The sequence below is a fragment of the Anopheles merus genome, chromosome 2L (genome assembly GCF_017562075.2).
Source record: "Anopheles merus strain MAF chromosome 2L, AmerM5.1, whole genome shotgun sequence".
Taxonomy (NCBI): domain Eukaryota; kingdom Metazoa; phylum Arthropoda; class Insecta; order Diptera; family Culicidae; genus Anopheles; species Anopheles merus.
In genome coordinates, this window is record NC_054083.1 from 32,556,654 (window position 1) to 32,700,832 (window position 144,179).

Consider the following 144,179-nt stretch of genomic DNA (forward strand, 5'->3'; position numbering starts at 1 on the left):
AGCAAAAATTCGGGTTCGTATTGGCTCGGGGATCGGGGAAAGACTGGCTAAAAATCGGAAGCTTTGCCACGTTCGGGAATTTTTGGTGCTATCGGGACTAGTGTTGGGAATTTCGTTAAAAAAAAGGAACGGAACGGAACTAGTTCATTTTTCAAAAAGAACGAAACGTGAACCTGGGGTGCAAAGGAACCGACCCAAGGCTTAGAAGCAAAACTGTCATCCGGGGATGGATATGAAATGGTGAGACAGGATATGAAAAGGCGTTTCTTAAATCATCATTCTGAAATCACCAAATCCAGATGGTTTCAACCTGATGTACAGGAAGCTGTACCAGCTGTGCTAATATAAAGCATGCATTTATTATCTAGCATTTTTTGAACTTTTTAGATGCGACGACCATTTTCGGTCAAAGCCTTCCTGTACCACTAATAGGCTTGGCTATCAGTAACTTAAATGCCCATAGCAGGATAATCATCCCAGCGTCTGGGGGCACGATCCATTCGAGGCTTTTACCCATGCCGATATTATTGAGTGGTACGAGTTGACGATAGTATCACGAGATTGACTAATTATTTGAATTTCACTTACTATTTAAAACAAATAGTTTTTTTTCTTCACATAAATCGTTTACAACATCACGGCTCTCAAATGGTTGTCGAATGGAACCGAATGCTTCGAATCGAATGGCTAAATATTGGAATCATGCCGAGTGCCAAGATCAAGCGGATATCGTGGCATAAAAAATAAATACATTTTATTTTTCGTTGTTCATAATCGCATATTATAATACATCTCTTCCAACCCGTTCTGCCATATGAGTACAGATTTAAATTTTATAATAATTATTTGTGTGGTTAGGATAAGCTAAGTTATAACAAAAAGTATAATAGATGTTACAAATTGCACCATAACACCAAATAACATTTTTGGTCTCGCTTATCACGATTTTTATAAACGATACGCGACGAAGTGCGATGAATATTCCTGTGAGCATGGGAGAGTGCACAGGCAACACATACTGTGTGCGAGAAAGAGTGAACAGTTATCTTGCATGCAGCAAGCAACAGCCGGACAAAGCCGGTTTTTTTAAAGAACGGAACGCACGAACGATAGCACCTTGCTGACAATATTGAACCGGCAAAGACCGGAACGGAGTGAACGGAAAGAACGAATTGAACGGAACGGAATGAACGGAATGAACGGAAAGAACGGAATAAACGGAAAGAACGAAATGAACGGAACGGAACGGAATGAACGGAATGAACGGAACGGAACGGAATGAACGGAAAGAACGGAATGAACGGAACGGAATGAACGGAACGGAACGATTTTGTATAAAGGATCGGAACGGAACGGCCTACATAAAGAACGGAACTTTTTTACTAGGTTCGGACCGGAACGGCCAACACTAATCGGGACTGCTCGGCCCGATCGTTGTCAGCACGACTTCACTTCGATAGTGTCCTCTATCTGGATTGAAGAAAAAAAAAAGCACTGTGCCATCGAATTGACCGTTAATATTTATTTTATTATTTAACCCTACTATTTTGCATTTGGCCGTTTACACTGACTGACAAACTGAAATATTTCGTGTTTACATGTTGTTTAAGAACATATTTTTCTATTCTGAGCAATTGATTTCGCTGTCAAATATTTTGTTATGAATCGCGTGATGACAAAGTATTAAGCTTGTTAGTTTTTTTTTTGATGATGTGCTGGAAGGATATTTGTATGATTGTATTGTTGTATTGAATAGATTTGGCGCATTTGGCCTTCAATTAATGTAGCATTATTTGCGAGTGGACAATGCAATGATGGACAATGCCTGGTCACTTAGTCAACTATTAATTATTAGATAACACTACATCTATAAAGGAAACCTTCAAAGGAAAGATATCTACGACACAACTAAAAACGGTTAAGTGATTGAAATTAAAACAATCCAATCTTCGAACCATACCGCTGCTCATCATTCTGATTAATTCTCGCTTCCCGTAATGCACTTTGGCCCTCAGCCCTCCTCCCCTTCTCCTCTTCACCTTCTTCCAAGAAAAGATCGCACCTTTACACGCACGAAATCGCGCGTACGATAAGCAACGCAAACGCGACGGTCCGTGCCTAACATCGGGCAAGCAGTGGCCGCTGTCATCGTCGTCGTCACACCGACCGGCACCGGCTTAAATTGAACTTGATTGAATTAGGGTACCTTCTCCGATTCGCTCCACGGGCTTATCCCCCGAAACCGCCGTGTGGTAAGCTGATCTTTGCGATCGGCTGTGCGCTAGACGTAGATCAGTCGACGGTTTCATGCGTGACCCGATGGCTGTCCGGTGCCAAAGGTGTATGGAAAGGTGTGCGTTTCGGTTCTATTGCTAGCCCGTATCTTCCCGGTAGTGTTCGCTCAAGGTGAAGGCTAAAACACTAGAAGTTTGTAAGTGTCATCCTCCAGATTAGAAACGAAACGTTGCGAAATCTTTCCACCACAGTGAGTGTGCAAAAATTGGTGTCTCCTGCTCACTGGATGCCGCTTCCAATCGCGTGTTTGTGTATGATAAGCGGGTTTTTTGTGTTTTATCATGAAGCTTTCTGGCCCATCTCACCGCTAGAGATCATTGCTCTCCGGTGATGTTTGTGATGAGTGAAAAAGGCGCCGGAGAAAACTGCACCCTAATGCAACATCTCTACTACTGCAATGTGCCGCAATAGGAGGGGGAAGCGCAGGTTAATCCATCCAACCGGGTCGAGCCTTTCTTGTGCTGGCAGAAGCAGGAATTTGAGATCTTGATTTACAACATCAGGCCGGAACGGTCAGACACTGTGCTCCCTCAGCCACTTCAGCATCCCAGATAACGAACTCGCACTTTATCAGATCATCCTCAGCACAATACAGCACAGTCCGATAAGAGAATGGATTCACAAAGCATCGCTCGTGGCGATTGGGAACTCTCGGGTGGGATCAACTCGATCGTGGCGAGTTGGGGCCGAGTGAACAAGTTCTAGAACGACCGGCGCGCTTGTGTGCCAATTTTGGACATAGCGCCAATGTGGATATGACGTCTACGTTGAGTTTATTTAAAGGTAGTTGGCTTTTGCTTGCTTGCTTTCTCACTGGAGAAATTAAGCCAGGGGAAAGTTGACAGATTGTGGGTGAAAAACACAGTTGCCGCGTAAGTTGTAAGTACCGCCGCGATCGTCTGGCGAGTGAACGTCTGTTTGTGCCGTCACTCTTTCGGTGCTCGGTGCTTATCACCTCCCGGTAGCTCTAGTGCCAGGGCTTGTGCAGCAGCACGGTATATATCATCCTTAATCCGCGCACGGGCGGTAGGGCGTCTTGCGCGCAGCCCAGTAGGGTTTAATCGCTGTTCAAATGTTCTGGTTTGCCTCTGCCCTCCCCCCCCCCCCTGGCTTCTCTTCTTATCAGCGACGCATTGCCTTCTGGGCGGTGCATCGAAACCCTACAGCCTCTGCCACGCATCGGTACGCTTATCATCCATATATCACGCTCGCAGCTTGTTTGCTTCTTGAGATGAAGATCACCCCACCCCGAAGACACCCGCCCGCCTGCCCTAATGCCTTGAGCTCGGCGGCAAGAGCGACCCCGCGGCTACTGGCCAGCCTCGTCTGACTGTCTGACAAATGGACGGTCATCACCGTGATCATCGTTTGTCTTTTTTTGTTGTCAGTGCTGTAAGAGCTGTGGTCGTTGTTGTTGCATTGTTTCCCACCAGGAAGCTAGCGGGGCGAGCAATCCCTATCGGATTCGGACAAAACCTTTAGCCGGAGGCAACCGCACGGACAGAAGTCTGCTGGAGCCGCAGCGTTACGGAGCGTCCACGTTTAGTGCCATCGGGAGCGGTGCAAGAAGATAGAGTTGTATTAGGGCATCTAGCATTGGACAGAGGATCATTAATAGGTTTACTTTCATCTAGCAATCAGCTCATTGATCAGTCATCGTCAAATAAATAGTCGTTTGTGCATGTGTGTTTGTTTGTGTGAACAGTGATTGTGATGGTGTAAGTTGTGAGAAACCCGTTAACACAGTAGCAGAAGCACCGATAACCTGAAATCATCAAAGCGATCAATACCCAGCAAGTGTATAGTGCAGTTAAGGTGTAATGGCGCCCGAAAAGGATGTGGATGTGCTTGGTGAGCCCCGGGAGCAGATGGGCAGTGGGAATGGTGTGGTTGGTGAAGGCAGAGAAGGAACAGATCGAGCGGAGGAAGGTGATCGTACCGCTGATCAGGTGACCGAACAGGTGACGGTGGGTGAGCGTAAGGGCAGTTACGCCGTGTACAACAATGGCAAGAAGGCGGAAAAGGTAGCGGAGATGGAGAAGATGCTGCCGGAGGACGTGGAGGACATGTACCGTCACATGCCAGTGACCAAGGATACGAGCTGTGGCTTTTGGATGTTTCAGGGTCCAATGCTGCAAAGGTAATTAGAGCCTTACGAGCTGTTATCTTTTCGCGTATTAGTTCTTGGAAGTGTCTATTTGATGAAATTCAGAGGGACCTGTAGCTTAGAGAGACATTCATCTCAGGGAATCGAACTAAACTTGTTGATATTTCTCCTTAATCAAGTGCTAAGATATGGCATACTTTCAACACAAAACATTGTCATTCAATGGTTAATAATACTGAATTAAGGCACCAGTAATGGCACATACGCCTTAGAGGATTTTGTACTTTAGACAACCAAGGAATTAACTGTGTCAGGCTTTCTGGGACCCTTTTGTCGCCACAAAATCGTCAGATATAGTAGAAACAAGCTAATTACTAAACACTTTTGGGTCGTTTAGCAGAAGTCAGACTAACAATGCATTTCATCATGAAGAGACTTGCACAGCAGTTCTCAAGCCTAATAATATTCAAAGATTTAGTTATTAGGTCACGCATTCAAGCCCAATTTTTGAACAATTTCCTCGATTCTTCACACACCTTCAACACTCCTCGCCCTAACGTAGGTTCGCCAACAAGAAGGTGTACGTGTTCATGTACGGCGTGGTGGGCTGCATCTTTTCCGCTACCTATGCGTACTTCAACGGTACGATCACGACGCTCGAAAAGCGCTACAAAATTCCGAGCAAAAACACTGGCATTATCTCGGTCGGGAACGACATCAGCGCGCTGCTGCTGTCCGCCATCTTAAGCTACTACGCCGGAAAGGGCCACCGGCCGCGCTGGATCGCCTTCGGGCTGCTGATGATAACGGCGTTCTGCTGGCTGACCGCCCTGCCCCATCTGCTGTACGGGCCGGGGGAGGCCGCCCTCTCCCTGACCACCGAGTACGGTGCAACGTACGATGCGAACCAGACGGCCGAGGTGATGGAAGCCCAGAAGGCCAAAATCCTCTGCCGCACGAATGGTATGTGCTGGTGCTAGGACACTGAAAACACTATCTCGCTTAATATGATTCCTGCTCTTTCCTTTTGTCTCCCTCTGCAGCCACTCGCGGTGCGGAATGTGAACGGGAGGAGGGCACACTGGCACCACAGATCGTGCTGTTTATCGCCCAGTTTATCTCCGGCATTGGAAGCTCGCTCTACTACACGCTGGGCGTCTCGTACATGGACGATAACATCAAGAAGTCGAAAACACCGGCCCTGGTCAGTGTGTCGTACTTTCTGCGCATGCTCGGACCGGCCATCGGGTACACGCTGGCGTCCTACTTCCTGAAGCTGTACATCTCGCCCTCGATGACGCCAACGATCAGCAATACCGACCCGCGGTGGCTCGGTGCCTGGTGGATGGGATGGTTGATACTGGGTGCCGTCCTTGCCTTCTTCGCCATCTTTATGGCCATGTTCCCGAAGCAGCTGCCGCGTGCGGCCGCCCGGAAGCGTATCGCGCAGGAAAAGCGCCGCCTGGGCATGCAGCTGAGCGATGCGTCCAAGCGCGAGGATGAGCTGCCCGCTTCGTTCAAGGATATGCTGAAAACCTTCAAACGCTTGCTGCGCAACAAGATCCTGATGCTCAACAACATCGCCTCGGTGTTTTACTTCTTCGGCTACATGCCGTACTGGATCTTTACGCCCAAGTACATCGAGACGCAGTACAAACAGTCGGCCTCCACCTCGAGCTTGGTGACGGGCACGGTTGCGCTATGCTTTTCCGCGATCGGTGTGCTCCTGTCCGGACTGGTGATCTCGAAGTTTAAGCCCCGTGCACGCTACATGGCGGCGTGGAATGTGATCGTGGGTCTGCTGTCGGTGATGGGCATGATCGCTTACGCGTTTCTGGGCTGCTCGGCTAGCGAGAACTCGGTTATCGTTAACATTCCTTCGCAGTAAGTATGGGAGGGACAGTGAGATCATGTGTAAAAAGGATGTGCCTAAAGTGTGTATTTTGTTTGTAATTAATGTGCAGAACGGATCTTACGCCCACGTGCAACTCGGCCTGCCAGTGCGATTACGTCAAGTACTCGCCGATCTGTGGTGAGGACGGTAACACCTACATCTCGGCCTGTCACGCCGGCTGCAAACGTCAGAACCAGTACGGTGATCTCAAAGTACGCTGACATTGACTCACAAAGCTGACGCTCGTGATCGTCTCGGTTCGACTTGCGGCCACTATCTTATCGGTTGTTCTCCTTCCCTGTTCACAGATTTACGGCGAGTGTTCGTGCATTACGCCGGTGGTCAATTACACCAGCCCACTGTACAATCAGTTGCTGACGGGTGGCAATCACACCACCACCAGTACCGCTGCAGCCCGGGATGAGAATATGGTGAGAAGATCGCGTCTCATCTGCTCTTATTGCTTCCCTTCGTAATACACTGTGCTTCCCTTCTTCGCTACAGTTCTCACTAGGCGGATCGGCCATTGCGGGACCGTGCCCGCTGAACTGCCAGAAAGAGTTCATCACCTTCCTGGTGGTGATGTGCTTCCTAAAGTTTTCTGGCGCCACTGGCCGGGCAAGCAACTTCCTCGTGTCCGTGCGCTGCGTCGACGAGAAGGACAAGGCCGTATCGATGGGTTTTGGCATGATGGTGCTGAGTCTGATGTCGTTCATACCTAGTCCGATCTTTTTCGGGCTCGTGCTAGACAAGACCTGCCTGGTGTGGGGCAAAACGTGCACCGGCAAGGGCAACTGTTGGCTGTACGATGGGGAAACGTTGAGGTACGGTTGCACTGGAAGCCGCTTCGTTGTAGGAAACATGTATACATAAAAAATGTCTGTGATTTTTTCAGGTATTTGCTGAACTTCATTGCAGCGGCTTTCGTGCTGGTGGGCACGCTGTTCGATTGCGGTGTGTGGTATTACGTGAAGGATTTGAAAATCTTTGACGACGAGGTGCAGGATAAGGAAATTGCGCTCGCCGATAAGGAGGAGGAAGCGATCACGGATCGACCTACGTAGGCGGTGCACTTTGGGTAGTGTAAGTGTTGTTTTGTTCCTAATGTCGTTAGCGGCTGGAAAACGGGTTGCCTAGTGGACGAGGAAACGGTTATGTATAGTGAAACTATGACGATTATTTAAATAATTAGCTATCTGTTAAGAAATGAAAAGAATCAAATTTCGCGCTTGTTCTTATTTAAGCTATATGAAAGAAAACGCGTTATCCAAATGAAACTAATGAGCTAACCCATTATTTGAGCAAAGACTATCTTTGCCACTGGAACAAAAATTTAAAATACTTAAAATAATAACGATTCATCCTTTCACACGGAAATTCAACATCAAAGCTGTGTTTGTTTTACAGTATTATTATACTTCATTTCTTAGCTTTACTGTTCTTTTTTTTATTTTTTATTCTCAAAATATTTGTTTAAATTAGGCCTTTCTAACAAAGACTCCTTGGCGATTGTAGCGCCCTCTGCAAAACTTATGATAGCGAATACAACAACCACCAAAGCTGTGTCAATAGCGCTACCTGTTGATTACCTTGGAAACTACTATAAAATTATGCTTTTTTATTGCAGTTTAAAAAGCTAATCGGGTTTTCCCTTATAAAAGGAATTCATTTTTCTCTTCAGTTACATTTTATTTTTAGTCACACAGCTTAACAACAAGCTCGTCATGGGTTGATGATTCTAGTGGACTGCGCCTACGTTGAAATAAAATCCTGCTATGGGTGTTCAGTAATACACTGATAGCCAAGCCCTTTAGTGATACAGGCAGGGTTGTTCCTGCAATGTTTGATACTTCTGAGCAGAAGAAGAAAAATACGTGCTTTAGTTGATTTCCTTGAGCTATTCTTCTTCTTCTTCTTTTTTGGCTCAACAACCGATGCCGGTCAAGGCCTGCCAACCCACTTGTGGGGTTGGCTTTCAGTGACTTATTGATTTCCCCCCATAGCAGGATAGTCCTACGTATGGTCTATTTGGGGCTTGAACCCATGACGGGCATGTTGTTAAGTCGTACGAGTTAACGACTGTACCATGAGACCGGCTTGAGCTATATTTTAGTCAATAATAAAGGCTCGTAACATTCATGGAACAGCTAGGACATAAGTAAACATAAGTGAATTTTTAAACATGTCTTATTATAAATTCTCGTATTTAAATTAGTTAATAAAATGTTCAACCAGTTTGTCAATGTTTCAAATTCAGCCAATCAAACCAGGTACGATCATCTCATGAACCTACACATTATAATTGAACTATACTAAAATTACACTATCGATAGCTTCCGAATACATTTTAAATCAAATTTCTAGTCATTTGCGTGAGAGCACACATGATTAGATGCATAATTAAATATCATACACCACCATGGAATCGGCAAGCGAATGCAATGATATCACCAATTTAAAAGTCGCCTTTTAACACCGAGTCCAATTTGCAGGCAATTCATCCTGATATTTGATTGCTGCAAATCGCATCGTTGATTGTCTTTTATTGATTATTAGTGATCCGAAAGTTATAATTAAGCTGAAATGAATATCGATTGATTGATAAACAGCACATCAATAACCACAGCACAGCAATGATAATAATAATAATAATAATAATAATAATAATAATAATAATAATAACCGTACAGCAATGAATCCTAGCTCAGTGGCTAATGACTTTTGAGAGGTGAAGTAAACACATCTGCTAATTCATTCAACAACTTGTGGAATAGAGACAGCATAAGGCCGTTTGGTTTGATTGCTGTTTATTTTCCTCCTGTTGGTGGAGCATTATTTCAGGAACTATGTATTTGAGCTAGTTTTTTGTCTACAAGCGTACAGGTCAACGAATTCTACTAAAAAAAAGAGAACATTTTCGCACGAAAGTTATCATCGCTCTCCACCGGCGACAAACAAAATGTCCAAAATCATGCTCTATGATATATGATGAGGCACCGATCGTCACACCAGTATCTTTGTGTGCCCCGTGTATCTGTGGGGCAATAAACCGTGGCCTAAGGAAAGCAGATAAGCCTACCGGGTGTGTGCATCGGCTCACGCCACGATCGCCGGTAAGCCAGCCAGTTGACGGACAACCGTGAGAGCACCATGAACGGTAGTTTGGCGAACGGATTGAACGAGGGCCACCTGAACGCGCCGCCGACGAAGATCGCCTTCGATCGAAGCATTTCCGCGTACAGCGTGCGGGATGTGCAGTGCGGGTTTTGGGTGTGCCGTGGCCCTTTCTGGCAGCGGTTGGCCAGCAAGAAGCTGTACGTGCTGCTGTTCGGGCTGATGGGATGCATCCTCAACTCGACCACCTCCTACTTCTACGGCACGCTCACGACGGTGGAGAAGAGCATACAGATCTCGTCCCGCACGGTGGGTATCATTACGGCCGGATCCGACCTATCCTTCGTGCTGGCATCGCTCTTTCTATCGTACTACGCCTCGAACCGCCGCAAACCGCTATGGATAGCGATGGGGATTGTCAGCATGGCACTATCATGCTTCGTGAACGCATTGCCCCACTTCCTGTTCTCAAAGGCACAGAGCGAGCTGGAGCAGAATCTCGGCAACTTGACGAAGGGTGCGGATAACCTGTGCCGCGAGGATCGACTATCGCCAGACTGTTCGCTGGACGTCGGAGATATAAGGCCACAGATTGTGCTGTTCTTCGGCAGCTTCCTGTCCGGCATTGGGACATCACTATACTTCACCCTCGGCCTAACCTATCTGGATGATAATGTGCGCAAGGAGAAGGTACCGTTTCTATCCAGTTTGGCTGCGTTCGGGCGGCGCATGGGACCGCTGGTTGGCTTTTCGTTGGCTTCCCTGTGTTTGAAGTACTTTGTGCACGTCGGCGTCGATCCGGGCTACAACCAGAGCGATCCGCGCTGGATTGGTGCCTGGTGGATGGGTTGGCTTGCGCTCGGCTCCACGCTTATCATCATCGCACCGTTCTTTGGTAAGGAGTGCGCGAGTGCGCAAACGCAATTTCGCAACATGTTTTTGCAGGCGAGCAGGCAGGCGCCAACACGGATTTGTTTTTGCTGTTGACACTTTCAGAGTCGTAGATAGTAGTGGCAGTAAAGCCAAATCCTGCTGTCTAGCCATCTGTCTAGCCAGTGGGAAAGTGGAGTGCGTTCAGTGTTTAACGTTTGTGTTCGCTTAACGATCATGTCATTGCAGCCAGCTTCCCGAAGGTGCTGCCCAGAACGGCGGAACGCATATCGCTTTCCCGGCAGGCGAGTCGCGCTAGCGGTACCTCGACCGCTGAAGAGGATGTCGAGACGAACCGGAAGGTGTCATTCAGTGACATGCTGGTTACGGTGCGCCGGCTCGTCACCAACAAGGCGTACGTGTTTAACAATGTGGCCAGCATCTTCTATTTCTTCGGGTATATGCCGTACTTCCTGTTTCAGGCTAAGTACATCGAGATCCAGTATCGGCTGACACCGTCCCAGGCTAAGTAAGTATCGAAAACGGACGCAAGTTGTCTATTTCTTCAGTAAATCCTATGCTCTATTATTATGGCAGCATGATCACGGGATCTACTTCGCTCGTCTTTTCCGCACTGGGAATACTGATCGCCGGTATGGTGATCCAAAAGCTGCGTGTTAGTTCCAGACAGTTAGCCGGCTGGAACGTTATCACAAGCATTCTTTCGGCGGCACTCATCGTTGGATATGCGTGGTTCGGTTGCTCTGCCTTGAACAATGCAGATATCGTTGCTAAGTAAGTTTCAATCCAACTAAGTATAGAGGTATAGTAAGGAAGAATTTAACACATTTTCACCATTCTTGCAGTTCTCAAGACGCGTCCTGTAGTTTGGGATGCAATTGTGAGTTCGTGAAGTACGCCCCAATCTGTGGAAGCGATGGACAAACGTATCTTTCGCCGTGCCATGCTGGATGCCGGGACTCGCTCAAGGATCCAACTGGAACAACGGTAGGTGACACTGCGTTCGTATGAAAGCAACAACTGCTGATCGGTTTGTTAACACCTGCCAGCTCTACACAAACTGTTCCTGCATCGCGAGCCCGACAGAAGATTTGGATGCCAATTTCACTTCCTCCTACGGTTCGGCCACGCCTGGAAGTTGCCCGGTGGACTGCGGGACACCGTTCTACTTCTTCCTGATGTGCCTGTGCTTGAACAAGTTTATCGGTGGCACGGAATCGGCAGCAAATTTTCTCATCGGCTTAAGGTGATAAAAGTTTTTTGTTAGTTCTTGGGAGGCTGTATAAATCAAAAGTATACTATTTATTTGTAGATGTGTCGAGCCACGCGATAAAGCCATCTCGATGGGATTCTCGATGGCGATCAACACACTGTTCTCGTTCCTTCCCGCACCGATCGTCTTCGGTGCGATCATCGACCGGACCTGTGTGCTTTGGGGCCGTACCTGCGCTAAACAGGGCAACTGCTGGCTGTACGATGGTGAGGCACTGCGCGCATCAATGAACTACACGGCGGCTGTGTTTGTCATCATTGGAACTTGCTTCGATATGGGCACCTGGTACTACTCGAAGAACTTTAAGATATTCGACGATAAGCCCGGCGAGCAGAGTGCTAGCAAGAGCCCCACGGAACGGGAGCTAGTGTCGCTCGTTAGTAAAGCGAAGGAAGAGGAGGCACGCACTACTCGTAACAACCAGTAACCGGTTTGATCACGACGACCTTGACGACTTCTTGTGTGGAGCTACGGACAGCCCGGGTGGATTGTGTCGTGTGCCATGCCGTGCTGCAGCATCTGTGTACCTGCGCGTTATCACTCATTTGATGGAAAACACCGCTTATCGGTCTGTACTGCAAACAGACGACACCTAATGTGTGTGTGTGTGGGGGGCGTGTGTGTGTGTGTGTGTGTGTTTGTGAGTACACAATAAACTGACCCATGACTCTTGTTGTGGGTCCACACTAAGCTATCGTGTGAGTGGAGATGATTTAGAGCAGCCTAGAATACAACGGGATGCAAAGAGTAAACAGAAAAGGATCGTAAAGATGTTATCAGTGACCTTGCGATGTTACTGTCATTGTACACCGTTTTGAGTGGAAAACCCGACAAACAACAGCACACCACGGGCAATCCCATACGTCTCTACGCTTTAGTTCGATCAATCTCTATCATTTTATTCTTCGTTAGTAATTACATTAGTTACACACGTGTTGGTTTTGTTATGCTTTTTGTTGCCTTGCCTACACAACTGCTCTCCCTTCGACTGTGTCTTATCTATACCAAAACAAACAGAAAAATAACCGAATGAAACAAAACAGCACAAACTTCTGTCCAAAAAATCAAAATTTGGGACAGCCCCTAAAGATCAGATCATTCTTAGGCTGGCAGCCCTCCCTTGATCGCTCTAGCCGACACGTCTACTATGGAAATTTTCCTCCACTACCTTCCTAGGGGGCCGAAATCTATTCCATTTGAGCCACTTAAACGCTAAAGTTATCACAGATTTTGCGAAATTTTTTGTTTCGTTCGATCGTCGTACGTGTTTCGTTTCAGCTTCGTTTGTTTTTGGTTTTTCTCGTGCCTCATGTTTCCTCATCTCATTCTAGTATTATTTTGGAGGAGCTTGCAGGTATGAGCTATGAATGGATGAGAGTTACAGAGTGTGTGTTCCGCTGTGTTAAAAATATCGATTAACCGACCGAAATCAGTCTCTTAAGCTTGCTGCATTACAGCATGTGTACGTTTGAGATTTGATGATTGCTTTCCATTTGTTTCGAGTTTGTCTCAGCTCTAGCTGTAGCTGAGGTGCCCTGTAAGAACGTAGCAGCGGCTCCCGGCAAAGCATGCATATGAGCGGCTCCGGTGCCTGCGTGCTCGGCGGGGCACCGGTATCGACCCGAGTGACGTCGATGAAGCCATTGCTTGTGTTTATTTTACAAATCTGTGGAATGGAGAAACGGAAAACGGGGTTTTTAGCACAAGATGGCACTGTATGTTGAGCACGGTTATACTTACGAGTTTAAAATGAATTGTGAAGGTCCTTTACCACATGATCACTGCGCACCGACATTTTTTTCTATGCTTTGTTCCTAGAAGTTGGTTTGTTTCATCTGTAGTGGAAGAGTAAAGAGTAATTATTGAATAAAAAAAACATTTCTTAATTATTTCTAGCCTTACCAGTTTCGATTGCGTTCGCTGTTCAGTTGTGTGTGTGTCTGTTTTCCTATTTTACATCAAAACGCTACTGTTTCCCTTAATTTAGCTCCGTTTTTTTTTTTTCTCATACACCCTACACAGTGCAGGTTCGATGTACAGCTGTACAGACAAAACCCAGCAGATGTAGGAGTGGCCATTAAAACCACTGATTGAAACGAGGCTACTCGTTGCTAGTGAAGCTGCTTCATTCGTCTACTAAGTGTGATCTAGTGTCCAACACGCCATCTACAACGGGTTGAGATCACGGGCTCACACCGGGGAGTTGGGATTGTTTGCATTTTGCAATCAGTTTTACTTCACTTCTTTCTCTCTGTTTCTTTCTCCCAAACTGTCTGCTAACAAATTGTTCCTAGCTTACGACGATGAAAACGGATTCTACTCACAACTGGAATTGGGGACTGGATTTATGTTTGCTTCTTGTTTTTTCTTCTTCTTCTTCATCTTTTACTAACCTTGCTACTACATTCGATTACTATTGTGTATTTTGTTTACGTTGTTTGTTAGTGTATGGGTTTTTGTTCTGCTCTGCTCATTTCCATTTGTTAGCTTCTCTTTCAATAGGTTATTTTGTTTGTGCATTGTCATAGGATTTCCTTCGCTTATCACAGACATTGTTGTTGTTGTTGTTGTTGTTGTTGTTGTTGTTGTTTCGCTTGTTAAAATGTAACGACTCCTTTGTGTTGAGAAGGGCCTGAAAATGCAGTAGAAATGAGTTAAAGAGTTGAAGCGTTGAAACTGTGATGAAATAGCTCACCTTATCATCAGACGTTTCCATTGCCTTGGTACACGTCCAGTTCGTTGTCTTTCGGGTTAGTTGAGCATTGCTGTTAAAAAAAAGAAGAAAATAATGATAAGATTGAAAAGATCAGTAAAAAGAGCAAGCAAAGACAACAAAACATCCTACCGATTGCTTCGCTTCCCATCGCTTCAACGCGGACTTGTACCGCTCGAACTCATGGCACCAGTCGGAGTAGATTTTCTGATAATCGTTACCCTTGCTCGGTGCCGTACACCTGTAAATACATCAGCTCTTTAGCGTGCCGGGCCAGTCTCATTGGCAGCCTATTAATCACATTAATCAAATATCTTACCGATGCGCATCCACAACCAAGCTGAAGCTGCACAGCAGCGACCCACCGAGATAGCAATCGTACCGGCCGCTGTCCGCTTCGTTGATTGCAATCACCACCAGCCCGCCCTCGGACGTTTCGATGTGCTTGGTGACGCTGTACCGGACCTCGTACCGGCCGCGCTCCTTCGAATGGTGGTACCAGGTGACCGGCTGGTACTTCAGGATTTCCGGCACCCGTGCAAAGCACCCGAGATGGACGCTCTGGCCGAAGGTGACGATAATTTTCTTCCGCATCACGTTCGTGTCACAAATGTCCGACGTCCGGTTGCCAACATCCTGTTTGGAGCGCAGCCAAGGGAGGGAGATGAAAAGAGGAGAAGGAGGAGGTGTTAAAATGGAACTTTCAACCCTTACCCGAAGCACTGCGCACAGTTCGATTGCGTCAAATTTCGCCCAATAATGCGTGATTAAATTCAGTATCGCTTTTTAATGCGATTAAAGCCTGCCTAGATAATCATCAGCACTTGGCCCCTTCGCCCCGGTGCCCCGGACTAATGCTTTGCTGCGCGATGCGTTTTCGGGTTGGAAACCCTTTTAACGCCGGTTTTCAATTAACGATACATTATGGCGATGGTGCCATCGGGACGACCATCACCACCCGGCCAGGGCATATGAGTTCGGGTGCGGGTCCCTTTGTGTTTGTGAGGTTTTTTTTTCTATCTTTCAAGGCCCACACCTATCTGGCGGTCTCGTGGTGACGATCTACTGGTTATGACCCAATTCTAAAAATCAATTTCATCGTTATAGAGTGATTGCACACGTCCCTCGATTGCTCCCCACTGGATGGCAAATGGTGGAAAGGTTTGAATCCTGCTCGGGTTTGGTGGTGAGTAATTCCGAAAGGGATTTCAAATCGAGCTAATGGCATCGAGCGATAGCAGGGAGAGATGGAGAAGCAAGGCCCCTTGGGGGAGTAATTATTCTAATCATTACACCTGCACCTCGCCCAAGGACTATCGGTAGGAGCAGTGGAAAAGCACGCGCGTGTTCCCCAAGCGCGCAATAAAATTGAAATCGATACTAATAAATACGTGTGCGAGTGTCGATGAGTTTTAGGCGCCGACAGTAGGGCAATCGGGAGATTTTCCATTCCGTTTTTTTTTGTTGCCGTTAGTGCTGATAGGTTGACTAATGGAATCGAATGAAAATGGACCGGATTTTGCTGCTACCGGGGCACCGGGTGGGTATGAAGGAAACGCTTAGTTTCGATCGATTTGGGAAAGCTTGACATTATCCCGATGGTGGTTTAATCACTCTTGTGTGCGCTCTTTTTTTGTGCGATTGTTTTGTATAAACTGTTATTAATTTATGCTTTAGCACTGCGTTTTTCACTGTCCTGGGTCTTTTATTTGTGTGGAATTTTTTTGATTTATTGTCAAACCAGTTGAAATTGTCGCGTAAATTGTCTAACTTTAGGCGTTGGGTCAAATGTGAGCGAATAAATTGTAAAATAGCAACGTTTTGTTGATACTTGTTATCTCAAAAACATTCCATGCATGATTTTACGAAGCCTGAGGCATGAACATATTTTCCATGAAGTACAAACATGAGCCGAAGAAACATTTAATTTGCTAGCATTTACATGTAAAAGCCAATAATTAACCCTTGTACCAATTGAGTATTGCCACCGGGGTACATGGTCATAAAAAACACATGAAAATAAACCCGTTCTCGCAAAACGTAGTTGGCGCTAGTGCGCCACATCCATTTCTTTCACTGTAAACCGCCCAACAATATGCAATCTGCACTACAAACACCATTGAAAAACACAATCTTTACCCTAATTTCCGTACCTGTAGGAATCCCAGCTGATACGGCCGGCAGCTTCCACTGTCCCGGTCCCAGCCGCAGTACGGATCCTGCACGCACCGGTAGCAGCTGTCGTACCGCCGATTGCACATCACCAGATCGATCTGCTTGATGCGCGAATCGGTACCGATGTAGAGCGATTTGTAGCGCTGGCTAAGCCGCATCACCTGGATCGGTTCGTTCGGTGCCACATCGAAGATGTCCAACAGCTTGGCCCGTGACTGACCGTCGTGGAAGTACTGTACCACCTTGTAGATGCGTCCCTCGTTCGTGGCCAAATAGTACACCAGGTATTCCTGGTTCAGGATGTCGATAGTAATCCTAAGGGAAACGAAGCGGGAGTGTTACAATTAAGGGCAATTCTTGGAACTGTTTTGCAATGGGAACGATGCTTACTTGTCAACAACAAGCTTGGTAAGGATAAGGTCTCGCTTGTAGAACACCGGATTGCCATAATCATGGGTGACCGCCCGGTCCATCAGTGGATGGGAGCGGATAAAGTTCAGCACTGCATCGGGCAGTGTGGTCGTATCGTCCACACAGGTACCGGGCCGTGGTTCGGGAATCTTGGAGCTCATCACCGGCAACCAGGCCGAGTTGGATGTCGCTTGCTCCTTGAATTTACCTACACAATACAGAAACGATGCATCGAATTAGTTTAGTGGAATCGTCGCGGCTGCTGCTGCTGCTGCTCCACTTACCAGCGAAAGCGGAATGGATTTCGCCCAAGCTAAAGCTGCAGACCGCCGATCCGACCAACCCGTTCGTGCTGGTCGTAAAGGTCGCATAGAACTTGGTCTTGTCCGTCGGCATCTGGTACACGTCCTGGATCTCGTTGAAGTAGAACGGGAACTCGCCCGAGATGCTGCAGTTCAGCCGTGCCTTTAGGTAGGTGGCCCAGTTCTGGTTGAGGATGTTCTTGCCGCCGGTGTCCTTCTTGCAGACGCGTGCCACCCGCGAGTACACCGCCTTGCCACAGTTGATGTACTCGACCGCTATTTCGCGGAAGAAAAAGTACACGTACTCGCCGATGTCGAAAGAACCGACAAAGTTGGGCTCTGTGAAGGAAATGAGAAGGGAAGCTAGATTAACAAATCATGCACCAGAAAAGGATTTTTTTTATTTTGTTAAATGAATGGAAGGAATTGTTCCAATTAAATAAATAATGCTCAAAGAGCAGAAACATTGTATTGATGTGCAGACGCAAGCCTTTTCATGATGATTTTTTTTTCTGAGTCTTGCAGTCTCTAATCTGGTCAGAAAGCAAATAAGATTAATTTCTCTTGAGAGCAAAGTGCATCTAGATCAGTTGCTCTGGGTAGCAGTTCGTGTCTATCTGGCAGAGGCTCTCGTCTCACTTAATCTTCACTGCAAAGAAGGTGTATAATGAAGCTGTTGCCTATCGAGTGGTATCGTGTTCTTTTTTCTTGCCATTATTTTCTTTTATCAAGAAGTGAGTGGTAGTAGATTGAAACCACACTTCCTTAAGGAGCGCTGAATAGGCAAAAATAATGTAGCGAATAAAAGAAAAATGTACTTTGAAGAAATTATAATCTTTTTAAACCTACAGACTGGAAGCTTTTCCCTCATTGCAAAGGTATAATTCATCATTACTTTCTACTGCTTTTACTGCGATGAAACAGTTTTGTATATGAATTACGTAAACAAATAGGAAAAACAGAATAAATAAGTTTAACAACTTTGCGATTAAAAATGTGGTACAATACATAAATTTAACCTTCAAATCTAACTTGCTTGAAATCTAAACAACAGAACACCCAAGAAGGCGTCCATAAGCACACCATAATCGCTAATCACAAGCCTTCTCCCCCGTGACCGCCATTACGATTGGCGATGTAATTTTAGCAAAGCCCCACCACAAACCAGCAACTCCCATAAGTCATCCACTCAAGCCGCTGGTTTCCGATGCGAAATAGATTCCAAGATTGTTTCCCGGTCGAGCGGTGCATAAATCCTCGAACCAATCATCCCCGACAGAGGGAACAGGGACGGGCGGGTGGATTTGCATCGGTCGGATTAAGATCATCGTTCCGAAGCAGGCCTCGGTACCTTCCGTGAAGCGCCTATTGGTCAATTAGGGAGAGTTGTTTGCTCGCGTTATCCGCCGTGCGTGAGGCTGGCTGTTGTTTGTTGCTATGTGTCCTGCGTATCCTGTACGTATGTGCTTGCGGTTTTTTGATTGTTTCCCTCCTGCGCTCACGCACTCACTCACGTTTCACGTCGGAGCAATAGTTTATGGTCGCGTATGTAAATATCAAAATTTCGGTATTATTTCGGGCATCCATCCACATTGGGTTCGGGCTTCGCGCTTCGGTGAGCGGATCTTGAGCGAACTTACGCGAACGCGGTCCACTTCACTCATCGCAGTTAATTACCCTCAATGAGATAAACACTTGCTTCCAGCACGGAAACAACCGTACCGAACCCGGCCCCACTGCACAGGGATCCCGTTGCACGGGATTTGTGGTTGCAAGTTTAGCTGAAATGTTATGTGCTTTGCGGTTTGCTGGCTGCCGCCAACACCAAACAGCATCAGCAGCAGCAGCAGTGGCAACTGCATCTTGTTCTCGTTCTCGGAACGGCATGCATGAAAAACGGGGCTCGTTCGCAGTGATCGGCTGGGCACAAAAACCGGAGTACCGAACGGTGGTAGCGCTGGGTCATGTAATGCAAGGTGGTGGCAGCAAATAAGCAGCGCTGTCACAATCCAGTGCGCAAATTGATAAATGGCCAGTGGTGGTCAGCCGACCAAACGCAGCACAACGATGGTGTTCTGTCGGGGTGCTGGGCTGCAAAGCGGAGTATCCAGTGTACACGGAAGGGCTGCTCTAAAACATTCCATTACATTTGGAAAAGAATGATGATTGTTGTAAGGGGTAAGGATAGGGGTTGTTTGGGATAAATCGGAAAGTGGGACAGGAGAAGAAATTAAGCATAATAAATTATACTCACTATCCAACCACTTGGAGTCGTACTTGAGCGTACGCTTGAAGTTGTACATCTTCTTCCCGGAGGACATCTCGTACAGATCCGCCCGGAATATGACCGTATCCGCCTTGGTGAACTCGGCATTCGTACCGGAGTACTGGTGGTGGGTGGTGGCGCCGAGCGAAAAGGGGTAACAAACATGGAAAAATTAACAAATGAATCTACGTTGGTGCTGCAGGGTGATGGGCTTTGTGTTCCGGCTCGCTTGTTTGTTTGTCAGTGGAGCGTCGGCACTGTCGCCGCCGCTGTTGCAGGTGGAATTGAGCTGCACTTACCAGTGCCGGCAGGCCGCCGGGATTGCCCTCGTGCACGTAGATGGCGGTCGAGTTGTCGATGGGATCGTAGGGACACTTGGCGACGCCGAGCCCGACCCCGGGCACATACTCCGAACGGGGCAAGTGGGTTAAATTACGCTAAGGATGATAGATTGGGGGGTTATTTGTTAGGCGTTTATGTAGTTGTGAGCAGTTAAGCTACTATGATTATGGCTGAGGAAACAAAGATAATGAAATGCGATGTTTAAAACAATAAAAAGTAAAATCCTTTTTGAGTTTTAACAACTATGCTAGATAGGTAACATCTAGACTTTAAGTATTTTATTAAGAACATCAACATTTTTTGTACTCTCTGTATGCTTCTCTTTACAAACGGTTCAAATGTTGCCAATTGCTTTGAGAATATAATCATCAGAAATTGTTTGAAAATCGATAAAACTGAACCTCACTTAGCCATTTCCGTAGCTTTTTCTCTGACCCAGTGTCATTTGGTAAACAAACAATCATAGCACACACACACATTACTACCTTCGGAGCTGTCGAAAATGATAATGAAGCGTAGGAAAATGTCCCTCATCACATCGCTGCGTCAACTGGGGTGTCAAACCGCTGCCAGCGTAACAAACATTCCTGTACCCTCTTACAGTATCTTATCTTTCCTTTTCGGCTTGAATTATCACGTAATTGATTTTTGAGCACTCCCGGGAACGGGGAAAACTGTACGTTTACGCTGTTATGTTTTACTCCATCAAGCACAAGCGGGGCAAAAAGGAGGCAAGCATCAAGTGGTGAAATAGTTTTACGCTGCAATCGAAAAGATGCTCGAAACCCGGGAAGAGGGAAAATAAAAGGAGCCTAGTGAAAACTATACATCGTGGCCCGATCGTGGGAACCGATTGAAAAAAAAAAAAGAAAACTTCGGTACTGACACCAGCAATCATGCAATCCCGCACCGTAAGATGGGTTTTGGATGAAATCAAGTGGAAAGGTACGGGCTCCAGCAGAATTTTGGCACCCTTTGGAGGGGTTGCAGGCAGTGTGGGGTGGTTGAAAATGGAGTACAAAATTTAAATATTTATTGCCTAGTTTCAAACGATTCGATTTTTTGGCACAGTTTTGGGCTCCTTTTCACTTCATTTACTTTCCCTGCGGTGGTTCTAGCTATCTTTTGAGACAGAATAACTCGTTGAGATGGAGTTAAAGTTTGTTTTTAAAGCTGATAAAAATTAAACAAAATAGACACATACTGCAAGTAAATTGGAGAAAATAGTTTATTAAATTTTACTTACGAATATCACAACATCCTTCGGGCTGTGAGCGTTTGTGCCGCAGATGTAAAGTCGTGTTCCATTGTCCATCGGCTGAATCACTCGAATGTGATTTTTACAGTCAAACATCTGCAAAAAAAAAAAAACATACACAGAAAGACTTACTGCATGAGGAAATGGTTGGAAATGAGAAATAAATTGCACTGACCCCTATTCGCACAAACCCTTCAATTGAGTAGGGCCAATTACAGCCACCATCGATAATTATACCGAAATTTGTAGTCAAAAGTCGTCCACAAACAAAAAAAAAATCTAGCACACACGTCAATCATAATTTCCGCTTTTCCTTGGAAAGCATGGCACTATTGCGGCAGTCTTCTACCCCACTAACAGAACCATATAATTTATTAAAACCATAGTGATGGAAAATCATACCGCAATGGTTAAGAAAAAACAAGCCGCTGCCAGGCGTGTACTATTGGAAAGCGATGTTGCATCGGAAGCAACAAAAAGGGCCAACAGTGCGACAGAGTGTGCAGAGGTGCAGCAAACGGTAGTGCTGCACGAAATGTGAACCGGAAAGGTGCCGCCATTTCGTCTGAATGTCAAATCAATTATACCCGTGGCAAGTTGGGATGGGAAAGAATTGAGCCAGTCTCAAGCATGAAAAGCTTAAAAATGCTGCGAATGTGTGCTGGCCGCTGCACCGAACGCTTCGTTTGCAATTCGTACTGACTCATTAGCGGCGGACTGCTGTAATGATGAGGGTACTACTAAAGTGGTGGTTTACTCACAAATAATCATTTATTCTTCCTCTTCCTTGGCTCGGTTAGCACAGTTTTAGAAATTCTTGGGTTTTGTTTGCTGTACTTTTTGCAGCTTTAAAAGTGCAACACGCACCGTGTTTGAGATGGTTGGACGTGGTTGGATGTAAGAATTAGTTTCTGTAATACTGTAGAGGTAGTAAGTAGTAGTAACAGTATGTAGAAGTAGTTCTTATTCGTTTTTTTTATTCGTTATTTGTTTTATTTCATTTTTTTCTACCAATTCTGTGTAGTTTATGAAAAGAATCATGATTTTTTGCCATTTTTCTTGTTTATGCGTTTTGGTACTGGTTTAGATAATTCGTTAAATGCAAGAGGTTGTATGTGGTATGATTCAATAACTTCTTTTACCTTTTTTTCAGTTATCTTCAATTTCTCTGCAGTTTTTAAATTTGTGTTCTAGAGTTTCAGTAATTTCACAAAAAGAGGAATTTCTACTGATTACCGATTTGTAATTATGTTTTAAATTTTGATCCTCGGTATTAATTATTTCATTGACCAGTAAATAGTGTAAGGTTCTTTGTTTTGAGCTGAGTTCATTTGAGTGAATATTTCGCCATATTTTGTTCCATTTTCATGCTGGGTATGTATTTTGTGTAATTGAAGGAGAAGGAATAAAGTTTATCATTTTTTGATGTATTTGATTTGCTGTGGGTTTTGAATTATTGAATCTATTAAATAAGCACATTCTTTTGTTGTTACTTCCAAACATGGATAGAATTTAGGCACTGATTGAATGTTTGGAGGCATCTGATACAATCAAATATTTAGAGTGAATATTTGCAATAAATGTTGAATAGCTCGAGTAGAACAAATGAAGCATCATGAAGCTAACATAGTGATAATAGTTTAAAACCTGATTTAAAATCGACTAATCGAAGGTGTTTAAACTAACATCGAAAATGTTGCACATGAGTATGTTTGTATTCAGTCAACAACTCCTTGTTCGAATTACTTGCTTGCAAATAAGAAGTTGAAAAAACAACTAACCCCATTGTACTGTTTGCTTTAAAATATAACCTAAAAACATACTTTAAAATAACGAAACACTTACATAGTACAACAGTATTGCATGAGTTTTTTCTGTTTTACTAACAGGCACCTTTATTTTAGTCAAAATCTATGTTTTTTTTTAACCCCATTCTGCAAGCGTCTTCGTCACCCATTGAGCGATTATTTCAACCACCTTTACCACGAGTCTAGCTTACGAATTAGCACCGCAATTAAACTCTCCAGTACCATCCCGGGGGGGTTGAAAATGCAATTGCATCCACACTTTGCGCGTTGGCTGCACACTTGCCATTGGGAGGCCTCGCTTTCGGCCTGGGTAGGCTTCCATGCTCCTGTAGCGCACGGTTAATAGATGCACAGTGAAGGTGCTCTTTGTTGGTGTTGTGTAAAGCTTCTCTTGTAAAGGCACAATCTTTAAAGGACCAGCAATAGGGATACAACAAGCTTGCTTTTTTTTAACGTACATTCCACCACCCCCCAAAAAGGCTAGACCGTCTTAGCCGCGGCGAGACATAAGAAGTGTATGTAATGTAACGTCGAGCTGGGTTGCTGTTTTTCTTCTAGCTGCACCATCTTAGCCTCTTCACTGAAGTGGTAAGCCAGCACCTTAGTGTGACACGTGGCCACACCCTTCATTCGCCCTTTCGTGCTGTTCATTGCGCCTCCTGCGCTGTGCGTTTAATTTCCATGTAATTTAATTTTAATATAATTACCCTTAGCAAGCGCATCTGTGCGAGCTGGAGCTGTGTGTGTGTGTTTTTTTTTTTGCTTTCCCAGATTATGATGCTTTCGGAGGTTAAAACGGTTGGTTAAGTTTACAGAGCGGCAGCACCGTATAGAGAAATTAAAAGAACGCTTCACAATACACCATCTCAAAGATGAATCAGAACGGGACGCGCGCGCGTTTGGGGTTCAAGGGACTTCCCACCTTTGTGCAGCAGCCGTCCACAGAGAGACCACAAAACGGGACTGATGTGCACCATAATGGCGAGAATGGAACAGCACAAGAGCCGCCAAATTCAAGATGGCATGTCGGTGTAGAAAGGTAAGCTGTTTTTTTTTTTCCTCCGTGATGGGTCCGTGGTAACACCATAACGGCTCCTGAAAGCCATCATCAACAGCGTTGCAGAGGTTTGAACATGTTTTGGAAAATACTTCCCGGCGGTACAACAGTAACCGATTCTTCGTCTGCACGTGTTTAACGGTGAGCGATAATTGAAGGATTTTGGAGAAAAGATCACTGGTAAGATATGCACTGTGGGTGTGTGTACGCAACCATAACAGTAAAGATAAACGACAATGTAAAGCACCTTTACCTTAGTTGAAGTAGACAAAGCAGAGCGTTTCATCAAAAACTTGGCAAAAAAGAAGTGGAGCTAATGTTCTTTTTGATGGAGCATTCTTTGCTTTTCTTCAAGATTCGCAGATACTGGAAAAAAAGCTTGGTAAAATGTGCGGGTTGTTTTAATTAATGGTAAGCAGCGTAATCACAGTACCATCATGCTGGTTTTGGTGCGGGGTTTGAGTGGTTTAAATGATAATAAAAAGCTCATTGCATACTTTTATTTGCAGGACGGTTTTATTAACGTGCGCTTGACGTTGATCTGAAAATGTTGCTCCAACACACCACTCACCACAAACACTCTCGCTCGTTGGAGTCAAAGCGTTCGAAGTGATGGTATTGTTTCAATTATTGTTGATTTATGGTTCATCGATAGGGCGAGGGTGAGAACCATATCAAGAGCAGCAACAAAATGGTTAAAAAAAATGTAATCGAAAATGGACGGAACGATAAAACAGATTTATTACGTACCAACGTACCAGCAGTGGAAATAATAGTACGCCAGCGGTAAAAAGGGATGGAAAATAAAATTTTGATTTCATCTCTACTTTAAATTTATTCGATCGAAGGCGCTCCGAAGACGCTACCGGGGGCGTAGCCACTTTTTCGGCGCTACTGTCATCGTCTTTTGGTGCAATCGATACAGGCTCGTTCGGGGAGCTAGGGGGAGGGGGAGCGTAGAGAACGCTATATTTATCCGTTTGGATGCATTGCCTCTCTTTGTGGGTGGACATTTTTTTTGTATTGTGCCTCTGTAGAGTGATTGTTTTTTTTTTTTTATTTGACCAATCATAAATTTTTACGATCGCACACCACGGCGGTATGAATTATGGAACGGCGTTTCAAGTGCTTCGATTTTGTTTTGCCTTTGCCCAACTGGTACGAACACAAGCGCGATGCTGTACCGGAATGGATTATTGAAGCAAATGTAATAATACCGTAGAAGGTGCCACAGGTACGGTGTGCGGAGTGTTTAAGCATTTTTGGGGTGGATAAAATATGGTCTCGTATTGGGCAGATAGAGGAATTGAATTGTTTCTTGGAAGCAAAAAGGTATATCTAGCAGCACTGGGGTGTTTTAAATGTATTAAAGCTGCTGAAAATTCATCCTCAATGTATGAGCATTTTCCACATCCATGTCACCATGTAACGATTCTCTTTTTTTTTATGTCGAAATAGAATCAGAGAGTCGTTTTAATAGTCGTCGTTAAATCCATGCAAAATGAACAAAATTTCATCGAATATCTTGTATTGACAAAAATATTAACAAATCTCTTCATGCTATAATATGGTTGTATTATCCACTTTTTGCATTATTTTTGTAAACGAACAATGTTTTCCAGTGAAAACCACATGTGAAAGCTTGTCCAAAACTACTTTGATGGCTGATTTTTGTTGATCTACAATTTGCAACCTCATAAAATGGAAGTCACTGGTACATTTCAGTGTCATTCAAGTGAAATAAATGCGTACCACAATGCATCTGTCCATTGAAAGCGTAATGAACCATTGAAAGCAATATACGCATATCAATCATGCAAACGCAACAAAAACGTTACGCTGTGGAAAAGTCTCATAAAACGCTGACCATAAGCTGTCGAACACACGTCACTTAGTGATGATGCATTGTATAGCAGAGACTTGAAAGCCTCCTTCCTTCGGCCCTGCTGTTAAGCCAACGGGCACGTCTACAAAGCTCTCTCTCTCTCTCTGTATAGCTTCCTCGTAAGCTCGGCGACGTGTCCCAGTGGGAAAAAAGCAAACCAGCCGATGCCTACACCGAATCCGGACATGGATGCTCTGTTGTTAGCCGATCTGGGCTCCAGCTCTGCGTGTGCGTATGAGCAATTCGTGCAGAAACATTCCAGGCTTAATGGGTGACCCGCTACTCAAACTGCTTTCCCAAAGTTCTTACTGGCGATCCATGCCATCATCGAACGAACCTTAAGACCCACACTCTCTGGCTGGTACCGGGCAGAGAGCTATCAAGCATGAAACAGTTGCAACATTGTACGTGATGCATTTAAAATAAAACGTGAATAATTTCGAAGCTCGAATTGCTTACCGTGAGCAAATGGGGGGAGGGGATACGAAGTGGCAGTAACGCTTGGGATGCTGCTGGCCCATTGCCAAGCCCACTCGTGCTCGTGTACGTCCGAGGGCTCGCGTTGGTGGATCCGAGACCGTGCAAAGTGCTACACACTTTGCCCGAACGCAATCGCCATTGGGGCTGGGCATACTGGGCAGGAGGGAGAATTGTTTGTAGAGAAGGACGCGTTGTAACGATCTGCATACGTCATCGGGACTGTGAGCGTATTTTAGGAGCAATCGGATTTTAAGGATGTAGCCGGACATCTGCTAGGACGGTTGACGGCTGGGGTGGGATAACACGGACGCCAAAACGGACCCCCTCCGTTTGCGCACGTGTGCACACGCAGATGGTATTAACATTTTTGGCTACCTTTAATGCACACGTAAAGGTGTCCCGCCCGAGTGCCTTCGTATGAGCAGCGGTACGAGCAGCCATTTGCACCATGGACGAATGGCGCTGATGGAAGTGGTCTAAATGCTAGCAGTTTTGTTAAGATTCTATTTTTGTGTGTTTTTATTTGAAGCTATGTAATAAAAGAGCCTTCTTATTGATTGCTTTGGTTAAAGGTTAGGTTACCAAGTAGTTTTCAAATTGTTTTTTTTATCCAATTTATTCGATTATTATTCCCTTGTTTCTTAAAAATCCTCTAGAATCATAATTTCGTATAGTGGCCATTCGGCTGACTTAAAAGCACACTCCGTCACATACCATAAAACATTACGTGACAAAGAAAGTCCCATCAAAAAGGGCTTGCTGCTGCGTGCTACAATTGTTGGCTACCTCAAGCACTGTACCACACCGAATGTCATTTACAATCCAAACGCTTTCCAAACCCAACGGGCTGGGTCTTGGGGCATCGAACGAAGCACACTCGCTGCGCAAGTATCACCCACCCAAATGGTGAATCCATCGAGCCGTCGAACGTTTTACGCGATACGAAATGCAAAACGCATTAAAACCCCTTCGGTGATACACGGGCACCGGTTAGCGCCATCATCATCATCATCAATCGGTGGTGGCCGGCTGCTATTCGTCATCAGTTGCCAATACGGTGCTAGCAGTGCCCTTGCGAGGACACAAGCACCGATGCCCACGCAACTCATATTGTCATAAACAGAAACCTCAAAACCAGAGGGAATGTTTTCGAGAGGATGCATTCTTTTTTGTAGGCTCCAGTTCAATGGCATAGCTTCAATGGGAAAGTGCGACAGGGCGACCTATTGCGAAAGTGCAATGAACTATTCCGCGATGACACAGTGTGTCGTCGCTACGTTCCAGCTGCAGGTGCGATCGTAACGATGAAACGTGCTGCACTGATCGTACATTTACCAGATGTTGGAAGAGACCGTCGTGGCGGTGACCGGTTCCTAAACCTTACACACACGTGGATGGTAGGAAATTATGCAGTCCCTTTGGAACGTGATGCAATTAGTCGGTGCAGCAAAATGTTGCTTTGTCGAAACGCATGTTGTCTTTCATTGTCTGGTTTTGTTCAGACGTTGGCGTTTTTCCAGGATACACATTTCAGAAGGAAAAAAAAAACTTACCTCACTCTTGCCACGGGACACACAGTTCCGGATGTCCGCTCCAGTTGGGTCAAGCAGCATGGAATCTTTCTGTAAATGAAAAAAAAAACAATGAAATGAAATACATCTGTCGAATATGACACATAATGCCATATAGCTAGTATTATGATGCTTTGTTTTTAATTAGCAATAATGTAGTCAAGTGGTATGAAGTAACCTTTTGAGATTGAATAAATCATTTAAAAAAGTTTACTATTACATTGGCGATGGTCTTTTTCCACACAAAGGATTTTTAATTCAATTTAATAAAGAATTATCAACATTTGGTTTCGCAACCTTCTAGAAGTAAATTTGTTTGAAGCTTATATTTTATAATTTTTCCGAAGAATTATTACCTTTTGATGTCTGTTTTGCTGTATAAAACGCCTCTAGTTTTGAATCAAATTGCTGCATTTTGTTAGAGAAAGATAGCTTTTCGAATCTGCAAATTACCTAAATTGGCATTATACATGCGAATCCTATAAATAAACATTGCAAGAGCTGCTGGTAGTGCAACGCATCTAAAAGCTTTATTTGAAATGCATGAAATGGGATTTTCGATCCGACTTTCCGCATCGTGTAGGACTGTTTCAAGGTGTGGTCACTTTCAATCAATAGTGATATAGACCATCGTGATCAAAATATAGACCAGAAGCTCCAGGCTTTTTCTGTCCATAATAAAGCTCTACTGTACCAAACAAAGAGATCGCATGGAATGATTTTCTTTAAACATAATAATACAATCGATTTAGTGTACTAAAGAAGGAAAATTATAACAGTGTCCAATAATTACGTTTCTAGCAGACTAATGCTTAAGCCCCGGAAACCAAAACTGCCCCCATATACTCAGTCCAGTCCGGTCCATCGAAAACCAACGCACAGCCGATTTCAATTTGTGAACAAAGCTAATTTCATACCTCTCCTTCCCCGGCGCAACCCACAAAAGCCTTCTGCCATTGTGCCTCCCAACAATTTGGCACACAATCCGATTATGAATTCTGACACAAAAGTGCCACAGAATCTGATTTCGACCGAGAGGAAAGAATCCCAGTAACTAACTAAAATCGCATTGTGATAATGGGTTGCGTTATGGGGAGCGGGAACTAAGAGCGGGACGGAATCGGGGACAAGCACCCAATCCGAGCGACGTTTCATAAGCTTCAATTGATCCTACTCCGGGGAATAAAGGTTTTTTGGTCACTGTTACAAAAAAGAAAAACAAACCCGCCAGCAAATAAGCATCCAATGTTTAGAAGCTAATTTCATAAAATGATTAAACAAAACCCAATGAGCTTTTGGCTCTGTGTTGGAGTGTCGAAAAAAAAAACACATAGTAAAAAGGGGAGCACAAGGTACAATAATTCCAGTTTCTAATGACACAATTAGAACGCCCTGCCTTGCGTCACCTTTTGCTTGACCTTTCTCCGCCTGTCGCTAGGAATCTGTGCATCTGGGTGCAAATGGGAGGGGTGGGAGCTTTCGCGCTGCGGAAATTGTTGCTTTGATTTTTACTCTCGTTTAAAGCCGTGGCTGGCAAAGCGCCTCACCGAACGTTATGTTGCCGGAGCCGCAACCGGCTTGGAGAAGCACTGGGAACGGAGTGGGGATCATCGTAGCAAATGGAAAATTAAGTCTTTGTTTTAAGAGAGGCCAGAGCGCCGCCGGCAGGGAGCGCGGTCTGTTTGCCTAGGTGGTACAGGGTTGCAAAAGCTTGGCATTGCCAAACATCTCCCATCGTGTGCGGCTTATTGTTGGGAAATTGAAATAATTAAATTGAGATCTCTATTGCTTCATTGGGTGGCATTGGTTTCGTAGGTTTGTGTGTCCATGTCTGCTGTTGCTTCGATATGATGCGTTTCGAGGGAAAATGGAAGATTGTTTGGCACAAACATCCTTTGCGCCTTCGTGTGCCATTCTTTATTGATTTGTTCTAAACATTGCGAGCGGAGGGAAGGCGTAACAAGACGAACACATAACGCAGACGCTCACGTGTAGTTGTGCTTTGAAGTTGTTAGATTGCTTCCGGTTTTTATTTCACACTGTCATCGCGATGATACGCAGTTTGCTTCTGTGTACGTAATATAAGACGAATAAGCAACGCCTAGACAAATAGCGACAAGGAGCGTGTTTAGAAAAAATGCAGGAGTCCCATCGCATAGTCATACATTTTTGATTGGAAGAAAGTTTGAATCTGGCTCACTCGCGTTCTTTGCACCTGATGAAGAAGGTGGCTTGTGAGCTTTTTTCGTTTTGGTTTGTTTTATGACAATCAGCAGCCCGTGTGGTAAAAGCACACGTGGCAAGTTTCTTTCCTGTGGTTTGTGTGCTTTGAAGTTTAGCTCAGCAAATGAGCTGTTTGTTTCTGTTGTTCGATAGGTTCAGGCAGGAGTAGTTGGTTGCCCGGAAGGAACGTGCGTGCGACGACAAAGTAGAAACGCACACACATCTCGGGTCAGGGTCGTGGCTGTGAGTGGGTTGATTGATTTTCCATTAAAGCGAACGGAGCGGCAAGCTCCAATTTGCTATCGATCTTTGCATACCCGGGGAATGGAAACTTATGCCCCACTTTTAGGGTCGTTAAGGTAGGTGAGTTGGGTGGTTTGCTGGGCTATAGATCGATGTAAAATATGTATAAGAAAATTATTGTTTGTGTTTGTTTTGACGGCATGAGTAAAGTGATCCCGATGTATTTTGTTTACTTTACAAAAAAAGTGAGTCACGATTAAATTGTGTCATGCGACATGCCACAACAAGAAATAGAATAAAACAACTAGGTCTCTCGAACAAACTTGAGTGGCTGAGGAGTTGTGGAGCAAAATGACCCTGAATGTAAACCCCCAACAAATGTGACCGTTAGCTCACATCAGCTATTTTAAGATTGATAGATACCACCAGTGAAAACTTCGCTTTGAAACCCGTGGGAGCCGAGAATGACTCCTTCACGGTTAATCTTCACACACCTTTCCCGATTGTGGCGTCTTTGGCCTGAGTCCAAATCGGTCATTTGACACAAGCTGTTTGCAGTGGGAGGAAAGAAAAGCTCGGCCCAATATATAATCCTCACCTGACTTTTCCGTTGGCTCATCGCTCGAACTGCTGCCCTACCGCTAGACTTCCCACCGAAGCAACAAAAGGCACAAGTAAAGCAAAGAAAACACATTCATTGAACGATTTTCTCAGCACCGGTGTTCGAGCTTCGGTGGAAAAGGTTGATAAGATTTCATAACGATTTTATTGGATTATAGAGAATTATAGTTTCTCGAGCCAACGGGCCAGCATGCGAGTGGGAAAATCGTAAAGCCGAAACCATCCGTTTGCAGCCAGCCACCCGGGCTAGTCGCGCCGTTCAGGGCCCAGGTCCAAGTTGTGTGTGGCGAAGAGGAATAACCGGGCGAAAAGAATTAAAAATTGATCAGTTTTGCTGATATTTTCCGCTACAGTGATGACGAACAAAAAGCAGGAGCAAGAGAAGGAACGAGCGAAAATGTCCCATCAACATCGGCGACCGAAGGCGTAAAGCGAATCCGATGCGACAAAGCGGGTTTGTCCCAAAACATCCGGCAATGGATTATACAACTAATGAAACCCGCAGTTTTTTTGTTGCTTTGCTTCTTTTTTTGATAAACTGGAGCAAAAAAAAAATCACCCAACCATTCCAATCGATCCCGTACATCCGAAAGTGCAAAACGATGGCAAATGGATGCGATTCTTCATTCACCTCCGTTATCGGGGTGGCGGATTTTCGCTCAACGGTGCGACTCGAGCAACGCAACGGATCGTCAAAGATTAAATTACTAGAAAATGTGTGCCGTGCAACAGAAAGGAGAGAGGGTGAAGGAATCATTCAACGAGCTGAACCCCGTGAGCTGCTATTTTGTCTTTTTGTCCTGCTTGCTTCCAACATCATCGCTTCCGGTGTACAGGGTGCGCGCGCTCGGAGAGGCTTTCATATTGGAGACAATTTTTGTTCCATCCCGATGAGCATCCGCTGCCGATTGGTGGAGCATTTATTGGATAAGTGATTAATGATTTCAACTTGAAAACGACTGAAGATAGATTTAATTTCATTACACATTTTTCTACTTTCCGGCCACTGCCACCGGGGGTTCATTGGTGGCAGTTTGGGGTAGCTTTTTTGTTTCCGAGAAAAAGCATGAGCGGCGCATGAAATGAAGGTTAATAAAACAAAAAGGGAAATAATTTGCTGGTAATGAAATTGAATACTGATTGATGGAGCATTTAGCAATGGTTGGGGAGGCTTTTACGTTACGGCACAGGTCTGACAGCTGAATTGAGAGCAATATTTTATATTTAGATATGCTTCAAACGGTAATTTGTTGAAGACATTTTATACTGAGATATGTTATAGTTAATTACAATGATATTCCTTTTTCACTAATAATTTTATATTTAATCTTAAACCTTTATTAATTTAATTATATTTTTGCAAACTCATACACATTAAATTTGTTTTCCGAACAACAGCGCACCATCGTCAACAATTCGCATTCCACGTGTAAACCTACTCAAGAGTTTCCCCTTTTACTTCACCATCTCCATTGGCAACCGGCGCTCAAGATGGCTTTATTTGATTTGATTTAATTAAGCCCACACTTGAAGGGTAAGGTTTTTTCTCTCCATATCATTCAGATCAAGCGGGACGTCCACCACTTTCATATTACACTTTCCGCATTATGAAACAACAATTAGGCAAAGGCAAAAACAAAAGGGTGAACACTCTTAAGCAACCAATGCGCCCAAGAAAGGGCGTATGGAAGCGTACAGATCTAATAATCATACGCGTATTGATGTGGTTTGCATTGAAATGTGCTCGTCGAAAGGAATGTGGCTAGATTTGGTTGCTTTCTATAGTTGAGGTTCCGAGCATTTGGAGCTTCTGTCTGACAGGAATAAAAGAGAAGCTGTGTCGGTTTCGGGAAAATCCCATCCTACCGCTTAAAATTGGTTCTCCATAATGGCTCGCAAATAAGAGTCCGAAATCCGAAGACAATACAGCTTCCCAAAAACTGCAGCACAGGGAAAGCAGTGCTCTTACCCTGCGTTGGCGAAGGTAAATTGGGCTCCTTTCGTGCCGGCTTTGGCCGAAAGGAAATTAATCCAATTTGGCTTTTAATTGCATTGCACACTATTTTATCTACCTGTGCTTGAATGTCGGTGTGTATTTCTGCACACACCTTCCAGACCAGATGCGAGTATCGGTGAAAGCTATTCCAATAAGATGGTTTATTTAATTTTCCTTTTATTTTGTCCAGCAGCTTCCGTTTGGCAGAAGCACCCGAAACGTGTTGCAATCTTGCACTCCCTTCCGTTGGCGCTACCGTACTGCCAAGCGGTTGTATAGGTAGGAAGCATTCACTGATCGAAATTTAATTCCTTCCCGTTCGCCCGCTGTGCCCGCTGCATGGAAAAGTAATTTGTTTTGTTTAAAAGTGAATTTCTCGTTCACAGCGAGGAGGAAAAACAAACAATGTCTTTGCACAGGCAGGTTGTAGAAGGCACAAGGGGGAGAAGTGGGGTGGATTATTCTGGCCAAAAACCACAGCTCAACAGTGCTGGCGATGATGGCCCTGTTTGTAAAATGCCAATTTACATGCCCCAAATCCTGCCAACCCACTCTCATCGCTTTTTTGATTATTATTGCCGCATACATTACTCTCGGCGGTTTCGGAGGGATGCATTCTGCCCAGATTGAATACTTGAAAGGCCGCATCCGTCTATTTCCTTGGTAACCAATCTCCCAAGAACCTTGTGGCGATCGCTTTCTTTTGTGGTAGTGCTTAACCCATAAGTCCGCTGCACCGTGGGCGTTGGGTTTGATGGTTTGGATTCGCCCCCCGAACCTTCACCAGCAAACCAGTTTTGTGACAGACGTCGAAACACGCCTAACCGCCGATTCCTATTAGCCCGACCGTCAATCAATGATGTCCGCTCGGGTTTTCACTCAGCGATGGACCCGACCACTGTCGGGTGCTTTTCAAAACACGCAAAACCGCAAAATTTGATCATCGCGGGCGAGCAATTTCGGTCCATTATTGTGTTGAACCGGGCTGCTGGCTGGGGGCTGGCGCGGTGATTGTCCGCTTTGAGTTTGAGTTTGGATGCAGATATTTTGAGAGACGATTTTTTTTCCGTGCGTATTGTGACAAATGAAGATTGATATAAGTGATAAGTGCGTGACACTGTTCGAACAAAGCGTGTTTATCCATCAAACTTGTTGATGGATGGTTTAGATGGTTTAGATATTAGAATAAAATGAGAATAGAGTGTTTGTTTCTGGTTGGACATTGTTAGCTATAAAATTGTCGAAATAATGCTAACAATGCTGCAATGACTGAGCGAAGAAATGTAACCCCACGATAAGTCACTACATCTTTCTAGTATAAAGGGGTCTAGTATAAAGGGGAAAATCTTCAACATACTTAATTAAATGCCTCTAATGGGCTTGGTTATTTGAGACTTCAAAGTTTTACTTTTAATATTAAATATGATAGCTAGATCCTCGAATACTTATTATAAATTCGAACTCAAAGCCAAGAATAAATTGATTCAGACAGGAATGGAAAACCGTTTGAACAATATAGCCGAAAAATATAACTTTCATTTGACATTTCCATGCATTTCCACTAATATCAAACAACATTCAATGTGAAGTTTAACGGTTGGGGCTAAAATTACTCATATAAAATACCTAATTAAAAAAAAATAGTTCACACTTTTTTGTAAACTTTTCAAACAATGTCATCAGTAAGCATATTCCTGATTGTTATTCGCTCTTTCTTTCTTTCTTGCTGCATGAACCCGGTTATGACGATTGAAAACCATAAAAGCGCTCATTTCCCGAACCCGAACCCCAAGCGGGAAATGAAATATTTCTGATGCAATTGTTCTAATCGAGCGATATATTTCATTTACGAGCTGGCATTTGTGAAATAAATTTAATTTATTTCATCGACATAATGTGTCGGCGTATTTCTTTTTTTGCCTTTTTCCACACCCACCCAAAGCTCTCAGCCATCCCGCAAAGGGAGCGCACATTAACCACGGATCTACAGAGCACGGGTTAACCAGTTAGGATGTGTAAAAATGTGGCTTCGCGGAAAACCGCACATCACACGCAACGCAACCCCCGCGTGTGTCTATTGGAATTGCAACGGTGCGAAACATGCATGGAAGGCCTACGGCAGGCAGCTGCACGCATTGGTGGCTGCATGCGCCTCCAACGTTTTTTGTCGCACGGATTCCAATCGCCTGCCACCCTCACCCAGGTACGAGTGTGGGAGGAGGGGGGGGGGGTTTGTGGCGCGCGAAAATTATCACGCAAACGCGTGCAAATGTGAATCACACGGCATCGGTACAAAAGAATTACCAGCGGTAATTGTGGCACGTGGAGTGCCGGGGAACGGTGCAAATGTTTATACCGAGGGCCACCTCCGAAGTGCAAATCGGCATGCGTGCGATTGCAAAATAGCAAAACACCCCACGGTATGCCACCGGTTAGCTATTGAAATAGTTTCCACCAGCCGAGCGGAAAATGGGGAAAATATTTAATTTCTCAAAATTAAATTAAATCCCCACTCATCCCAACTTGGCCTGGGGGGGGAGGGGAGTGTGGTGGGGTAAATTTGAAGAGCCGATTGTCCGTTCTTTTTTTCTGTGCTGCCTGTGTGTGAGAGCGTTTTGTGGCTTGTCTTGTTGCACAACTCCACGGCAACCCCTCACCAAGGCTTAGTCAGCATGCTATAGGGCGAACGGATTCCCGCCAACGCAGGGCAAAGTTACGCGTGAGTGAGGCAATTTATATTTTCATAAAATTTTATTTCATTACTTGCGTTATTTATGACGTGCCGGCAAAAAGGGTGTTGGCGCCAGCCTTTCGGTAGTGACGGCGGGCGGGTGTTTCCGCTGTCGGTGGAACAGGGTGGAAGTGCATTTTGTAAATTGGTCAGTTTTTAATTGATATTGGACTGGCTAGTGTGCAGCGCATGGGTAGCGGGGAGTTTTGATTAGAATTTTCATCACTCCATCACCACCCCTTGGATGACTGGACCCGCTTGTGGACGTCAAAGTGTACCTCCAAGCAATATGGTGGATCTAGTTGGATTCTAATCAGAGCGGCCCTTTGCGGTTGGATGAATAAATGTATTAACAGCGTGCAAAACGCTGTGCATGTATGTATGTATGTGTGTGTGTGTGTGTGTGTGTGTTTGTGTGTGTGTGTGTGTGTGTGTTTTTGTGGCCATTAAAGCAGAAAATTCCAGTTCAATACAAATCGGTTTGCCACTTCGGTTGCGATGATACGCTTCGCCGGATTTGCAATAAACAAAAAAACAGAACAAAGCAAAAACTTCCCTTTTGCGCCGTATGTGCGGCTTAAACAAGCTTCCGTCCCAGGCAACTCAGGATAGAAATTAGTGTCGTAAAATATGATTTGTAAACCGGAAATCGCTTTTGTATCAGACTTTTCCGGCTGCCATCATTAGTGGCTTTTGCTATCGGCGGTGATAAACAGTGGCCAAATTTTCCACCCGAATAAGCATCCCACCGGTTGATCTCACCCGTCCGCTCGGAGCGAGAAATTCCTCAAAATTTATTTACTATTAAATGATGAAAAATGGCACACAGGGGTGCAATAAATTCGCACACTAATCACCGCGCACGAACGATTGGAACGATCGGCCCCGGATCGCCCGGGCGACAAATGCGCGCCGGGCCGGTAATCCATCATTTGCTGGTCGGGAGCACGCACAACCGGTAAGCGGTGACCATTAACCGTTTGGTCATCGGAGTGTGTGTGTGTGTTTTTTTTGTTCGGTATTAACACACACACACGCATTAAGCGGTACAAATCCGTCACGAAAAAAGCATAAAAGCACGCCACATCCCTACAGCTACGGTTGGGATATTTAAGCTCGAGCTTCCCGGTTGGTATCGTGAGGTAAATGGAAAAAAATGGAGCCATTTTGCTGGTGTGGTGCTTGCTATAGTGGCTGGGAGAAAAAATATTAAATAAAAAGGCTTGACAGTTTGTTTTTCGTCCAGCGTGTGTGCCCCACCACCTCGGCATACCCGTAATACTCACTCACTCTGCTACAAATCATTTGACCGGAAATCGAATGTCACAGTCCCCACACCGGTCCACACCGGTATCGGGTACGATCAGAAAATATGGAGGGATAGCGGGATGACAGTTTGTTTACCCCGAAGCAACACCCCCCCCCCCCCTGGACCGGGTGTCTTTCTCGGTCAATGGTGGACCGGCCACGTGCTGGACGGATTGCAAGCAGAATGGCAAAAATGGGAATAGTGTGAAAGCATCGGGCCGCGGACCTTCGGAGCTCATAAATGTTAATCGTTCACATATCATTTATGGCTTATCTGTGCTGTCGTCGTCGTCGTCGGCAATGTCCCCTCGTTTAACTAATCCAGCGTGCACGGAGCTGCAAAGGGCGGACGAGCAGCGCAAAAACGGTTATGGGATGCTGACGCCTTGGGTCGGGCTTGGGAAATTGTGGGAGTTTTTTTTTTTGGTATGTGTGCTTCCTTTCATTCCATCTTTCCTTCATCAAAATAGCTGATTTGGTTGCGTTCAGAAAAGGCTAACGAAGCTAAACGGAGACACTACCGCATGCAGAAGCATTTTGTGCCGTGTGTGTGTCGAGTCATCGTGGGGCTAGCGCTGAACTAGCTCCGGATTGACCTTAGTCGGGATAACGCAAAAATGGCCACTGCCGGCCTGCGTTTGACCTCAGGCTTGACATGTCGTCCCGAGCAAACCGGCTCAAGTAGGCATCGTTTCGTGTTGTTTGTATGCTTTTTGTGGCTAACTGGGATCTTCTTCTTTTTTATTAGACCTTATCAGCATTGGTGACAGTTCGATTTCCGGTCAGTGTAGGTGCTGCAGTTAGGGATTTTTTTTCTCGTTGTTGCCATTGCACACTTCATTTCCTTTTTATTAAGCTATCAAGATGACGCACATTTTCGTTTTCGTCGGCCATGGGGTCATGGAACATATGACGAGGATTGTTATCTTGTGGCCTGCATTGGTTCGGCTAGGCAAGAGATGCAGTAAAGAAAAGTATTCTTCGTGTGTTTAGAATGAAAACAAGTTGTTATTTTGATGGAAATAAAAAAAATCTCCAAATGTTTCAGGAAAGCTTGGATTTCATACCTATACATAATTTTTTAATGTCACTTTTGAACCGAAATTGTTGACATTTATTTATTAAAAAGATCTGTGAGAAAAACATCATATTCAGCAAAATAGCCAAATGATAGACGGGCCAGCTCGAGCTGATTAAAAGGCCGAGTTAATTTTTCACAAAAAGATTTTAGTGTCAACCAAAAATTATATCAATATATGTTAACAATCATCATTGTTTTTTAAATACTTTTAGTTATGGATCTTATGATAAAATATTGCTAGGAGACCTTGTACAACTTTAAACGAAATCAAATGAAAACCGTATGCTCATTTTGTGGCACCATAGCACATGAAATGAAGGGATAGAATGCAAATTGCAGGTTCTTGAACTGTGTATCCGAAGGTAAAATCGTTGAGTTCGAAGAAGTAAAGCCTGTTTGCAAACCTTTGACCGACTTTGAAAGGCACAGGCACGTTAACACCACGGCTAAACGTTTCCAGAAATGACGTCCACGTAGACCAAGATAAGATCGGAACCGATACGCCGAAGTGCCAATGCCCGATCGATTAGCAGTAACATTAAATGCTCCATCAAATGACGCTCGGGACGAAGTGCAACGACTGCTTGCCGGCGGTAAAAAACGGGCCCCTTTACACACGCACCGCTCACATCGAAAAGTCATTGCGTCAACGTACCGAGTAATCGATAACGATTCCACCGATGATCTCTCTTCCAGGCAAATGGCCACATTTGATGGCAGCCTCCTAATGGTGGTGATGCCTTGCTTCAGTACAGAGAAACGAAAAGGGAATGTCAAAAAAAAACCACTCACACAAACACACATAACCATGAAGAACCGTGGTACGTGGAGAGATTCATCGCATGAAACGTCAAAAGGTGACACGATTATCCTGGCTGCAGCGATATCCGTATCGTTCCGTATCACTCTGGTGAGGAGCAAACCAGCAAAAAAAAAAGGTAAGCCACTCGCCCAGCTCGATGATACGGCCCGGAGCCATTAAGCTAACGTCCTCCCGGTCACTGACGCCCACTGCACCCTTCGGCTGGCCACGCTCGAAACGTGAGGCGGAATTTGTGAGCGGCATTCTTAAAATGTTCCGAATATCCTGAAGACATATTCCTGCCCGGGCCGGCTTTCCAGCCAATGTGTGTGTGTGTGTGTGTGATTTCCTTCTCGTCTCTCCCTTTCAGGGAAAGCTTCTTCATTACAGCTTACTGTTGTTTTGCTTTTTTTTGGTCCTTCCGCCTGTTGTGTTACCACACAAATTTTTATTTTCCTTTCCAAAAACCATGGACACCAAACGTCCCATTCTCATAGAAACACACACACACACACACATGCACATCCTGTACTCCCCGGATACGCGGGCTCGTTATTGCCGCAGGTGGCTCACGAATATTCCAGCGATGGCATGCCTTTTGGTTTACGCGCTGGTCATACCGTTTGGAGGTTCTTCTTTTTTTGGTTTTCCTTCCCGCAGGTTGAATTGAGTGTTTTCGAGGGTTTGTGGGAAATAGTGGTCGACAAAAGGGAATGACCGACTGCCACGCGAAGGGAACGCCTCGGGGGACAAACTTCGTGTCGTGACATTTGTTGGACATTCGGGATTGTGACAGCGTTTGGGATTAGCGTTCTGTGGAAGCAGGTTTCGGAGTCGCAAAAAGTCACCGAAGAGTGTTTGCAATGAATGAGAGAGATAGTGATAGAGAAGGAGAAACTGAAGGAAATAAAAACAGAGAGAGAGAGAGAGAGAGAGAAAGGGTAGGGCAAACAAAGAGCGATATGCTGGCGTAATTTAATAAGAAAGGTCACTGTCGTTCTTTGATTGCTGGTTGAGAGAAAGAATGATGCAATTCATGACAACAGACACTTGAATTTTCATTCTCTACTTGAAGATAAGAATGAAATAAGAAGCTCAGCTTTAAGTTAAACATAAACAATTCCAATGTTAACAAGATTTTCTGACCAGATTTTATCGATTGCGATAAATTGCTAAAATTTCACCATCAACTGAACTTCTACTGCTTTGTTGCAGCTTTCTGGATGTTACAAAAATCATTAACAAACCATTTTTACGTTTTAAACCTTCGACATCACACGTTACATTCTGCATACACACTCCTCCATTTAAGGTCACGTAAAACAGAACAAAAACCAAACGCTCCTTATTTAGCAAGTCAAATAGCTGGCTTGCGATGGCTTTTTTTTTAATTTCTCCCATTCTACACAACACACCCTTAACAGCCAAGGACGTGCAGTAGCTGTGTGCAGTGCAGCAAGCAAACTGCAACCTCAACGAAAATCTGCCCAACGATGAACGAAACACTGGTGTCAGCGGTGGGTCGAAGAAAGCTCGACTGGAAAGATACACACACTGCGATAGTAGCACCGTACGATGCCAGTGTGGGAGAGTGCCAGCAGAAAGAAATGCAGCAGTGAAAAACTCCCAAAACCTTACACCGTCCATAGAGAGTGTAACAAAAGTGGGGGATGTATGAAAAAAAAAACACGCTGTTGAAAAAACCAGCATCAGCTGCATTTTAACTCCGGTAGTAATTAATTTAGTTTGCTGGAGAGAAAGACAGCGAGAGAGAGAGAGAGAGAAAGGTAACCACGTATGTGGGCAAACGTGGGGAAACCTCTGGCCCCAAACCACACGGGTGAGCACGGGTGCAAATCCGTGAATCCTCCACAAGGGATATGTATTTTAGTTAAGGCTAGGAGGAACTAAGTAAAAAAACGAGCTGCAAAATAAAAGTGCTGTCGTTGACGAACGGAGCGACTTGGCCCGGTTGCGGGCAGTGCCGGTGTTGCAGGAAGGAAATGGACGCTTTTTTTTCGTTTGCATCTATTCGTTGTTTTTACATACTGTAGCGTTTATTGTATCGTGTTGGTTTTTTTTTGTGCATGGATGGTTAGAAAATCACTTCCGAAACGGGTGTAAACACGAACCGCTGCACAATGAACCAGCACAGCAAGTGTTGTTTGAATAATGCCACAAGGTTGATAACATATCGTGTCGTTATATGCTCGTACATTTTGGTATTATTGTATTTTTTTTTACATTTAATCCTTGTTTATTTAATATAAAATAGGCTTTTGATTAGAATTCCTCAAAAAAGCTAACTCTTAAAATATGGTTAAGAGTTAATGAAGGAATATGGTTATTAATTTTTATTATAAGGAATCATGAGAACATTATTTAACAGTTCATAAACCATTCCAAGATCCTTTGAGAAGATGTAGCGTATTGTTATTATCATCAGGTAATGTAAGTTATATAAGTTATGCTGCAAGATTTTATTATTTTTTATTATTACACCGTTACAGTTTTAAATCATCCTTTGAAATTTAATTTTCTATGAAAATGGATTTTTTTCTATTTAAACTGCTTTTTATGATATCAAAATGCAATTATATTTCAATTATTCTTTATAACTTCCTTTAAGAATTATTATAAACAAAAAAAGGGTTTCCATTTTGCATTGAGTTTTCTAATCTTGTCCGAATAACTTCCGAATAACTACCTTAGGTCGGTTTGAGTGTTGTTGAAAGCAAACAAAAAATAAATTGTACATCAGGAACCAAACTCGCATTGAGGAAGTAGTTTGTTCAAATAAAATGATTCCTTTTTACTAGCTCAAACTATATTAAATAAACCTACGAGAAAAAGCTTTTGTATGTGAAGCAGTTTATCAACAGAGGTCAATTTTTTCCTATATTTTTCGTACAAAGCCACTTGTCGTTGATGAATATTTGCTTCCTTCACTCAAAACCATTCAAACCGAACCGATAGAAAAAAAAGAAACACTAGCTTAAATATATGAAAAGAATCCCACCGGAGGACAGCTTCCTGTCGCGCAAAGTATATCCTTTTCATTGCGATGCTGTGCTCTGCCAAACAGGATTGCGGTATCGCTTTGATCGAGAAACAATATATTTTATCGTCAAAAAGCTGCCCGTTTTATCCGGGTCCGGGTTGCCGCGAATGAAGAGGTGGTTGGGAAATAAACATGCTGTTCACAAGATGCTCTCCAACGGTGAGCCAATGCACCGAATGCACACCAATGCAAACAATGAGTAGCGAAGGCGGAAGAGGAAAAAAACAGCAAAAAAAAGAGAATAAAAGAGAGCGAGTGAAAACACATCAATTCCGCATCCGGATACCGGACGTCCTGTCTTTTGGGAGTGCTTGGTGGTGATAGTACCGCAGGGTTGAGACGTATGTGTGTATGTGTGTGTGTGTGTGTTTTATTTTCGCTGCGCCTCACTCCGGTGCACAGCAAGCGCGGGGTGCATCTCTTTACCGTCCATTTTTCTACACCCAGCCACTTGCACACTATCCAACCCGAACGATAATCGAACTCCGAATGTGCCGGGGGAGGCAAGAGGGGTCAAAACAATTTCCCTTCGCTCCCCAAAACTGGTTCGGAAATGACTCCATCTAAACGGGTTGCTTTTCTGCTTGTTTTTTGCCGTTCCTTCGTGTGTGTGTGTTTTTTTTTTTGGTTGCATCTACGCCACATTTGCTTGCATCCAGCGCCACAGTTTGTCGATGCATAGCTTTCCGGCTTTCCCCGTCCACTTTTCCGGGTGCCGGTGAAACGCTGGCAAAGTGGTTTCAACAAGGGAGAGAGGAAAGATCAATTGATTTGAATTCGTACGTTAGTTTTCATCACCAGTTAGGACCACAGTTCACCTGGCAGCAGCTCACGTGCTCATGTGTGTGGCTGGCCGGGAGCGCGTGTGTGTGTGTCTGTAGCGTACTCCACAGGGAACGGGTAAGCATGAGTTTGTTTTTGTTTCATTTCAAAGCAGACACACACAAACACCCCAAAAATGACCGCAGAAATAGCTTCCCACTGTAGCTTTAGTTGCTGTTTTGGCACTGCCGACTACTGTTTTGAACGGGGACAGTGAGGAGTGAGTGTGGTGGGGCGGACTACAAAAACTAGTTCGTTTGATGTGGTTTGCAGATGGAAAACTTCACAACACTGCACCAGGGCTGGTTGGTTGCCGGTGGTGGCTTATCGAAGGAAACAGGTAAAATGTGAAAGCAAACAAAAAAAAAAACATTTGGTGAATTGCTTCCTCCCACTCTCTCTATCTCTCTCTCTGCTAGCGGCACTCATGAACACTATTCATAGCAAAATTGCAGTTGAAAGTCGACTCGATAATGCTGTGCTGTGTGTGGTAGATTGAAGAAGAAAAAAACAAATGTTTCCCGATTTTCATGTTTCAATTGATCATAAATGAATTAAGCAAATAGTTAGCTGAGCAGGCGGTTTTTATTGTGCGGTACGACTTACCTCGCATGATGTCATGCTGATATTTTTCAAATTAAGTCGGTACACCCGATTCCTGGAAGAGCGAAGAAAAAGAGAGATTAATTAACACATTCGCAGCAACATGTATTGTTCAAAGTTATAATTTTTAACTATGAATTAAACGATACATTTTACGAATTCTATGATACAGATGCCAATTTAAAGTTTTTTAATGATATAACGGGAACATCAACGCAGAGTTCAGAATTAGTATGGGATAAGGAATAATTACAGGACCGTTATGAGTTATGTGAATCAATTTCTAGGCTGAAAAAAAGGGTTAAAGTCATTTTACAATACCGGGACGTGATTTTGTATACGTTATAGGATTTGTAAAAATTATGAATAAGTTGCTGGAGCTCCATGGATTTAGATTCAGTTTCAGGACCGGTATGGATTTGGGATCAGTTCCAGGACCGTAGTAGAATCAGTGCCAATTCTAAAACTTGGTATAATTTCCAGTACTCATGATCCGGAATCTGTGAAAGTTCCAAGATAAAAGATAAAGTCAAATATGGTAGACAACTTCAATCGTATTGTTAGGAATCGGAAAATCATGTTACGATGATGATGGAGATAATATGTTCTTACCCCAAAACGTAGATTTTAGAAGGAAGGAAGTATCTTTGTAGGGAAAAATAGCTCTAACTCCATCGAATACAATGGTATTCCCTGGCATACTTTAGATAGCTCGCCAAGCATCAATCAAATAAATTTGGTGCACCACTTATCAGGACGTAACTACGACATGCCTATGGCCAATTCCACTGGTACCAACAGTTTAACAGAAATTTACAAATGTTGAAAACAGTTTTGGGTACATAGCATATTCGTCGAGGGAATGATTTACGTATGCGATGTAATTTTAAGACTTGTTTTTCTTAAATTATTGCATTTACATTTAAATGACATGCAAGATCCTTCAAGGACCAAATGTAAGACAATCTTTATAGAAATAAAATCATTCACTCTACCAACAATGGATTCAATCGATGCTACAGCGTAATCGAACCCAAACAGCACATAATGGTCCGCATCCTTTAGAGTACGTCAAACAGAAACATTAAACCCATAAATATCTCGCCCGGAATTTACCTCACCGCTTAGCATTAAGTAATACAGTAGCAGGATGCGGGCGAAGAGCAAGCAAAAGCCACCCCGCCAAATGATCGTAAAAACGCTCTTCGGTGTCGATAAAAAAGCACCTCAAGTTCAGGGTGTTAGCCTAAACAGCCAAAATAGACACCAGCGTGAGATTAAAACTCCGCTCGCACACCCTAGCACCCAGCTTCAGCTTCATCAACATTCCGGACCGTCCTCAACGCCCGTCCGCTTCCACGAATCGATCCACTTGTGACGCACTGGGCGTGTGTGTGTGTTTGTGCGTGTTTGTTTGTGTGCTTCTTCGCTTGTGCTGTACAAGCTCTGGGCAGCTTCACGTAAATTATTTTCCGCCTCATGGAACCTCCGTTTGGGCTGGCCGGTGGGGGTGGCCTTTCCGGCGGCCCGAATGACCATCCGTCTACTCCGCCGTTTTTTCCCAGGCATCGAGTCCCGGCAAAGAGCTGCGTAAGTGTATTGTTGAAGTATGTGAAGCGTAACCAAATGCTGGCAATTTGGAAGAGCAGCAAAGCGATAGAGAGACAAGTAAGTAAGCCAACAGAAAAAAAGGACGTTCTTCCTACACCCAAAAGCTTATCACACGCACATACACACACTCACAAAAAACGAAAACATGAAATGAAGCAACACAAAAACCGCACAACCGTTAGAGACCGATTCGCACACTTTATGAATTATTTATCTCCTTCTCATGCTTTGGCCTGCCTGCGGTGGTTCTTGCTCAAAGTTCATGCTGCCACTTTCCGCGGTTTTTTGCTTGCTATGCTGTGCTGCTGTTACGGGGGGAAAACGCAAGCAAGAAACCTCCCGGAACCGGATCTGTACAACCATCGTTACCAACACCACCACCACCACCACCACCACCACTGCTACTTCATTAGCAATTTCTGTACGCACCCGCAGCCGACCGGACGACACAACGCCCAGTTGCCGATCCATCAATTGAGATTCCGGAATAAAACACCTTTCGGTCGGAAACATATTAAATATTTATCCAGCGTAATAGACTACCCAAGGCTCCGTTCCCGAAAACCGTCCAAAAAGACGCACACACACACACACACACACACACACACACACACACACACACACACACACACACACACACACACACACACACACACACACACACACACACACACACACACACACACACACACACACACACACACACACACACACACACACACACACACACACACACACACACACACACACACACACACACACACACACACACAAACACACACACACACACACACAAACACACGCACAAAGGAAACTTTCCCAAGCTTTCGTGAAAGATTCGTGGCAGCGTCAACTAGGGAAGGACGGACGGAGCCGCCGTTAAATATTAGGCATGAAGCACGCAAACAGCCGGAAAGGTACGTTGGCGCTGGATTGCCTTCCCGGTTTTCCTGCTTCTGATAAAAGCTGACAGCTGTTACTGTTGGGCTGCCTTCGAGGTGTGGTTTTCCTTTGGCCTTGGCAGAGCCCCAGCTCGGACGTTCCCTCGGACGGAGCGGACCACAAACGGAAGGAGTTATTTGTGTTGAGTCAGTTGTTTCTCGATTGGCTCGAACAGGCAAAGTCAACCCAATAGCTGTCCCATCCCATCCCATCGGGAGCAGTCCAAATCGACGGCCGATTTTGGGCCAATCGGTTGGGTCGGGCTGAGAGTTATGAGGTGGATACCGATCCTATCCCGATACATCAGCAGCTGTAATGGATAGCTTCTTAGGATGCGCCCGGGGGATCGGAAAGAAAAGCCGTTTGTAATGTGCGCGGCAATTAAATTGTGCTACCTTCAGCGGAAACTACAAACCCAAACCCAATTGATGGTGGTGCTGGTGGAAATTAAAGCGGCCCATTGTTACCGCCCACAATTCTTTCAAGTCTGCTAAAGCCGCTCAAACTGAAAGTGTTGCCGGGCTCGTGTGAGCAGTGTTTCGTTGGCATTTAAATACCAATATCGTTAGGCTGTGCCTACTCTCTATCGTACGGCATTAAACGGAAGCCTTTCGCGGGTTCGAAACGCCTACCCTCCTTCGGACGAAGCTACTCGCTTTTCATTAATGCCGCTTTTTGACGGCACTTAGGGCCCGTTGCGGGAAAGCGAACTCATTTTCGGGTACTACTCATCTCTGCTCTGCCATTGAATTCGTGACCTTGAGTGAGGGGTTGAATTTTCACCGAAAAGCTCCACTTCAAACTCTTAAGGGAAATTAGTGTCTTCGCGATTGTTTCGCTCTCGCTGCTAGGCGGGTTTCGTTCGGGAAGAAAGTGCCCTTTCGCGAAGGTATGCTTATCCAAAATTGTTCGGATCAAATTTCACTCCCTGACTCCCTGTGTGTGTGTTTTCAACGCAATACGCAATACGCAATGGGGCAATGGCCAAAGAAAAGGAGGCAAAAAAGCTTGATAAGCTTATTGCTACTGCTGCTGCTGCTGCTGCCGCACTCCATAGAGAGTGGAAAAATATAGCAAAAAAATCGGCACAATTTGCAGGCGGAAAAAAAAGAAAACCCATAACGTGAAGAGAGCCCGTGAAATAAATTACATTGCGACTTCAAACACCGAACAGACATGATGGCGATGGAAGACGGACGGGGTGAAGGCGGCGACGGGCGGCAGCAAGTGCCTTAAAAAGTTTGTGCTTGCGCACACCGGCTTCGCAGCTAAACCAACGGGGATAATTTAATTTTGCGCCCCTTTCGAAAGCGTTTACCTGCGCAGTGAGGAGTCCCAGGGCACGGGACGCTTTTATTGTGCGGCCCTCGTGTGTCCTGTGTGTGTGTGTGCGGGAAAGCTTCTGGGACACGGGGCGGCACCGAAACGGTGCCGTCTACTTTCGCCCGCAGTTGGGTAGATATTGTTCGTCTCCTCGGTTCAATTTATCTCTTGTTTTCCCGGGCACTTCTCGGGCGCTCGGCTCGTCTCGAAAGGACGGTTGATTTATTTCATTCCCAGGCTTTATATCTCGGCGAAGCACGACCATATTTTGGTTCATTTCTTACGCTTTGAAGTGTATTTTAGTAGTTTGGGTTTTATATATTTGAACTTTAGCAAATTAAGCATTATAGTTCATACATCGTTTTACTATTGTTACTGGTTTTTCAATACATGTGACCTTTATTTACTTGTAAAACTTCTTACTGCTGTCGGTCATCCGTTCCTTTTCGCAGTTCCCAGCCATTCCGCGAAATCGTTTTGTTTGATGAGTTTCACATTCACCCTGATCGGTAGTCGGAAGTCGAACGGTAAAGAATGTTTTCCCGAGCAAATTGTTTGCCGATATCGAGTGTAACTTCTCCATCAACTTTATCAAATTGCCTACTCAGCGCTGCTTTGCGGACGGTTGCGCCCTGCCAGCAGCTCTACGTGACCGTGATTGTTAATGAAGCTTTTGACGAACGTTTATGGAGCGAAACACTCACTACAAACGATGCTCCTGCCTGACCGCTCCAGTTCCATTTACACCGTGCGAGAGGGCAGTTCAAGCAATATTCGCAACGAGATAAGCGCACATGTATTGCGGGTAGCAGGAGGCACCAGGATTGAGTCAAGCAAAGCCAAAAGAAATTGCTGGGACGAGCAAGATTGAAGGAAATTTCCAACGAATGGTCGAACTGCCACTGCGAAGTCTCATCAAAGCAGACTTTAAATCTTGGTTTTGTCTTGTGAGTGGTTTCAATTTCAGGACTGCATTGCTACCTTTCTGTTTTGTGTTTGTTTTTTTGTGAGTATGCAGGACTTAACTCTGACTGACAAAGAATGTTGGTCGTGGCCAAAAACAAAAACGAAACTCTAATTGGAATTTATGACGACTTCTCCCTCGCAAAAAAAAGGTTTCACAAGCAAAAAATCTTTTTTATTTCGTTCCTTTGAGTCTATATCTTCTTGAGCGTTGAACGCACAGCAAAAGTCAGCTGTACTTTTCTATCTGGAGCGCAAGAGAACTAGGACATCACCGTGAAGAAACTGTGCCAGTGTCATGACGATGGCTCTTCCCTTTCGCTTGTCATCTTCTGAGACGTCGTCAGCGTTAAGAAATTTGCTGCTGAATATTCTCCTGAACTCGTCTATCTGGAGGTGTGTGTGTGTGTGTGTGTGTGTGTGTGTGTGTGTGTGTGTGTGTGTGTGTGTGTGTGTGATCACAACGCAAAAAAACGCGATCCTACTCAGTGGATGAACTGTTCGTTCTCAAGGTATTTCTGTAGGTGTGTGTGCGTTTTCCCATCCTTTCTCATCTAGACTGCTTCGGTTCCACCAAAGCATAAGAGCTAACGGAATGCTGGCGAAGGAAACTTTCCTCTGTTTTCAGCTTCACATCTGGATCATCTGGCTCACTTTCGCACTCTGTCTGACAGGAATGGTGAGCAGCTTGAAGCGAACGAGCCTGATGCCTACCACACTGATGGTACGGGAGGAGCAACAAACAAAAAACTACCCCATCGAGAAGAATTTGCTGTCACTAGCGGGCAAGAGAAAGAAGAGCGTGATGAAAAATTTATTTCAATTTGCTTCCAAACGCTCAGCCGCTTTCACTCTCTTATCTTATCACTGTCAGATGCTTCAAACTTTGTTTCTTGCTTGCCGGTGCGCTTTGCGTCCCGTTTCCCCGTAGTTGACCGTTTGCGTCGTGGACGGGTTTGATTGTGCGCTGAAGTTTCATTGCCGGTGAACGTTTAATCCACCCCGAAATCCCGGGGAACGGACGGCGTCCAAACGCCCTGCAGCTGGAGCTGGAGGGTTCTGGCTTGTGTGCGTGTGCAAAAAATGAAGAAAAATATCCAATTCATTAAGAAGTGACATTAACATATTTTATCTTCTAGCCTAGCTACACACTGGCCACACGCCCTCCGGTTGCTGATTAGTGAGTGACGGTGTCTGCAAACAGAATCCCGCCGGTAATCCAGCCAGGATCAAGTCAACAGAGCAGGAAGCAAGCGCAAGCTGTCATGGGAAGGGAGCGTAAAAAAAATCGCGAACGGAAACGCGCGGGTCTGCTGTTAACTGTTGATTGTGCTGAACCACAACATAGGCAGTTAAACTTCTTGGGAGGAGATACACAACTTTGCCTAATTTGAGCAGCGACGTACGCAGGCTGATAGGTTTTTGACAAATTATTGAATGTAGTCTGCTACTCTGTTGGGGTGTTTTTCGGGCGTAAGGAAAGACAAATTAGCGTATTATGCGTCGGGATTGTCTGAATCATGATTCCTTCCTGTTGCATTAGGGAGGGAGAAAAGCAAGCTGTTGCTTTTAAATGCTGCCGCAATGGTGCTGGATTATTTAGGAGGTAATTTGGGCGGAGGTTGAAGACTTATTGCTAATGCTTAAATTTCTCTGGATTAAATGCAAACCTATACTGAGGTAAGAGTATTAAAGAACTGACAATAGTATCATATCATTTGTGTTTATTCTAAACAATATATTGGAATGTATTGGTAAATCGTGAATGATGTGTCGTGTGTATTTGTTTCGAACTTTTAGTTAGAATATAACATAATTTAATAAATATTGACTATTATTGAACTATTCAAATATTGACACGCTCATCATAAAGATTTAAATGTAAACCCTTGAAAGGCTCATTCATTGCTAGGAATAGTAACAAATAGTCATCAACAGGACTTTTCAATTCTTTCAAAACTTTAGATCACTAAAACACTCAGATAGTTACCGTTTCTTGTAGTTTCTTTCGGTAAACATAAAAGCGATTTCAAACGATCAAACACGCACACCCCCACAAACCCCCAAAGCCACCCACTAGCAAGCGCCTCCACCCCGGTTGAACACAATCAAACGATTTCTCATTAATCTAAGCGCCACTCATTAGGAAGCAATTTTAGTACCAATTAAATAAACCATACAAAAGGGAAGCTTGGATGTTACCTCAACCTCAACTAAGCGGGCGATTTAGTGGGAGAGATGATGGGAGCGGGGGTTTAGTAATTCCTTCCACAGGTGGATGGTGTGTGGTACCGGTTCCCACAGCCACCGACCGAGTTGCATGCCTTTGGCTTAGGTTAAAATAATCCCGGTATTGATGAATGATGGTTCGTGATGGATTTTGGCGAACCTTTCTCGGTGTAAATTTCGGTTAGCTGTACAGCGCGCACCTCGACCTCGTCTCCCCTTTCTCCCTTCCCTCCCAGAATACACTGTGGAAAACGATAGAAAACAGGGGAACACTACGGGCGGAAACGTGATGTGCGCACGCTCACTCCACCCAGGGCGAAGGGAAATCCACTTTGCTACTACACCACCACTTTACAAGCGCTTTTTCCAGGTAGCTGATAATATGGCAATGTGACACCGGCTCTCATTATTCACCAGCAGGGGCACCGCCCCTTGAAGAAGTCTCGGGTACACACGGTGGGCACAAGTAATTAAAATTGGCTTCGTTAGTGTGAAACCTCGGAAACCCGTCGAAACACTGGGCGCACCCGATACCCGGGTTTTTGGGGCGCAGCGTGCGGGAAGGATTTTCGGGTAAATGAACGTACACGGCCGCACAGGCTGCTCCAAAAGGACATCGGGAAAACGGTGACGGAAAAGGTAACGTCACCATCGTTACCACGCAGCTCATAAGTGTTACCGCAGTATCAACTTCACCATAATAAGTACGATGTGATGATTATTTTCGAACAAACTTTGCTTTCTCGCCTCGCCCTGATCTCTGGCACGATGGGGGAGGAGGAGGAGAAGGGTTGGTGTATGGAGGGTGCACTTTGCCGAGGTGACACACAGGACGGCACGTGGTGGGAGTGGTTTCAGGTGGTAAAATATTTACCGAAATCCCGAAACCGAAACCTTCAGACCTTGGCAGCAAACCTGTGCCAGGATCGTGCTCATCATCCTGAACGGCACGGCAACATCATTCTTATCCTCATCAATCCGAGCACTTCCGTGTCGTGGTGGCGGTGCTGGTAATGGTGGAGGATGACTCCCAGGAAAGCAATACCTGCTTAAGCCTTTGGCCCGTCTAATCTCGATGCTTCTGGCAGCGACGCCGGCTGCCGCCGTCGTCGACGCACCGGCGGCCCCCGAGATTGGCCCAGAGTTTGTCTTCACACGTGCCCTGCACGTGACGCATCCCATTAAATCTTCATCACTGTTTGTTTTACGCCAACGGCAATGCCGGGCGAACGGCTCGGCTCGGTCTCTCTCTTTCTCTGTTAGGTGAGCACATTGGAGCGCAGGCAAATGGGATGGATTCGGTTTACATCGTTATCGCATCGCCGAAACGGAGCAGTTGCGAAGAAATGGAAAGCTTTCAGCCTGAGGAAGGTGCCAGTTGCCTTGCTCTCTGCATGGCACCCCCGGGCCTGTACGCCTGGGTTTTGCTTACTGCAGCAGCTCACCGACAACGACTTAATAGGAAATGAGTTGTCTTTCACTTTCAATTTGCTTGCAGCTACAGTTTACTTTCATCCCGGGAACACAAAATAAAAAAGATGCGTCGAGGTTAGTCACTGCGTGTGTCCCTCTGTTGTTGTAGTTGTTGCTTAAACCAAACGAGGAACGCTTTAAATCGTAGGCAAGAATGAATGCAGGCACATCTAGGCGAGAAAACGCAACACAAAATAACACTTTGATCCTGATTCATTATGAAACGCACCGTATGGTTGCTGATGATGAGTACATTTTAGAGTACCATGCAGCCTTACGGTGCTAGCGACCATTCCACACTCTCTTCCCGTGGGACAATCGAATTAGAAGGTGCGTCTAAAAATGGATACACCCGACCCAGAAAGCTTCCCAAAATCACTGCGTTGCTGGGCTTGCGAGAGACTGAAACCCCGAAACAACGCAACCGTATCCAGTCTCGAGCGCAATGTTTCACCGAAGTTTCACCAGGCGTTCGGGGAAGTTTGGGGAATTATTAGATTTAAGTGCTGTGGACGTTCAGTCACATCGTACAAACACACACACACACTCACCAATGCTGATGATGTTAACCGCGCGGGCACAATGACGCTGGGGAAGGAGATAATGCGGCACAAAATAGCGATAGGCTGTGATGGCTGATGGAGAAAATTATTATCGGATTATCGCATAATCGCTTGCCTTTGTTATTGAAAGCAGCAAACAAAGAGAGAGAGAGAGATAGAGACAGGGATAGAACGAACAGTTCTCGGGACCGTGCCCGTTAGTCGGACCCGAACCAGAGACTGCATAAAATGGGTTAATTTTGATGGATAAATTTTGTGCACACGGGCAAAGAGTAAATTTTCAGCCATCCTGATGTCAGACCGCCCGCGATGATAACTACCCCGTACGGTACGTGGGACCTTCCCCTAACCCCCCCCCCTCTTTCTCTCTTTTCAACATCGCCAAAGGTCACCTTTGTGTTGGATGAGGTTGAAATTATGTCAAGGCGATGAGATAATGGGACTGATTCGTTTCATGTTAATCGAGTGCCAATGTCGATAATAATGGTCCTCTGGGCTGGGAAATTGAAGATACAGGCAAGATTTACATGTTGTGCGATAAGCGCGTTGTCGTAAGCCAATGGTTCTAAGATGATTGTTATGTAATTAGTGAAATAAGTGGGTATCGGGTCGGGGATGATTAAGCTCAACGAGCGCCACCCGTGGATAATTTGGTATGATAAATGAAGATTTATACGATTCCTTGAAGGTCTGGCTATGGTAATTGCAGTATATGTCGTTATCACTGCTTTGATTACAGTGTACAGCAATAACATCGAATTATACGAGTATCATCTTACTGGACTGTTTTGCGGATAGATGGATGATTGATTTAATGCATGGAAAACATTACTGATTGTTAGTAACACAAGGTACAGTGGTAAGGCAACAAATTAGTTCTCTAAGCTAAGCTGTGTAACAGTTTAGTCGTCATAGGCATTCGACGGCGCAGCAGCTTATCGCACATACGAAGGAGAAAAAGGAAAACATTGGACTGTATTTCTAAACTTTCGTTGCCATATCATTTAAAGCAAACAGCGAATTTTACAGATTCAATCTGAGATTTCAAACAATTGCTAATAAAGGCATGAACATAGGATATGTTACTCTCCTCTAAGTCCAAAGAAAACAAATGAGCTAATCGTTCTTTAATCGCCATGCAAGGTTATATATTTTGTATTGTTTTTATATGAGGAACCCTTTCCCTTAAAAAGGGACACAAAACGACAGAGAATCGGAATTTGTGGACTTTTTGACTGATGTATTCTTCATTCAATTATGAAAGACGATGGCTTCACGTCTCAAGGAGCCCAACAAACTAAAAAAGTATTTAAAATTATCATATCATTTTCAATGAAACAGCTCAACAATTCAAGACAAGAAGCAGTCATTAATAATTGTAAATGACACAACGAATCCTGAATTAATTACAAAAAATGACGTATGCAAACACATCATGTAAAATTACAATTACTTTAAAGATTCTACTCACTGATTACAAGCTGATGAATCTTAAAGACAAATATAGAAAGTTAATCTGCTACCATCCAATTTCTTCACCTTGCACCACACTACAAAGACAATGGCACAATGGCCCATTTCAAATTCCAAACACATTCACCAAACTTCCATGTCATCGCAAGTCATTTGCAACAAATTAACAAACGAAACCATTTATCACAGAGCAAGTCGACGTTCGTCCTCCTTGACGTTTGCCCATCGTCATCGCAGCAAACGCTTCTTGTGTCTGATTGTCCGGGATTCGATTTATTCCCAGCTAATCCTTCGATAAAAATCAAACAATAATCAACCGGGGCGGGTGTCCCCTTCCACACACACACATACACAAAGACAGTGCTCGTGCCCGGCGGTAAGCTTGTGCAACAGTTGCACGGTCGTACTTACATGGCACCGACGTACAGCGTGTCCCGGTCCTCGTCCATGTAGAACGTTCGGTAGTAGAATTTGCCGCACTGGAACTCCCGTACGTGATCTGCAAGCAGGAGAGAGAAAATTGAGGATGAGAAAAAGCACACACAGACAAAAAAAAAAACAAGCCACACACTCACACACACTCACACCGAGTTACATTTAGTGAGACAAAGCACTGTAGCGAATGGATTGCATTTTACTTTCCAAGCACCAAATTACTGTAGACAGAGCAAAACAGGAGGGGAATGGGCGGTTGGGGAGAAGAAGGAAACGTGAACACACCCACCGAGACAAGGGCATCTTTCGAGCGGAGAGAAAATACGACAGGACTGGCTTTGTTTGGGATTTGGCGTTGCTTTGTTTTGGGTTTAGGATTTAAAGGCTGGCAGGGCGTTCCATTCGCCGTCGTCTTTTTCACGTCCCAGGGCCGTCCCCTTTCCAAGAACCATTTCGGGTTGGGGTCCGCTTAGGCTTTCGGCTGGCGTGCGTGCATGCCTGTGTGTGTGTGTGTGTGTGTGTGTGTGTGTGTGGTGTGTGTGTGTGTGTGTGTGTGTGTGTGTGTGTGTGTGTGTGTGTGTGTGTGTGTGTGTGTGTGTGTGTGTGTGTGTGGTGTGTGTGTGTGTGTGTGTGTGTGTGTGTGTGTGTGTGTGTGTGTGTGTGTGTGTGTGTGTGGTGTGGTGTGTGTGTGTGTGTGTGTGTGTGTGTGTGTGTGTGTGTGTTGTGTGTGTGTGTGTGTGTGTGTGTGTGTGTGTGTGTGTGTGTGTTTGTTCTTTCCATTTGCATCCTTGCACACGGGCGGGGTGGGCCACTGGGAGGCGGCGCGTTCGTTTGCCTGTAGCGTATTGTACGTGTGCATAAGCTACTGTTTTGCAGCCTCCATCATCACGAAGCTTATGGAATTGTTTGAGGATCCGACATGCCAAAAAGAAAGAAAAAGGAAAGGAGTGGGAAGGAGAAGGAATTTCCACTGAACTAAGCACTTCCAAAAAAAGCGCCAAGGAGCTTAAAGTGAAAGAAAAACAAGCACACACACACAGCCAGACAAACCCAAAATGACAGAAAAGTGAAGAAATATTTGATTTCCCATGCAAATGTATTCATTCTAGCAAACTGTTTTTGTGTGTGTGTATGCTGCTTTTTAGTCGTTTAAGCGATGGCCGGGATTGAGGTAGGTGAAGAGGGAACTGTGAGTGGACACCCCTTGCCTTCCTGACCACTCTGCTCCGGTAATGGCCCGAGTGTTTACATTCCGTCTGCACGAGACCATGCGTTTTTGAGGCCGCCGCAGCAGCAACGGGCGGCCTTAGACTGCACCCGCCGGAAATGCTGTCGGATTTTGGGTGGCCCGTAAATATTCTGTTTCGTAGCGAAGGAACAACAACAGCACAAAAAACACATAGAAAATCGGTCGATTTGATGAAAAATGCTCCTCCCGCCGGGTGCCGGGCCGAACCGACCGAACGTGAGCGAAAGTGAACCTATTTTTGATTCGATTGCTTGAACGCATTTTTATGCTCAGTCGAGCCCCGGACCCCCCTCCCCGCCTAACCCAGCATTTTGGGGTTTTTCCTGTTCGGTTTTCTGCTTTCTTTTTGTGTATGTGTGTGTGTGTGTGTGTGTATTTTTCACATTCCAGTGCCTACACGCCAGAGAGGCACGTACGGTGGAAGCCTGCACTCGTGGTACTTGTTTTCCATTTTTTATGTTGCTTTCTTTGGTTCGTGATTTTGGGCGAGCACTTTGTGACCCAATGAATGTATTGGGTTTATCTAAATGATCGATATGCGCGGCGGTGAGTGGCGCATTTCAACGAGGCCAACGATTGCAATGCAAAGTAAAATAAAGAATTGGCCGAAAAATCGGCAAACAGAACGTACGCGGGTGCCTGAATTGGTTGCCGGTTAAGCAAGCGAAAGGTAGAAAAAACGAAAAGCAAATTTGGGCCGCAAAACGAGCCGAAAAAAAAAATATATGCAAAAATGCGTACCATAAATGCGGCCTTGATGGATGAATGTTTGAGAGCATTTATTTAATGCTTGAAGATTTTTGTTCGTTTCCTTTTTTGTCGCCCCCCCCCCCCAACCCAGCCCAAACCGACCCTGAAACGGTTTGCTTTATTGCGGGGAGCATCCGGTTTTGGTTGCTCCTCTGCTGTTGCATTCGCTTCTCTTTCACTTCTTCAGACGACTCAAGCTCAATTGAATACTGTTTGAATTTTGCGCATGGTTGATGGATGGTTTTCATTTCGAATTTTGTGTGTGAGTCGGTGTGGTTTTTTATTTTTTTATTGTCTTTGTGTGGTTGGGGATGGTTTCCATGGTGGCAAAAATTAGGTAAAGATGATTGGAACCATCATGATCGAAAGGTACGTTCTAAATTGATGTGATTGGCCGGGCTGCAGTTGAAGCAGACGGAATTTTATTTGAATATTTATTGCACAATTTGGTTTGGCGTTTGTTTGGAATGAATAAATTTTCCACAGCCGTGCAGACCAGATCGTTGATTTGGAAGGTAAGTGTTTGTGTTTTCAATTGATTCGAAAGCATAAAAAGGCGAGAGGAACAAGACATTGTTTTAAAAAGAAATGGAAACATTAGGACAAGAGATTTACCAATCACGTTATATTAGTCTAGCAATGATTTTGACTTAAGTAAAGAGTACTACAGATTCTACTAATGATTATGAAAAAGGAAAGTTAGCTTTAGCTGCAATTTGAACACTTTACTTGAATGGTAGATTTATGTCCCTTTGAAAAAATTATTAAATATTTTAAAGGCCATTGATTGAGTATTTTAATAGCAACTCAATTTCTTTTCATCTGTTTTACCAGCTTTTCAATTCAAGGTATGATTGTTGAAATGAAAAAGTTGGACAGTTAAAATTAAACTACTCCACCGACCACTCTTCGTGTCAATCATCCAACAAAAAAGAAATATTTTACTGCAATCGTTTAACCCACTCAATCGCTACGCATTGAACATCAATCCCAATCTCTAGTGCATAAAGCTTTCAACAACGTCTCCCTACTTCATAGAAACGCACTCAGTTCACCGCTTCGGGTCGATTTTCATATTTTCATAATTTAATGCCAACATTGGAATTGATCCAAAAAGAAACAGCGTTCAATTGCCTTCGGGTAAATCCGATCCCCACTGGCTCATCAAAAAGAAAAACGGCCAGATACACACGCCACAGAGCACGGGGCTTTGCTGCTCGTAGCCGGCGGTACGGCACCACGGCCACGAGAGCAAAATACATTATTTAACAGCTAGCCATCAGCACACCACATGCCGAACTGCTGCCGCCGCCGCTTAACTAGGCCGGGTTTTGGTACAAAGGTTTGATGGACAGCACCGCTTCGCACTCCCCACGGCATTTGCCGAACAAGGGGGTTAAGAAGCTGGCGCTGGAAAAATATAACACGCAGCATCAAGCCCGCTTCCGTACAGCCACGCAATGCGGAAGCTACTCGTCAACAATTTATTGCAATGCTGGCACCGGCGCTGCTGCTGCTGCACCGTTGACAGCTAACATTCCGTCACTTGTGGTGGTTTGTGCTTTTGGAAAGCGTTTAAAACGCCCAAATCCCAGCTGTATCCCCGGTGCGCCGGTGCGATGAAACCCTTCACTTCGCAAGGTGAACAGCAGCGATGTGCCGGCTCGAACGTCTATGCTGCTGATTTACGCCACATACATAAGCCTCCACGAGGAATGGATTGGCTATTCAGGTTTTGTGCGCTTCGGAGGGGGAAAAATGGAAAAGAGAATTTCTCACTCACTGCTTGGAATGTAGGTTAATGCGGCAAGTGTTTGGCAGCTTGAAAAGAGAACCAGGAATTCCCAATACTGGGTACTTGTTTCTAGTTTTTACTGGCAACGAAGAAACACCTAGAAGGCTAGAAAATTGATAAAAATAACCGGAATAGAAATCTCGCTATCTAGCGGCATTAAAGGAGATGTTAACTTTGGGTTACTGTGTCCTGTCCGTCCTTTGATAAACAAGGAATGGTCAGTTATGTGGTGGTTGATGTTCTGTAAATGGTTTGTTGTGCCTTTTTAGTCTCTGAATGATCTGAGTCTGAGTCCTCTGAAGAAGTTGTTTGATGCTGAGATGTGACCCGAGCTACTGCAAAAAAATTTGAATCAATCTAAAGTTAATAGAGAAATCAGAAACCTAAATGTCAAATGATATCTTTGCCATAGCAATTGGTCCTTTTTATGATTGCTCCTACACACTTATTACTACCAAGGAAAAAACCCCGTTCACCAGCAAAAACATCCACACACCATGAATCGACAGCAAATCGATCGTGAATGTCAAGTGTCAGGCCGCGCCGGATACACGTGCGTCAGCCAGAAAAGTTCATGATCATTTGTCTCAATTGAGATGATGGCTCTACTTTGGCTCCGAGGGAAAGGAAAAAAAGGACACCCTTTACCCGCCCGAACACCACGATGAAGTTGATGTTTATCGATGTTCAACATGCAGCACTTATTGCAGCACCCCTTTCGCCGCGTACGCTGCTTCCCAGGCAGCAGCACGCATCAACAGCACGAAACGGATCATTTTGACTGTGCCTGTCACACACCTGAGCAACACTCCCGAGCTTCCCCGCCCGAGATTGCGTTCCAGCTTGACCCCGTTTTGCCCGTTGGCCTGGCCTGACAGGCAGTGCTTTCGAGCCACCGCGAAACTGTTTCCTTTTCCAGCCAATTGATCATCGCACCGAAGGAGTTGTCTGCCGTTCGTTCAGCTTCGTTCCATCGTTTGCCCGTTGCCTCCCGAGGGCGAGCGCATAAATCAACTCCATTTCAATAGATTCCCCATTAATCATTTTCCAATTGCGGTTTGGTGGGCTTGCGGGTGGGTGCCGGTGCGCGCATTGCCGCTGTAGCCACGGCCGGGGGCTTTTGTTCGAGTGTATCAAACGAGTGTGCCGGTGGGTAGGTCGGTAGGTAGTTGAAACGATGTGTGACTGTGTGTGTGGTACGTTGTGGCCGGGCATAGATCGTGACTGAAATCTGTTAACAAAACACCTCGACGCGTGGGCACGGGACTCAACGCATCAATGGCAAACGGGAGGTTCCTTTCCCCCCTCCTCCCCATGACCCTGTTTGTGAGGCGTTGTGCGGTGGTACGTGCGAATCGATTCCGTGTCACATTTTTATGCACGATGGAGATAAAATAAATGGTGCTGAATAAATCACACATCCGCCGTCTAATTATAGGCAGGCGATGGCGGTGGCTCTAGCCGGATGTCCCACTGCTGTCTGTATTGTTCTTTCGGTCGCCATTATGACACCGCCTGTCCCGGCAGGAACATCCCGGGAACATCGACGCAGGGAATGATGTTATCGGGCTGAATTGGTGTGTTAAAGGAACGAAAGAAAAAAAAGGAAAAAAGAAGAACTTGAATAGGGATGATTTCCTCCCACTGAGACCCCCTGCGCTATCTGCTACAATCTACGTCTCGCACGGGGGCAAACAATGGCTGGGGAAGCTTTCAATTCCACTTGCATGGAGGCTTTGCATGGAGGCGCCTGGTGGCTGGTGGAACCAGTTTTATTTCTCTCCATTCTACCGAGTCTACCTCCCGATGAAAGCAGCAGAATAAAAGAGAAACGTTGTACTTTTCGGGTTTTTTTTTCTTACCATTCGACGCTTCACCACCAAACTCATCTACCGAAGCATGCCCCGGAACGAACGCAAACGCAAGACGCATAAATCTTATTGGCAGTTCACAAATGGTCCCAGCCACGAAGCGTGTCGGGATGGGGATTCACCGCATCCCCTTCACATGCCCCATTTCTCGGTGCGGAGCTCGTCTTGCATGATTGTTACTCTTCCTTCCTTCACCAGCGTCCTTACTCCTTTCGGTACGATTTAGTTTAACATTAGGTTACACATGTACCATAAGGAGCTCGTCTCGGGCACGACGTGCAGCAGAGGCAGCAGCAGTAGCAGCACAAAACGCTCTGTTAGGTGCCAAAGAAAATATTGAGGAGGCTTATCCGGAAGAGATGTTTCCACTTTCCGGTGTGGGTTTTACTAAAAGAGGCTTGGTTTGTCTGGGAAGGGTTTGGGAAACCCGGAGCCGTTTTTTTTTTGTATTTTGGAAGGAAAGGAAATCATGTAACGGAAGGAAGAATTGCTTCGCAGCAGGAAAAGCGATGTACTGTGCCAACTGTACAGCAGGGGAATTTTATTTTAATATGAAATCAAAGTGAATCATTCGAGCTGGATTGCTTGAAAGGTAGAAGTAAACGTTTCTTTTAAATATTGAAAATTTTGAGAGTACTACTAAATAATTAATTGAATAAAGTTTATTTTTTTATAGATATGATTCTGTAAACTCTGCAAACAACTTTGTCAACAAATCAGTATTTTGATAGTAAATATGTCAGGCTTTTGCATGTAGCTAAATAGCAATATCATACTTTAGCATGTAGGGAAATGTTCAAATCTCTTTAAGCTCACGCATGTCTCGTTTACTCCCTCTAGAAAAAACGGTTTTCAAGACAAGATTTCACCAGTCCGTAAAGAGGAAAACTATTTCAATAAATTTTGGTTGAACCGGTTGACTGCACTTCACTTTGAAGGGATGTGCCCTTACCTTTTTTCGTCAATTCGTCTGTTTTCGTCTGCATTCTCCAAATCGTTCCAAACGTCTGGCTGGAGCTGTTCTGGTAGTTTGAATGAATATTTTTGACTCACTCTCACGTAAGACAATACGCCAAAACAAACCAAAAAAAGAGAGCAAAAGTGCGTCAGACCAAATGGAAAACAGCTTCCTTTTGTAGGGATCAATGCCTCTTAACCTTCGGCAACTCGAACCGAACTAATTCGCAAATGGGTAGCTGCAATAAAAATAGTCCTGCTGGGTGAGTATCTTTGCCTTCGGTACATAAAAAAAAGAGCCCGGGCTAAGCACCGGGAGGGCGAGCGAGTTAAACGACCCATCAGAGGGCCGGGGGTGGGTGTGCAAAAGTTGGCAAGCATAAAACACTGGCTGAAATGATCCGCAACGTGTATCCCGATATAGCTCTGCTTCGCATTTGGATGACTGCCGGAATGACTTATGCGATTCCGATGTCTTGCGCGATGGTTTGCTCTCTCTCTCTCTCTCTCTCTCTGTTGGGATGGCAATTGTATCTGATCATGTTTGGTATTGATTCCCTTTTTTCCACCCACATAGTTTTTCCTTTCGATACGGCTGTATTGCGATTCGGTAGTCACCTCTCCCAACGTGCACCGGTGCGTTGCGTAATGAATAAGACATCAATAGTTCGTTAGGTGAAATTCCGCACACTGAGATCCATGCCTGTCCTGCTCGTGTGGGATGTTGTGATAAATCTTTCGCACACTATGTGACCATCCCGACCCATCGCGTGCGGAGTGGGGCAAGCAATGCCGGCATGAGAACCAATATCCATTACTCACCTTTATTACACTGACACACTGTTTGGCTGTTTGGCCCCGAAAATCGCGCCCTTACCCATCCAGCTATTACGCGCGCTTGGCGTACACGGTGAACCATTAAAACGTCACCTGCCGTCGGATCGAACGGTACACCATGGCGGACGAGATTTGTGATCGATGATGCTAATCATACGAAATTAGTTCTTGCATAGGTTATTTTTTCCGCTTTCGCATCGGCATGGAATCACACGAAACCAAACCAAAAAGAAAAACTATAATAAAGCATCACCTATTGCGCCACCGTGATTAAGGTGCTGCTCGTGAACGACTATGTTATTTTAGTATTTTGCTTGAAAAGAAAAAGAGAAGGGGAAAAACACAGTGAAATTGCGATGCTATACTTTCTTCCTGATTGTTCCCATCGCCCAAAATAACATCACATTGCGCTCTTTCTCTCTCTCGCCTCCATCCCGGAATCATTGCGGCCGGTCCATTACGGGCATCTTCGACAGGCAAACGCAGCGTGAACGCATAAATCACCTTTCAATGCAATAACTCTATTAACTGGCCTTTCCCCCACACTGTGCGCGAATCTGTGGGGCAGCATTATTATTGCACAAGTGTATATTTGTTGCGGTTTGCGCGTGTGTTACGTTGCCTAGATGCCTGTTTCTAGCGTTCGCTTCGTACGAGCTTTCGGTGAGCGGCTCGTAGCACAGGAATTGCGTGAAAAACTCTCTCACACACACAAATTTACCATAGTAATTCGGCTACTATGGTTGTTGAAAAGGATTTTTTGCACGCCCTTGTCCAAACGGGCTGCTCTTGAAAGCTCCACAAAAAGGAAACAAACGCAGCGGGAAGTGTAGCCTTGGGAGAGTTATTCGGTATTTGGAAATTGTTTAACCATTTCGGTAGCGTCAATTTCGTTTTTTTTGCTGTTGTACGGGTTGAGAATGGTTGTAAATCATTTCAAGGTCCGAAAGAGCAGAGAAAGGCGGATGGTTTGCCTGGGTTTTTTTACGCAGTTAGCAAATCAACTATGTATGCTGCGGAATAGTTTTTAGTGGGGAGTGTGGAGGGTAAGGTTTGGTATCGTTTAAGTTTAAAAAAATAGTACATACAAAAGCATGTTTTTGATGCGAGCTTCTCTTTACAATCTGTATAGGAATTTCAGTTTTCGAAAACATTTAAATTGAAAGTGAGTTATTGGATCCAATGTTAACGGCATATTGTATTTTATAGAAAGTATTTTTTAGATATAAAAATGTGCACTTTAGATTGTCATCTTAATATAAAACATCCACCTAAATAGATAAAAATATGTTATAATTAGCTACATGAGACTCTTATTTTATAACATCTGAATTTAACCCTCTCAGCATATATTAATAGTTTTTATCATAAAAAGCTGATCTCAAAACGATCCTGATGTTAAATTATTATCAATTTCAATGCTTCTTTATTGTGCTGAGATCATTCACACATATGTAATCATTTACCATTATCGAACATCAAAATCGTCAACAAACGGTTCTCCCACGAGCAATACACTTTACGCTTACCGATGGTACCAGGACATTGAATTGATTTTATCCACTATCCTTATCGCTCATCGTACGTTCACGGCTACGTTTTCTTCTCCCACAGGTGCAACCGTTTCGGCTTCCTCCAGCTCAACTGTCAACCCGTGTAAATGCAATCCAGCAATATCTTGCTCCATAAAACAAATTGCACCGAGACGGTATTCCAAGCGAACCCAACCAGTCGTTTCACGTTTCGCGCTCAAGAACCCATTCGCACTTCACTTTATTTGGCGCTGGCCGTGAGCGGAGCACATTTGGGAAAATTAAAAACCAACCAAACGACGGGCCGTGAAAAGAATGCTGAGCAAATAAATAAAATAATACCCAGCAAAGGCCAACTGCACGAGGCATCCGGCAGCCGTTTCGCTGCAGCTGCAACTGCTGCTCTACAATCATTCTTTCCACCCTCCCCCATACTCCTCTTTCCCCTTTTTTTGTTGTTGGGATGATTTCTCCCACGGGGAGTGTGATTGTAATGTATATCTTAAAACGATCGCACAATGATCGTTTCGCTGGTATTCTCGTTTTATTTTTCCTCCCCATATTACACCGCTCCCGGGCCGGGTTTAGACCGACAAACCGGCAAGATGTAATGCTTTCCCAAGCTCAACACAGAGTGGCAGCAACATTACCCCCCCCCCTCCCCCCCTCCCCCCCCGGGGAGGGGCAGTTCCATCGAACATAGTTTCGTGCAGCACACAAAACTAACAGTCAGGGAGGGAAACACTTCCCGTTGCCCGGCAGTTTGCCGCTGAAATGTGAAATGCAGCTGCAATTGCGAGGAATTATTGGCCCGGCCGACCTGCCCGGCGCTTCAGCTCCGGCGCACAAATGGCAAACCGGGCAAGCTGCTCAGGATATGCTCACAGACAAACGGTTCCGACTGGCAACCGCCAACTGTCACACCGGCTTGGAAGGAACGAGCTTACGATAAAAAAAAAGAATAAAAAAAGGAAGCAGCACGTTCGGCCAGCAGAGGAGCACAGGAAACATTAGAGCCACCGAAAAGGAATGGAAACCTTGTGCTCAAACATCCCACAGGAAAAATAACGGCTCCACTGTAGTAGCAGCAGCAGCAGCAGTTACTACAGGCTAGTAGGAAGTAGCGGCTGAAAAGAATGAGTGCCTGACACGCAAACTGTGGCTGCCAGTGGCTGCTGCTACTCCAAGTCGCCCGTCGGCCTGTTAAACAACACCACTCGCTAGATAAGACCATGCCTTCCCACCCAGACTCGTGCAAGGCTGGCGCTGCACGTGGAGTGCGTTTCTGACCAGCGGCAAACCCCGTTACATCCCACCTGCTATACTGCGGGTCACTGCGTCATTAGGAAAATTAAAATTCGTTTCCATTCGAACGTTTTGTTTTTCCTTGGCTCCTCGAAACTTCCCAAATAGATATGCTGCTAAGAAAATACTTCCCTGTACCACACACCCTTTCTCCCAGCGGGTTCGTGCTCGGTGGGAAAACGTAAAGGTGACAGCAACCCGTTAATTAAATTGTTGATCGTTCCTGTCCGTTAATTGTCTGCTGAATAAATAATCGCTCTAAAACGTCCGAAACACCGAGTTTGCCGAGTGGTGCGGAGGGTGCAAGCCAGCAAACCGCCGAGAACGCAAAAAGGAAACGCGAAACAAAACAAAACTGAACATAACTGCCCGAGCGCCAGAGCGTTCCAGCTGTCCTGCAGCTGCCTACCACTATCTTGCACCCCCAGCTGGCCGAGACTGCGGGGGGGGGGGGGGGGGTGACATTTACAAGAAATAACACGCTACACGCCACCGGATCGGTCCACGCGATGTCGCGCGCGTAGACTATTTAGTAGTAGCGTTTAATAATTCAACCTTGCGCCCGGGTAAAGATATATCTGGCAGCCGCAAGCTGGGCGGTTGGATTAGTTGAGCTGTCATTTTGTAAGTTGAAACTGCGGGCGAAAGGATAGGGAAGATTATTTTTTCTGCTGTTCTTCAAAAGCTTTGAAATGATTCTTTCCCCCTCCTCATGGGGAGGGGACAAATTGGAGGTGACGGTGCCGAGGCCCTCCGCTACAAATGATGGACTATGAATTTTTGAACGAACCAGCTTTATTTTTTTTCTCTCTCTTGCCAGTTCGTTTGCTACGTGTTTGTGGGTGCTGGTTTGGTGTATAATTTGTTGCAACTGCACACTGCCGAGTTGTTGCAGTGGTGTAATTTTGTTTTTTTTTGTCGACCGCCCAGTGGGCTCAGGATGCATTCAGCCAAAGTGGGACGGTAAGAGAGTGAAAATTGCACAGCCAGCAATCAGTCAACTAACTATCGGTTATGGACAGGAGCTTTTCAAGTTTCCATCCAAAGCGGTCATGTTGCGTCATGGTAGTGATGTGGGCGGTGAGGTTTAAAATTTTAAAGTGCTTTAAACTGGATCAAAAGTGTGTGGCAATCGGGAAACTTTTGGTGCAATTTCTGCAACACAGCATTAGTATGTATTTGTATCATGTTCTCAAAATCTATACAAACTATTTAAGACCTTTAAATTTGTTCTTTCATTAAGGAAATAAACATATTTAATTGAACAAGTTCCAAAAATATTCAAAAGTTATGATACGTCCTGCTGCAATAGCGATTTTTTTTATAAATTGTAGCATTTTTCACATAAACCCCGTCTGAAAGTGTCACCCTTGTACACCTGCTCTATCGGTACATCGAGATAATTTCTTTTCGATTGCAGCCCGCCCCACACAGTCTGCCCAGCCCACACCGGAAGTACTTGACCGACCACATCCTTCCAGCAATTCACGCTCAGTCCCGCTGCTCTGCACGCTGCAACCATTTAACTAGCGCGTCCTCCCCGACTGCGCCACATTCAATTGCTGTAAATGTCACGCTAAATTCTCGTTCGCTGCGATTCGAAAATTTGCGACCGTGCAGTTTACGAGCACCATTGCCAAGGACTGCGCTCAACGGGAGGCGGCAGAGGGTTGGCTCGATACGACGAGTGTGTGTGTGTGTGCGATGCTTGCACCCCTTTGCGCACACAATGCACTATTGCTGCACGATTGTGTTACACTGGCGTGCAGTTGAAGCGCACCGGAAACGCAGACACACAACACACAACGATGGCAAAGAGGTTAAAGCGAAGGAAAGAGTGAGAAGTAAGGAGCGTTTGCATTCACTTGCCGTGTTTTTATTGCAACTAATTGCTGCGTTGTATTACCGTCCGTAAGCCTTTCGGGGGGAGTTGGAAGCTCGCAAAAAGCTTCGACCTTGCGGGTGTGCTGTGGTGACGAAGGGATCAGGTTTAAGCTAGCCCCGGCACGTACACGCTCGCTAGGATTAATCAACGGTATCTTGAAGGCTTTAGATTTCGCTTTTATTGGATGACTTGTACTGCTTCGCTTTTGTGTGAGCCGGCGGCGACGCCGGGAGCCGGGAAAATCGAGCAAAACATGCAGCGCGATGCGTTTAGGTGGTGGTGTAGCAGCAGTCCGCAAGTTTATAGCATTCTCGGTGCATTCTTCGACACGGCACCGGTCGGTGGATCGGATTCCAACTTATCTACTAATTGCATTCGACATCTACAAACGCACTCACTGGCATGTATGTGTGTGTGTTTATGTGCGAAGGTAAAGGAGGGAAGCAAAAAAAAGGTAAAACGAAGCTCGATGTAAACGATGTAAATTTTCTGCGTCGGGAATGATGGGACCGGTGCTTAATGAGATGCTAAAATGGGTGCATCACACGGATTATATGTTTGGAATGGTGGTTTTGATGGTAAGGTAGCACTGTGATTTTCGTGCTGTGTGGTAGTTGAGATAAGATGCAGGTTTGTGTGGTTGTAAAGGTGGTATTTAACGGTTTAGTAGCTTGTAATGTGTATGGAATCGGTGAAACCATATATAACGATTTAAATGTGAAAGAAGGAATAGAACATTTAGAATCAATAAAAAAAATGCATTAATTTAGCTCATGAACGAGCCGAATGTTGCATCGACAGAAACACATTTTCACCGTTTTTATGACGAAAAATCAATGCGTTGATTATCTCTTATACATTGATTATCAAATGTAGATAAATACTAATAACAATTAAAACATTGTTTCTCGGACTGTACGATCGGTGTTTCATTTTCGAAAATATGTACAGTAAAACACCGTTTAGAAATTTATCTTTCATTCGATGGTTCGTAAATAAAATGATTATATAATGAATAAAACACACATTTACACAAACGAATTAAAAAGTTTTTGTTCTTGCAAACATTTAAAGATTTACGTAAACCAATTTCGATTCTAATTCGTAAAGTAGGTTCAAAATCAATTATGAATTAGTTACAGTGAAACCTCTTATAACAAGTATCTATTACTAGGAGTTTTGCATAATGAGAAAATCTCAATCTCATATCTCTTTGAAATAAAATAACAAAAATAGTAAATATATCCTCAGTTTATTTTAAAAAATATAGGAATTACATAAGATGATACGAACGAATATACTAAAATAATTTCAATAAATAACAGATACACTTCTAGAAGCCACGTAAGTACTTCTCATTCCCTGTATGCAAGTAATGCCATTAATACCTTGCACTAGCTTTTTTCGGCACGTTTTATCACACACACCAACAATTATCTCGCCCGATATCTAAATTATTAGTTCATCCCTTGTTGCGGCAGCTCATCAACTACCCCGGCCCGGCGCTCATCAACTTTGGCCACCAGACTTTCCGTGCGCTGTACCGTGCCTGCCAGATGATTGATTGGGTAGCCGGTGCCCGAACGAGAGAGAAAGCGAGCATGCAATGCTCTAACTTACAGGCCGCGGCAGTAAGAAAATCGCTCACGTAAACGGTCTCCCGGTGGGGTTCGGGCAGTAATTAACCTAAACTTCTCTAAATGAAAGACCCACCAGGGTCCCTGGGTTTTGTCGGGGCGGCGCGAGCGTTACCCGTGCATGAAAAGGTAAGAAGACGCAAAGAGAATCCTTACCCCACCCAGAACGAAAGAACCAAACTTTTCAAATTAGCTTCCAATCATTGCGTGAATGAGACGGCCGCACGGCTGAACTCGCGGTCCGCCCCGGTTCTCTATCGATCGATCTGGCGCTCATTTTGCGCGAAACTTTCGGTGTGCATTTGGCGCGACTCATGCGAACAACAGCAACAGCAACACATAATAAGGCATTCACTTCTACAGGATCAAAAAAAAACGAAACATTTTCAAGCCACCCCTATATGCGTCTGTTTTTGTGCTGCGCGTGTTTTGGGGGAGATTTTTATTGAGCCGCAAACTCCCACCCCAACACGAGTGGGATGTGATCGGTCGGGCCGGGCCCTGAAGAAAGCATCAAGCTGTGCAGTGCTGTGGAAAAGGGGAGGCGAAATTGCTGACAGGCAGCGAGACAAGCGAACTGAACTGAACGCCCAAGCCAACAGGAAAAGCTCATGCACTGTGGGTGAAGCTAATTTCATTAATCTGCAAGCGTTTATCGTAAAACTTGGCGGTGCGCGGTTGTCTGCGGCTAACGTTGCGACGTGACGATAACCTTCCATGGCCCAACCATGTCTGCTCTAGTGAAGCCAGTTCAAGCAAAAAACATACACATTCTCTCTTCATCTCATTCTATCTCTCTCTATTTCTGTTAAAGATTGACTGATAGAACCTTCAAACGAAAGTGAAGGAGATAGGGCGGCTTCCATCACCCGCCACCATAATGAATCATTTTCGCCATACACAAATCGACGGGCGGAGGTAATGAGCTGGCACAATTTGCCTCACCCATCGTGCTGGCACCAGCTCGAGCACTTTCGCCAGTCTTCTAGCAAGCTTCTTGATAGCCAGCACAGAAACTGCGGTCGTCTGTTTGCTCGGAAACGAGCATGCAATTATTAGTAAATGAGGTAAAATTTGAGCCGATGAAAGACCGGGCCCAAATGCCCGACAGTTTTTTTCTTTCTCTCTCTCTCTCTCTCTCTCTCTCTCTCTCTCTCTCTCTCTCTCTCTCTCTCTCTCTTTCGTCTGCGTTATAATGATCTGTTTCAAACGATGTTTTGCTGTTGCTTGTAGCATCTTCAGACAGAAAGGGGCTTGATAAATAACGAGCGGCATCGAGACGGTAGTGGTCCGGGGAGGCATTTTTCGTATTTATTTTTTATCCTTTTTTATTGCAAAAGGTCACACGCATTAGCAGTGGGGGAGGAAAAAAACCCTTCCTTTTATCAGCTTCATTAGCATGGAACGCATTTTTTTTTGTTGGTGAATGTGGCAAATTGCAAGCAAAAAACATGAGCCAACTGAAATTCACTGGCCACCGGTTGCAAGAACAAAATCCATGCTCCATGCTTCTCTACAATCACACAAAGACGAGCTTTCCGATTGTGTGTCCCATTTCCAATAAATGAGGAAAAACGATACATTGGATGCTGGTGAAGAGATTCACGATGAATGGAAAAAAAGGAACAGGAATCAATATAGATTTCGCTTTGTTTTGTTTATTCAATTTCAACCCTGCCCGAACGGGCCTTACAAAAAGTCTTCGAAAAGCATCGATTCGAGCTTCATATCCTGCGGAGCTACCATTACCAATGGCCAAAGCCAACTGATGGGGGGGGGGGGGGGGGTGGGTAGAGGAAAGGGCTCTCTGCCAACAGGCTTGACTAATAAAATTGAAAAAGGATTCCCTGTGCCGCCACGAAACAGTACCTCCCGCGTATCGTGCCAGGAGCGGGAAGACAAGTTGCAAGGGACAACAAAAATCCATCCGGATATTCGGTACAGTGTCCAAGCGCGTGGTTGATTCAGTTGCCGGGCAGTTTCTATTTATTTTATTTCGTGCTCGTGCGTCTTGTTCCTCCGCTCCGGCTCCTTCGATCGCATTCGCGCATAGCTACTGGCGAAAGTTGGAAGCAGCGCAGCGCAAAACCAGCAATGTCATAATACGGCAAACGAGTTCGAAAACGAGTTGCGCTTCCCGAGGAGCGAGAAAGTTGGCAGCTTCCGGTGAGGCAACAAAACAAAACAAAAATGCCGGTGGGGAAAAAGCCAAAATAAAGCCAATACAAACGACACTACGGCGACGACGGTGGCAACAAAACACCGTACCGGAAAGATGCTCAAGATCGTGGCATACACACACACACAGAGACATAGGACCACATACGCGGACAAATGGGCTTGGAGGAGCAGTGGAGAAAAAAGCCCAGAAAATGACCCTTGAAATCCAATTTCGCCTAATTTTATTATGATTTTTGTTGTATTGTTGTCCATTTTGGAGGGCCCGCGTGTGTCGTATGGAGCTTTTGTTGGGAGGGCAGGCTGTAGCTGGCCTGGAAGGCATTTCTGTAAAGAGTCTGCCTTTCTTAGGCTTGCTACGCCCCGTCCAGTTCACGGAGAAAAGAGCGGAAGAGGCGGCCATGCCGCCGTTGGGTACAAAATTTGATCCGGAAAAGCGAAGCGAGATTACTGCTGCTCGTGTTCCCGGGAGCCGTGACACTAAATTCAATCAAAAGGGCGGCAAGTATGACAAACTTGTGTGTGCGCTCCCGATTGGGTATGTAGGTATGTGTGTCTGTGTGCCTGTGTGTGTGTATGTGTGGGAGAGAGTTTGAGTGAGCCGGAAGAGAAAACAACTGAGCCGTCTTTCGCCGTTTCGTCGACGGAATCGCTTGATTGGATTTTTATTCAACAGTTAGTGTGCTCGTTTTCGGAGATCATGTTGAGATTTAAACACCCATTCGATTGTAGGCCAACGAGAAGGAGAGAAGGGGCACGTGCGTGGGTGATATTAGAGGGGACTGATTTCTTACGAACGAGCCCTGATTTCAATAAATTGTTTCATTGTCGAAAATAGTGGTACGAATTTGTGCCGCATCCAAGGAGGATTTATTTTACAGCTGCCAAGGTCGTGTCGGAATTTGTTGCCAACGAGCACAATGCCAATTAGGTTAAGCCCTTTGATTGTAATACTGTTCAAGCAGCGCAGAGGAAAATCATGTTATTGGCATAATAAAAAACGTATACATAAAAGCTAGAATGCATGTAATGATGGGAGGGAAATAGCCCATGGTTCGCAAACGAGCCTTATCTGCTTATTGGTACATCACCCTATATTGGTTCGGTTCTATTAAACCCATTCTAATGGACTGATTATCAAGGGTATATAAGTCTTTGGAAAGAAAAGCATTTTTTTGGGTAAACATATGACTACTTTTGATACACATTCGATTTTTGAGACGAGCATTTAACTAAGTAACAAGACTTTTTATGAACATTAAACTTTGAACTCAAACAATTGTATGAGGCCATTACTCCGAGCCTTTCATTGTACGAGACAATCAATCGTCTTCATCTACGCAAGCATCAGCTGATCCCGGTGGTTTGATAATTACGGAACAGTTTTCCCACTCATTAACCAATGTCATCGTCCGATATCATTCGATTCTATTGGCCGGCAATATCGGATATTTAGAAGCGGCTCCAAAAAGCGAAGAATTTACCCAACGCAAGAGCTTTTGCGGTTATCTTCAACCAACCGGCAGTGAAACTTTATCATCTTGCAAAAGTTCCCGAAACTGCTGAGTCGGCAGGGAACTGTACTACTGGCCAGCATCGTCGCCCAAGACAGAAGACTCCCAACACAACTAGGCATAGGGCATCCGATTACTATATCTGCCTCGCTCTCTCTCTCTCTCTCTCTCTCTCTCTCTCTTTTATCTATCTTTCTCTCTATCTCGTTCCCTCCATAGCTAGAGATGGAAACTTTTGTGTTCTAGCTCTTCCATTTTTTTCGGGCCAACAAGCTTCAGTTTCGAACTCAAGCCTCCGAATGGGTCAAGAGCGTCAGCTGAGCGTCCCCAAGGTGATTTCAGTACATAAGGAAACGTACAACAAGCATACTAACGGGACACGGTGGTAGTTTTGTGCCGGTTGGGAGGGAAGCCAGCGGTGAGAAGTGGTATATATTCCTAATCCAATAAAATCCAGCTTAATTAGATAATGGAGAAAAGTAGTTTGACCGATACTCGGGACCCGGGAAGAGCAACGGGGACTCCATCCCCAGGGGGAAGCGCCGGATGATGAGGTGGTATCGGTCGCATAATGGGAGTTATAATTTCTTACGCCTTTAGCCCACTTTTTGCGATCCCTGAAGGGCAAAAAACAAACCCCAGCGGTGGCTGGTGAGCCATTTCTACTGCTGCAACTGCTTCTGCTCGCCGGCCCATCAATGGAGCAAAGCGTGCGGATGCTTTGCCATCAAGCGTCGTAGCAAAAAGTCATACGATGGAAACAGCAATGAAGATGGTAAAAACGGCACAAAGAAAAAAAACGGGGCTTGCAGCTTGTCGTTTGCTTGAATTTTCCTCTGAAGATAATATTAAAGAAACAGCAGAATCGGTGGATTGAAGGTCGACGACAAAAAAACGGTATGCAAGTATGATCAATGATATACCCGAACCGGCGTGGTGTTCCACCCTTAAACCGGATGTCGTTGGAATTGTTCGTCGGTTTCGCTTTAATGCCCGTACATTGCTCGAGTTTTTCTTCTCCGCCCAACTTCACGATGGTCTGTGCCGCTACAAGCAGCATCCTTTTTACCCACGCAAGATTAGAGCTAGCAGAAGAAACTGAAAGCGATTTTCATGCGCCCGGAACCCGAATCGATGCACACTCGAACGGGAAGAAACGCACCTCCGAGCTGCCATCACATTGCGTTCGGGCGGTTTGTGATGCATCTTTCTTCGGGACAAGCGCGAAGGAAGAAAATGTCGTACCTAGCACTAGCTCTACCCCTCAATCCTCGGCAAAAGTATAGCCGAGAGGAAAACCGAAACGCTGAAGTACTTTCCAATATTTCTGCCATCCATTCGGAACTTCTTCAATTTTGCCTCTAGGGCGGAAACGGAAGGCGAACTTCTTTCAGAAGGCCATTTTTCCTTCAACGGAGCATTATTTGACTCCCTTCGCATGTGCTCTTCCCGCCCCGCCCGTGCAAGAGACAGAATACTGAAAGACAGCTGAATGGTTTTTCGATTTGGCACAGTGCCCACAACCACCCATGGAATACCGCGCTCCGCGAACGCACTCCACTGCCACAGCACATGCATAGACACATTATGGGCTAACTTCCGGTCCCAGTGGTCCCCCTTGCTCGGCCCCCCTTCCAGAGTTCGAAAGGTTTTCCACACGCTTCACGTAAGGGGTCGCTGCCAGGGCCAAACTCGTTGGCCCCGCCGTTTTGGAACTCGATTGCGATGTGCATGCGAGGGTGTGCGGCCGGGCGCGGGATTCGGCTCGCTACATTCGATTGTTTGGCAAACAGCTTCAGCATTCGCGCTCAAGTGCACCCGTACCGGGGTTTTTGGGGAGTTTTTGATTCGTGCCACAAATGGACGGACGGAGCAAAAACATTGGCATTTGGCCGTTTGCAAAGTGGCCCGGTTAGCTAAATGGCCGCACGGAAAAGTTGGCAGATAATACGTGCGATAGATTATCATTTCAGGGGATACGGTTTGCACGCGTGGCAGGGAGGGGTGCTGATGCGGAATGACTGAACGAGCGGTTCTGCAATGCATTCAATGGGCAATGATAAATTACACTGTGTTTTATACCATTTCAGGCTAAAAAACGGATGGTTTTTAATGCGTTGAAATGTTTGTAAAACCTGCAGAAGATATTTTTTTACGATTTGAAGTGCGATTCATAATTGTTTTGCTTAACTCTTCACAAAGATTTAACAGGAGTTTATGTGAATGATTCAACAAAAATATGATTTTCATGATTATGTTTTTCTGTTTTGTTTAAGTGATTCTGATCTTATAATCTAGATAATCTTATTCTGATTCTACCATTGGGGGCATCTTATTCTTACGAAACAGGTCCGTTTTTTGTATGAAGTTTGACTGTTGGCGACTGTAATTATGTTAAAATTCCATCCAGAACCGAGAATCGATAATTGAAAGTGTATTAAAAGTATTAAAGCCTATCCCAAACAAACAAAGACAAAGACAAAAAAACTATTTCAAAATCCATCTTTGTACCTCCAAAAATGATCGATATGATCGTTATCGATATGGTGGAACGTAACTGTCGAATGGATACAACCCGAGTGCTGAACATTGTTCCACTGACATGATGAAATTTCAGCTTAAAATTAAAAAGAGGTCACTGATAGAAGCTTAAAGCATAAACTAAACTGAACTTTTGACAATCTTGCTTAGGATAAATATTAGAAAGTAACCAAAACATTAATCAATTATTTATGCTTTCAAATAGCAAATAGTACGTGAGTTAAGACATTTGCTTGCTAAAAGTAATATTTGGATTATTTTTAAAATTTACTTATATGCATTTTGAAACAAAGCTGAACACTGAACTGAACTGAAAGCCTTCATATTCTTCACAGCATTCTTTCAAAAACCATCCCACCTTATCGCTCAATCGTCACAAGCGCCGGCTATAATTGTATTTGCCTACAAGTAAGTGCAAAGCGTGATGATATCATTGCAATGAAATTTAATCTTCCGTCCGCCTCCCGCGCATTGCAATTTCACGCCAATTCCTCAGCACGTGTGTGTTAAAAATCCACTTTCCGCGCCGTTTCGCAACCGATCACAGTCACCAGCCCTAGCAACCAAGCGTGTGAAACTTAATCACTAAACCACTCGGAAGTGCAAACAGTACTTTTCATTTGCATAATTCATCTCCTCCAAATCGATGATTTTTCCATTAAGCGTGGGGCGGGGACGGGTACCCCTTTCGCTAACACCCGAGGCCCCCACTCCCTGCCCGAAATTGGTTTGCAAAACAAATGTATAATGCAGTATCGTTTTCAGCCGTACGTCATCCTTCGCCTTTTAGCAGGCGCTGGCGTTGAGCCGTCCGTCCGCACCGGCCCTACCCCGATGCACGGTACGACATCAGCAGCAATGGTGGCAGCAGTTCACTCAAGTCCTTATCAAAACATCACACACTCGTCGTAGTCGCTCGTCGTCGCCAGCACTGTCGTCTCCCCCGCCCTGCCATAGTGCGCCACATCTCCCTGAATCTCGAATCAATTTGTAAATCCTCCCGTTTTTCTAGCCGCTCGAGTGGAAAATCTCATCGAAATCGAAGCACTTTTCTCACCGCTTAAGCATGGGGCGCTATTGGGGCAAACGCGACAGCACTGTCAGATGCCAGTGCAAGCGAAAGAGAGAGAGAGCAGGGCAGGAATGGGGTTTCGATTGAAAGGTAGAAAAAGTGGAGGGAACCTTTTTTCGCTGTTGCTGATTCCTACAACACATGCAGAAGTGAACGAAAAGAGAGAAAAAAACACACACAAACGAAAAGCTCACAACACTTATACCGCGTGGGTGTGCCGGGTAAGGTGGTGAAAATCACAACCCAAGCAATCCGTACCGCAACTGGAAGGCAAAGACAGAGCAGCAGCAGCAGCAGCAGAATCGGGCAAAGAGGAAGTAAACCTTCAACACAATAAAACGGGGCAAGAAAAACATCCGGAACACATCTTCAAGCACGATCGAACGACCGTTTGTGTGTGTGTGTTTGATGTTAACTGATAGAAAGCAGTGTGTTTTGTACGGGGAGGTGGTAGAGTAGGCGAAAAAGCAGAACGACCAGGACACCAAATCCTGCCAAACATCGAACGTCGATCGAATCGGAACGCAAGGTAGCGATGGGCAAAACATGTGTGTACATAAACATTTACAAAGTGCGATTTCTCTGTGTGTGCTGTTGTGTGCCTCTTTCCCGGTTTCCCACCTCCACGCCCGGGCCTCTAGTTAAAAGTTGCACCTTTTTCCTTTTTATGCAGATCCAATCTAAGACTCTCGGGTTTGTGTGTTGTTGTTTCTTTCTGTTTATTTTTCTTCTATATTCTGTTTGCTTTTTAACTGATTTGGTGGAAATGCACACACACACCACACATACAGCTTTCGTTCCAGAGGCTCTCGTGTTCTATTTTCGCGCTACTATCAGGCAAAACACACACACACGTGGCAAAAGTGCTCACCTCCCAACCGGCCCCGGGATTGGGCAAACAATCGAAAAACCGGGCACAGGCTGGTTCGATTTGATTTTGATAGATTTCTGTCACACATTCGAATGTTTTTTTTTTTTTTTTTTGTTGAATGGTTTCGTTTCTCAGAAGGACATGCCGGGTTTGTTGCTTGCTGGAGAGAAAAGGTGAAAAAGGTGTTTGGTTGAAATTAACTTAAAGTAACATTGCATCTGATGGCTCCAATAGAACGAGGGACAATTTTCATTGAAAATGGAGCAAAAGTGAATGAGCAAAAGACATTTTAAAATCTTAATGATATCACAATACAATGTCATCTTTTACAAATGTAAAGATTCATCTTGACCCACCATTCCAAGCAATTGGTTTACTCGTTCTCCAGCAACACAAAAACTAGTAAAATAATTGTCCTATTCGATCGTACAACATCGTCGCTCGAAGATTAGCCTCACCTCACCAACTTTAAAGCACTCATTTTTCACCAAGCACCGTACAGCAATCGATTTGCTGCACACATCTGTACCGACGCCCAAATGCACGAAGCAAATCGATGACGGTACACCGGGCGATACACACCTCTGCACGGCCAACACGCCATTACAGTTGGCAGGCGTAATGATGTGTAAGGAAAGCTCACTTGCAAAACGAGGCCACTAACAATGCGTCGAACCGTTTGGGCCACCGAAGGTAGGATTCGTTTGCATCGACCGAATCGAACTATGCCAGCTCCCGGCCCGCGTTTGGTTGTGAAGGGATGGCGGAGCACTGTAGATGTGAGCAAACATGCTCTGGATCGGTTTCGGGCAGCGAACGGCAGCAAAACCACCACACGTGTGCACGGTCGAGCAGTGGAGAAACGAAAGAAGAAAAAAAAACTCCCCAACGACCAAGCAGTACGAGCAGCGATGAAATTGAGCCAGCTGGGCATGTGGGAAACATGTGTAGCACGTGCGAAAAAGGGTTTTTGTTGTTGTTGTTGTTGTTGTTGTTGGGGGAAACGGGCAGTATGGTATCAGCAGCGACCGCCCGGCTCTTGCGCCCCTGAAGAGTGTCAGGGTAGGTGTGGGAGTACTTGCGGCACTAAGGCATCCGTAGTGTACGTAGGCTAGCGAAATAGGAATATCAGGTGTTTACATCAATTTCCCATTCAATGAAAATTGAATCGTCCGTGCAGTCTGGGACGGAGCGGTATGGGCGGAACCAAAAAAAAAAAAGAAAAAGAAGTAAACCAAATGCAAACCGAACCATTGCAACGAGCAAGCTTTAGGAACGGTGTTTGGTACGACTGAAATGAGGACATAACCGTCACCATGAAATCGGGTTTGAGATGTGTGCCCGTGTGCTTGAAGAGTTGAAGATATGTAACACAAAGCTACATACATACAAAACTGGATGAAACTGTGCCAAAGTGCGCTGCCGTGTGCATCGGCTTTCCTTACTTGCTGCGAAAATTCCACTGCAAAGCGGATGCTTTACCTCTTCAATCGCCATCACGTGCTAGTTTTAGGCCAAAGGCATTGTGCTGAAACCTGCTCCTACCTCACGGCAGGGTGTAAAGCTAACGGCTTAGTGGTGAGAAATTTATAACCCACCAGCGCCAGCGAGCGGCAAGTGAGCAACGCCTCCGAGCTGCCATACTGCTGGGGGCCGGACTGACCCTAGTCAAATCCATTCCAAAGCCAGTTGTGGTAGGCCAGCTTCAATTTATGGAAATTAAATCGATTCGCTCGCTCGCCTCACTGACCTCACAGGCCTTTTTCTGACGCACACACACACACGCCTAGGGATACTTATGCTTTCTTTCTCTCTCGCTCTCTCTGTCTCGTTCTCCAGAACGTTTCTCCAAAACGTTTATTGCAGTTGCGTTCCGGTCCGTAGGATGAAGGCCAACCGAAAATTTGAAAACACCAACGCATAAGGGACTAAGGCATGCTTTCTTTTCTTCTTTTCAAATATGTTTCGGGTACATGGGTAGGAAGTAGAGAGAGGAACTTGAGGAGGGTTGAACGATGGTTCACCTGTGATAATTTTCCCCATTGGTGCTTTCTCGGACGGTCCGGGCTTTTTAAGCTTTCCAGGGAAGTTTGTTTGTGGAGCAGAAGAAATATTGTTGCTATCGTGTAATCAAATTGCCAACGGCAGGAGCAGGAGCTGGCTAGGTGTTGTGGTGCGTTTGGTTGGAAGATATCCCAGTGTCAGCTTTTGCTTTTGAGTTAGAGTTGGAATGGTCATCGTTGCGGTTGCTGCATAAAATGTTGTATGAATGCAATTAATACAGGTAAAGCACAGAGGCTTTACACTTTGACTTAGAGGACTGATGTCTGCTCGAAGTGGAAAGGCTTTAGTTTATGGTATAAGAGTAATGCACTTTACTGACTTATTTCATGACATAAGAGATTGCTCACAACAGCAAGAATACTTGTATTAAAATGCACTTTTAAGCAGCTTTTGAAAAGCTGCTTTTTTGTATGCGAATCTGATGATAAAATGAAGAACCTTCAAATGTGTTGCCTCTATCTAAACGCAACAAATCATAACTACACAATTTCATAGCCTGCAAGCACTTTGAAAGGTTCGCAATTAAACGACGACTGCGTGAGAACAGTTCATCTAAAAACTTCTCTTGGAAATTTGCAATCCACTCGCTGCATATTTATACTGTTAGTCCGTTTAACCGACTAACTGCTCCTCCACTTCAACTTACATCAGTTATGAGCCGTTATTTGCCTGTGTAACTAATAATTGATATGTCACACGATGACTACCGAACCGGGCGAGTGCAGGGGCTCTGTCAAAGAATTACACTAAAACCTCCCAGCAAAACACGTAACGTGTGAAATTGCACCCACAACTTTGTCCGGACTGAAAGTTGCACACCTGTATGCAAGTAACGCTACGGTGCCGTACCATTGCAACGATGCACATTACGGCCAAAAGGGGTAAAGGGGTGCGTTAAAGTTTTGATTGCAAACATTCCACTCCATGGCAGGGTGTCGGTGTCGGAGGCTAGAAGCGTTTTAGCTGCCCTACGAAACCAAGCAACCGTTTTTGGCCGTTCTTTTGCAACGCAGACAACCACAATCACTGTCTGGGGGTGTGAGTGACTGGGGCTGTCAGAAGTTGCCTTCATTAAAATTCCTGAAAGTTGGGGTTTCTGGAGCATCATGCCTTCAGTGCAAGGATGTATATTTTGTTTAATTGTGGTAGATATAGAAATGAGAAAGCTTGTGTTTTGAAGGAGAGTTAAGATACAAAACCAAGTTATTGAACTTTATATACAAAGATTATTTGAAGGATCTTTTTGTCACTATTGCCAAATTTTTTTATTTTAATTATAAGTTCCTATTTGCCCTTGCTGCTGCATTATAGTTGAATAATAATTTCCTTTTTTTAATTTTTTTTCCCATCGAACAACGTCTCTCTGTTTATCAATCTATGGCATTTGCGTTGAGTGCTTAAGCCGATCTGGATGAGCAAACGTCCAACATCTCGAGCCACTTCTATCGGCAAGGCAGCTCCTGTTCAACGGACTCACATACCCAGCCTGCTCGTCTGCTAAGGGCCGGTTACCCTCGTAAGCTCCTGCAGTTATTTACGGACAGCAAAAGTGCATTCCACCTCTGTCGGAAATCGCTTCTTTGCAGTAATGCAAGTGCCTCCTCCCGCCTCGTACGGGGAACGGAACGATCCCACCGAGTGTCGCTGGCACGTTCACTATTTAGCAATGATGCCCTCGGCAGATTCGATGCCCATTCCGTTTGCAGTTAGAAGCGGTGCTGGTGGAGTCAGATGAGTCCATCTATGGTGTGCTTTGTTTTTATTTCGCTTCTCTGCCAGCCCCCGTCACGACCCCGGAACCATTACTTGGTGCACCCATGTGGAAGGCCTCATTTTTTTACTTCCCAATCCATCCAACTGGCAGGCATGAAGTGCTGGAACACAAAAGCCACCCAACAACACTCACTCGGAAACTCGGAAGCTCAAATGCACTGTCAAATGGAAGTGCATAGAAACAGCAGGCAGCCGAAGGCAGTGTAAGAAGTGGACGTATAAATTCACTTGACATAATCTTCCATAAATAATAACGCAGCCAGCAGGGCAACGGTAACAAATGGATTTATTTGCATTCGATTACGGATGCATGATGGCGTGCGTCCCTCCCTTTGAGCACGTCCGCTTCTTTCGTTTCTAGTCGCGCAGCACGCCGGACCTTGGCCGCTTTTGTCACTGGTTAAATGGTCTGAACAGTCTGACTCAAATGAAGGAAGGGTAACATCACCTGCTCGAAGCTTCACGACGTCGTTTGATTCATTTCCTTTCGGGCTGTATGAATATGGCTTATGTGAAGGTTGTTCCAAGAAACTGTTCTCCTACCGGTGCCGGTGTCACCGATTACATAGCTTCCCGTTGTTCGGCGACACACACACACAAAGGGAAATGGAAAGTGGCCAGCCAAGAATGCAACAGAAACTCTTGTGCTCTACGTTTATTTCGGTTCCTATGTTCTTGTAACTGCTAGACGGCGGCTGCTGACTGTCAGACAAGTGACAGAGGCTGGGGACGTGACAGGAGCGGCAAGTGTGGTCAGTTTGTATGGTGATTTCTGCTCCCCATTTCACCTTCCCTGTTACCACACTGTCTGACACTGACCACCCATTGACAACTGACAGCCAATTTATCCTTCAAACTATACGTTATGCTGCTGCTGCTACTGTTGCTGTTAGTCCAAACCTTTGCCTGCTCGTCAAAGAAAAGTGCTTTCCGAAGTATTCAAATGGCTGTTTTCCCGTAAAAAAAAGAAAGAAGTAACGACAAGACAGGTAGCAAATGGACATGAGAAAGGGAGTGTGTAATTGTTTTTCAAGTGTTTTGCTCTGTTTACTTACTGTAATCGTACGACCGTCGTGGTGTGTCCATCGTGCGACTGTATGAAGCGAGTCGGGCGAGCAGCAGTGTGTAGCAGTGTGGCAGACGCGTGGTCAGTCAGTAAACGAATGCCCCCGAGCGCACACAGCGCCATTGTACCGGACTGGATCTGGCGGGCTAGAGACGCGTGAGCGATGATGGTGGAAGAGTTTAGCGACAGAAGGGAGGGGAGGGACAGAGGAAAAAAACACGACAACAACATCCGACGGAAGGATAAACATTCTCCAACACCGGTTGAGGGAGCCGACGGGAGCCCCGAGTGGGCACAAGAAATGTCACTCCTGGTGGTGGCATTTGCAGCACAGTAATGCAGTGCAACAGCACACAAACACTTGTCAGTGTGTGTGTGTGTGTGTGTAAGGATGCAGCAAATGAAGCAACGGGCGGCAGGAAGTGTACCATTCATGCCCCATGCATGGACGTGTGGTTGGTGGACGCAGCAACTTCTCGAGACATAAAGCGGAGCGGATGCGTGCACAACCCTGGGCACCCGGGGAGTCGGTGCGCTCCAACTGCCGCTAGTTGTTACAGCGATTGATGGGTGTAAGAAAGAAGGAGCAGTACCCCGGAAGTAGTAGCCCCAGCTAACAGGACATGGGGGCCCTAGGGTGTTTCTGGGCAGCGGAGAAGAGACCGAATGTGCTTCGCTCTCGAGTTGTCAAAACAGGATGCGTTTCGTGTGTGTGTTTTTTTTTTTGTTTCTCTCTTTTTTTGGACCTATTTTGTTTGGCCTGGCTGAAGGACAGTACTTGCAGGTTTGAGGTACTGCCAGCAACCGACGGTGCGACCGGGTGGAAGGATATGAACTGCACCACGAGTGTATGAATGCATGAAAATGACATTGTGTATACGTTTCGTTTGCACGCTGGGTTTGGCCTCCTCCCAAAAAGGCCACCCAAACTTTTTGGCTGCGGGTGAGGGAAATGCAGTTTGATGGGAAGAATAAAAAATAAACATAAAGATTTTGTAGGAAAAATAACAGATGTGAAAGAAGCTTTTGTGAAGGTAGTAACTGTAATGCCTAAGTAAGTAAAATAATAGGATGCCCTTTATTTGTTGTTGTTGAATATGCTATTTGCAGAGAGCACATAGTATTGTCAAACAGAACCGTTCGAACCATGGGAAAAGAAGTCACCCCAATACTATATTGAATCGAAGTTGCAAATTTATTCGCTTCATCTTAACGAAATGCTCTTTTCTCATTTCAAGAATTTAGAACACCAATGAATGTAGTTCGTATTTGAATTTACCATTTACAAATATTTGGAGAGGCCTAAAAGTAACCATCGGTAATTTGTGTTTCATAAGCTTTCTTGTTCTATTTGACATGCATCTTCTATTTTTTGGAACACTTCTTTCAAAGTTTGTCAATTTTAAATGTTCGTTTATATTTTTTTCTTTTTAGCAAGGAAATTTTAAATGCCGTACTTATTAAAATGCTTCTTTTAAAGGACTCTATAACAGGTGAAGCCTTTAAACACTACTAGGTTATTGATATTGATAGAAATAAATGAGTAAATTAGTAAATTAGGACAAAATTAAAGACAAAAGATTAATTGAAATCGATCAAAGCCTTTGATAAAATCACTGAATGGCCTAACTATCAACGATTTTCCACTTTCTTAAATTGTGACATGACATAACTAATAACAAGCTGGAATGATATTTACCGTGTATGCAAGCTATAATTGAATTCTTTATTCTATCAAAACCACAACCCATTACATGAAAAAGGAAAACACATCACACACAGTAATCCCCTGCTTGGCATATCAACCGCAACATCAAATCCTTCTGACAAAGGCAGAGCAGAGCTTCCCCACCGGAGTCCGTCAGTTTACGCCAACGCAATGTAGAGATGATAAATATCTCTTCCAAAACAGTCGAAGGGAAAGGACTTCCCTTTTCGCAAAAAAAAAACAAAAACAAAAGAAAAATCCAAAACTAACCCCAACAAAACCCCGCTCACACTTTCCCATCATTTGTCATAATACATGTCCAATTTGGTGGACTTTTTCGATAAACAATCGCCCCAGGATCGATGTTCCCGGTGTCAACACCTTGCATAAATAACCAATCATTTCATGCAGGGGGCGGGTCACCGACACATTGCTGCCAGCCCTCACACACACGTACAGTGCTCTGCGTACTGTCCCGGTTCCAGCTCGTGGTTTCACTTGGCGGTATCAATATGTCAAAACGCTTCCCAAATGGTGTTCGAACCAATTTCAAGCCAATCATCAACCTTCCTACTCCCCCCCCCCCCTAGACTAGGGTAGAAGAGGCCGGTATGGGGAGATCATTTGTCGTCGGTTGAGGGTAGCGTCGCCCGTAGTTGTTTTTGCTGCTGCACTACTCTTCCTATTGACGGGAGTGTGTGTTTGTGTGCCGGAAATGGATCGAAATTGACAGATCAAAACTTTTTCCTGGTATGGGTGAGTTTTTGTGCGTTCGTAGATGGTGTTTTTTTTCTTTCAACCCATAAAGAGTGGACCAAAGTGGGCGCCAAATCGATGGGTAGTGTGCTGGTGCTGGTGGGTTTGTTCGAGTCCATCAGCAGGTCTAATGTCCCATTTCCTATGCGAGCACAAACCAGACGATCGACGATGTGAGCAAACTGGGGCGAGAAGAAAACGCAAACCGACACCCAACCACACCTGCGACTGCGTGTCCCTTTTGACGTCAGTTATTTATTTTGATTTCTTCAGCTTTGCTTTGTTTCGGGCCATTTTTTTGTTGTTGCTGTTCCGCATTCTTGTCACGACGCTTCAGATTTACTTTTTGTTCTACAATCTCACGCTTAAGGTCGTCCCTTTTTTTAACGGGAAACTGCCGCGTACAGGATGTCGCTCGGAAAGTTTCATCGTTCAAAGTTTCCCCTCTCAGCGTTTGCTTGCCTTTCCCTCGGACCACGGAGCGTGTAAGGGAGAAGGGAAGAAGCATTTGTGATCGGTTTTAGCTTTTTTTTAACCGAATTTCCTCGCAACGCTCTCTTTTTCACACGCGGCCCTTGAGTGTGTAGATTTCTTTTGCAATGTTTTTTTTCTCTCTTTTCTCATGCTCACACACACACATACAAACACCAGTTTTCTTAAGCTATTGCACACTGCTCCACCAAAGCGATATCGCCTCGTCAATGAAGCAGAAAATGAAGAAAGTTTTTTTCTTCCGCCTGCTGGGATTTTGAATTTGTCCATCTTTCCATCGACTCACGCCGGTTTCTTCTTGGACGGACGGATTTACCGTAGTGGCACGATTTTCCTGGAAACGGCTCAGCTGTCGCGCTTTTTTGTTTCCCCGGATCCACCCCGTACTAACTTTCCAGACGCGTCCGGGAACTTCCGGGATTGATGCGCTCCCGCTCGGACTCAATCAGCTCAACTCGTTCGCATCTCGGCGTAAATCACGTAACATCATTAGCATCCCGTAAGGAGCGTGGGCCCGGTCGTCCATATCCGGCGGGACGGGGCTCATCGTCGTTTTAACCCGTCCCCACCAGCTGTACGAGCCCGCGCAAAGTTAGTCTTCTCCTGAGTGTGTGTGTGTGTGTGTGTGTGGTGGGTTCGCCGCGAACGCGGACGGGAAGGAAGAAAATCCTTCAAAAGGTCCTACGTCCACGTCGTAGCTCATTGTCAACCAGCTCATCCCTTTATTTTTTTTCTCTTTCTTTGGTGCCCGCCTAGCATCGGTCCAAAGAGTTCCATAATTTCAGCGGAAGGTCACACTGCAATAATCGTAACATTCCCGGTACGAAGCACAATTAAGTGTACGGAACGGCATGTGCGTGCCGTGGAGTAAGGGGAAGAGTGACAAGAGCGACTGGATGTGTGTATGTGTGTGTGTGTGTGTGAGAGAGAGAGAGAGAGAGAGAGAGAGAGAGAGAGAGAGAGAGAGAGAGAGAGAGAAAGCAAAGCAAGTCAAAGTGAATTAGTGACAGCTGAAGGCGCGAAACGATGCCAAAGACAGCTGAACCGAGGTGCCGACCGACTGTCCTTAACAGGCGGCGAGTGTAAAGTTTCGTTCGCCCTTTTCGGTACGGTCCCTTCCCAGTCCCACCAGGGCCCACCATCCTTCCTTCATCCGTCTTATATCATCTTCTACTTTGTCAACCACACTTGATGGACTTCGCGTTTTACGGTCCAGTGCGCTCTGTTCCTTTTTCCGATAAGGGACAAACGGTACAAGCGAAGATGGTGGTGTCCGTGGGAGGCAAAATATCGATCAGTGTTGGTTTAATTTTATCGCTCTTTGGATTTTTTTTCGCTTTCTGTCGTTGTTCTTCTATTTCGCCGCTTCCAGGACGAACCGTATATTCCTGGTCACGTCACCAGATGCAGAAAGCGTAAATTTGCTCACGCTGTTCGGTTCGTTTGGTTTTGATTTTCCCGGTGAGGATTTTGTTGTTGTTGTTCTCGTTGCTAGTGCCTCTCATTGCCCAAAAGAATGGTTTTGGTCCAGCTTCTATTCTCACCGCTCCATTGTGCTCCAATATACCACCTCTCCTCGCTTCCCCCTGTTTCAATTGTCGATGCTAAACACATTTTCACTGCAGGCGTGACTTTTCAACAAAAGGGGACACAATTTCAGCCCCCTTCCCAACAGTCCCCCGGGCAACAAAACAACGCCAAACCAGTGCCGATGAGAGCGGTTCATTTGCTTGTTTATCAAATGTCCAACCATCCCAGCCAAAGCACTTGAATTTTGATTAGTTGCTTTCCGGCCGCTTCCCAAACAAATGGCAGCTTAAAGGTTTGAACAAACCAACCGCGAGAGCAAAATTTTCGATTGCACCGGGCGGGGTTTGCATGTAAGTGATGCAGGAGGCAGAAGCGCGGTGGACTTTTTCCCATCGTCGAGTCGCGCCGAGTGTCAGTGACTGCCGGTGACAGGTTTTTACTCCACTCCACCGCACACCCGTTGACGCCGCACACAATGTACAATGGCACCCCGTCACCAGTGGACCAGTAAGTGAGCTCCTGTGTCCACATGGACGGTCGCCAAAAGTGTTCTCGGTCCGTCATTGTCATTGATTTCATCGCGTTGCGCCAAAAGTGGAGGGACTCGATTTGTTTAATTTCATTTCGCATTGCATACGGGGTCGCAACGGTTGGCGAAACATGACATTCACGTACCAAAACCTGAGCCGACCCAACGGGTTTGAGAATTCAGTGGGCCATGATTTACATCCAGTAAGCACCGAAACAGAAAATAGACAGCGGCATTTTGCAACCCACTTTGTTACACCGTACCGTCGGTGGCGTCAGCGTACCGGAACCGAACCGAAGCTTGAGCGGTTTGTTGTGCTCATAGTTCATAACATTCGCGTGAAACGTGAAATCGTGGTTTTTCGGTAGACTAATCATTTCCACCCCCTTGTGGATGGCGTGTTGAAGTTTTCAGCGAATGCTTGGTATCGCGCACGGATCAGAGGAGCAGCGCGAGTGAAAATAAATCTGGTTTCCGTAAGTAGGGGCAAATAGTTTTCATACTGAACGGTGGCAAGTAGAAAAACAGATGTTTTAGAGCGAAATTCTCTCATGAGTGTAAATATTTCCATAGGAATTTGTTTGCTAAACATACAGAAAATGAAACACACACGTATTATTTGACAAAAATAAATATTGGAGTGTAAGAATTGAAACTGTCATTAAAATAGATGTATTTTCCTCTGAACAAACTCATCAAATAAATCTAATAGCAAATTTAACTGCTTATTAGTGCGTACTGGCGCCCAGCATTTCAATCCTAAATCCCCCGCCACACGCCGACGGGGCGTAAACGCCGTCAAACCGTCTGTTACACTGCACATTGCCCGTGTTGCGAGTTTTGCTTCATGCTAAGTAACTTCCACCATCCTGCCCGGATGCCACACGTAACCCGAAATTGAATTAGATGCTAAACCGGCATGAATATTTATTGTTTCAAAAGAGGATTTATGCTCGCAACTGTGAACTGTTGGGGGGATGGGGAAGGTTATAATGGGATGGTTGAGCAATGGAAACACTTCCACCGTCGAAGCGGCAAGACAATATCAAGCAACGACGACATTGTCATGTTGTGGTTTCTTGTCGTTGCGTGTAGCGGAACAGACGCGTCCGCGTGTCTTTGCTACAAAGCACCATGCGTCTCCATCGACGGTGCTGGGACGGTGCCGTTAAAAAACAAACGCACGCGCGTTCGCACCTTCTAGCGCTAGACACACACGGGAAAGACAATCACAACGCAACATTGAACCCACACACACACACATACAAACTGTAAGGTGTAGAATGCATGGGTGCTTAAGGGACCGTTGTCACTTGCTTCAATTATCTAAAACAACGCCCCGGCGGCAAAGTTGACAGCAGCCCCAAGCTTTCACACCAAGACTCTTAAAACCACATCCAGCAGGTCCACCATCTACCGATGAAGAGGGAAAACCATGTGCGGTGATGATGGTGGAGCATGTTACTGTTAAGCTACAGAAACGTGAAAACATATGCCGAGGCGTTGTTTTCTGTTCCCCTTAGGTCCCTCTAAACTACTTGACTGTGCAGCAAACTGTAAACAACGGTTTCCTCTTAGGCTGGCGCGAAGACCTCAGCAAATAAGGATAACGGCGACTAATGCTTATAAAAAGTGGTGAAATCATTCTAATTAATTTAATCTTTACTATGCCACCGCAAAGGCGGACGCGTTGGATAGGGATAATCAGGTAAACAGTGGTTCAAGATAGTTGGTGCTTTTTTCGTTCGATAATAATAGTTATCCCTCTGATCTGTTGAACAGGACTATTGTTGTTAGCTTTAAATATTTTTTTGACTTCCATGTTTGCTGCATTTACAAAAAGGGCGCAATAGAAGTAAAACAGAAGTAAATAAAGATTGTAAAAAAATTGATTGTAGTCCCTAATTTGAAAGAAAAGTGTTTTCATTCTAACAAAAATAAATCAAATATCTATCAAATGATAAAATATTGGGTCAAATTTGATATTGTAATGTTGATATACGCTTTTCTTAATTACAAATAAATTAAAAACATAATTCATTAACTGATCTGAAGAATCTCCAAAATTGTCAAAATCAATGAAATTTTCCTAATATTTTTTAAACAACCAGAGACACAGTTGTAAATGCTAAGATCATTTATTTATTTTTATTTATATGCCTTCAATCGCATGCACATGGAGGTGTTTGGTACTTCATAATACTTAAAACCGTTTTTTGCATGTTTGAGTCATCAACCTTTGTATGATTTGGATCTTCCAAGAGTCTGATTTCAAATATAGCTCTCCAATGGCCATATATTGCCAGACATCCATATGCTACCCAATATATTGAATAAGTAGAGCGTTCAGTCACTGATCGACATTCCGTCGGCGGGGACCACCTTATACAGCCACCTGTCTCGTTGCGATTCATTTGCCGAGCTGGCAACCCATTATCGCACAGCAAGCGTTCATCACCTAATGCAACCATTTCTAGCTTTGAGTAAATTCAAGAAAATCCTCACTAATGCTTTCATCGCTCCCCAAGGGCACCTCGGATCCGTCGGCATCCGTGCGCAAAACGGGGAGAACGTATGCATTGTGGGCCGCACTGCACTACGTGCTGCTATCTTCTGCTCGGACTTCCATTCTGGCCCACTGCTCGCTAGCACATATGAGCACACTTTGCTCTCGGTTTGCTTCTTTGATATCGTGCTACGAAAAAGGAGCAGAAAGTAAAGTTAGCGCTCCTTGCGATATCCACCTTTGCCGCCCGAAGCTCATTCGACTGGAAGTCAGAAAAGATATCAGAAGTTAATTACTGCACTGTACTCTGCAGCCATGCGTGCTGCGCCCAACCACGGGCAGCACAGTAGCAAAACGAGGAAAAACATAAACACATAGCGCTCGTCATACCGCTACCTACGCTCCCAGTACGCTCCCAAAGGCAAGGCAGAGAAGATCAAATGGGACGAAGATTTTCCATCCCATTTGCCACGCAAATTTACAGCCCTTCTGCGGGGCATTTGTTGCGGGGACGAGCCCTGCCCTGCCTGGCTGCCCACAAAATGGAGTGAAATTTAATTAAACACACACTCACACACACACGCACGCTCTAGCGTCGTTTGTTTTTGCTAAAAAGGTTGTGGCTTTTGAACAAAACCATCCCCTACCGGCTTTTGGGTGAATACAAGTTTGTTTTTTTCCCGCTTCATTTTCTCCTTTCCACGAAAGTCAACGCTTTGAAGATGAGCTTTAAGCAAACTTCACCCCGTGGTGTGCTTATGTTCATTAATAACTCCCGTCGGCTTGCAATTATTTTAATCGGATAAGTGAGCGTACAGCGGTGGCAGCAAAAACAAATAGCCCCACACGGTCGGCCGGGCGGATCTTTGTTGAAGCGCCGGGCCCATAATGCTTTCGAGCGCATAAATAAAGCCTTAACCGGGTGATCCTCTGTACCACTCTGTGCGGCAACCCTTCAACGCGCGCCCGCAAAAACTTCACCAGCCTCTAACACCTCGGCAACAAAGTGTCGCCGAAAGTTTTGCACCGCTCCTATCTAAACAAATCTTACGCCGTAAATGTGGCCCGCAAGCCCGCCCAGTGTCCCAAAACCCAGCATGAATGAACAGTGGGAAGACGATGATCACGCGTGTTGGGATGAGGATGTGTGTCCAAGGGACGGCAGCTTCACCAAGGGCACTGATCAACCCGTATGATAGGGTGTCTAATGGGAGGTGACAAAACTATTCCACTCAACCTGGCAGAAGCTTGCCGCTTCCCGGATCATCTTTAATAAAGTTTTGAAAATTTAATTGAATACCACTGAGAAAGGGGAGCGGGAGAGAGAGAGAGAGAGAGAGAGAGAGAGAGCGTAAGCCCAGTCTTAAGCTCAACGCCGTCCGTAGAAAGTGGACCAAGCTGGCACCAAGGCACCACTACGGTATCAGTTTAATGGTTTCACAAGAATGCATTTTGTCGATAACTGAGTGGAGTGAGCAAGGGGTTTTGTATGTGTGCCCGAGGGTATTGAGGGAAAGTTTGCGAAGAAAACTCCTAAACCAACTCTTAAAGGCCAATAGTTTATGCGATGAGGCGTGCAGGGCTCGATAATTTAAGTGATGCACTTGGACAACTGGAACTGATGCAATTTAAATGGTGTAAAATTAAATTACTTGATATATTTTGGCTTACGGCAAAGTCTATTTTAGGAGTAATTAAAAATGTTTATGATGCCCCGACCAATCTGTTGGAAGTGAAAAATATAGCACGAGGAGCATCATATTCTAAAAGAGAGTTTATATTTGTATGCAAAATCTTATATGTTTCTGCAAATTCCGAAAAAAAACTAAAATGCGTACAATTTAATGACTTCAAAAGAGAGGAATAGTAAACGAAAATAACGAAATCTTTCGTAAGATATGAGGAGTTTTCTCAAATTCAAAACTTTGGTTGATTGCTTTTAGCTCAAAACGCGTTGCTGAGGTTTCTATAATTAAGCTTATACCGCACCAAGCGTATATTTTCCCACCCTGCTCTCAGCAACAGCTTGATAATCTTCTCTCCTATTAGTTCAGGAGTTATTATTTCTGCAAACTTATCGCCCAAACCCAAAAAGATTCCCCCCCCCCCACGCCCACTCTTCCAATGCAAACACGGTTGCTGGCACGCGAACTCTCACACACCCATCGCACGCGGCACCACTTCCTGGGGTTTGCTTCCACGAATTAATTAGTGAGAAGCTGTGTCGGTACGCATTAGGCGGCAGGCAGCGAGCAAATGATGAGCTGGAGTGGCATCGAGATCAATTAATTAACGACTCTCCACTTTTCACGCAAAACAGCACTCTCGCCACTGTGTTCCGGGTAAGTGGAATTGATTTAAGGCTAGAAAACATGTACCATCGACTTCTTGCCGGGTGATGCAGGCGGATATCGGTTGTTTGTTCAAATCCTTCAAACTAGCTCATTGCGGTTTTGCTTGAATTGACCGAATATTGAAAGAAAATAGAGCACTTGTCACCAATCAATCACCACGCTGGCATTGGAGATAAATTTAAACAACTTATCATGAAAAATGTCTTAAATGATTTCACTGGAAAATTCTCAAATATATTATTGAAGTGCTTTTGGATCAACTTTCGTGGCTTTTGAAAAGATTGCTCAATAGCTCGTAAGCTTAAAATATCCATAATTATCCTCGTGGTTAGTAATGCTCGACAACACTAAAATTGAGGTAAAACCTTTTCGATGTGATCCAACAGCAATCAGTACACCCGTCAAATGCAGCAAAAAAAACAATAACACACTAACTCGATTCACTTGCGAAAGCGACTGTAAACTAAAAGCTTTCATTTAATCTTACGTACGACCGAAATCCACGCTCGACGATTGGCACACAAACGACGCGTTCATGCTGTTCCGACGACTGTGGGGCAAAGCATTTCGTCGCTCAAGCCAAAGCTGTGGCAGGGCAAGCAAAGCGGCCAGCTGGAAGTGACAACAGCTGCTAAAACATTCTGCTGCAAGCAGTGAGATTGGATTTTTACAACTCACAACGCTGCGGGAGTGTGAACGGTGTTGAAAGGATTCACGCGTGCACGGTGAGGCGACCCAGAATTAAAGCATTCCGTGTGCACCGCCGTGCACGGCATCCCGTCGGCGAATTCGAAGTATTTTAATTTAATGTTGCACGTACGGGGAGTCTTGGCTGGCGGGTGATGGCGCGCTGGCCGATCCTGCTACTGCCGCAACGGACGTGCAACTATTCGAAAAATCACATCACATTCCAATCTCGTCCAATTCGCTGATGCTAATCAAAATAATGTCGCATTCGAGGACCGTTGAGGTCATCCCTTTTTTTAGTTTAGTTTCTCCCACCAGTCGACCGGGTAGAATCGTCAAACCGAGGACTGCACCCGTCGTTCGCAAGCTTCTCCGGTGCTCCGGTGCTTGTGTCCCATTTCCTTAAACGAACTCCAATTAATGAACGAGAGCGCTTGCTTTGCTTTCATTGGAACGACAGCGACTCGACAGGGCTCGAAAGAAGTTTCGCTTCGTTTGAAAAGCACAAAAACACAGCTAGCTTTTGCACAGAATGCTTCTGGTTTTAAGCACAGGAAAAGTTCACTGTGAAGTCCTCGGGCCCCAGAAGGCACGTTCATTGACTACGCTGCCGCCGAATGTATTGTTTCTTTTGCACCGCAACCGATTAATTGATTGCAGCTCAAAGCTAAGGATGCGCATCAACGTCACCGACAATGGTTCGGTTTCGTTCAAACGCGGATGCCGAAAGCATTGAACGTGTGTGCTCTCAATAACTCGGCTGCGTGCGGTATGCACTGGTCCCGTGGCCATCGACACAAATCCAATCCAATTTCAACCACACATCTGTACCACGGGGAAAGCGTAAACGAACCCGAGTTTCAAATAACAGGCCGCGAATTATCGCTGCGCTTCACGCTTCGGGGGCACTCTGCACTCGATCATTTATGAGTTTGATGAGTTATCGGTATGATCAGCACAGGCACTGGCTGGTTTGGAAGGCTTATGATTTCATGCACCGCATGGGAAACGGTAAAATGAGATGTTTTTTGCTGCTCTGTGTGTGTGTTGGCTTTTCAAACAGCAAATGCAGCGGCAGTTGTTGCCACTACCGTGGCAGATCAGTAGCAAATCAGAAACAGAGTAGCGCTGACCTGATTGGATATGAATGCTAAATACACACTCGGAAGGTTGCATTTGGGCAGTTGTTATTGAGATGAAAACATGTTTTATGCGATACTCTATGGTTATGGTGAGGAATGATACAATGTTTTGAAAATATACTGCAGCATTTATAAAAGTAAAAAATGTTTGACTAATAATACTTAACAATAACAAGTTAACAGGTGGAAAATCATGACATAATAATTAAAGTTGGCCGGTCTCGTGGTACAGCCGTCAACTCGTACGACTTAATAACAGCATGGCGGTCATGGTTTCAAGCCCCGAATAGACCGTTAATGTAGCTAAAATATTATTAACTTTCAATTGAAACAGAAAACTCCTCATCCATACGAAAAGTTTATAAGAATATTCAAACGAATAGACTATCCGATTACAAGCATACTTCTCATCAAAGGCAAACAATACTAACTGGAACTGGCTTTTTCGTTTAATTAAGAGCTAGTGTGAAGTCATCGGAATTCCATAACTAGCCATTTTCTTGGATTTTCATAGGAAAACTCTTACCTGAGCAGTTTTAGTAGCTGACTCTTAATCTTGCTCAACCAGCTAATTTTCAGCAAAGTCATTGAATTTCCTTAGTCAGTGAAAATAACATAAATTTTCTGAATAAAGCTACAAGATGCTATGTAAACGCAACGTTGATGCACAATGAATCTCCATTGATTGATGAGCATGAAATGGTCATTCCGCTGTCACGGAAATACTTCGAAATAAGATTGATGAATTGCAAATCGCAATAGATCTTGGTATTAAGAGATATTCAAAGTGTTATAATTGTGAACACAGTTATTAGTAAAATGAAAGGATGGATTATGTCACACTCTTTTAAACACTTTCGGTGGGTTCACTAAATTGAGAAATATGGTGCAAAGTACGCATACCACATTTTCAGTGGTGATTTATACAAAAAATAAAAGGATATTTATTAACCTATTTCATCGCGATTCAAACATTAGTAATTAAAATTTTATGGCGAACCGAAACCAATTACCATTAGCTCAAAGGAACGACATTACGCGTAAAGAAAATGCAACGGAAAAAAAACAATCAGAACTAATTATCAAATACTTTACACATTTCAGCCGACCGACAGCAATCGTACGGCTTCCCACCGTACCGGCTGTTGGAAGTTCAAATAAGCCTGCTGCTAAATCCACCCGAAACACAGTTTAACAGCTTTGCCGCAGCTAATCAGATTCTGCTGTCAGATTTTATTCGAACAAAACCAGGGCCGGTTAAGCTGTGAAGGCTTTTCTCTGCAAAATGGCTGCAAAAGCAATACCACTTCCTGGGTGATCCGTTTAAATAAAAGCCCCGTTTACATGAGCTGCTCTACACACACACACACACACACACCCGCTGGCTCGTGTCCGCTGCAAGCCAGATTTACTACGTGAAAAATGCTAAACGTTACAAAACTGATTTCTCACTTGCCGCTCACTGGCTGCTTTCCCCTTCATTTTTCCAGTTCCGCGCTATGGCAATGGAGAAATGGGCATAGCTTTGAATTCACCTTGTCGTTTTTGTCTTCCCTGACATTCTCTCTCTCTCTCTCTCTCTCTCTCTCTCTCTCTCTCTCTCTCTCTCTCTCTCTCTCTCTCTCTCTCTGTCTCTATCTCTTTATCTCGTTTCCACTTTCTTCCTTGCATGGAGCCTCTCGACCACCTTCGCTGGAAATGACCTGTATTTTGCACGGCACGACCTCATTGGCTGCCATTAAAGGGGTTGCCCTGAGACAACCTTGCCGAAGCCCCAGCGTCGACGAACGCCCGGTTTTGCCCGGCCGGGCAAGGTTTCAGGTCGTAACACGCTGCGGCTTACATGCAGAGGCAGCGGTAGAGGCCCGGACGTTCACACGTTGCACTTGGTGCGGCAACGCGCTTCCCCGCTCCCCCGTTGCCTGTTTCGTTTGTCGCCCCCTTCCTACCTCCGACATCGGTGTGGCCGTAACTTACCCGGAACAGTCCGGCAAAGGTGATTTCTGTGTCTTTTTTTTCGTGCACCAGTTTCTCGCTCGAAATGAAGGGGAAGGCAGTTGGAAAGGTATGCGTGGCAGGCAGAAGGGCTACCGACTGCACCAGTCCGACGTAATCCTTTTTAAGTGACTTATCTTCGTCTCGTGCTATGGTTTCTAGGCGAGGCGAAAATAGGGTGCAATGTGTTGCAAAACCGGGTGGGAATCTGGGTGGGCAGGTGGTCAAATCGAAGAAAAACGGTCGTTTTTCCATTATTCCTGGAAAAGACGCTTAACGTGCATTGGGGCTGAAGCGGAAGGCGGAAGAAGCGGCTGAAAGGGATGGAAACGGCCCCGTGTGGGACGATTGGACATTTTCACCTACACCTACTACGTAGAAAGGAACAAAGTACGCGCCCGAGCGGGCTGACGAAAGCGGGTGGAAAGGCATAAAACGTTTTGCACATTGTAGCTGGGTGCAATTAGTTTTATAGCTCTGCCTCAAGTTGCAACCTGCACCGGGAGGCCCGAACAAATGGGAGGCCATTCGTACCATTTAGCACCACGATACACCTGTGTATGTGTGTGTGATTGTGTGCCGAGAATCGGTAATCGGATATTGCATTTTGCACCGGTGATCGGTATGCGCTGTGTAAATAGTAGACGACAGGAAAAGGCACACAGACACATACCACCCAGGCTCTAGTCTGGGGGTGCGTTGTGTGTATGCGGGTTACGGTAGAGTAATGATTTTCCCTAGCACAGAAAATGGGAATAACTGCCAATTCGTAGAAGCGGAGAGCGAAGATTAAAACGAACGTTTCCTGCAGCAGGCTAGCGGGCGGGCCAGATGCCTGCCAGATTCCGGCAGGGCAGAGTTGAATTCCTGCAGGAATCAATTATGAATCGCACTGCTCTGCTACCTGCTATCAGTGGGTCATGCTGGGATCGACAAAGAGTGAAAGAGCTGCCCAGCCGTTCTTAAAAATCATCCATCAACGTGACTGGAGACTCCACGCCCTCCTGCCAGCTTAAGCCTAGGCACCGGGCGACCGGGAGCATCATAAATTCTGAGATTAATTATCTCCGAACATTGGGAGCCAAGGCGTTGACCGGTATGCCAAAAGGCAGGGTGAAGTTTATACATATCAATTGCGTGCCCGGAGGCATCGACCGAGGAAAGTTTGTGTTTCTTTTTTCGTGCATCACCCCAAAGTACCTGATACAATGCTGGTGTAATGGATCTTTGGGGCATTCGGCATTCGGAATGTTTCATAACGCTTGGTTTGAATAGCTGAGCGTGTGTTGGGTATGAAATGCGATAATACATCTCATTGCTTTGAATGCCGTGCGTATTGGGTTCTTGAATAGTTTAGCTATCGTTGATTTCAAGAAGATACGAAACAAGTTGATGTTATCGGTAATTCGAAAAAAAAACATCATGCAGCTTCACTCTCCAAAACATTTTTGTACAGCAGGAGTTAAATGGTAGTGGTTGATCTGGTTTTTCTGTGCTTAGTCTGGAAACTACAGTGGCCTCAAGCTTGATGAGGTTTAAACGCATTGTTAGAACTGTTCGCGTTGCGAAAATGTTCACTCTTTTCGTATAAGTTTTTAAAATACGCTGGGCTTTGCTTTAGTTGAAGTTATATTTCGCGAATCCTAATTATACCTTTACAAAGAAACTTGTCTTCTTTCGGCCGGTGCCGAGATGACAATAAGGGAAAAAATTTCAAATTGCAATGGCAAGAGACCCGATCGCTGAATCACGAATCAGATTAAGTACATTTCAGAATCGCTAAATGTACTTAAATTTTACTGTCAACCTGAGGAATAGTTCTACTTTGTTTGTTTACGAAGGTCGCAACACTCATAACGGTTATGTTGGTTCGTATGTTTTGGCTGTTGCAGGAGAGTTAATAAATATAGTATGAATATAAATACATTGCCAACAAGGGTTTTCATGTAACTGAGCAGTTAAAACTAACATCTCGTAACTAACTACAAAAATTGGGGTAGCTTTTAACGTGGTTTTTTTTTTAGTATTCTATTAGGCATAATGTCTTACATGCTGGTCTGTACAGGCTTTCGAAACTGATTCAGTACCACGCAGCCGGATGGTCAATCCTTGCTACGGGTGGACAGTCCATATGAGCCTCGAAACTATGATGGGCATGTTGTTAAGTCGTACGAGTTGACTGAACCACAGGACCCATTAACTTGATTATTCCTAGCATGTATGTATTTATACATATTTTCTTAAAAGAGTATGCGCAAAAAATGATAACAATCACCTACAATTGATCATATCTATTATTTATCTTGCTCTCAGTTATCTACTTAATTATCTTTATAATTTTTTATATTTTTTTTATCTTGTTTAGGCCTTGTTCTGTTTCTTTTTTGTTCATTATTAAGGCTGATTTGTCCATCAAAACAACTAGTCGTGCGTAACGACCCCATATATACCTGCCAATGTATATATTTTTCTTCATTCATGCTTGTTTTTTTCACACTGTTTCGCTTTCCAAACATTTTCCAAGTAGGAGGGCCTTACGAGTGGCAGCCATTGCTGCAGTACTACACTGTACCCACACGTACACAGCAATATTAAAATGGCTTTTTCCCGCACTGTGAAGATGCTTCCGCCCCGTTCGCTTGCAAGAAAATCACTCACATGGAGCAACCCTAACGAACCACCAACCGAGCGATCCAACCAATTGCTTCGCAACACCTTCAACACCCTCCAATGCAGTTGTTGCCCCCGAAAAATCAAGCCCTCATCAAAGCGAAGCGAAACACACAAAAAAGGGAACAAGAGTGCAGGAGGACCTCCCCGGTAACTGTAGACGGCTTGTACATACATCGCTCGGAGTACGCACGTGCTCGCTTACGTTGATTGACGGACAACGAAAAGTAATGGAAGAGGCAAAAAACACACACAGACACACAGACACACAAGCTAAAGGGAGGGCATTCCATATTATTCGCATAAAACAATGCACCCCCCTTTGGAACTAACCCTTCTGCCGGTTGGTTTGGTCCTTCTTCCAGCAGCAGCAGGCAAGTCTCAAGTGTCGAACGATTTTATAACGTGCGCAACGGATCGTCAATCGCAATCGAGTGAAACGCTTCTTGCAAGATTGCATGTTGCGAAGCCGACAGCAAACAACAAACACACCCACACACACAAAAACCAACGTTCCAGCAACACTACAACCTCGCCCCGTGGGCTGTCCTCGTGTTCCGGTGAATCGAAAAGCAAGGCCCCCATTTTGTTCGACACATCCTTTAGCGGCCATTGCGATGATTTTTGTCATTTTTTTGCAGAAGGGTAGCCCTCAAGTGCATATTGGTGCAGCATCAGTTCTGTGCATGCACCCAGTGCCGCCCGCTCCCTTTGGCGGTGGTATGGTTTTACAAAAAACCTCTAAATGGCCTTTTTCTCAAATGGTCCGGAATGAACCACCCCGGCGTCGTTTAGCCACACCCCGTTAGTTGTTGTACTTCGCTGATATGAGTGTGTGTGTTTGTTAGGATCCTTATTTCGGTGGAGTTTTGGTACCTTAAGCTGGTTCTTTTTTTAAACGTTCGCTTGCTATTTTTAAACTCACAAACAGATCCGCAGCAAATGGGGGAACACGTACGAAGGTGAAACAGAACATAGCAAGAGGAATTGTAAAGAGCTCTGTACACATACAGGGATACATTATTATACAACACACAACACCGCGTTCCAAAATCGACCCCACGTCTGCACAAACTTCCCGCCCACCGTCTGTTTGTGCAGAGCGGCCAACCGAGTGGAAATCAGCAAATTGAAACCACCTACCTCCATGGTGGCGCAGATGGAACGGCCCATTGGTGGTGCCACCGCAGCACGGCTGCTCGTAGTACGAGTTCCATGTATTTTCATAATCTCCCAGCACGGCCCCGGGAAGGGGCAGTACCAGCGCCAGCACCAGCAGTACCATAGCCAGCGCCGCTTTCGGTCTGGCCGGTGTGCACGGTAAGCTTGCCGCTGACCGGAGCGCTGCTAAGCATGGGTATGATGATGTTGGTAACATTGTGGTAATGTTTCTCGGATTTCTCAAAACCGGCTGCCAAACGGCTGCTTTTCTTTTCTCCCCAGCAGCCCCCAAAACACTCCCCCACAGCACAGATACAAGCACACACAAACCACTATTCCTTTCGCGATATGCGCCACTTTTGCTTCCAGTGTCGACCGCCTGAACAGCCGGCTTTATGCACGCTGCAACACACTACTACGGACGCGCGGCCTTCACTCACTCTCAGCACTCGGCACTGTTTCGACAACTTTCAATATGGTTTCGATATGGTTGTTTGAGCATTTAATTCCACACTAACGCACTGCTCAACGGCGTAATGCGCACGGCAGTCGGTGCCGCTAATACCGACAGTCGGAACCTGTAAGCAGGATATCCGGATTTCACGGCTACTGTCACTAATGCACGTTCCGTATGTACGCGCAAGTGGGCATTTGAAGCTGGCAAAATAGTTAAATCCTCCCAATCGCTCACAACCGTAACGCACGACCGTACTGCTTTGCGTCGAGATTCTGACAACTTTTCCAACCTGACAGCTGCTTCTGGCAGTTGCACCTGCCCGTGCCGCACTGTGTTTACCATATGTTTCCAAGACCCGTTCTATTCGAGCGAACTGCTCGGCTCACTCACTGCCCCCGTTTCGTTCGAGAAACGCTACACCCTTTCAATGACAGCAAAGCCTCAATCAATGGACGATACCTTTTTTGTTCTCTACGCGAAGCGATCGATACTGGCAGCGACTATTTTTAGTGCCCTTGCGTACTATATCAACAGAGCTTGCTGCGCTACACGCAGCATCTTTACACGCTCTGCCCGCACCGATGGCCACCAGCAGGACGATGTTCCGAGAACTGCTTCATCGCTCTGTTCGGGACTGTTTTAGCCAAATTATTCATTCACCTCAGCTCACTCATTCAACAAACTCGTCCGTCCCACCCTGGGCTGACTTCACGGCTGCTCGACTGCTGCCCACTTGCACAAGAAATCCATGCCGCGCTCTTTATCCAACCCTGGCACAGCACTACCCGAACTCAACTCAAATTACGCTCCCCTCTCCCTCAAAACGGCTGTCTAATGAAATTCACCGTTTTTCTGATACCACACTCTACCTTTGCCCGCGCGGCACGTAGGGAATGCGGTTTAAGGGAATGTTCTTTCCAATCGCATTTCCTCCCTCATAGAACCACTCCCCACGCTCGGTACGTTTTCCTTCTTTACGCAGATCTTGGAAGGAAAAATCACGAACACAGCTCGAACACCTTTTGGGCCCCGTTGTGCGGCCCGAAAAACGTCTCGCCCCGTACCACGAAAAGGCGTATCGCACACCTGTGCCCGTGCACTGGCCGCAAACAGCACCCCGTGACTCGATTCACCCGCACGGAAGAAGTTTTGGCTGATGCTCGCGATAGTGGGCACGGTGGGGTGGAAACGGGCAAAACGCTTCTGCAGCCAACGACTACAGCATAACGACTCGCAAACGCAACACCGACTGCTACCGACCACGACGACCACACACTCGCGAAAGACGTCCGATCCCGACCGAGTTTTCAAACAGACTGACTCCGTGGCGGCGAACGCTCGCTTGTTCTTGTGCGTCGTACGGGCCCGCACCGGGATGCTTCCAGTCGGAGCAACGCGAATGCACAACAACATCCCATCCAGTCGGTGGCTTCCACCCGAGCTGCCGATCCCGACCAGGGCCGAGGGAGATGAACGCTTGTGCTGAGTACGAAACCGGGTGTTTGGAAAACTGCGAGTTGACTCGGTCCACAGCGGTGAGAAAATTCCACTCCTGACTCGCTCGCACACCCGTGAGTCCTTTTTGTCCTTGTTTTGCTTTTCCGGTGCGAAATTTTTGTTGTGGGAAATTTTTCCCTCGCTTATACATGCGCGTGTATTGGTGATTGGGATATTTATTCCCTCCGCAAGCGATGCGCTACCGTAGCGAAGGGAAAATGAACCAAAACGGGGGAAAGCATTATAGCAGTAGGAAGAGTCTTGCCATAAAATTGGCAAAGGAAAATGAATTGAAGAGCGTGCGCGCGCATAGCTCCGTAGTGGCTGTACGACATTCGAGCAATGTAACGCTCAGTAACGCATTTTATAGAAGAAACTTAAAAATTGCTTACTTGGTTAATGCTATGCTGAGCATTCGCTAATGTATTAAAATTGTTAAATTATAACATAATATAGCTGAAACTGCATCAAAGCTGTTTTTTTCTTCTTGAAAATGTCTTTATTTGGTGTAAGACCTGAACTTCTTTTCTGTTGATAAATATGGTCAATAGCAGGAATAAATAATCTTTCAGATAGGGTTTTATGTGTTTCCTTGCAAGACTTTAAATTTATGTGAAAAATCAATTTATCAAGTTCATTCAACTCCATAATATATCAATTAAATTCTCAAAAAATACGCGTCCTGGTTAGTTATTGAAGAAGGAAAACATGTTTCACGTAAACTTAGCAAAAACTGTAAGTCAAATGCTATTAGAAATTAGTAAACAGAGTTTTTGGCTTTGAAACTCATGCATGAAGTTTCAATGATTGTAAACTTAAACATTCATACCAAGCGTGAATGAAGATTGTTTCGTCGGTTTTGGTCATTCAAATCAATAATCTTGTATTTATTCTGCATTATTACTATTCTTGTGTTCTGTCATTTGAGTTGTTTATTTGTAAATGTTAAGTGATTGACCATCATTGGCCTTATCACTGATCTTATAAACTAAACTTATAATAACATAAAACATCACGGTACAATGTAACATCAGCACAAAATAAATAACACAGAGTATCACAGCAAGAAAAACAGGTTAACTTAGGGAATTCCAGTCAAAAGAGTCATAATGTGCATTAAATCTGATAGCCATCGCAGTCAAAGGTTCATTATCGCTATATTGCATATTCGTCTTCGTCTAGTTTAGTCAACTCTTAGTAGCCTAAAGTTTCTAAAAATACGAGCTGGTACGTGAAAATTAACTTTAGCTAAAAGGTCCGGTGAATCTATCTCTCCTAGGATGATTTTTTTTCATGAACAGTTGTGTTTAAGAATTTATTGAAGAATATAAACTGGGTAGTTGTATGCACAAATAGTTAATGTACTATTTCAATGGTATTGATTTTGGAAATTTTAAAAATAATGCTTTCGAATGGTATTAATTTTGCATATTTTAAAAATAACGCTTTCGAAATGTTTCCTCAAGAGATCCTTAAGCAGAAAAACACAAGCCTATAGTCTTTAAAGGAAAATTTACAAAATATCTCCTTTGCCCTGAGCCAAAACGTTCCCCATTGTACCACTGTTTCATGCGAATTTTCACGTGCATCTTTCCATTCTCCAATCTCTTGGAGCTATAAAAATCCCAACCTCCCAGTTTCATCTTATTGCACAGCGCGTCAACTCCACGCCGGACTCGTTCGCACAACAGCCGAAAACACTTGGCAGAACATTCTCGTGGACATTCCCGGTCCCGAGATTCACCATTTTCGCCACCACAATGCCCGCCCAGCCACATCGGACGCTCAAACCATGGGACACGTACCAGTGGTAAATAAAAATTTATGCTACCGCTCACGGCGCTCCAGCAGCGACACACAGGGCGCGCACATTTGCGCGCGAGAGGGTGCGTTTTATGTTATGCCTTTAGTGTGTGTCTCTCTGTTTTATGTATGTGTGTGTTTGTGTCTCTGTTTCCTGGCTGACCACTTGCTGCAATTGCTGGTCACGTCACGACGGTTCAGCGGATGGTCCGGTTCAGTCCGCCAGGATTGGATTGCGTCCCCCGAGCCAGCTGGACTCCCTGGTTTCTTCACGAGTTGGCGAATTACTACCTAGCTCCACTTGCGGCAGCGCACGTTACGGCTAACGATGGCTAGCCCCCTGCGCGGGCGAGATCTAATGTCCGGCTAGACTCCCCCGGGGGTCGAGATGAACGCCCCGCCGGAGGTCCGTTCTTTCATTAGCATATTTCCCGCAGGTTGGCGGCTAATTGGAACGCTAATTCGATTAGGATTGGGACTTATTGAATTTTATGCCAGCCAGCTTTGCTGCTGACCATACCGACGGCAGTGCCGTCCCACGGCAAGCTGTGCCGGATTCACCGCCGACCACATATGTGTGACCGTGATGCTGCGATAGGTATCGCGCTCTAGGAAAGGGTTGAGACTTGGTCCAATGAAGAGTCAATCTGCTTTTTCCTACTGCTCACTGGTCGTGTGTAGGAATAAACAACGACTCGGCTTGAAATTGGACGATTCGAGGTGGCTGTGCAGTGCAATTTTCTTTTTGTCAATTTTTGTGACTTTTTGACGGAATGTGCAGAAAAAAACCATCCTACCTGGTGTTAGCAAAATCGATAATTCGCTTAACTCAACATTCACCTTAACAGGACAACCGGTGACATCTTTCCTGCTTCAATTTAACCAATAGCGAGGCACACCAACAAAAAACGGTCCCAACTCAGCTACCCCAGCCTAGCAGCCGGGCATGTGTGGATGACGCTTTCATTCCAGCTGGCCCAAAACGGATGGCTCAGAGAACTATGGTCGTCTTGTGATTGCCCGAAAAAATTAAGCCTAGATGAATACCAGAACCGCCAGCACAGCGCGCCGCACGGAGCAACGACATCGGAACAGATTCACACTTTCCCGGGCAAAGGTGAGAAACAGCAAAGTGCGAACCGGCGCGTTTTATGTGTCTTTTACTTTTACGATTATTGTTATGGTTATGAAGTTGAAATGACCTCCCAAAATACATTTAGACACACCGCACGGCAAAAAGAGACAAAGAAGGATAGAGACAGAGGGAACGTACATCAAACAGGCACAACAAACACATGGATACGTCCTTCGAAGGCTTTCCATTCTAGCCGGAACCGGGACACAACGGGTGTCGTCCGTTATTTAGACCTTTTTCTGTTGTTCTGGAATTGACCTCGTTCTAATAGAATAGATGGTTAATAGAGTGAGTTTATAGGCCCGGGTGGGGGGAGGGCACTGGTTCGCACTTAATCTCGTGCGGCCGTTATTCATGCATCAGGGAGCATCAAAACCTTTACATTCGTCCGCACCGTCCCACAGATCCGCTTGTGGAGAGGGCAGGGACGTATGAGATCACCGCTAAAAGCCGTCCCTGAAGCCATAAGCCAAAAAAAAAAGTTCCGGGGATCGCACTGGGATTAATCGATCGAGAATAAATGAGTCGTAAAGAGCGGTCGTTGGTGTTGGTGCGTGGTACGGTGGGATGGTGCTGATGCGATGTGGATGGGAAGGTAAGAAGTGCAAGCTCACGGTGCCGCCCTTGTGGTTGAACAATTTTCATTAATCGCTAATGACCCGGGAGGCTCAGCAGGCCGCAAATCGAGCTAGAAAAGAAGAGAATACTTTAGGACATTTCAGCAACTTTATGGATCTTGATTTACAATGGCGTATTGTAACATTGGGAGCCGGTCTCATGGTACAGTCGTCAACTCGTACGACTTAACAATATGCCCGTCTTGGGTTCAAGCCCCAAATAGACCGTGCCGCCATACGTAGGACTGACTATCCTGCTATGGGGGGAAATCAATAAGTCACTTAAAGCCAACCCCACAAGTGGGTTGGCAGGCCTTGACCGTCATCGGTTGTTGAGCCAAAGAAGAAGAAGAAGATTGTAACATTGGGATGACAAAAAAATTGAAATATTTTATTTAAAATAAAACATTTTGCAATTCTAATCATTACAAACTATGTTGGTTAATAATATTATTATTTTACCAATGAAATACCATATTTAAACCAATTTTATAATTAAATTTTACCTATTCTTAAAAGTTAAATGTCAGACTAAATCATAGTTATGTCAAAAATAATTCCTATAGAATATGATCACAATTTGCTTTGGATTTTTTTATTTTAAATAATTTTACGTAGTAATTCATTTTCCTTACAAAACATTCAATCAACAAACAGAGTATAAATCAATCAAGAGCATCAATTGATTTATCCTAAAAGGCTTAAGTCTGTTCGGAGGTAGGATTTATAATTTTAACACAAAATCGTCTATACAGATAACATTTCTCACAGGTGTGAACACGCTCACGCTATGGCACAAAGTGCACTAGTAACATTCCAACACCAAAATGCTTCCACTTTTCCTAATCGTTGCTTTAGCACTTATCGATCGTTTCGATTCCCACCAAAGCGTCGAATTTTCAATCAAGGCTCTATTCAAAACTCCGCTCCCATCGGTAGCAGTAATTACGCCCATCGCTTGTTCAACCCGACCTAAGGCCGAGTCACCGTGCGAAATGGTTGGACTCGAATCATTTCCTTCAGCCGGTTGACTTTCAAGCACATGCCTAGAGACGATTGGCAGACATTCCGTGTGAGTGTAGCACAAAAAGATGGTTCTCAAAAAGCGTCAAGTATCTTTCAAGGATGCACGAAGCTGTGGTATTGCAAATTTTGATTAAACAAGCGTTGCAGGCCGCAACGGTGTAGAGATCGTTGCGATGCTTCTAGTGAATCCAGCGCAGCATGAAGCGTGTTACGTTCGTGTTGAAAGGAGCATTCTATTCACATCCAAAATTACACCATTCAACGAAAGGTTTGACGATCCATAGAGTTCTTAACCATCACGAAACTGGTGCATTCTAAGCCCTGCAAGCGGGAGTACGAAAATCAATCAGCAGGAAAGCTTAATGGCTATCAACTCGGTTGGATTGTGTTGTAAACGCTTCCCCATTGAATCTGCGTACCGCTACTACGGAAGGTGATTAATCATCTAATTTGGGAGCAAAGAACAATGTCCCAAACGTTGCGAGGATCGTTCTCGCATTCATTGTGTTTAAAAGGCAAACAGAGATAGAGAGTTAGAGAAGAAGAAAAAAGTACCATAATGTCCTCCCTAGCTAATACAGCAACATTTCCGATTTCAGTTTTTACATTTTCCATTAAAAATCACAACATGAAAGCCAGCCAAAGATCCGCGCCAGATTTCACGCCAGTTCGCTTGCCTGCCACAATCAGCGCACCGTTTTGCTCATTTGCGCTACACATTTTCATCATCATCCAAAGCGCGACAAACACCATGCATCAGCGACCATGAAATAAAGTCTCGCGATGCATCACAGCGCGATGAGGCCGTCGGGTGTATGCAGTTGTTTCTGCCAACGTCCTGGCGGATGCCAACCACTCCACCCAACGTCCATTGTTGCAAGCGGTGAGATGTTTATCTCCAGCGTAATCTTACCCGGTAAAAGGCCACGGCAAAATGAGTCGTCACGATCGAGATAAAGGATGCGTTCGGGCGTTGCAAAGCGCCGCAATTAGAATCTGCTTCCCGAGATTGGTATCCAAATGCTGAAAGGTGCTAAAAATTACTTCCTGCTTTTACACGGAGCGGATGAGCACTGCCGGATTGCAGATTGGTGCCAAGTATCGGAGCGGAAAATTTGTGCAAAGCGGGCCGTGTAATCAAAAGTGCCACCTCTGTTTGCTGAAGGTTAAGAGTGGGTTTATGCCATGCCACGAAATTGGAAAATTGATATATGTTTTCAGGCACCGTGCATGTTGGGAATGTGGGAAGCAATTTTCACGAAAAACTAACCAAAATCTTCAAAGCAATCCTTTCGGTAGTAAAATGTGCCATTGGCGCTAGCGGTTTCCTAATTTTTTCCTGTTCCTTGGCGACCGCAAACACGTTTAATTGTTCACGAGCCATTTCACACCCAAAGTGCCCCCAACGCGTACACCTAACCTCCAGGAAGAAGGGAAGGATCTAAGTCTTCCTTCCAGGAATCAACAGCCCGATCGTGCCCGGATGGGAAAGCGTTCCCGCCATTGTCACACATTCCTGGAAAACAAAAATTAACTTCAATCGCACCAAACACACTATCGCTCGCCAGCCGAATGTGCCGAAAGAGTCAGGTTTCGCGCAAAACACCTCCAAGATGAGACATTAATGAAAACTATCCCACAACTTCAGGTCCCCACGGGCAAACCCCTACATCCCACCATGCGGCCACAGATTGTCGTTCTCCTTGTTGACATTTATTATAACACCACCACCGGAGCGAGAGATATCGCTTACACTGCAAATAGCCTATCCGCTTACCGGTTTTCCCTTCAATCGGTGGGCCGTTTGCTTTTTTTTTTTTTATTCGTTATTCGTTTTTAGTTCTTCCCTTGCCGTGCCGCATCGCTTCGTTGGCAGTCGAAGCCCGTCTATTATGACGTGACAGCACGTTGTCACCAGTGGACAGCCCTGTCAAAACATGGCAGCTCCTTCCGGATCTCCAGCACGGGTCGGGGGCAAAGGAAGTGGAAGGAAAGGAACACCCGTCCCAACCACTTCACATAAAGTAATACGTATGCCTCGCGTGCATTGCGTCGCCATCGCCACTCATTACCATACCAGCGACGGTTTCCTTTCCTGTCCGGTTTCTGTTGTTGTCCCTTGCTCTGCCCGACCCGTCAGCTTCAGTTAGGTACCGCATTTTGGATTCTCCGGCACACAAAATAGGGAACAACCGGTAAGAATGCACTCTCTGAAACATGCGACTCTCCGATCGTCTGGTAATGGGCCCATCCCCATCCCCGTCTGTGGGCCATTTCTTTGAACGGAATCCGAGCATAGAACTACGAATTCGCACAACCTGACGGGTTTGTTTCGGAGAAGCGAAGAATAGAGAACGAAAAAAATACATATTCCCCTCTGTGTGAGACGGGAATGGGAAGTACCTCCCTATTTTACCTCCCTCACTGCCCCCTTCTTCATCAGCCGAAAGTGTTTGAACGATTCCCGGGAATGAAGCCATCAAAGTGTGAACAAAATGCTGCTGCTGTCGTGAACCCATGCCCCGTACGGAAACTCGAACTGCCGTCCCGAATGCATGCGAGCGGATTGTTGCTGTGCCAGGAAGAGCCAAACAATGGTTTGCACTAGCCAACACTACTCTTCCTTCCATTCAAAATAAACAAAAAAGTACAGTCCCCCTGAATAGAAAGGGGGAACGCATTCATTACACTACTGCCGCCCCAGGTTGTCCAGGGGTTTAAAAAGGTGTGATTAATCTTTCTCGCCAAAAACGCCTCACTTATCGGGGTCGTAATCCATTTTAACCGGAATCAGAAACCCTCTCATGCCTCGTGCTGAGCGCTGTACCTTGTACTGTGTGTGTGTGTGTGTGTGTGTGTGTGTGTGTGTGTGTGTGTGTGTGTGTGGCAGGAAAGCGGGACTTGTCAAACAAAACCAAACGCCGGTGAGCAGCGGAGCTAGGAAAAAGAAAGCCTGACCTGTTTTGGGGGCAGGTTTTTTTCTAACAGGAGTAAAAACAAAAAAGAAACTCACACCGCACATCGAAACCACTCCGGAGATTGTTAGTTTTAGCATCATTAGTGTTAGCTCTTGTTCTTTTTTATACTATTATTACTGGAGCTCAACAGTACGGCATGATATTGCTCCCAAGAGGCACCCGAACTATACATCAAACTGGATACCCTTTTTTGGGCTTTACATCGGCTTCCCATCTGCAGAGCTTTTGCCCTTTTTTACGTTCACTTTTTTGTACGTAGTTACACTAATGTCAGTATCAATATTACTATCACTAAGGTGCCTCTCAAGCTCAACCTCCCAGAGCCGCCATAAAGAATAAAAGGGCTGCAGCAAGCTGTTGCTCTTTGAAGTACTGCCACCAACATGACCTTTCTTCGTTCGTGTGCTTTTGTGTCGTAAGCCATGTCCATTCGCTAGAACATGTGTCAGTGGCCAGCCCGTACCAGCGTCTCGTACCTTCGCTCTAGTACCTTCGAACCTTGGCCGCCGTGCGAGCAGCCTTCTTTTGAAGCGCTCACAGCAGGACAAAGCCAGTTTGAGGTTTTGTTGGGGAAGTGTCAACATCATACAACCGGGACCGATGTGTCGGATCTGTCACCATGAGTCGTGGTAATGAGAGTAAAAGAAAGAGAGAGAGAGAGAGAGAGAGAGAGAGAGAGAGAGAGAGAGAAAGAGAGAGACAGAGGGAGAGAGAGAGAGAGAGAGAGAAGTAGAGAGTGAGGTACCAAGCAACTTAAAATCCCGATGCAAAAAGATGTGACTAAAAATGAACCAAAAAAACCCCTTCCCGTCCTCTTTTACATAAACGACAAAAAAAATCCCAACCGAGAACAGAGAATAAAGAAAGCAAAAGCAAAAGTATTATGTTACGACCACAACATCATTTCGTTAATGTCCCACCGTATTCGAGGGGGGGGAAGTGTATGTGTGGCAAGCACACGTACGAGAGCTCGTACCCTTTCGGTCGGTATGTAGAGGGAAGGCAGCGTGGAATGGGAGAAATAACCCCCGAACCCAAGATGGACCAATGGACCGAAAAGCATCTCCCCGTGAAGCAGCTCGATAGGAAAAGTGATGGACCGTAAACAAAAGACCCAAACCGTGCTTTTGCACGTCTTTTTTTGTTGTTTTGCCGTTTCCTTTCCACTGCCTGCTTCATAATCGTTGCTTTGCAAAATTTTATAGAACGTTTTATATTTTGTGGTTCATCGGTTTTGGTACCACACTTGCTGGTGGGCTGTCACAGGAGTGGTGAAGGGGGCTTGGTGGATCGGGCCCGTGTTTTCTCTGGTAGGCCTCTCGTTACGAGATCCCGGAGCAAGGATCATCCCGTTCTGGGCGCTCTGTTGCTGGAGGCTTTCCAACGGTACGGGCCTTTGTTGCCTTAGTTGACCTTAATTCACGTTTGGCACCGGCCCGTTCTGTACAGCTTCTTAGCCGCACGGTACGGTTCGTTATTCATTCAAAAAGGCTTACTTTTGCACGGTCCTGTGGGGGTTTTTTATGCTGTGCCGATTGGGAAATACTTCTCTAAGAAGATTAAACAAATACACAACCGGAGCGCAGGCAGCGATTTATGTTCATGCTCGAGAGTTTTACAGTTTGGCGCAGGCTTAGTTCAAATATCTAAGTCAAATCTGTAAAACCAGCAGCTCTTAATGATCCTTTGGTGAATAGCAACACATTTTATAAGACAAACGATGAAGCTATGGCTTTGGATTGAGATTTATACGCTTCCAGCAGTGGCACAATTTCTGAGTCAATAAAAGTGTACCGACCGACTAGTGAAAAATGCAATATTTGTCATTCTGAACTACGTAGCCCAACCTTGGTTACCCTTTTTTGACGGCTTGTTCTAAAGCTCATGCAATAGTATACAGATCCGCCCTTCATCAGTAATGTATGGACTGTGCCTGCCTGTTTGATCTCACCAAACAGACATAATTATCCGTTGCTAGCAAGGTATGAACAAAAAAATCATTTTAAGACTATTTGTGATCTTAAATTTGTGAGATATTAGGAGCAGTCCATTGAGCTACCCATTGATTTTTTTCTCAGCAATGCTCTTTTTTGCCATTTATTTTCATTTAATATATGAATATTCTAGCTAATATTGCTATTACTTATGTTCCCTTGGGTTAGTTTGAGTTTTGCATAAATGTGCATTTTTCGTAGCATAATAACTGGCTTTGGAGAATCTTCCCTTATTAAACTTATTAGCTATGAATGAAGACTCCTTTTAACTTTATCGTCCTTCTTTGTGGCTATCATTTCGATTCTAACTACCCTGCCATTACTTCCATTCCAAATTTTTAATCAGCTAATACCACGCTCAAAGTGAAAGGCTTAAATGAAAGATTCAAAGAAATCGGTTTGATGATGGATGCTGTCCCTCGCTGGCAAATGTGACCGCATCGGTGATCACGAAGCGGGCTCCTTCCCCACGGAGTAAGATGTTTAACAAAAAGAAAAAACTTCCTAATATTACATCATCATCCAAAGTAGCTCATTTTGGCTTGCTTTACCACCAACACACTTGCCACTATGCAGTTTGCCCAGTCGCCCATCGCCAAGTGGGAACAGGGAAATTAGCAGATAGACAGTGCAGAAGCCGGCATCTTCAAAGACGCAGCGCCGTAAGCCGAACTTCTTCAACCCATCACCCGGTCGCAGGTCGCATATAAATTCTTAAGATTTTCGTCATTGCTTTCGAGTGCGCTGGCTGTTGAGATCTTTTAATAAACCCACTACCGTGTGCTCTTTCATCTTCATTTAAAGACAACCACTCGTCATCGTCGTCGTCGTTGTCCGGGGAAGGAGCGTGGTAGTGGTACCGAGGTATGGTACAATTTTCATTACGGGGTTTGCTATTTTACAAACCTCGCACTGGTGGTTGGCTTTCTTCCACCTCGTTTCAAACAGTCCCCATGGACGCATTACGAGCAGCGGCAACGCCATTCCTTCCTGCCAGCTCCTTCCGTATGGACACGGACGACGTCTGTTTCACGCTGAGATGAAATGAGCTCAAGTTTTCCAAGCAGCGCCATCATCTGCGGCGGTTACGTTCGCAAAGATGTTTGCGCCCGGTTCAAGAAGGACCGTCGAGTTCCGTTCGGATGATGTCGTGCTCACCGGCAAGATATTGTTTCTGGATGAAAAATCAATCTCCAGTGGTAAGCAATGCTGCGTTAAATGTGGAGAAATGGAAGGTGATTAATATAGCCGCGGTAGCGCGTTCCTGCGCTGCCGTTTAGAGCGTTTGTTTTGAAGGCAATGCTTAATTCCCCATTGGGAGTTGATTAAATATTAAGCATTGGGTACGAATTATTATCCATTACTTTCCTGGAGCGCGGTACAGCTCCGGGAAACTCCGTGCAGTGTAGCTTGGAGTGTCGAGTGATTGCCAGATTGATGATGTGCGGTTGTATAGGGAGCGACTGACAAACACGACGTCCAGAACGTCGCGTCGTGTCTGTAGCAATCTTTATGTCGATGTTTGGTCGGCGGAAACGGTGGGCAAATCTGTTGCACAAATAAACCCAGAAACAGATCGGTTGCTCTTACCGCCCCTTACCGTGCTGCGTCGTCATTATTGGTCGGCTAACACTGTACCGTAAAAAGTGTGGCTTGTCTTTTAGGGGTTGGTGCGCCCGGGCACCGGCCGTGTCTAGTCTTTGAAATAATATTTACTTTTAATTAAAAATGCAACGATGAATAAAAATTCTCTCCAACCCCCAAATGTTCTTTGGTTGAGTCTTTTCTAAAAAAGGAACATACTGTAAAGATTGAAAACCACCGTTGTCATTGGTAGGTGGTAGAAGGGTGGGATGATGGGATTGTAATTGAGTGAGCTGATGATTCGTGGTGGTGCAATCGGTGGGGCGAGTTTCTCGCCCGTCTACATACTTGCCCGTATGGATGCAATAGGTTGATGTCGTAAATTATTGATATTCTGGAATGCGCAAAACGATACACCCGAGCGATGTCGTCGTTCTATGCCGGGTTCTTGCAACCCATGCTGCCCCCTGGAGAAAAAACTGCCACGGAAGTTTGTGCGGTAAAAATCACGCGGTTGTGTGACGAGGGGTTATCGTTTGCTTTAAAAATCAAGAAATGAATGTGAGGAAGGCTTTAGTCGGAGGAGTGTTTGCGTTGCTAAAACATGAATGGGATACGGATATGCATCAAAGACAAATACAATTCGGATAATCTATTAAAGTTTTGTTCTGCAAACCATTACTGTTTTGTTATCAATGACTTTATTTAACCTTAAGTGCACTTTTTGTTATGTTGTTTCTCATTTTTTTCAAACATGTGAATACTCATATCTCAAGTTCATGTTATAAGTTTCTTTTGTATCGAGTTCATTTAGAAAAAATAAATAATTGCATGTGATGAACACATATGTTTGATGATTTTCATGACTCAGTAACTCTTTTAAATTTTACGTGAATAAAATGTTTGTTAAATGGAAACCGAGAATAACATAAACCTTAACATATAAACCATAAAAGACATCAAAGAAGGATTTAATTTTCTATGTAAACATGCTTTTCTAAAATGGAACTATTTTAAGAAGGCTTCATAGGCAATGATTACACACAGCGTAATCACAAATGCTGCAGTTTATTCTCGTAATGGCACGAGCCGGCTAGTGGTCAACGTACTTCAACAAGCCGTTCTGGGCGATTGATATCTTTCAAACACAACATGGTTCGTTTTGTTTTATTTTTTACCAACGCACGTGCTCTATCTCGCTGTTTGTTTCCCCCATTTTTTGTGTACCGAACGTGAAGTGCAACTCACCATGCACGTGGTCAGTTATTCTAACCCCTTTCCTGAGGTGCTCTCGATTCGTACGTACGCACACAAAAAACAGGGGTTGATCCTGCACACTCCCCCAACGCACATTCGGCACGTAAATTAAATATTTCTTCAGTCTCCTGCGGTCCGGTCCATCGTGGAATGCAGCCCAAACTCGATGGAATCTGTAAAGGGGATATAGCCAATGATTTTCAAATGTCCGGCATCAGCTACCGGTCAGTCTGCGTCCGATTTCAGCCCAAGCGAGGGGTTGAAACGTTATTTATTATTTTGTGATTAGCATGATATATTAAAAACGCTCCATTTTCCACATGCGCCGATTGCCGGAACAGGATTACGGAACCCATTGGAGAAATCGGAGAAAAAGGATTAGAAAGCAGCTGCCACTGCGCAAACTTCCAAACCCTTCCGCCCACGCCCTGTGGCTGACTTGCATCCTAATGATGGAAAACGTTCCTGCACGGTTGGCGTGCGAGTGCTCCACATTACTTACATACGTCCCTGTTGCCTGTCCCTGTCTATCTTCCTCGTAGCAGAAGCACTAAGCAGTCGCCTTGTGTTTTGTGCTTGGTGCTTGATCACCTGAAGGACGAAAGGTATGGGGGTAGATTTTATCTCGCAAGATGCAGCCAGACGGCTCGGGGGAGTTTAATGTTTTCCGAAAATTAAGCGCAGCAGCCCGCGCTAGGCCGTATCCAGTCAGATGGGAGGGCAATTAAAATGGTTTAATCTTCATGTTCATATTAACAAGCACGGCTGGGCTGTTCCATAAAGCCGGGTGGTTTACGCAACGTGTGTGACGGGTGGGTTTTGGCGGAGGGTACTTATGTTTTCCCACACTGAGCTCTTGGTGGAATTGAATTTGCCGTTGTAAGTTTTTGGGTAAAATACTATTTTCATTCACGATACAGTTTAATCGCATCGGAGAAAAGCAGACTGACAACACAATATCATTGTTATTTTAGTCTCCACAATAAAAATAAATATTTGTTCAATTTAGTATGTAATACATAGCTATAACTGGTATAATTATTATTATATTTATTTAAAATATTTCTCCTTACCTTTCAACGACCTCATCTTGTTCAACAGACATCGATTAATGTCAGTTGAAATACACGCGCAGGCTCCTCGATGAGCACTCTTATTCCGACCACGAGCAAACAAAGACGTATAAATCGAATCCCACGACTTTTAATTATATGTTTTCAACTGTTGTATAAAACATTGGGTTTTTGCTTTGCTTATTACTAAACAAAAAACAATGGTAAACTACCGAGAAAAACATCACAAACTAAATTTGTTGTTAGCAAATGGAAAAACGTATAAATTTCAAACATACAGTGCTGAAGATAGTTTAAACTCTATTATTCATTTTCAATAGCATTTGGATGAAAGAATCTCTGTTCAAATTATCTATGATACATTTAAGAAAAATTAACAATTTAATAATCTATAAAGCATCCATGCTGCACATAAAACAAGCCACTTGTAGGCTTCTTGTGTGCATAAATTTCAGTTGAAATTAGCAAAACGATCCGTTGCATTGGAACCAGCTCCCAAAACTTCAATCCTGCACACCGTTTTTGCGTTGCAACCTTTAATATCACGCCCGCTCGCTTCCGTGCAATTTCCAGCGAATCGCCGCGCGCCACGCGATATAATCAGATTTTAATCGCATCCCCTAATGGACAATTGAACATTGTCATATGGACGCGGCACAAAGGCCTGGCAGTGGACAGGAACTGCAAAAAACGGGACAGAAAAAAAACATTTTTGCGGGAAAAAATCCTCATCAGTTTCAGCATGGATCAAACGTTTTAATTTATCGACACTCATGCACCACGGCACATATCGATCCTGCGCAGCCTCCCGGTGCCTTTTGTGTGAGTGAAGAGATTTAATAAAATGATAAAAAGCTTCTGGTCGTTCTCGTTAACCGGTGACAGTAGCAGTGGTTCCCATTCCCTTCCATGCACCCCGGATCGCAGCAATCCACTCTCCCTGCAAGCTGGAAAATGTGTGTTTGTGAGACAGGGCGTTTTTTTCTGTTGTGCTTTCCGAGTTTTGGAACGGGGATAAAAACCACGCGCACAAAATTATGCACAATCGCGAACGAGCGCAATGATCAAACTTTTTTAATATAAATTTATGTCTTCTTCAATAATGCGGTGCGATTCTTTCCGCGATGCGTTCGCACCGTAAAGCAATCTCAAAGCACCCGGAACAACCTAACTCGACCAATTTTACTCGTGCCATAGCGGGCCCGCTGCCTCTCGGTGTGGGTTGAAGGGAATTGAAATCAACCAAAAAATCTGCCCCAACTGTCCCACTCTCTCTCTCGCTCTATCCCTCTGGTTCTCTTCACCAGTGCGGTGGAATATTGTTTGTGTCTGTTGGTAAAGGGAATAAAGACTTGGATGAAAAAAAAAACGGATGCTCCACCGCATCGACGATGGACACAGATCCTTGCGGCTTACGGCAAAAGTGTGCTTTTAATCTTCGAAAGCAAGCTTTATTTTTCTTCCGCCTGCTGCAGAATGACCAAGCGAAAGCTCTCGTTTTCCGCACAATCAAGTTTTGTTTCAGAAAGAGTGTGATGTTTTTTTGTTTCTTCTCGTTTTGCATGCTTCTGTCATGTTCCTTCGTGTTCATCCTTTACCGGCTTTCAAGCTTTACCGGCAAGCCTGTCTGCATTTCCTATTAGGGAAGTTTTATTAAAAAGATGCAATCGAAACTTGTGCTGAAAAAGTGACACTCAAAAAACATGAGTGGGGAAATGAATGGGTGTAGAATATATTTGGATGCATTATCGTTGTGGTTTGATATTTTTGGACTGTGTTGCCGATTGTTCGTAATTGAATGTTGGCCAAAGGCAAAAGGGACGCGAAATCGTGTTTTGTTTGCGGGAAATGATTGTTTCAATTCCGTTACATCACAAAACGTTTTCGCACTTTTTGAGAAAGTAAAACAGACATTTGTAACAATCACAAAAATATGTGTAAAATATCATCAAATGTTACAAGCTACTAGGTCACACATCGTACACATGAGTAGTGAAAAGTCCGTTGAAGCCAAAATGGTACTTTTAAGTGAGAACAGATCATTTCCATTAGTCAAGATACCTACGATGCAGTGACAACTGTCATGTTTCACAGTCCAAGTGATTCTTAACCTATCCGAATAGTTTGTTGACTAATTATTGTCAGTTGCAAAACTCGGCAAATAAATTAATCATTAAATCATTCATTTATCATCCAATTATTTGCAATCATTTTGATTGAGTATTGTAAAATAAATGTAGGATGTAAATTAATTATATAATTTTGTTATATTCTTTAAGATAGACATAAGGGCTAAGAGACAGGGCAAGCGATATGTACTAACATTAAATTAAATGGTAGACAAAAGATATCCTATAAAACAATATCTGTTTCTTATTGTTTCCAAAAATGTCCAGACCCAACTTGGGAACATTCAATAATTATTTCGGCACAAGCTCATTATATCGAAGTCGATTGCCGCCGGCTTAATTCGCGCACCAATCCAATCAAACCACGACCCAGTTCCCGAGTAGATGTTGCAAAGTGTGAATTACTACTCCGTTTTGCCGCTGATCTGATTCCAAATCCACTGTGGACTCGTCGTTGCCGTTGGAACATGCAATACGAATATTGCGTGATTGCCAAATTCCCTCCAGCTATGCGTAGTACTTTTTCTGTCCGCTTGCTCTGCCCGCCCCAAATGAAGCTCATTCCTTTTCGATGCTCATTTTGTGATTGATTGAGTTTGGTTAACGAGTTTCCTTTCCGTAAGACTCTCCGCAGTGGATAACTTGCTTCATATACTTTTTTTATTCATTGCTATGTCTTATCCTACTAGTTCCATTTCTTCGTTGCTCCTAATTACAGTTGATCGACATCCGGCCCCGTGACCACCTCTACCGTCCACACAAACTCCATCCGTTGCAATCGGAAGAGCTTGATCCATCGTGGCTGATATTTTGTACCACTTTCTGCTCCAAATGTACGCTCCTCACCGGTGAACAAAAGGAAAGAAAAGAAAACCTACTTCACTCTCCCCGTCCGTTATTGACTTAGTTAATGAAGCAGGTGAACGGGCCGAATTAATCGAACATGCCCCGAGATGGAAAAATCCCGAGAAAAGCAACATCTACCAAGAAACTACCAATCAAGGTGCGTTGCCCTTGTTCGCGACGGGAGGAAAATTACTAACCATACCGTGATATATTGTGGCCGAAGAAATATTGTGCGCAGGATTGATTACATCTGGAACCAATCACGATGTGCCTGTGGAGAATGAATACGCGTGTTTCCCGAAACAAATCTTCCCACACACAAGAATGCTTCTTCAAAAAAAAAGCATTTCTTTCCCGTTGCGGACCGCGCAGTAGCATGCAATTGACTTTGTGGTGAAATTTCGTTAAAAGCCAATTGAAAAGGATGATTCTAATAAATCATTTAGCTCATCCCGTTTGCGTGCGATCCATCCGATTCAATCGCTTCCCGGGCCAGCCCGATCTAAAGTGGTTCATCTTTCATGCCATCTGCCCGGGCGTGTGCGAGTGCTGGACGGCCGTCTCGTTCGTGCTATCATTACGCTGCATTTCTGCAGCGCGAGTACCGAGTGCGCGTGAAGCACTTGGAAAAATTGAAACGTTTTCGGCGCTACCGAGGAATGCTCGAACGTGTCCGGCAAAAAGGGTACACCAGACCCGGCGAGCATTTTTTTTTGTTCCACCGCAAGCAACCATCACGCTTCCAGCAGGCAGCTCCCATTCGGTGAAATGTTGCGATGATTCACGATTGCCAATATCGCAATTTGATTTGCGCCTCACCCTCGCTGTCCGCCGGTGCGCCAATTTGTATCGGGATGAGAACGCGTATGTTTGACTTATTAGCTTTCGCGATTGGAAAACCCAAAATACAGTCCACCAGGGAACGACCCAAACGATTCAGCCACTAACGGTGGTGCTATTTTTCATCTCATGCTAGCGAAACGTTGTTTTTTTTTTGTTCTTTTTTTGCTTAGTGTGTTTCTTGCACAATCACTCGAATGTGAATACAGTAGCGCTGGTCCCTTACGAGGATGTCGATGCATCGAAGAAATGGTACTAAATCCGGATCCGCCACTTCTTCAATTAACGATAAAGGAAACAGAGGATAAATTAATCCCACCATTACCTCTTCGTTTGCGGAATGGAAATGGGTTACAGATAGTTCCTATCTGTATTTGAGAAATTAAATAAAACCAAATGAAACAGTAACTGCGTTTTGTTGGAGTGCTTTTGAATTTATTTTGATCCTAATGGACACTTGTTTCAATCTTTTAATCTTTCTTCATAATGTACATCAATCAAACACACTTTCGCATAAATGCTTTTTTCTCTACTCATCTGAGCGAATCATTGTACACGCACTAATTGTCAGTAAAATGATTGCCCCCTTACCCAATTGCATTAGTGTAAAACAATTGGAGAGTTGATGTGTTCCATTTTTCGTTGAAAACAATTCAACTCAATTTAATTCTATCGATTACTACTAATTGGTTCAGTTGGGTGTGTTAATGGAGATAGGAATGAAAGCAAAAACTCAACAACTAAAAAACACCAACCCATATACTGCCAAACTCAAAAATCCTTCTAATTAGTGCAGAAGGAAGCAAATGAGTTACACCCCGATTGTATTTGCAACCCCGCGCGACGTTACGGCTCGGTGAAAAACTGCAACTGCAGGTGTGGGCTGTTTGTTGTTATCATCTGTCAACCATCCTATTAACATTACTTCCACCATTTCGAGCGATCGTTCCCTGTCCGTTTCCCTGCCAACCTGCTTCACCGCTCAGCGCCTTTATTCGGGACAAATAAATTGACAACGCATCCAGTTCGCTTCAAAAGCACCTAAAGTAATGCAATTATTTTGTTCACTTCATGGAATGAGTGAAATCGTTCGTTTTTTTTAGCGATAAAGCCTTTTTGAACTACTGCTGCTGTCTACCGTAACAGCTAGCTTTATCTACCATTGATGATGACCGCGTAGGATGCCTGGCGTGCTCGCGTTGTTGGTAATCGACAAATAATTTATGTTTGCATTCGCGTGGTGATTATGCACGAGCATGATCATTTTGGCTGGTTGCATTTGTTAACGGTTGCATTTGACATATTTGAGCGTGGGTTGAGATGCAGTCTGCTTAACATATCGCATTCCTGATAGAGCGAGCTTAACAGATCTAAAAAAAAAACATCGTTAATGGGCACATTAAAAAAGCGCTCGATAAAGAGCATTAAATTTGCCTGCACTGTTATTATAGACTACAACAATAAAGTTGCAATGCTATTGATTTTTTAAATATAAAATTATTTAGCGTACATTTCTTATCTACAATCATGTTTCAAACAATTTGTGTAAATATCAATTGTGTAGGGTATTGGTCTTGATCATGATCAAAATTTAGAGCATTAGAGAAACTATGTACTGAAGTATAGTCAACGACAAGCATTTAATTTTATCTTTCAAATAACAAATTCACACCTAATCACTAAAATGTGTTTTATTGGACAGACATCAAACGATTGTAACTTCTGACTTTTGTAGTTTACTTTTTGGTGCTGACTCCATGCTATCATTTGGTAGCTCATTTCTTATTCATTTAGTATTGTGTCATTTGTACCGTGAAAGTAATGGAATGATAATTATCAAACATAATCAGAATAATATATTAATTGCGCTACAGTTTCATTGGTCAACAAAATCTTGAACTCTTATATACTTACGTGAAATCAAGCATCTTCGCATTAAGTGCCACCGAAAACAACGTCCATGAAAAAGGTGACCCATTCCTCCCAGCAGTGACTGACAGGTGGAAAAGATTCACTACCCGACCCACATAACCGACCAAATTTTCCGGTTACCAAGCGGGCTTGAAAAGGGTCACCGTTTGTGATTTGGACAGGTTTCATTAAAATTTCCACCACCGAATGGCGCGCGGGATGGCGCCAGTTACAAGGGCACGTCTTGGCAAATTGAATCGCAACCAATCTTAAACCGTCGATGGTGACCCGTTCTACAAACAGCATGAGACATTTAGCCTAAATGTAATTCGAAGTGAGAGTGGGATGCGCCATCAACTTCTCAGCATTCGGCAATCTGTAGTTGTGTTTTAATTTATTTACAACAGCCATTCGGAGTGCCACCAGATTTTTAGCATACAAACGAGCACGAATTAGCGAAATTAATCCGAACAACAGCGCGATTGCCGATGCACTTTTGAAAATGAAATGGGTGTGAAATAATTATGCGAAAAAAGTTTTGCTCAGGTTTAGTGTTGCTGCTGGTGCTCCAGCGGGAAGGGACAGTTCGACGGCAATCAATTTAAATGCATTCAGGATTTTGTGTTGTTTTCTTTCTTTTTTATTTTGTTCTGTTTTTCTCTATCTCGCTACTTTTTGCGTGCAGCACAGAAAGTGCAAATCGAGCGTAACTTTCCTTACAGTAGCTTAACCGAGCTACCGAGGAAACATCTGCTGGGTTTGCTAGAGCGGAAACAATCGATGCATAATTGATTGCGTATTATCCTAGAGCGCTCTGTATCTTACTTCCTAGGCAAGGGTAGACATAAGGCCGCAAAAACAGCCAATTGGAGAAAAAGAGAAAGAGAGAGAGAGAGAGAGAGAGAGAGAGAGAGAGAGAGGGAGCGTGAGAAGAGAAAGAGAAAAAAGTGAGTTTGTTGAGTGTATGGCGCATAAAAAAGTGAGTTTGTTGAGGGTATGGCGCTTGAATCTTTGCATATCACTAAGCTATATGAAACTACAATTGCATTCATTAAAACAGTTGTCCAACCCTTAAATGAATTGCACTCAATTGCATTATGTTTCTCTATTACATTTTTTATTGCAGTTTTAACAAATTTAATAAGAAAACTACTTAATCTACCAAATACATAAACAACGTGGAAGTCGTTTCCCTGTACAAGCCAACAGGAAATAATTCATTGAAGCACATGTACTGAATGTTGATTGGAAACACAGAAATCTTGTCCCTGAGATGCTGCATACCAACGCTCCTAGCACACGATGGGCCATCCGTTGAAAAGCCATTGTGGCAGATTATAGGACACGGGCAATATTACAGCCAAATTGTGGGAATTTCTCAGCATTCTCTGCGCACTTCAAATGGCCTAGGCTGTATAGCTCGCCCGCGTGACATATCTTACTGGACAGCCGGTGCGGAAGAATACCCGGCTCAACATCATCTTACCCCAGCAACGAAGTGCAGCGCCGGATTGATGATGGTTTACCATTTCAAGTGCATGCCCAAGAGTGAGGTCGGACCGGGCAACTGCGAATTGTTGATGCTGAAAGCCGCCACGGATGGGTCGGAGTGCAGATTGCAACAAACCCGCACATTGGATGCAGTGGATCAAACGAAATGAATATTAATTATAACTTTGTTGGCTTTCAGCTGTGTGGTGTCCGAGCGCATGGAAAGCGCAGAAGCCGTCCGTGAGCGGTTGCATCCTAATGCCGGGCAACAGTCATAAGCGTCGGAGATTTGGCCACCTGCCTGGTAGGTGGAAAGCGTAATTAAATCGAATGTTTGGCTTGACAAGAGTTGAATTTCAAAAGATTCATCCCCGCTACGCGCTGCCGCTGCGTCGGTTCGTGCTGCAGGTGCTGCTTACTTTGCATTGGTTCAAGACGGGTTGCGGCTGCCCGCAGCCGGTATTGCTTTGATCAAACTGAATCAGCAATCGAAATCAACAACAATTCGAGCACCACAGCTTATGAGTACGGTCGTGTGTGGGTCGCTGTCTTCAGTGGGTTGGAAAAGGGATGGTTCGGCATCAGGAAACATGTTGAACGTTTATTAATAAACGGGTTGGTGGTGTACTGAAGCAACAACCTCTCAAGAGGAGGTCATTTTCCAGTTCAACACACACACACACACACACATACACAAAAGCTCGGTTCAAATCGGTGTGCGAGACGTCACGTTGGGCAATGAATGAGTTGGTTCGCTTATGTTGGTTAGCTACTAAGAAAAGCCTGATATAGTCGTTGAGTTTTGTTCCACACACGTTCACAGATACAAGAAACTTCAATACATCTATTGACAACTGAGGGACTGAGGATGAAAGAAAAAACAGGTATCGTCAAACCGTTATTATTATACGAATAGACTATAACCACTCCATGGCAGGTCTAAGGAACTAAAAATCCTACCAGTTTATCAGTCTAGCAGCAAACCATGAGAAAGTGGGATGAAGTGAAATAGCATTAATGAGTCCATCCTTGGGTGTACGGTATAGATGAGATTTGGATAAAACATGACATCTTTGTACAAGATATCCGTACCGAAAGTTGACAAGATCATCTGGGAAGTTACAGGGATGATCTTAAACAGCAAAATAAATGTGTCATTCTTTATATTAGTTGTTTTTCTTTGTTCAACATCCATCTGTTATTGCTTTTTATTTCCTGCAAAGGTATCGATAAGAAACAACAGCTTTTGCTTTTAACAATGATAATTATTTTTATAAAAGTCTGTGGTGCATTTAATATGAAATTACACTTCAAGAATGTTTCAAAGATATATTTTATGTGCTATATCATTGTTTGAAAATATTTAAGAACTTTGATGTATAAGGTTACATTGTAAAACGTGACCAACAGCACGTATTCATTTCAAAATGTTCCCATTGCATAATTTACGTATCTAGCAAAGAACACTTTTATTGACACCGCTGTCTATAATTAATCCATGCTTTCAGCGCCGTACATGTTGCACCTATCATACACTTTTATTCATTCTTTTTACTACTGAACAATTTTGTTGATTTCAATGCTCGCTCGCTAAAGGGACACTCGAAATCGTACGTCCTTGCTTTTATCTTCTTGAAGAGTAAATCTTTCTTTGATATAGTATGCACACTCCCCACACGGAACGGGGTAGTAGCGTCGGAAATGAACTCTCATCCCGTTGACCTTCTTTTTCCATTTAGCTGCTGTCGTATTTTAATGCAACGATCGGGTCAGTCAAAAAAAATCCTCGTTCCGTAAAACACATTAGATGACCTCTTGGGTTTTTTTTTTTTGGTTCAGTGTGCAGTGTGGATCCCAGCCAGGGCAATCTTTTACCCGTGGTGGAATGCAGAAACGAATACGAAAAAATACATTATGGTAATCGCTTGTTTTTTCTCTAACTTTTTGTCGCTGTAGATGCCAGAGAAGTTGCCAATTTTTGTTTCTCTCCCTTCTCCTCCAAGCTGCTATTTCTAGCCCCTCGCACGGAAGATGCTCTGTTTAATTTTTGTTAGCCTCACGCTTCACAACTCCTGAGTGGCTGCAAGTCCGGACAGTTCCGGTAGTTTTCGTTTATATACGCTTTCTCGCACTTGCCGGTCCGATGCCGTGCCGTGTGCCCTGTGGAAAAAGCTGGGCGGTAAACACAGCACCACTTGGACCGTGCCGTAGGGTCCGGCCGTGGTCCGGCCACACCAGGCCATAAATCCTCCTAAGCAAATAAATTACTTTGTTTCGACAGTGTTGAAATAAAAATTTCCCAGATTTCAGTTCCATCGTTTTAAAAATACGGCTGTGAATGTGTATGTGTGCATTTTTTGTTGGTGTTGTGAGTTGCAGATTGGTGTGTCCAGTTTCAATAGCTTCCGGGTCGGTCAAAAAGGGCTCTCAATTTAGTGACGTAGAATGTGGAGCCAAACGGTGTAAGAAAAACCGAAAAAAGCGATGAAATAGCAATTCGCACCACCAACCAACCAACTAACCAATTCATCCTAAATCTCGAGTCGTTCTGCATTACCGCGGGGTCAATTTAGGGCCAGTCCGAGATGGCGTGGAAAGATGCAGACCGAATGATGTACGTGAGGTAGCTAAAGCACCGAACACACCGGGTCCCCGGGTGCGCTGTGCGTATGTGTGCTGGTCGGTAGCAAAACCCTGTGGGCTAGGATTGAAGTGGATAGCTAGATTATTTCCGTTCCCTTCACTACTACATACCCCCATACGGGGCAGGACGGATGGTTGCCTCTCGCCTTATGTTATCCCCACGTACGTCGAATTGGAAAAACCGTTGTCATCGGGAATGTTTTCTTGCATCCGTTCTCGCGTGTCACGCGGGTGGATCGAATTGTGCGATTGGACGTTTTTAATTTCCGCTTCACACATCCAGCTGCTTTGAAAACGGTCCATCGCGCGAGTGAGCTCTTGCATTGGAGGTTTTGCAAACTGTCGCATTTGCAGCAAGAGTCACACCGCATGGGTAGATTTTATCGGCAAACGATACTGTCTGCGATTGATTTAAAGGCAAGTTAAAGCTGTGTGATAGGCTCCACTAAAACCATTTTGTTGTGCGCAATTTCAACACTCTTGTGCAATTTTGATGCATTTTTACTCCACACAATAATTTAGATGTTTTGATCGTTTCGATTATTTAAGGCAATGTAACGTTTGCAATAAGACAACTCATAAAAAATTTGATTAAAAATTATTTTTGTTATTTATTTATTGTATTCAATGGACTTAATGTATAGTTGTACTTTCATTATCTTAATCTTAATTTAGTTATTTATCAGCCTTATTAATACACTGCTGATGTTGCCTAAAGCTCAAGAAAAATATCTTATTTTGAACTAACGTTCTGGTAGTATTGAGGTTAGAAAACACACTTAAATAATTTGATTTTTTTAACATTTAAATCCTCGGGACATTGCTAGCGTTAACACTGAAGATGTGTGGTATTCTTAATGATTTTTCTAAATTTGAATGTCCGTTTAGGTAAACAAAAATAATAACTTTTCAAAAAAAGTAAAAAAAAAATACTTCGACTCAAGTCTACCTATCCAAACTACAGAATACGGCGTTTAAGCTACGTGCAGGTTCCACAATACTTATATTAAATTACCTTTCTGTTTAACCTTCTAGGCACCGAACTTGGTTGGAAGAGACGTATTTACATAACGTGTAGGTATAGCTTCTGCTGTTGTGTTCACGGTTCGATATGTTTGGAATTATTTTTTAGTTGGCACGTTTTTCCAGACAAAAAATTCTACAATTTTGCTCGGCGTAAGCTATTTGAAAAAAAAAGAAAAAAAGTTTTATATAAATTATGATTTTCTCTTCAAGACAAGATATACATTATGTTTGAAAAAAGAATCATAGTATTTCGGATAGTTTAACATCCAGCATTTAAATTGACATGCTTACCGGTTTAATCAATGCAAAATTTACAAAAAAGACAAAAAAACAGAGCTTTGTCAAAATTAATTAGCTATCATAATATCCTGCTAGCTGTTTTCACAGTAAATAAAATTAAAACCTCATCTTCCACTTCCATCAACACTGTAGATCACTTTACCGAATATGTTTATTCTATGCAATCTGGGTTGAAATCAGAACTCAAAGTTTTGTTTTTTTCGAGATGTAATCACCCTGATTCTCTTCGTTCTTCTGAATCGTTAGGGAAATGTTTTGATACAAACGGATGGGTTGTATGTTTCGATTACGGTAACATGGCCCTTCACTAGGCGAAAATGAAGCTAATAACGGTGTGAAGCCCCAGAACAGGTGGTGCTGGCGAGGGAGGAGTATGAGTTACGGCTCTGTTTTCCTCTCAAATTTTTAGCTATCCCTTGCGTCGTGCTGATGCCATCCGGCTTAGCCTTGCTGTGGCGGTTTCCATACGGGTGCCGAAAAATTCCAACATCCCAATTTTACCCATGTACGTGGTAAATAGCACACATGAGAGGCACCCTTTTTCAGCCCCTCCACAAAAAAAGGAAATAGAGGAAAAACAACACGACAATAAACCCCAAAACTGAGGCAGACATGATTAAACTTTAACGAAAATTGTCAAACAAGCTTGACGTGGCGTAAACTGATAAGGGTTGCCACCCTCCGGTCTGAACCTGAAACAGATTGGCCTCCGAGAGCATGGTGGGATTTGTTTTGCTGTGCGCGCCAGTCGTTGGATTTCTGTTGCTGGCAGTCCCCCTAAACCCGGGAGCGGGTTTATCAGCTGCCATCAAAACAGGTGGAGAACAAAAAATACGGGAAGTGAAAGCAACACTGTAACTCCGGAAGAGCCGTACCCTGCTTCCTTTCCGATTTTGTGATCAATTGTTTGTAATTGTTTTAAGGTGGAAGGCGACTTTCATCTTAACCGTCGTCGCTCGTCTCCCATCGATAAGAATCAAAACCGTACCCAGCACCCGTGGGCCTTTTGCACCCATCTGTCCGTTCTGTTGCGGGTGGCATTGTGAACGGGGGTCGTATTTAGCTCCATTGCCTGTGACCGGCGAGAAAATCGGATATCCATTAGACAGCCGACTTGCAATCGGCCCAAAAACGTTGATTGGGCGGATTAAAAGAGAAACGGTGCGTGGAAAACAAATATTTACCTTCATCACGGCAGATTTCCGGTGAGGGATCGTGCCGGGTGTTTCGTCCGCTTTTTTTTTCATTTGCCCCTGCGCTACCGTTTGACGAGCGCTTGGGTGATGGGTTTTGTAGCGACGTACCGTGCATTCACCAGGAGTTCAATTGACTCTCATGAGGCGCACACACCCACACAGCAGCAAAACAAAAAAAAACAACAGGATGTACACTGAATTTCGAATGGTCTCCTGCCGCCGCACCGGTGGACACACCGGCACTTTGAAGTATTGACTTTTAGTCTTTGATTTGATAAAGCTTACCCGAGGTTCAGGGGGAAAGAGCGTACGCTCAGTGTATATGTGTGCACAGGGTGAAACCAGAGAGGCAGTATCGTTCTTTGAACAATTGGTAACAAAACATTGACGGGTGGTGTTGTTTTTTTCCTTCTCCGTTTGCGTTGTTATACGTCTTCCTCTGTACTTTCGCTTTCGATTGAAAAGATTTTTATTTGAAACATCAAGGCAATATTGGTTGTTTCTTGAGCAAAACAGGGAAGGCGTTTCGTTTCTATTTTTTGTACAGCTTTGATTGGATTTCTTTTAATCGTCCGCTTTCTAGTGTTCGGAAGCAAGTGATTAGAAAATCTGAGGAAACTCAATTGTTATTTTATGTCACAGGATATGGATTAGCCGGAAATGTAATTTTCACTTGTCTTTCCTTCAGGACAGTACTGAGAAAGATGCCACGAATCCAAACATTTAATTATGTCTGGTAGGTAGCTCACGTTAAATGCTAATGTGATTGACAAATGTATAATTATATAGCTAAAGCAATTTTATACATTGATTTCAATACAGTTTACGAGTGAATCTTCAAACTGATATCTTTAAGTAAGCTAATAATACATTAGCTCTTTTTCTATCTTAAACAACAGATGACATGACTAACAACGATTTAAAGCTGTTGGATTTGTAGAGCGTATTCTTTAAACCATTAAAGGAGTTTTTGTACAATTTACGTGCCAAAAATATTCCATTTAAAAATAAATTTACTCGACTACCTTTACTTAAAAAACTGCCCTTATTAATTTGTGCTTGATTTTAGTTTTTTTTTTTGGACAAAACCTTTTCAGAAAACGTAAAATAGAAATATTTGAAGATGCTTTGACTTAGTTTTAATGAAAAATATAAACAGTTTGCTGTATAAATATGTTTGAATATATATAATACAACCTATCACAGAATACAAAATAATATAACGTAACAAAGAACGAAATCATCCGAAATCATTAAATATAGTCATAATCAAAATTCACTACAATTGTTCACTTAACAAAAGTTCATTTGATTGATCGTAATTAAATTCGTTGGTCGTAATTTAAAAACACTGCTCAATATTCTTTCACCAACCTATCGGTACAAAATTCCATGATTTGAACTGAAACATTCTTCCTATTTACGCTCCAAACGGTACAAATCGTCGGAAATGAGCAGCTGTTTCAAGCACCAGGTTTCATTAGCCCATCATTAGCGGCTTCATCGAATGGCCATTGACCTTCCCGGTACTACTTATGTTCACTGCGAGGTTCTCTTGCCGCGCAAAACACATCCACCGAACCGTTTTGTTTACGTTTGTGCCCATCCGTACGTGGAAGGATCGATCAGACCGATCGGCCAGCTAAAACCACACGGACATTCCCAAACCTCCAGCAACCCCCAGCGAGCTCAGGAACGCTTTGTAGCAGGGAAAAGTTTCCACGCGGGAATGCAAAACATGTTATCCTGGGCTCGGTTTCGGAAAGTTTCCAACGTTGATGAGGTCGCCGTGCGCCATGTGCGTAGTTTATTGTAGCCCTGGTGTGTACGCTGAAAAGGACGAACCGGTGACAGTGATGAGCCGCCACGTGCACAACCACTCTCCGCTAGCGTTTCGGGTTGTACAAACAGAGACAAAAGCGGACCCTTAATTTGCATACTTACAAGGGTGGAAATTCGGTCCTCTAAGCCAGTGTTACCGTTCAGCGTGAAGTGAGCGTGACGGAGCCTACTGGCCGCAGGACCGATGTCACAGGATATAGATGCAGGACCGATGGCACCGATGGAAAATGATTGCGTGAATGCTGGGCTGAGTTTCATCGCAGTGTTTTTCACCGACCGGCAGCTACTGGAGAGATACGGAGGGTAACGAAAAAGGATCATCAGCAAATCGATCACCGATCGGGCAGGCCGTTGGTTTAGGTTCCATTGCCGCTAGGCGTTTGTGCCTATCTTATGGGAGGCGTGTGGAAAACGGGAAAAGTTTTACACAAATAAATCCCAAACAAACTAGCAGCCCCATCCCATCCGTTCCAGTGGTGATGAGTGGCTGTAATCAGGATTCAGGACACGAATTGGTTCAGTGTGTGTATGCGGGCATGTGTATGTACCACAGAGCGGCTGCGTTCCTCGCTCTCCGCAAAAACAGGTGAAATCGTTTGATAAGTTTAACAACATCAATTACAATAATTAACATATTATTAGCATTAGTATGGAAATTTTTCCCCGCTCGTTTATCGTCGGAAAAGCAATTTTGTTTCCGTGTACGCGTGTCGTTGTAGGCGAGCCTTCGTCTTTGGCAAACGGTTCCCCTGGCCGATGAATCAGCGTTCAGCGCACTCACGGGCTCTCCCGTGACACAAAAGACCCCAGTTCCGGCGATTGGACCAAATTTAATTAACCCATTACTGCAATATGGTGACCGTGGACAAGGATGGTCGCACCTTTCGCACGACCTCAATCGTACCGGCCGCTCTGACTCGCTCGCCCAAAAGATATCTTTGTTTGCCACCGTTCCACGAGTGAAAAGTAATTTCACTAAAATGACGCCACAAATGCAACCCCTCCGGGTGTGCGGGTGTGTGTGTGTGTGTTTGCTTCGTTCTTTTTGCTTCTACTTCCGATGCAAAATGCTGCCGTTACTGCGTTTCTACCACCTCCAGGACCAGTCTGCACCGTTTTGTTGCAGAACTTTTGCATGCTCCTATTTTTCCCACCCAGCTGGCGAGGGTGTCATTTCGGGCCGGTCGAGGGATGGGGCACTTTAACGACATAACCTCAAACATTGACCGCAGGACATGAGTTTGAGGTTACGGCCAGCCTATGACCGTCAACTGTCCAATGCCACGGCCATTGTGTCTCTCGTATATCACTTCCGGGTTGGGTTCGGGGTGAAAGATGAATACATTCGTGCTTGTGTCGGGGGGATACTAAACATCGTATTTTCTCCCCCGGGAGATTTGTTGGCGAAGGGATGCCATTTAGTTGTACTTTATACCAAGGAAGGATGACATTAAGCTGCCCAAATCATGTAAGTATTTGTTGCATTTAAGTAATATTTAGAATTAAGAAGAGTGTCTTATTTAAATTTCTCAATAAAGTATAATATTTTCAGAATTTTCTAAGGACTTACTTCATCTCTAGCTCAAGAACCGCTGACGGTCCTGCATTTAACCTTTAATGGATTTGGATAGCAGTGACTTGTTAGGTTGAGAAACATGCAAGAATAATCATAAAAGGGTTAAAATACAGCAAGACAACTCATTGTAAACATTACAATTGAATGATTATATGTATTTCTTAACTTCATTTGTGGCAAAAGACACAAACCAACACAAAAAAATTTTGCCCATCCTCTTTTTATCATTCAGTTACAGTTGGTATGTCAGAGAAATACTTATCTAAGTGCTATCTTCTCTCTAAATTCTAATATTTAATATGTTTATTTTATTTATTTTATTTTATTTGATTTCAGTGTCTTATTTTGTGATAATAATATGTACAGGTTTAGATACACTTTCCAACAATACACCGAGCTTTTTGAAAAGTAACTGCAAGAGAAGAGTTTTTTTGTGTGTGTGGAATTTTTATTGCAATCACACCGTACTGCGTAATTCAAACTGACGCCAAAGTGGTGGCCAATTATTGAGCTTGCCCAGGACGCAAAGAGGTATCAAATTCAAACTCTCACTCGTCGCTCGCTTCCTCACGCCTCCATTTCCATCAAAACGATTACGACTACGCGCTAATGTACGCGGAAGCTGGTATGGGTGACGGAATAAGGAAAAGGTAAAACGGAAACCACCGACACCGACGGCAGCCCATCGTCACAAAGGAATCGTTTTTGTTCCACTGATGTCACACTTGAGCCCGATCATTGAGGCTAATGGAATATGAAGCCACCAAACAGACACACACACACATACACTTTTACGACATCCCTTTGCTCCCTTTTCGGCATGTCCTTTCGAGCACTCCCGAGCGCGAGTAGTGCTCATTGTCATTCAGCGTACGCAGAAAGGATGATAATTTTGCACCACTCATGTACGACGTTTGCATTATCCTTTGGCGAGCAGTGGCCGGGTGCTGGGTGGTGTTGATGTCCCGCAACGGAACGGGCCACTGTCTTACCGAGGGTGATGGGAAATCTTATTACATCTTTTTGCCGCAGCAGACGGCAAAGGAAGTTTTACCTCTTGGGATAGGCCAGCTTTGAAGCAATACTGTCAGACAGTTCTGCGAAATCGTAAGGCCGTGGCCGACAATCGGACCTCGGGGTGGGGGGTGGGCGCGGGAGTAAACGTTGGATACAATTAGCCAATCTTATCCGTCATTTTGTCGTTGCCAACGCAATTGAATTAAGTCACTTTTTCTTGCCGCTTGAGACTGGCCAGCACGGGAACGGATAATGTGTAGGGGGTGTTTTTAATAATTCTTCCTAATTGCAGCGAACGTGAGCTGCCGTGAGGTTCGTTTAACTCTTTTGTTGTGGGCAATTGGATTAAGAAAAGGATAACGCACTGGTGAATGAACGTTTCTCGTGAAGATTGCCCGAGATGACATCGAGGTGTTAATTTTGTATCATTAGAAATGCTTTTAAAATAATAAAGGTATTTCATTGGCACAGCATATTGTATGAAATGCTAAATGTGCTCAATTTGCCTTAATAAAGAAAGCATCAAGAAAATTATCCAAAAATAATGACGATTTTTTAAATAAAAAACAGAGTTATTCAAATCCCATACACTTTTTTGCACACTTAACTTCGACCGTTGTTAGCAAATTTAAATGAAAACCTTGTATCTCCGCGCTATAAAGCAATCAAATGCACTATAAACCATACAATTTCCAGTCGAAAAAACAACCAACGAAGCTTCCAAAATACTGCCACCAAATATCAGTGCTTGTTAAACAAGCGCAGCCCCTTACCTTCTGCCGCCAAACACTCCAAACACATCCGTGTAAAAGCCTTCGAAGCATAACGCACGCGGTACGCTACGGGCTACGCAACATATGCACGTAACTATTTACGATTGCCAGGAAAATAAAAACACCCCTGGGAAATTGTACATTAAATGAGACACTCGCACACTCTCCGCACTCCAACCACACACATTCACCTGACTGACTCCCTTCCCATTGTCGTGTTAAGCCTTCGTGGCAGTCAAGAAACGACAACCTTTTCCTTGCTTTCTTTCAGCACAGGAAACCGGAAAACACCGTCTACTGACAAGGGATCTTTTATTTTCGACGCCTATGTTCCAAGCCCGTGGGATGAGAGATGTCGTTGTTTAAAGGCAGCGAAACGGAAAGGGAACCGGCAATGTGGCATAAATTTTTATCATTATGACTTCTAATCACAGCCTCGCGATGGGAGAATTGCGACACGAGCGGCATGGCACCATCGTTTGGGACGATGTACTTGAAAGGAAAGATGCGAGAGGGGGATGTTATAGATGTTTCATTAATGTAAAATTTAGTTTATTTTCTGGAGCGAGATTAGTAAATCAATTGGCAGTGCATAAATTAATGCAAGCACTGGTGTGCCATCAATGTAAGGGCTGAGGGTAGCCCCATTTGAATGACATTTTAAAATACAAGTTATGTACTGGTAGCTCGTGCTCGAAATTGTTTTCATAACAGGGGTAAAATTTGAAGTCATTTAATGTCTCTTGTTTCTTTTTCTATCTCAGAAAGAAATACATTGAAGTGTAATAAAAATTTATCGCGCTTCATGTGTTGCTGAAAGTATTACGTACGCATTCAAAAATCCACCCTGCGACGCTGTTTAATGTTATTCTTCCGAAATGAAGCACCAACACCACAAGTTGCCAAATATTTTCCTCCCTGAAATTGCTTGTGAGGCACTGGCAACAAGCTAGTAAACGGAGAAATTCCTAAAGCGAATCCGAGGCACCCGTGCAAATATGCGAACGTTCTTGCAACTACCATCCACAACACGATTGTCTTAGCCTTTCCCACTGGACGCAGCACGAACAACATGGACATGGGTTTGAAATTGGTTCCTTTCAAGGAAAAGCGTACCCTTTCCCAAAGGTAAATAAAAGTAACCCGCACACACAGACACACAATGTTCACAATGTTCATCGTCGTAGCATCGCTCAGATCCGCGTGTGTGTTCCGTTTGGCCGGGAATCGGAAACATGCTCGGGCCCATCCGACCGGACCGCAGAAGGTTCGCACCATTCTCGGGTGCACCTGGGAGATAAACAACTACACAAACATGCACTTCTGATTACGCTCAACCCAGAGCACGAGCCCGGGGAAGGTTTCATCCATGCACCGTTCGCATACTCCAACCACCCTCGACAATGTACCGTGAATCGTTCACGAGCACGTAAATGTTGCATTTGCTGTACGCCTGCCGCGGAGGCACAGTACAAAGGTTGAGCCCCGAGTGCATCGCATCGTCCGTGGCCGTTCGCGCCTAGCTTAAGCATCCGCAGCCATGGCAAAAGGGGCACAAACAATGTGGCTCAGCCTAGCCATCGTATCATCGGGGCAGGATGGTTGAATGCTTGATTCCAAGCAATGCCCATCCGCAGCGGGACATTTATCCGAGTTTATTCATAATTCTCGCTGATAATAATGCGACAAGTGTGAATAGCGTTGGACGAAACGATGGACGACCGTTGGACTATGGTCAGGTTTTCTTCGGTTCAGGTGAGTTTGCAAGCACACGACAGATTCCAGCGTTGACAACGGTTTCCGACGGTGTTGTGTATAAGTGTACCGGTCAGCGGAGGTGTTGATAGCTCAGGGAGAGCTGTTGGCGGTTTCTTTAGGCCACCGAACGAAGGTATGCTGCCTGTGTGCAGAAATTGGAATCGAAATGATGAAACGACGCCATCGTTTGATACGTTCTTCGATGTAATTTGCAGTAGAACAATAATGTAATTGTGCTGTTCACTATTCTTATCTTAGTCATAGCAATATAAACATTCATAGAGGATATATGATATGTACTTTTTAAAGTTTGAGCTTGATTTAGTATTGTAAATAATAAACATCTTAGATTGATTTATGACTTGCATAGATTCTTTAAAATTAACGTTGCCTCAGTATATGATTCAGAATTGCTTCAATTTATGTTACACAACTTAATTTGCATATGCTGTAGGATAAGATTGAGAAAAAAATTATAATAAATTATTGAATTTGAACATATCGTCAGACAATATCGTCATAAAAAACCCTATTTTACATTCATTAGTTTTCTCTTGGCTATACTACGTTTCCCTTTCTTGCGTATAGATTTCTAAATCAAAGAAAAGGGAAAACTGTGCACTCGCACCGCCTCCATCGCTAAATGCATTCAATATTTGTCGATAGCCCCTTGCTACCAAGATAATTAACCGATTCGTTGAAAGGTCAACCGTACACAAAAGATAACGACGGCCAACCGCAACCGTATGAGGGATGAATCGATGCGTAACGAATGTTCTTCAATCATATCTTGCGTGTTGCATCCCCTGTGCATTACTGACGAGTTTCTACCGGCAGCATATCTCGTGCGTGGACGCCCTACCGTTTACAAAAGCATGCACACACACACACACCCACGAATCCGTTTCTTTGATGAAAGACCGTTTCCCGAAAACCAAGGGATGCATCATGTGTGCATCCCCGGTGTGTGCCGCTCAATGCAATCCCCTTCAGAACCGGCCGAAAGGTAAACGTTCGATGAGGGATTGCGTGTTGCTACCGAAAGTTGAGGTTGCAGACAGCAGCACAACACCGGTCATAACGTTGAGAACGTTGCCCGTCGCGCTTTCGACCCTTCTGCCCTGAAAAACAATGGCCCACTCCGAGGCAAGACCCGTACACCATTTTGTTCTTGATGACCGTCCGCAGATGACGTTCTGCTTGGTTGCCTGTTGTGGCTGCTCGAAGGAAGATAATAATGATGTCAAGCGGCGATGGAGCAGAGTTTCGGCACTGCTGGGCACATCCTGTACGGTAGGTCCTTTACTCTTTGGTAGGCCAGCTTCGCAACGGGTGCTCTCCATTTCCAGCCCAAAAGCTCCAGCGAACCGAAACATTTCGACGCTCAAGATACAACCGCAGGGTCCAGAAACAAAACACGGAGCGCCAAGAAGGGGGTTTGCGATTCCCCACCCTTCCCGGGCGTAAAGATGGCGGCACAGCAGCGCACAAAAAGGTGGCGAAGTTGTATTGTTTTGTGAAGGCAGAAGTCAAGCAGATTGCAGGCCGTACTGGATGCATATGCGGCTGTTTGGGGGGGTTGCCTGGCAGCCGGTTGCCAGCCGACGGTGTAGTGAGAGTGCACCTGCTGGTTGCTGCTCGGTCCCAAGGGAACGATAATAATTATTGACAGATATTGCTCGGGTCAACCGGGGGTATCAATTTATAATTCAATAATGTGTTTTCGGTCCGAGCACATGCTTGGTGACATTTTGAAAGGTGGAAATAGAGATAGGGATGTCTTGTCGTAGGACTCTTTACGCTGGAGTAGCTGTGCAGCAATGCTAGGCATGGGGAAGTTTGGAAGATAAAAAAGATCAACCAGTGCAGTTTGAGCCAAATTAATCTAGTTGAAAAGGTATAAAACATCACGACAGCTTGATTAAAGTTCAGGTTTTATCATTGCTCAGAAACTACGTAAGTAATTATGTGTAGCATAAACCTCGCTTAGATTTGTTCTGCCTGAATTTCCAAAAGCTCAATATCCATATCAATGGTTAAAACACAACCGTATGTTTTTTTTTTATGTTTTTGTCTCATATTTGATCAGTTTTCCACCATTACGGCTTGACACATAGTTTGATAGTGAATTATTTACGTTAGTTTCAACATACGAATTATCAAATAATGACAATAATAGAAGTTTTAATAATAACCGAAATTTAAAACATATAAATGTAACAGATTTTAGGATAAATATCCATAGTCTTCTTCTTATTCTTCTTTGGCTCAACAACCGATGCCGGTCAAGGCCTGCCAACCCACTTGTGGGGTTGGCTTTCAATGACTTATTGATTTCCCCCCATAGCAGGATAGTCAGTCCTACGTATGGCGGCACGGTCTATTTGGGGCTTGAATCCATGACGGGCATGTTGTTCAGTCGTACGAGTTGACGACTGTACCATGAGACCGGCTAAAAAAAAATATCTGAAATATCCATAGTAAATTATGAAAAAATATGTATTATTAATTTGAAAGAGAACATTTTATTGTGAAGTTCCTCAGTCGCAATTGGCAGTAGAAAGCAAATAAAATCCTTGGAAAGCTTTGCTTTTTCAATGGTTCATTTGATTGGACAAAATTTAAATTAAATCTTGCCTTCGAATGAGCAGCTCGCATTAATAAAATTCAAACAAACTGGGAAGCCCCTCTCAACGGTCAACCCAAACGACACCGTCCCGGCCAAAGTTTACTCAATGGCGTTCAAAACATATTTCCCTGATGCAACATAATTGTTTAGCCCATTAAACATGAGGTACAACAAAGCACATGCACTGTTGTTGCCGACCGTACGTATGGTAGAACAATAGCTACAGCAAATATGCATCCCGCTTTGCATGATTGCTACGGCTCGCCCTGTACCATGTAGGGATACCATTTTTGTATCAAGAGGCACCGACCGGACCACAACCACAACGCAAATCGAATTCGAATGAACTGTGCAAACAAAATGCTGCTGATTTGAAAAGAGCACAGCAATCTGGTGCACGGTAAGCACCCCGAAGCTCACAGGCTCACAGGGTGGTGATTGTTTTTGACGCGTTTGGAGCACCGGTGGGACCTTTGGAGACACTGCCCACGAGGGTGGCTGTGTGGCGTCTTAGAAATGCCAGTATTGTCCTTCATGTGTGCCACGGCCCACAAGGACAGCACTTGTCAAATATTCATCGACAGCTTCGGTACGCTCTCTCACTCTCACGCTGTGTCATCAAGTGTCCAAACAAAAACAAGATTTCTGGATATTCCAACCAGACCGTGTTTTGTGCCCGTCCGGTAGAGAAAGGTGACAAAAGGTTAGCACCATATTGTCGCGTGTCAGGTTAAGGTTGAAGTGTTCGTACGTTGTTCGGCTTGAGTGTTCCCGACTTGGCAATTGTGACTATTGTCCTTCGCTGCGCTAGCATGGCTGTTTGCGAATGTATCTCGCTCGATATACAGGACCCGGGCCGGGCCCCATGTCGCCAGCCATCCCAATCCATAGGTACGACCTCAGACACCGTTGGGAACCGTTGTGCTTGTATTAAATCAAATAAGTGTGTGGTCTCTGAAACCCTGAAAGCCCAGGTCTTGTCTCCCCCGAAGCTATCTCCCCCAGCTTCCCCATAGGAACTACTACAAAGCTGGTGTGTATGTAAATATTTCATCAACCTGAAGATGATTGAACATTCCAGGGTTTCTTTCTCGAGCCACCGAGGGCACACAATACCTGGGCTGCTGGTATGTAAACAATAGTTCCACCGGCGGCTACATGTACTCCACACCCAGAAGCTCTTGGAATGCAAACAGCCGATTTGCCACGACCGATTGTTTAGCCATTTTCACTACCAGCATATTTCGGTTATGGTTGCTCCACAACCATTGCGCTTGCTGGTGAGTGGATAGGTGATTTGGAAAGGTTGAAAGGGGGGGGGGGATGAGTTTAGTTTGCTCTAGTTCATTCCAACAGCAACAAGAGCACTTTCTCCAAGGGCCACCAAAACCACAAATTCTTCGGAAAGTGTTTATTTACCCGACCCTTATTGACTGTGCGGGACAGCAGTTCAATCCATCGACGATTGCACCAGTCGGAATGTGTGTATACTTTCGAGAATTAGCATTCTTGCTAATTGAGAGCCACTTCAAGAGGTATTAGAATTCGAACGGTGTCCGATCAATTTTAAGGCCGTTCTCGAAATCGAAATTTTGGTCAAGTTTGAGGCTCTTTTGGAATGGAAAGGGATATTGAATTTCGTTCGACAATTGTGCAAGATGTACATAGAAGCAAAACATATAAGACTTCACTGATTTGTTTTCGAAATAAACCTTTTTACCAAGCCCCCATTTGTTCTTCATTGCTTTCAACATCATCAATACGTACAAGTTACTTTTAAGGTTATAGTTATTCTTGAGTCCTGTAACCTTCTCTATCAATCTAGCTATTTGCTGCACTTTAAAATCGAAACAGGCATTGCAATGATTGAACTAATGGTCGCACAAACGAGCTCAGACCATAAACGTACACACGCACGGAACCGGAAAACAATTCTTTCACTATTCTTCCTACCAAGAACAATTGCACCCATCGGCGGCAAAAACTAATCTAATCAAAGATGCCGTTTGCCTGCAAGGATGCAAACGGTGCCGTGACACTATTTACCATCTGTGACGGGACTGTGCCGCCATTGCGTCGATAGCGTGCGTTTCATGTCACAATATCGCTACACTCAAACGATAACGTTTCCGATTCGTCTCCGTGCTTCGTCAAACGTCCTCGGAGGCGTCGGAGATTGGCGATTGCCATGCCGCCCGTGCACTTGTCAGCGCACAGATCGCACGTCACGATGTGTGTTTGTGCACTGCTGTCACAGGCGTATGCCTACGTGGGCTCGTTATCAGACAAATCGATGCCATCGCCATTCCTGGACAACAATGCGCTCCTTTTGTTATGGCCCAACCTGCCTAACACATTAGGCCACTCACCGACGACAGGCAAGGGTCTTCGTGTGATGTGTGAGTGTAGGAGGTCGGGTCTCTCGGGAGAATGAGAGGGCATCAAGCGGGAACCGAGCGGCGGTCGGGCACTCGGTACGGGCAGGCAGAAGGGCAAAGATATTATTAGTGAATACACGGTTTTTACCTACATCTTAAGCTTAAACCCTTCCCGCGTTGTTGGCCGTTGTTAAGTAGCGCAACATATCACAACAGTGGCGACGAGAGTAAAAGAAAAGAGAGACTATTTTATTCCAAATAAGTATTTATTTCTTTTATCGAACCCGACGAATTTTAATTTGCTTGCTATTTGTTAAAAGTGTGTCGTTTATGGAACTCTAAGTGTTTTATATTGTGTGTATCGCGCTAATAAGACGGGACAATTTCGCGTAAGCGTAGAAGGATGTTAAACCCGGACGAAATGATGGAGGATGAAGAGCATCGACGTTTATCGCAAAATTGGGGAAACGCGGGTTTTAGCAACGGGCAGCAGCAACAGCAACAGCCATTGCCAAACAGTGCAGCGTTACCAGCTCAGCCACAGTCGCAGAACATGGCCGGAGCGCCATCGCAGCAAGGTGCATCGACCTCGAGCCCGGACGCTGGGCTTTCGCAGATGATTCAACTATTGCAGCAGCAAATGAGTCAGCAACAACAGCTTATGACGCAAATATTGCAATATCAACAGCAACCGGCAGCACAGTTGCTACAGCATCCACAGCAGCCACAGCATCCACAGCCTCCGCAACAAAGTTCGACACCGACAAACCCCGAGCTTATCCTCGAAGCTTTAGCAAGCAATATAAGTGAATTCCGGTATGATGCAGAGTCGGGAGCAACATTTAAGGCATGGTTTGAGCGGTATGAAGATCTGTTTCTACGGGACGCTTCCCGACTCGACGACGGTGCAAAAGTAAGGCTCCTAGGACGTAAGCTGGGCACCGTAGAACATGCACGTTATACCAGTTTTATTTTACCCCGCGCACCCCGTGACATGTCATTCGATGAGACAGTTGAAAAATTAACGGCGCTTTTCGGCAGAATAGAGTCTCTACTAAGCAAACGCTACAAGTGTATGCAGATAGCTAAATCGTGCAAAGAAGATCTGCTCACGTTTGCTTGCCGTGTGAATAGGGCGTGTGTCGATTTTGAGTTCGCTGGGATGAATGAGGAGCAATTTAAGTGCCTTATCCTGGTGTGCGGGCTTAAGGAGGAAACCGATACCGACATGCGCAATCGGCTGCTTGCCCGCATTGAGGAGAAGAATGACGTTACATTGGAGCAGCTATCGGCGGAATGCCAGCGTATAACTAATATAAAGGTGGATAGCGCGTTGATCGCTAATGATCACGGAGAACGAGTGTTTGCGGTGAAAAACGGTGGCCAAAGATCGCATCAACAGCAGTTTTATCGGCAGCAGTACCAACCTTTCGGTCAACAAACACAGACACATCCCAGAGGAAACACCATGTATTTACAAAAGCCAACGAATGCGTGCTGGTCGTGCGGTGGTCCCCATTGGAAGAGAGAATGTCCATATAAGTCACATGTATGCACGGATTGCGGAAGATATGGACATCGGGAAGGATATTGTGAAAGAGCAAATCGATTTCAGCGACAGGACAACAAGAGAGGGAGCACACAAGTTGCAACGCGAGTCGTAAACGTAAATATGTGCAACGTAGAAGCAAGGCGGAAATATGTGAACGTGTTGATAAATGGAACACCTGTTAAGCTGCAGCTCGATACGGCGTCCGATATCACAGTGATCAGCGAGGGGCTATGGAGGGATGTCGGACAGCCTCCTTTGATGGCAGCAACAGTAAAAGCGAAGACAGCCTCGCAAAATTATCTGCAACTAAAGGGTGAGTTTGATGCATCAATAACCATCGCTTCTAGAACTCAACAGGCAACAATCCGAGTCGCACGGGCCAACCTTTTCCTGCTGGGAGCGGACGTGGTGGAAGCTTTTGAGCTCGGATCAATCCCGATGGACCAGTTCTGTAGTAACATCGATGCGGTGAGTACACCTGAGTCAGTATGGGAGAAGCGTTTTCCGACAGTTTTCAAGGGCATGGGGCTTTGTTTAAAATCGCGCATAAAATTGGAAATAAAAGAGGGCAGTCACCCTGTATTTCGTCCTAAGCGCCCCGTGGCTTATGCAATGCTACAGACTGTCGATGAAGAACTGGACCGTTTGGAAGCCCTGAAAGTCATTACTCCCGTGGATTACTCGGATTGGGCTGCCCCTATAGTGGTTGTACGGAAGGCAAATGGAAAAATCAGGATTTGCGGTGATTACTCGACAGGGCTGAATGACATCCTACGACCACATGAGTACCCGCTTCCACTGCCAGAGGACATTTTTGCTAAGTTAGCCCGATGCCAAATTTTCAGTAAGATTGATCTCTCCGATGCTTTTCTTCAGGTGCAGATTGATGACAAATTTCGCCCGCTGCTAACAATAAATACCCATCGTGGGCTATACCACTACAACCGTCTACCGCCCGGCATAAAAATAGCCCCAGCAGCATTTCAACAACTGATTGATACCATGTTGGCAGGAATAACAGGAGTTTGCGGCTATATGGATGATCTCATAATTGGAGGTATGTCAGACAAAGACCATGATAATACGCTAAATCTTGTACTAAAACGAATTGAGGAATTTGGTTTCACATTACGACCTGACAAATGTGTGTTTAAAATGTGTCAGATTAAATATCTTGGGCATGTAATCGATGGCAGGGGAATACGTCCTGACCCTGAAAAGATTAGCGCTATACAGAATTTACCAGCCCCCACCGATATTGCCGGAGTTAGATCTTTCCTAGGGGCAATTAATTATTATGGAAAATTTGTTCCAATGATGCGCGATCTAAGATTCCCCCTTGATAATCTTCTAAAGAACGAAAAACAATTTAAATGGACAACAGAATGCGAAGCAGCTTTCAAGAAATTTAAAGAAATACTGTCATCAGAGCTGCTATTAACACACTACGATCCTACGGCAGAAATAATTGTATCAGCAGACGCTTCATCCGTTGGAATCGGAGCTACTATTAGCCATAAATTTCCAGATGGAAGCGTTAAGGTTATACAGCATGCTTCACGAGCGCTGACCAATGCGGAGTTTAACTACAGTCAGATTCATCGCGAAGGCTTGGCCCTCGTTTATGCAGTTACCAAGTTCCATAAGATGCTATACGGCCGTCATTTCAGACTCCAAACAGACCACCGTCCCCTGCTCCGGATTTTTGGCTCGAAGAAAGGCATTCCCGTCTATACAGCTACCAGATTGCAGCGATTTGCCCTGACCATGCAGCTGTACGACTTTTCTATTGAGTACGTGCAATCAGGACATTTCGGGAATGCAGACATCCTCTCGCGGCTTATAAGACACCACGTGAAACCGGAACGCGAATACGTAATCGCCAGCCTTAGCTTGGAGGAAGATGTAAGGTCAGTAGCAGTGAATGCAATAATTAATTCCTCTCCTCTTTGTTTTAGAGACGTAGAACAAAGTACGCAATCGGATTCTTTGCTGCGAGAGGTTTATCGTTATATACAAGAAGGCTGGCCGCGTGAGACTAGCTACGGCTCGGAATTAGCGCGTTTCCATGACCGCAAAGAGGCACTATCGACGGTTGAAGGGTGCATTTTGTTCGGGGAGAGGCTGGTTATACCCGCAGACCTGCGAACACAGTGCTTGGAACAGCTCCACCGTGGTCATCCAGGAATCCAACGGATGAAATCGCTTGCGCGAAGTTATGTGTACTGGCCACTGATGGACAATGAAATAGTAGAGTACGTAGCTACTTGTGAACTGTGCGCAGCGGCTGCCAAGTCACCACCTCAAGCAATACCAGCACCGTGGCCGAAACCTTCCGGCCCTTGGCAACGACTACATGTGGACTACGCTGGGCCAATTCAGGACGCCTACTTCCTAGTAGTGGTGGACGCGTTTTCCAAGTGGCCAGAAATTATAAAAACTTCCACAACTACTACACGAGCTACGGTTGCCATATTACGAGGATTATTTGCACGTTTCGGAATGCCCCTTACAATTGTGAGTGACAATGGGCCGCAATTCACAAGTGATGCATTTAAGGAATTCTGTGAGAGCCGCGGCATTCAACATATAACTACGCCACCATTTCATCCGCAGTCCAACGGACAGGCAGAGCGGTTTGTAGACACCCTAAAGCGCGCATTAAGAAAGATACAAACAGGAGACATGTCTATAGATGAGGCGCTGGACACTTTTCTGCAGTCTTATCGTACCACGCCTAATCCGGCGCTTGAGGGGAATGAAACGCCAGGGGAATTGATGGTTAAGTTTTCCGTAAGAACCCACCTCGATCTTTTGCGCCCGCCAACTATAATTGAAAGGGAAACTAATATCGTTTATGGAGGATGTTGGCACGATATCATCCTCGTGCTTATTAGATGCACCAAACAAAGTCAAAACAACGAGCTGTCAAAGACAGCTCGAATAGATGTAGCAAATAACACCAGATGGCGCTAGGAAACCAGAAAAGGATGAAAAGATAACCCTTTAGGCGAGACAACTAGCTGATCCAAAAATAGGGCCAATTAGAAACAAGTTCGGCAGCGGTCACAAAACAGGGTCAAACGGGGTCAAGACTGATCAGCTGTTGAAGAATAGGTGCCATTGAGACAGTTAGTTGCGAATTATCTACGAGAGAAAACAGACTAATTTTTAAACTGTGCAATAAATCCTACAAAAGCCAGTTCTAAGAAAGTCTACCCAGCTACTCATTTACTGTTACACACGTAACAACATTTAAAAATTAGTGCGACATTCAACATTCGTTTAGATATTTTCTTCGAAATTAAAATCCGTACCAGTGTGCGTCGCGATGAGTACCGGGATTAATCGTGATGGCTGCGAGCGACATAATACCGTAAATATGGTGCCGTGCAATAAATGCTATGAGTGGTACAAATACGTGTGTGTCGGCATCACCGCGAGAGATGAATCCCATACAAGGAGGTGCGATTTGTGTGTGAAGAAGAGGGTAAAGTGCGAAGCGAAGGAGAAGAGGTGTCTAGTAACCCCAATGGAAGCCATCGCGAAGACGAGGAAGCCGGCTGAAAGCTGCGACGGCGAAAAAATAGCCAAAAGAGCAGCATATAGCGAGGGCGACGCCTCGGCGTATAAGAAGCTATCCACGGGGGAACAGGTACCCACATCGATCCCAGCTGCAAAAATGCCCCATACCACAAACGTATCAAAAAAGGCGACAATGCAAGCGGCACTGGCACGACTGATCGAAGTGCAGCGATTAGAAAAGGAGTTAGCTCTAAAAGAGTTCGATATCAAAATGGCCAGTCTGAATCTTAAACAGACAAAGATCCAGCTTCAGCTCGAAAAAGAGAGACGAGCGAATCGATCTGTGAACCATTCACGGATCACACAGCGGCAGCAGCTGCAGCAGCAGCCGCAACAACAGCTGCAGCAGCAGCCGCAGCAACAGCCGAAGCAGCAGCAGCAGCAGCAGCAGCAGCAGCAGCAGCAGCAGCCGCAGCAACAGCCGCAGCAGCCGCAGCAACAGCCGCAGCAGCCGCAACAGCCGCAGCAGCAGCAGCAGCAGCAGCATCATCAGC

At 44.7% G+C, this 144,179-nt stretch overlaps 3 protein-coding genes across 3 annotated transcripts; 2 read left to right on the forward strand and 1 right to left on the reverse strand.

The window, feature by feature from the left end:
* Positions 1 to 3,667: 3,667 nt before the first annotated feature.
* Positions 3,668 to 7,530, forward strand: LOC121593487 (solute carrier organic anion transporter family member 74D-like). Its single transcript, XM_041915853.1, has 7 exons — positions 3,668 to 4,435; positions 4,965 to 5,365; positions 5,446 to 6,286; positions 6,367 to 6,508; positions 6,605 to 6,727; positions 6,801 to 7,120; positions 7,192 to 7,530. The coding sequence occupies exons 1-7, from the start codon at positions 4,116 to 4,118 to the stop codon at positions 7,358 to 7,360; spliced, it is 2,316 nt and encodes a 771-aa protein (XP_041771787.1). The 5' UTR covers positions 3,668 to 4,115; the 3' UTR covers positions 7,361 to 7,530.
* Positions 7,531 to 9,408: 1,878 nt separating this feature from the next.
* LOC121592193 (solute carrier organic anion transporter family member 74D-like) lies at positions 9,409 to 12,264 on the forward strand. Its single transcript, XM_041913578.1, has 6 exons — positions 9,409 to 10,305; positions 10,530 to 10,809; positions 10,878 to 11,075; positions 11,147 to 11,288; positions 11,351 to 11,547; positions 11,614 to 12,264. Exons 1-6 carry the CDS (start codon positions 9,447 to 9,449, stop codon positions 11,999 to 12,001), a joined length of 2,064 nt encoding a protein of 687 aa, XP_041769512.1. The 5' UTR covers positions 9,409 to 9,446; the 3' UTR covers positions 12,002 to 12,264.
* A 188-nt stretch (positions 12,265 to 12,452) lies between these two features.
* On the reverse strand, positions 12,453 to 100,560 carry LOC121592192 (semaphorin-2A-like). Its single transcript, XM_041913577.1, has 16 exons — positions 98,755 to 100,560; positions 54,322 to 54,409; positions 43,337 to 43,388; positions 27,825 to 27,893; positions 21,030 to 21,137; positions 19,741 to 19,878; positions 19,430 to 19,562; positions 17,158 to 17,514; positions 16,853 to 17,081; positions 16,441 to 16,777; positions 14,607 to 14,923; positions 14,420 to 14,528; positions 14,270 to 14,339; positions 13,477 to 14,206; positions 13,315 to 13,409; positions 12,453 to 13,240 (listed from the first exon to the last, which is right to left on the reverse strand). Exons 1-13 carry the CDS (start codon positions 98,987 to 98,989, stop codon positions 14,277 to 14,279), a joined length of 2,235 nt encoding a protein of 744 aa, XP_041769511.1. The 5' UTR covers positions 98,990 to 100,560; the 3' UTR covers positions 12,453 to 13,240; positions 13,315 to 13,409; positions 13,477 to 14,206; positions 14,270 to 14,276.
* Positions 100,561 to 144,179: the final 43,619 nt, after the last annotated feature.

What these genes read in the sequence shown, in the direction of transcription:
- LOC121592193 (XM_041913578.1), top strand. Translation starts at nt 9,447, where the DNA reads ATGAACGGTAGTTTGGCGAACGGATTGAACGAGGGCCACCTGAACGCG. An exon ending in AATGCAGATATCGTTGCTAA is followed by an intron (nt 11,076 to 11,146) that starts GTAAGTTTCAAT and finishes CCATTCTTGCAG; the next exon opens with TTCTCAAGACGCGTCCTGTA. An exon ending in AGGATCCAACTGGAACAACG is followed by an intron (nt 11,289 to 11,350) that starts GTAGGTGACACT and finishes AACACCTGCCAG; the next exon opens with CTCTACACAAACTGTTCCTG.
- LOC121592192 (XM_041913577.1), bottom strand. Translation starts at nt 98,989, where the DNA reads ATGTTACCAACATCATCATACCCATGCTTAGCAGCGCTCCGGTCAGCG. An exon ending in TGTCCCGTGGCAAGAGTGAG is followed by an intron (nt 21,138 to 27,824) that starts GTAAGTTTTTTT and finishes TTTTTTTTGCAG; the next exon opens with ATGTTTGACTGTAAAAATCA. An exon ending in TTGGTTGTGGATGCGCATCG is followed by an intron (nt 14,529 to 14,606) that starts GTAAGATATTTG and finishes ATGTATTTACAG; the next exon opens with GTGTACGGCACCGAGCAAGG.
- LOC121593487 (XM_041915853.1), top strand. Translation starts at nt 4,116, where the DNA reads ATGGCGCCCGAAAAGGATGTGGATGTGCTTGGTGAGCCCCGGGAGCAG. An exon ending in ACCAGTACGGTGATCTCAAA is followed by an intron (nt 6,509 to 6,604) that starts GTACGCTGACAT and finishes CCCTGTTCACAG; the next exon opens with ATTTACGGCGAGTGTTCGTG. An exon ending in TACGATGGGGAAACGTTGAG is followed by an intron (nt 7,121 to 7,191) that starts GTACGGTTGCAC and finishes TGATTTTTTCAG; the next exon opens with GTATTTGCTGAACTTCATTG.